This window comes from Gracilinanus agilis, chromosome 3 (assembly GCF_016433145.1).
Source record: "Gracilinanus agilis isolate LMUSP501 chromosome 3, AgileGrace, whole genome shotgun sequence".
In the NCBI taxonomy this organism is placed as follows: domain Eukaryota; kingdom Metazoa; phylum Chordata; class Mammalia; order Didelphimorphia; family Didelphidae; genus Gracilinanus; species Gracilinanus agilis.
Window position 1 is genome coordinate 170,324,753 of NC_058132.1, and position 144,179 is coordinate 170,468,931.

Consider the following 144,179-nt stretch of genomic DNA (forward strand, 5'->3'; position numbering starts at 1 on the left):
AGCAAAGAAGGAGTCCTACCAAATTCCTTTTATGACACAAATATGGTACTGATTCCAAAGCCAGGTAGACCAAAAACAGAAAAAGAAAACTATAGACCAATCTCCCTAATGGAACATAGATGCAAAAATCTTAAATAGAATTTTAGTAAAGAGATTCCAGCAAGTAATTAAGAAGATCATCCATCATGATCAGGTGGGATTTATACCAGGAATGCAAGGATGGTTCAACATTAGGGAAACCATCCACATAATTGACCATATCAACAGTCTAACAAACAAAAATCACATGATTATCTCAATAGATGCTGAAAAAGCCTTTGACAAAATACAGCATCCATTCCTATTGAAAACATTGAAAAGTATAGGAATAGAAGGACCCTTCCTAAAAATAATAAACAGTATATACCTAAAACCATCAACAAGCATTATATGCAATGGGGATAAATTAGAAGCCTTTCCAATAAGATCAGGAGTGAAACAAGGATGCCCATTATCACCTCTATTATTCAACATAGTACTAGAAACACTAGCAATAGCAATTAGAGAAGAAAAAGAAATTGAAGGTATCAAAATAGGCAAGGAGGAGACTAAGTTATCACGCTTTGCAGATGATATGATGGCATACTTAAAAAATCCTAGAGAATAAACTAAAAATCTAGTAGAAATAATCAACAACTTTAGCAAAGTTGCAGTATACAAAATAAATGCACATAAATCATCAGCATTTCTATATATTTCCAACACATTAGAGCAGCAAGAGGTAGAAAGAGAAACACCATTTAAAATCACCCTAGACGATATAAAATACTTGGGAATCTATCTACCAAAACAAACACAGCAATTATACGAAAACAACTACAAAACACTTTCCAAAAAAATAAAACTGGATCTCAAGAATTGGAAAACCATTAATTGTTCATGAGTAGGACGAGCTAACATAATAAAAATGAACATTCTACCCAAATTAATTTACCTATTTAGTGCCATACCTATGAAATTACCAAAAAACTTTTTTACTGAATTAGGAAAAACTATAACAAATTTCATTTGGAATAACAAAAGATCAAGAATTTCAAGGGAAATAATGAAAAAAAATGTGAAGGAAGGGGGCCTAGAAGTACCAGACATTAAACTATACTATAAAGCAGCAGTCATCAAAACAATAAGGTACTGGCTAAGAGATAGAAGGGAGGATCAGTGGAATAGACTTGGGGTTAATGACGTCAGCAAGACAGTGTACGATAAACCCAAAGAGCCCAACTTTTGGGACATGAATCCACTATTTGACAAAAATTGCTGGGAAATTTGGAGAGATTAGGTTTAGATCAACATCTCACACCCTACACCAAGATAAATTCAGAATGGGTGAATGACCTGAATATAAAGAGGGAAACTATAAATAAGTTAAGTGAACACAAAATAGTATACCTGTCAGATCTCTGGGAAAGGAAAGATTTTAAAACCAAGCAAGAGTTAGAGAAAATTACAAAATGTAAATTAAATAATTTTGATTATATTAAGCTAAAAAGCTTTTTTACAAACAAAAATAATGTTGTCAAAATCATAAGGGAAACAACAAATTGGGGAAAAAATCTTTATAACAAAAAACTCTGACAGGGGTCTAATCACTCAAATATACAAGGAGTTTAATCAATTGTATAAAAAATCAAGCCATTCCCCAATTGAAAAATGGGCAAGAGACATGAATAGGCAATTTTCAGGTAAAGAAATCAAAAGTATCAATAAGCACATGAGAAAGTGTTCCAAATCTCTAATAATTAGAGAAATGCAAATCAAAACAACTCTGAGGTACCACCTCACACCTAGCAGATTGGCTAAAATGAAAGAAGGGGAGAGTAATGAATGCTGGAGGGGATGTGGCAAAATTGGGACATTAATGCATTGCTGTTAGAGCTGTGAACTGATCCAACCATTCTGGCTGGCAATTTGGAACTATGCTCAAAGGGCTATAAAAGAATGCCTGCCTTTTGATCCAGCCATACCATTGTTGGATTTGTACCCCAAAGAGATCATAGATAAACAGACTTGTATGAAAATATTTATAGCTGCACTTTTTGTAGTGGCAAAGAACTGGAAAGGGAGGGTATGTCCTTCAATTGGGGAATGGCTGAACAAACTGTGGTATATGCTGGTGATGGAATACTATTGTGCTAAAAGGAATAATAAACTGGAGGAATTCCGTGTGAACTGGAAAGACCTCCAGGAACTGATGCAGAGTGAAAAGAGCAGAGCCAGAAGAACATTGTACACGGAGACTGATATACTATGGTAAAATCGAATGTAATGGACTTCTGTACCAGCAACAATGCAATGACACAAGACAGCTCTGAGGGATTTATGTTAAAGAACGCTACCCACATTCAGAGGAAGATCTGCAGGAGAGGAAACATAGAAGATAAACAATTGCTTGAATGCAGGGGCTTAGGCAGACATGATTGGGGATGTGGTCTCGAAACGACCACACCAATGCAACTAACAACAATATGGAAATAGGCCCTGAACAAGGACACATGTTACAACCAGTGGAAATGTGCGTTGGCCATGGGTGGGGGGAGAGCAGGGTGGTGAAGGGGGGGAAAGTAGGAGCATAAAGTATGTAAACAGGTTAAAAATGAATATTAATAAATGTTTAAAAAAATAGTAAAGGAGTAGAGTGAATTTCCAAAGTGAAAAGATTTCTGTGATATGGAGAAGAATGCTCAGTGGAGATGAGTTAGCAACAAAGCCCCTTGAAAATAATGAAGACACTGGGCTTAGATCTTCTTAAAAGGGAGACTCTGGGAGGAACCACCTGATCAAATGGAGAGGCTACAAGGGCAGAAGGTATTTCCATTGTGTTAAAGAAAATGAACAATTTCCAAAAGAAGAATCAAAATCTTAATAACTACATAGAACACACCTCCAGATCTCTAAAAATAAATGCAAATCCAAACAACTCTGAAGTTTTACTTGATATGAAAGAAAATTGAAAATAATGACAAAAGAGTAGAATAGTTGATATCAAAGATATTATGGAGAAAAACAGGTCTATTAAACCATTGTTTGAGTGGTTGTGAACTTGTCCAATCATTTTGGAAAGCAACTTGGAACTTGCTAAGAAAGTGACTAAAGTGTTCATATTCTCTGACTCAGTCATCCCACAGTTAAGTATAGTCAGTGACAAAGAGAAAAGCTCCCACAATACACCAGAATATTTATGTCTATGAAAAGTGTTGTCACTGGAAAATTCAAGTTTCTTTGCCTAAATAAATTGTAACTTCAGATACTGAAATTAATAGGTGTAATTGCAAAGCTATTGTCAGTAATAATTGAAAAATAATTGAAAATGAAAGCAATATCACAAGATAGGAGAAGAGAAAATATTTTGATTTTCTAAAAAAGGTTTGTAGTGGTGGTTGGAGGAGGTTGTGGGGAACCAACAGGATCTCCAAATTGTAGGCCAGTGAACTTGACTTTGATTCCTGGAAAAATAAAGAGTGAGTAATTAAGTTATTGGTGAACATCTCTATAAGAAATCTGTGATTGATTACAAAGAGCCAAGATGACCTTCATCAAGAATAGGCCATGTAATTCCAAAGGACTCATGTTGGAAAAAAGCTATCCATCTCCAGAGAGAGAACTGACAAATTCTAAGTGCAAAATGAAATAAAATGTCCTTACTTTATTTTTCTTCCTTTTTTGGGAACATTGCTAATTTAGAAATATGTTTTATATGATTTTGCATGTATAATTGATATCATATTGCTTGCCTTCTCAGTGAGAGTGGAAGAATCAGTAGGAGGGAGAGACAGAATAAATAACTCAAAAAAGTTTTAAAACTAAATAAAAATATTTTTAAAAAGAATAGATCATTGCAGAATGATTTTTCCTTTTTTTTATAAAGTTATCACACTGGTAGATCAGGGAAATGTTGTAAATAAAAGTTATCAAACTCAAATAGAAACAGGGGCCACTGATTCCTGTGTGCTGCATATTAAAACCTGTTTTAAAATGTGATGTTTTCCATGTTTTATTCTATTTTTATTTATTTCATTAAATATTTCCTAATTACATTGGTTTCTGACACTCAGAAGTGTTGCAGGTCCTATGCAGAAAAATTTGACAGTTCTACTGTCAAACTCCTACAAAAAACATCTACACTTATTGATCTACTCCCTTCTCACTCCTCAGCTCCCTTCAATCTAGTTTCCAACTTCATCATTCAACTGAAATTTCTGTCTCCAAAGTTATAAATGATCTTTTTTAAAAAATTAAAAATTTTCAATTAATAAACATTTATTTTCTCCTTCCTTCTTGCCTTATCACCATTAAGGAAAAAAAAAGAAAAGAAAAATAAAACTTATAACAAATATGTATAACCGTTCAAAACAAATGACCACACTGACAATATTCATAAAGGCATTTCATTCTATACATTTAGTCCATCACCTCTTTACCACAAAGTAAGCAGTATTCTTCATTGTTGGTCTTCTGGGATTATATTTTATTGCATTGACCAGAGTTCTTAAGTTTTTCGGAGTTGTTCATTTTAACTTTGTTGTTGTTAAAATAGAAACTTTTTTCCTGATTCTGCTTATTTTACTTTATATGTGTTCAAACAAATCTTCCCAGCTATCTCTTTTAACCTGCCCTTTCGTTGTTCCTTACAGTGTAGTAATATTCCATTCCATTCATATACTGCAATTTGTTTATAGACATTCCCCAATTAATGGGCATTCCTTAGTTCCCGTTTCCACTTTCTTTGCCATTATAGAAAGAGCTTCTATAAATATTTTTGTACATCTTCTCTTTTTTTTATCTCTTCAGGTTATAGGCCTAAATGATACTACTAGGTCAAATGGCATATATAATAAAATAACTCTTTCGGCCTTAGTTCCAAATTGCTTTCCAGATTAGTTGTAACAATTTATATATCCAATAATGCATTACTTTGCTTTTTTCCTTAGCCTTAACATTTGTTATTTCCCTTTTGTTATCATTTGCAATCTCTATTTTAATTAATTTTCATTTCTTTAATTGTGATTTGGAACATATTTTCATATGGTTGTAGATAGCTTGGATTCCTCCCTTTGAGAATTGATTATTTCATATACTTTGATAATTTATCAATTGGCAAAAAGCTTTTTAAAAAATAAATTTTAATACTTTTTAATGTATCTTAGAAATTAGACTTTTTTCTAAGAGACTTGATGCACAATGATCTGTTAGTCGACAAAGCTATTGGTCATTTTTCTTGATGTCTCTGTAGCATTTAACACTATTGACTGCCTTCTACTGAATACTGTCTACTTGATGTGTATTCATAACATTATTCTTTCTTGGTTTTCCACCTATCTGTCTATTTGTTTCTTTTAGGTCTCCTTTGCTTGGATCATCTATATCTCTGTGGTAATTTCCCTGGCCCAATTTCTCCCTCTTAAAAAAAATTATTGATATTTTGTTTTCACATCACAAAAATTTACAATTTTCCTCTACTCCCTATGAAATGTCTCTTATAACAAAGTAGGGACAGCTAGATGGCACAATAGATACAGGAGTCAGGGAGACTTATCTTCTCGAGTTCAAATGTGGCCTCATATACTTGCCTAGATATGTGTGTGACCCATGGCAAGTCACTTAACCCTGTTTGCCTCAGCTTCCACATCTGTAAAATGAGCTAGAGAAGGAAATGGCAAACCACTCCAGTATCTCTGCAAAAAAAACTCCAAATAGAGTCGTGAAGTGTCAGAATGACTAAAACAACTGAAAAACAACAATAAAACAATTAAATAAACTAATAATACATTGACTTTATATGAAAATGTATTCAAAATCATACGTCTATAATGTCTTCCCATCTCTCTTTTTTCTATTAACGAAAATATATTTTCTTTCCTTCCCACCCCCAAGTCTACTGAAAAAAAGAAAAAAAATCCTTATAACAAAAAATCAAGCCAAATTTTCTCAAATATTGTGTGTGTGTATCTATCTATCTATCTATCTATCTATCTATCTATCTATCTATCTATCTATCTATCTATCTATCTCTGTAAAATAATTAATCAACTGGCTAAAGACACAGAGGGTTCTGATCCCATCATTAATGGCAGCCTCTAGATTAAATGCCAACTTGCCTCTGTCTGCTATGCTCCCATGTTCTAAAACCCTTAAGGATCTCAAACCACACATGAAATAGACATGAACCACGTTATTTCGAATGGATATAATGTTCTTCACTGTCTCCAATACCATCCCCTAGTTGTGAAGGGCAGAGTGTCAGAGCTGATGGTGAAATGTTGCTTGCCTTTGGCATCTTTTGATAGCAATGACTAAAGTCCTAGCAACTTCTCACATGGTTTTCAGAGTAGTCAGGTATACAGTAGTTTGTACAGAAATACAAAGCCTTCACAATGCCAGCTGACACAGTGGAAATTAAAATTCAGATTAAAAAATGTTTGGCTTTAGCAATTTTATTTGTTTTATAGTATTTATGGCACTGTAGATTTCATGTGATATGAAAAGTGAATATCATCTAAAATAAGTTTGGAATTACTAGCAAGAAAAAATGTTTTGCATGTTACCAATTTTATTTTGTATTTTGCATTTTATGGATTATATTCATGTTTCTGTGTTAGGAAAATACATATTCTCACAATTAATGTTTTGTTATAAAGAATTATATGTAAAAAATTACTTGCCACAATCTCTAGCAAAAGATTACAGTTTTTAGTGATTAGGGGAACTTAACTCTTTATTTTCCATAGGTTCACTGTAGTAACATTTCTATTTTTTATATTTATGCCATTTTCTAGGAACATTACCCCCATGAAAATGGAGGATTGTAGATATATGTGTATAAATACATATATGTGTACTTATATGTCTCATTCTGCACCCTAAATCTGTCACATCTTTGTCCTGGATAGCATGTCATATTATTAGTCATCTAGAATCATAGTTGTTTTATTGATTGCAGTTTTTACAAACTTCAAATTTATTTGCTTTTATATTGTTATTAATTGTATAAATTGTTTTATTTCTGTACATTCATCTATACATCATTAATAAGTTTGTAAAAGTCTTTGAAATTATTGTTATTTAATTAAATAAACAAAGAGTAGAATAATTTATATTGGAACATAAATATTACAAAATGGTACCTCTTCTATATAGAGCCTTTCTTCTGATGACTTTTATTACCACCAATGGATTCAGTTATCATCTATCTAGCCAGTCTTAGTCTCTTCCCTGAATTCCACACGCATCTAGAAACGCCATTCCACACCTGAATTCCACACGCCTTTTGGGTATTTTAAACTAAACTCATTATCTTTTCCCACATACCCACCCCTATGTTGAACTTTTATATTACTTTTGAGGGTACTACACCTATAGTCTCAAACCAAGTTGTCATCTTTGATTCTTCACCCTCCTTAATCACTTATTATCCACATATTTGCTAAATCTTGTTATTTCCATATCATCTTTCTTTTATATCCATTCTCTACATTCACCTCTTTAGATCAGACCTTTATTATTTTCTTGCTAGACTATTAATAAGCTTTTAATTGATTGGCTTACTGAAAAATTTTCCCCATTCCAGTCTATTCTCCACACAGGTAACAAAGCAATTTTTCTAAACTGTGGGTCTGATTACATCTATTTCCTACTTAATAAACTCCTGTGATTTCCTTTTGCCTCTAGGAACAAAGATAAACTCTTCTATTTGGCACTGTTAAGTCTCACAATTTGACTTCACTCTATCAGCTAGGTAGTATCTTGGAGTTAGTTGTACTTGGACTTAGGAAGAATGAAGTTTGTATTATTCCTTAGGTACTTACTATCTGGGGGACCACGTGCAAGTCATTTAACCTCTCAGCCTCAATTTCTTCATCTGCAAAATAAGGGTGATAATAAGACATATGTCATAAGTGTAATGATGTGTAGCATCTATACCTACTCAATTATATTGTTCTCAGTGAAAATATCAGAGGATCCCAAAGCTAATTTAAAAGACAATATATTTTTGTAAGCAAATAATGTATACTAAGTCATTTATATTTTCTGAAATATGACTTTGGAAAAATAAGACATACCATACTATCTGCTTTAGGTACTAGTGAATCAACTGTCCCTGTATATAAAAACACTAACTCTCAGGTTCATAATGTTTTAGGTTTCCAAGAATCAAAATCTTTAGGTGATAATAAAAGTGAATTTTCTTGTGTTTTTTTCAAAAGTATAGGATCCAAACTCTTGGGTGTATGGACAAATTTATTTCTGATTGGTTTCATCATATTTTTGTATCTGCCATGAAAGAACATTTCAGTTTTCTAGGTTTATTTGAAAATAATCAGATTTATTTTATTTATTTATTTGCTTTTTGGGGGGCTAGATAATTACAAAACAGACTTAGTATCCGGTACTATTTTACCATCTTATTAATTCATTGATTTAATCTATATACCAAAGTGTTATTCAGAATATGAAATGTTATGTAAGAAATTTCTTGGAACAATTGATACATTATGCAAAAATTACATGAGGCTTTTAATCTTCTTAAAATTAAGATATAGTTTTTAGTGTTGATTTACCTAGAATTCTAAGATCAAACATACATGGAGACATGAGAGAGAAATGCAATTTGGTTTGGAAAAGTTTCCTCTGAGAAAGATAAGGAATAATGAGTAAGTTATGAAATAAATCACTAAAAATACACTAGCATCAATTTGTGAAATTGATAGGTAAATCCTCCCTCACAAATAGGATACTGGATTTATAGCTGTGTTCTTTATGAAGCAAAAAGCTGGAAAATGAGGGGATGTTACTTGATTGGGGAATGGCTGAACAAATTGTGGTAGATGATGGTGATTGAATACTATCGCGCTATAAGGAATGATGAATTGATGGATTTCTATAAGAACTGGAAAGAACTACATGAACTGATGCACAGTGAAATAAGCAGAACCAGAAGAACATCATACACAGAGACTTTAACATTGTGGGATGATCAAATGTGATTGACTTTGCTACTAAGAGCAATGCAGTGATCCAGGACAATTCTGAGAAAGAATGCTATCCATATCTAGAGGAAGAACTGTGGGAGTAGATATCCAGAAGAAAACATCTGATTTATCACTTGTTATAAGGGTACATGATTTAGGATTTGGGTTTTAAGGATTATTCTTTTAAAAAAATGAATAATATAGAAATGGTTTCAAGTGATACTATATATGTATAACCCAGAGAAGTTGCTTGTCAACATTGGGAAGCGGGAGGGGGGGAAGGGATGAGGGGTGGGAGAAAACATGAATCATATAGCTATGGGAAAAGTTTTAAATTAATTAAAAAAATTTTAAGTCAGAAAAAAGGATAGTGTTGCTAATATATCATCTGCAAATAAAATAGAATGAGATGATGCTGATAAGGAAATAAAATTGTTGAAATAAATCATGTAGGTGATACTGAAATAAAAGATATTTGGGGTTTTTTATTTTATTTTTATTATCATGCAAAAGATATAGGTCATTGTTGTAAGAGCACACTCATACAAAACCAAAACTCCAAAATAAAACCATAAATACACTAATGTGAAAAATTGTATGTTTTTGAACCATATCCATTCAGTTCCAAAAGTTCTTTTTCTGCAGGTGGATAGCATTCCTCACCATAAGTCTTTCAGGATTGTCCTAGATCACTGTATTGCTGAAGACAGCCAAGTTTTCAATTGATCATCATACAATATTGCTATTACTATGCATAATGGTCTTCCTGTTCTGCTTAATTTGCTCTGCTTCAGTTACTGCAGATTTTTCCAGCTTTTTCTGAAATCATCTTGCTTATCATTTCTTAGAACAAAATATTATTCCATCACCAACATGTACCACAATTTGTCTAGCCATTCCCCAATAGATGGGCATCTTTTCAATTTCCAATTCTTTGCCACTACAAAAAGAGCTGCTATAAATATTTTTGTACAAGTATGTCCTTTCTCCTTTGCAATTATCTCTTTGGGATACAGATCCAGTAGAGGTATTTCAGGATCAAAGGATATGCACAGTTTTATAGCCCTCTGGGTATAGTTCCAAATTGCTCTCCAATGACTGGATCACTATGCAACTCCAGCAATACATTAGTGTCCCAAATTAGCCACATCTCTTAACATTTTCTACTTTCCTTTACTGTCATGTTGACCAATCTTATAGGTATGAGGTGGTACCTCAAAAGTTGTTTTAATTTTCATTTCTCTAATCAAGAGTGATTTAGGACATTTTTATATGATTATTGATGGCTTTGATTTCTTCATCTGAAAACTGCTTGTTTATATCCATTGGCTTCTATAAATTTGGGAATGGCTTGTATTCTTTTGAATTTGACTTAGTTCTCTAAAAATCTGAGAAATTAGGTCTTTATCAGAGAAATTTGTTCTAATATTTTTTCTTAATTTGTTGTTTCCCATCCAATCTTGGTTATGTTAATTTACAAAAGCCTTTTAATTCAATATAATCAAAATTATTCATTTTGCAATAAAATATTTTGAATGCTGATGTTATTAATAAGGACAATAAAAGAGGACTCTCAGAGGGGAAGGAAAAAACCTCTTTCAAGAAGGTTATTTCATTCTTTGATTCAATAATTTGTTTTTCCAGTAGGTAACCATGCTCTGAAGATCCAACAGGATAAATTATTGATTAAAAGAATGACAAGTATTTATTCAGGGAATTCTTAACCTGAGGTCCTAGGTGTACATTGGTAGATTTCAGAGGTAACATGAACTTGGACAGGGGAAAAGCCATATCTTTATTTTTGTCAACTTCACATTTTTTCAATGAGTTAAAATTTTTTAAAGATTTAAAATTTTTTTCTGAGAAGGGGTCTTTATAAGCTTTACCAGTTTGCCAAGATGAGGTCCGTGACACAAAATAAAGGTTAAGAACTTTTGATATAGAATGCCCCCCAAGTGATATTTATTAATTCAATAGTTCTTTTACTTTTGATTTTATTAACTTCTCCTTTGATTTTTAGTATTTCTAATTTAGTTTTCATCTGGGGATTTTTAATTTGTTCATTTTCTAGTTTTTTTAATTGCATGCCCAAATCATTAACCTCTGCCCTCTCTAATTTGTTAACATATATACTCAGTGATATAAAATTTCCCCTTAGAGCTGCTTTGGCTGCATCCCATAGGTTTTGGTAAGAAGTCTCATCATTGACATTGTCTTCAATGAAATTATTAATCATTTCTATGATTTGTTATTTGACTAACTTATTTTGGAGAATCATATTATTTGCAATTAGTTTTTGGTTTGCCTCTCCATGTATCCTTACTAATAACTATTTTTATTGCATTATGATCTGAAAAGGTTGCATTTATTATTTCTGCTTTTTTGCATTTGTTTGCCATGTTTTTATGCCCCAGTACATGGTCAATCTTTGTGAATGTTCCATGTTCTGCTGAAAAGAAGGTGTATTCCTATTTATTTTTCTCTGTATATATCTATTAACTCTAATTTTTCTAGGATTTCATTCATCTCTCTTATCTCTTTCTTATTTATTTTTTGGTTTGATTTATCTAGATATGATAGGGGAAGATTGAGGTCACCCACTAGTATAGTTTTGCTATCTAATTTTGTCCTTGAGCTCCACTAGCTTCTCCTTTACAAATTTGGATGCTATACCGTTTGGTGCATACATGTTGAGTATTGACATTTCTTCATTATTTATACTGCCTTTTATTAGGATGTAATTACTTTCCCTATCTCTTTTAACCAGATCTATTTTTACTTTGGCTTTAAAAAATGTTAAAAACTAAACAAAACAAGACAAAACTTATTAATTTATTTCTTGCCCCAAGTTGCTCAGACTAGCATATCTTGCTTGTTGGGGGCATTATTTCTGTTCATAGTGTTGTTTGGAAAGTATTTGCTTTGTAAACCTTAAAACATTGTATAAATGTAACCTTTGTGTCAGATGCTCTCGGTATTGTTTTTCAAGTTTAGTCTGTCATTGGATACTATCTCAGCTCACTGAAGAAGGAAATGCTTTTAGTCTAGTCAGAGGCATATTTCTTCCTGGATTATAAAACTAATAATAAATTATATTCCCTGTGTTGCTGTTACTACTGCTAACTCTGGCATCACAAAAGCTTGCCCAGAGGTCAGAAATCTCATGATTTTCCACTAGCAAGAAAGTCACAGTCACCAATACTAGATATGATGTTATCCATCCCTCATTTTCAAAGAGGACCAATTTCATCATTGATTTGCACATGGATCGGATTTAAGGGAGACAGAGTTGTATAGCCATCAGCCTCACTCTTCTAGAATCATGAAAGTCTAGTGTTATGATAGCTACAAATCAGATGTCCTTTTTATTCAGAGACACCTAAGAGAACAACTCACATGTTCTATAATGGACAAAAATGCTCTTAATTCAATTTCTTGAATTATTTTTCCAAAGAATCTTTTTTGGCTAACTGGGTATTCAAATCTCCCAAAGCAACTACTTCCTATCAGTGAGTGGGCAGTAGGAAAGGATGAAACAGTTCATTCATTATTATTATTGCTGCAGCTGCTGTTATAATCATTAATATAATTGCTATTTACAAAGAGTGGAGAAGAGCCCCCCAAGTGTCCTGTTCAATGGATGAATCTGACAACTTAAAGGAGGGAAGAGAGATTTGCGCTAGACTTGCACGCTGAAAACTTTAGGTCTGTATTGTAATTCTGTCTACTCACTGTAGAAGACAGAGTTAATAGATACCAGGCCACAGTCTCTCCTTATCTTCTATTCTTTTTCCCCAAACAAATTTACATATATCCTAACTACTATTCATGGATTTACCAAATTATTGATAGGTTGCTTTTTGCAGTTATAAATTTAGGTACAAATTAGAGACTGCACAAAGTATTATCATATTTAAGATTGGGGGTCTTGAGAATAGAACCTTTTAACTAATTGTTTCTCTGGTACCTGTATGGTGTCCTGAAAGGAAAATAGAATGGCCTTTTCCCAGGTTGAGTTATTTCAGAAGTACCTCTATAGATTCTTGGTCTTTGTGTTCCATTATCTTATGTTGCCCTATATCACAGTGAAGATGCCTCGCACTAAGTTCAACCAAGTTTTGACTAATGACATCAAATCTTTCTCAACATGCTATTGTGGGGAAGACACTGGATTGGCAGTCAAGAGATCAGGGCTTTAGAACTGATTGTGCTACCTTCTTTTATACTATAGCACTATAAAGCACTAAAAAGTGCTGTATTCACTTTTAATTATGGTAATAAGAGCTAGAAGCGACCTTAGCAATAATATAAACCAGACTTACTCATTATACAGATAAAGAAACTAAGGCCTAGAATCTGGGAAAGCTTTAGCTTGTCTTAGGTCACCTGGGTGTATAGTAAGCATTGCCAAGATTCAAAGTTCCAACTAAATCCTTTTCTATATCACATTGTCTCTTCCTTTCTAGGTTTTAAAATTCTATTATTCTAATTTCATTCCCTCTAAGAATATGCACAAGGTCACGTTTTATTCATTAAAGAAAGTTCTATCTTTTTCACATAAGCATTTCTGCTTATAACCCACCTTAGGCTGAAAATTTTATATTAATGACACTAAATCTGTTCTGAAATGAGCTTTAAGTTGGAAATAAATTGCCCTTTATATTTATTATTCAGTTAGTGGTGGAATATTTTGAGAAAATAATGATTGGAAAGAATGGAAACTATGTGGAACAATGTAATAACTACTTTTTCTCATCTTTGCATTTAAGTATTTTGCAATATTGTAAAATAATTTTCTTTTCATTGTTAGATCTTCTTCTACATGTGAGGCTGAGCTCCAGGAATTAATGGAACAGATTGACATCATGGTAAGCAACAAAAAAATGGATTGGGAAAGAAAAATGCGGGCTTTGGAGACAAGGTTGGATCTTCGAGATCAAGAACTGGCAAATGCACAAAACTGTTTGGATCAAAAAGGTCAAGAGGTACTTAATATATATTACATACGTACATATTAATAAATTTAATAAACAAACAATTTTCCATTTTATAGTATTTATTATATAAGGACAAATATCTTTAATCTTAGAGACTGCATCATTTTTTAATTAAATTTTTTTTGGTTACCAAAAATCTGCCTTCTCTTCTTCTTCCCCAGTCCCTCAAACTGAGACCAAAAGAAAAACAGAAATATGTATAATCAAACAAGATTAATTTCTGCATTGGCCCCATCTTTTTCTGCTACCCCACTTTGACTTTTCATCAGGAATTCTTAGAAGTTTTTTACTTCATGAAAAATCCATTTTTCCCACTGTAGGATTATACTCAGTTTTTCTGTGTTAGGTTTTTCTTGGTTGTAAACCCTTTTCCTTTTCTTTTAAGAATTATATATCCTAAGCTTTCAGCTCCTTTATATTTGTGGATGCTAAATGTGTGAGTCCAGACTGTTAAATTCTTTCTTTTTGGATGTTTTGCATACTTCTTTGACCTGGAAGCTCTGGATTTTTATCTTAAAGGTTTTCATTTGGAGTCTTTTTTTTTTTTAATTTAAAACCCTTACCTTTTTTCTTAAAATCAATAGGTTCCAAAGCAGAAGAGAGTGGTAAGAGCTAGGCACTGGAGGTTAAGGAACTTGCCCAGGGTCATCACACAGTTTCTAGGAAGTGTCTGTGGTCAAATTTGAACCCAAGACCTCCCATCTCTAGGCTTGGCTCTCAATCCAGTGAGTAACCTTGGAGTCCCCAGTTTGGAAGTTCTTTTAAGAAGGTGACAGTAGATTCTGACTATTTTCACTTTACCCTCTAATACTACTAGAAGATCTGGGCAGTTTTCTTTTAAGATTCCACGAAATAGTGATGTCAAATTTTGGTCATGGCTTTTAGTTAACCCAATGATTCTTAATTTTTTTCCTCCTGTTTTTGCTGATAGTAATTGACATTTTCTTCAGTATTTTGACTTTGATTTAGTTCTTCTTTTTGTTTAATGGAGTCATTAATTTTTATTTTGGTCCATTCAAATTTTCAGGGAGTTTGATACTTGGGTAAGGTTTTATATATCTTGGGCCAATCTATTAATTCCCTTTCCAATTCTTTCTTCCATAGCTCTCATTTCTTTTTCATTTAAAAATTTTGATAAATTAACTTTTTAAATTGGTGCTTAATTTCTTCAATGAATTTTATTTGAATTCGTGCCCACACTGTTTTCCTCTGTGTTTCTGATTACAGGTATTTTGGAGTCATACTCTTTCTGAGTTTGTGTTTTTGATGTGATTCTTTGCTTGTTTGCTTATTTAATTGCTATAATTTTAGACTTTGGACTTGATATCAGAACTGGGCTCTAAATACTTTTTGGAGAAAAGATCCTGTATTGGCCTTGTTGGTCCTGTTGTTACTTTCTTGGGGGTATTGAGATCTCAGAGATAGTGTGGGAACCTGCAAGCTTCTAGTACTTACCAAATAACCTGATACAGGGCCAAGTCTGATCTCTCTCTTTCTATTCTGAGCTCAGCAAATTCCTGACTTGGGTTTGGTTGGGTCTGAGTAATGGTAGACTACTGCTGAGCATAGCTACCCTCAGCCAACTGGTAAGTTCTGCTGGTTCAGAATGACAGAACCTTAGGCTTCTCCTTTGTCTAGGATTCTTACCCTAATCATTCTCCTTCTGGCTTCAGACCAGACTAGAGAACTGAGAGACTGATCTGTTCTTGGCAGAAGAGTCATACCTGTTGCTGCTTACTTTGGGACTTGCTCCTCTCCCAGTACACCTCCCAGGGCTTGCACATGTTCTTTACTCCTGAATGCCATCTACAACCCATAAGCCCAGGTCTCCTCTTCAGTCCACCCTGGGTCTGTGATCCAAAACTGGGTAACACATGACAAAATTGCCAAAACTTGCACAAAATGGTAATGGTGTCGTCTGGATCTGAGGCATCGTGCCAGTGTACCCAGTCTCACCCTGATATGGAATGCTCTGTAATGCTCTCTTGGATAGACCTCATCCTCATTGAGAGAAGACCTCAGTCTCCCTATGAAGACTTGAGCTAGTTGAATGACTCATGGTGCATTTTTCTCGGATTTTCTAATCAAGATTCAGTGTAATGCATTTTCTAGATCTCTCTGAAGGAGTTTGAAGGAAAGGAGCATTTTTTAAATGAGTTTTTTATTCATTTTTTAAACCCTAATATCTTTATATATATTCTTCTATATTAATTTTATTTGTTACAGGGCTAGGTAATAGGGGTTAAGTGACTTGCCCAGGGTCACACAGCTAGGAAGTGTCTGAGGCCAGATTTGAACCTAGGACCTCCTGTCTCTAGGCCTGGCTCTCAATCCACTGAGCCATCCAGCTGCCCCCTTTTTTTCTTCTTTCTGATGGCTCACTATCTTGACTCCATCCACCCTGTTAGGCTGTATCATTTTTAACTTTGTTTCCCCTGTCAATTTAAAATAATGCTTTCCATGTAGTAGGCTCTTGACATGCGTTTGTTGAATTGAATGACTTAACATCATCATCATCATCATTAATAATATTTATTCTTTGAAATACCTTTCTGCAGTGTGTTATGCTTACTGCAGTTAAAGAAACATAGTTCATGTTCCTCAGAATCTTGTAATCACAGATTAACATTACTGATGTAAAAAGACACATCAAAGACATTTAGATAAAAGGAACAACTATTAAGTATATATGTGAAATATATTATTTTCAAGCAAAGAGTGGGTTTAGGTTAGAGTATTTTTTATTTAATTGATGTAGAATAAAGGTATTATGATAATTCTTTTCTTAGGTAGACAAAAGGCATTTGTCAATTTTCTAATTTGGGAGAAGAGTGTGTATGGATAAATAAGTATTTATGTAATACTATGTTCCAGGCACTGTACAAAGCACTTTACAGATATTAAAAGGGGCGAGATGGGGGGGGAGAGAGACAGGAGAGAGAGATTTTTTTTCCTGAATAAAAATATCAAATGAAGTTTCCTTAGTGACCCTAAATCTAGGGATAATTTTAATTATTGATTTTAAATGTAATGATTACAGGATTATTCTGAACGTCTATTATTTCATTATACTATCCTAATACCAAATAGTGGTATAGTAGGAACAAACCAAGCTTAGTTTTTATGAGTATAATTATTACTAACTTGTTTTGAATATTATAGTATATATTTATATATTTATGTGTGTGTATATATATACATATATGTATATATATTTGAGTTCCATCTGACTTTCACTCCTCGTTTTTCAATTACTTATGTTTTGTACATTTTCTATCCTATCAGACAAAAACATAGCAGAATGTTCAAATTATTTTCTTGATACAGGTCGGGTTACTTCGACAGAAGTTGGACAGCCTAGAAAAATGTAACTACGTAATGACTCAGAACTATGAAGGGCAACTTCAAAACCTTAAATCTCAAGTAAGAAAATTTACTGTTTCTAGGTTAATATAGTAAAACCATTATGTTTTCTTGTCATTATAAATATATATGGATTTCCTTAAAATCAGTAGTACCAGTAGCAAAATTGCTCTGTTCTATGATACTCATAGTCAATACCACATAGTTTAACATGTAACTGTTGTTTCATAACCCAAATTGTCAGCTACATGTCCCATGGCAAGTACAATGACTCTTTAAGGGCCGCTAAAGAACTGCTGTGATGTTTTGAATATTATCTTAGTTCAAGAGGATTAAATTAATACTTCCTTCTAAGCCCCATACTAGGGAATGAATTACAAGTAAGGCAGAATAGCTCTTATTAACTGCCACTTAACAAATTTGAGTTTGCAAAACTAGCTCTTAAATGGTTGGTTAATTCCTTCTACATTATCCTTAGAATTCAGATTACTGCTAAGATCCAATTAAACTTTAGTTCTCTAAACATAGAAATCAATTAAAATTAAGAGTAGAAAATTTAACTACTCATTATAATGATTAGTATAAACAAAATCTATGTAACATAGGTCAATATTTAAACATATACATAAACCTAAATAAAATTTTTCTTTTTCTCATTTTTTTCCTTTCCTACAATGCTTAACTGTTTGGATCATTGCTTAAGGAAAGGTTAACTTTCTTTTTTTTTGCTTCCATGACTTAATCTGTTAAAAAGTCTTACATATTATACACAGATTTTAGACATTCACTTAATCTGTTCCAAGATAAATTACAACAGAATTAAACTCTTCATTATGACAAACAAAACCAATTAAGCATAAGTCTTTGATACCAAGTTTTTGTCCAACAGTATAGACAATATTCTGTCCTTGAAGTCCCTCATCTCTCTTCAATGAGGGGAAGAAGTTTACTTGATTATTAAAGATATTTGTGAACTACACCATACCAAGGATTTAAGATGCCTCGAATTATTCTCAAAGCAGGTAGTGACTTTCAGTATTAGACCCCTGTGATGAATACCATTGGCAAGTCTAAGGAAGAATTGCCCTTTGTTTGTCCAGTAGAATTCTACCACTTTGAACATATGCCCTGAAGAATTTCTAGGACTTCTCACTGTGCCACTTTTCAACAGTTCATATAAAAAGTGGTATGTGACATGAACTACTCAGATTATATTAATTTATTTGGATGAACATTGGACAAAATATCAAAAAAACATGAGGAAAAATTATTGCAGGCATTATATTAAAAAAAATACTGGTATAAAACTGTCAGGTGATAAGTATCAGTTTTTTATGAGGCATCTGTCATGGGTCATGTTGTATCTTAGCTGGGAGTGAGTACTAGTTCTAAAAAGATGTAATTGCTCATTACCTAGCCACATCTGAAGAATTATTGAAAGTGGAAGCTATTTCTAGGATCTAATGGCTACTACTAAAAATTTATCGAAAACTAGACTATAATTGTAAAGTGTCTCTGCAATCTCATTCATGAATGCATGATTGGAAGGATCCAAAAAAGGAAGGCCAAAAACAGCTAATCTGGCTTAAACCTCATGGCACCATTTGGAAATCATTGGAATGAGACCCAATCCAACCTTTAGTGAATTGTTTGGCTGCCTGTCATATTCACCAACATTAGCTTTTGTAGATGTAAACAAACCTTTTGTTTGCACAGAAGCATCAGCTTAAAGAACTTAGAAGCAGTTTTATATTAATGACCAAGCTTACCACTACAGATCTCTCTGACAGTGAGACTCATTATCCAATCCATTTATTGGTATTCATGACTTTGAAATGGGCAGTCAGAAGAGTCAAGACTCTATTTACTGAGTTTGGTTCCAAGAGGGGATAGGCAGTAATTTATTAACATAGTCTGATGAGTGCTCAATACACGCTGCCAGCCAAAGATGGGTAGCATCACTGACCAACTGAGTTCAATGCATTTTTCTAACCAGAGAAGATCAACATAGCTGCAGTTGTACGATGCCACAGTCTCCATACATCAGAAACCTTCGTGAAGCCCATGGAAATGGTGATGACAAACAAGTGAGGTTGAAAGACAGGGACTTCCTCCAAACAGGGTGGCAGAATAGATGTAAATGCTATAGCTTCAGACTTGAATATAACTGTCTTCGTTGTCCTTCAGTGACTAATACTAATTGGAGCTGCAGGATGAATATCTAAAAGAAGTGGTACAGACGAAGGAAAAAAGTTTGACTCTCAGAAAGCTAAGCTTAGCTTCCTTAGGGCACTATGCTATTGAAGGACTAGAAGAAGATGAAAATATTACTGTATTATTATACTGAAATAGAATTGATTGCTATAAATGGAATGAGAAGACAACTGGCATAATCTAAAACCTACACATACATGCCTATTAAAACCTTCTATGACAACTTTGGACACTTGGGCCAAGAGAAAACTCTAAAACTATTGCAGAGAAAGTCCCACTATTCCAAAATTGCAGCAGATGTATATAAGAAATGTGGGACTTATGTTCTATGTATACTAAGTAAAACACAACTAACTTAAGCTTCTTCCTTGGAGAACTTCAAGACTTTGGAATTGATCTGCAAGGATTTTTTAACCTATAGAAGGGAACTGGAAAAACAAACAACATCTTAATACTATTGGGCAGGGGCAGCTAGATGACTCAGTGGATAGAGAGCTTGGCCTAGTGGTCTTGGGTTCAAATCTGACCTCAGATACTTCCTGTGTGACCCTGGGAAATCTGCTTAACCCCCATTGCCTAGCCCTTACCACACTCTTCTGCCTTGTAACCATTACTTGTTATTGATTGTAAGACAGAAGGTAAAGGTTTTTTTAAAATAGTGTTGGACCACTTCAGCCAATATGAACAGGTCCAAGGCAGGCACAAACAGTACTTCCACAATAGGCATAGTATTGTAGGAGAAATATTTCTGTATGCATGTCTTCCCTGCTAGGATTCATTCTGAACAAGGTTACAATTTTTGAGATCAAGCTACTCAAGGAAATATTGTACTTGACAAGAATCAAGAAATATAAAAGCAGATCAAAGAGCTCACACTATTAATGTGCTTGGTGCCCTGCAACCTGGAGAGAAAGCTCAGTTGCCTTTTTAATACACATATATGTCACAGGGTTTGCCTGAGAGCTGCTTAGTAATCTTTGTTTGAAAGACTCAGAGACAAAATGATAGAGAGTCAACTAGGAAGTACATTGTTTAGGCGAGAGATCAATTGAAGGAAGCCTGCTATGGCCTCATTTCAAAAGAGGTCAAAGAGAAATAGGTTCTACTGGCCCAATGGCATTGTGTTTGAGTTTTCTGTCAGGAGTTCCAACCAGAGAACACACAGCTGCAGGAAATCTTGGTATCCAGGGAAAGCATAAGGTAGTGGGCCAGGATAGAGCTGCTGCATTCCAAATAATAAAAATGTTGGGCAGTCTTTCAGTCTACAAAATATTCCTGGAAAACAGTTAGGGGTAGGCGATGATAATTCATTTGAAGCACCTGGTGCTCTTAGGGAAGCTAGTTATGCTCCCTAGTTAAAAAAAAAAGAGGGCAGGAGAAGAGTGATGAAAAGTTGAGGAATCAGACTCCGATGTTCATAGCAGCTCTTTCTGTAGTGGCAAAGAATTGGAACCTGAGGGGATGTCCATCAATTGGGGAATGGCTGAACAGGCTGTGATCTATTGCTATAATGGAATATTATTGTGCCATAAGAAATGATGAACAGGATGAGTTCAGAAAAACCTAGAAAAACTTATGTAAACTGATGCACAGTGAAGAGAGCAGAACCAGAACAACATATACAGTAACAATGTATGAAGATCAACTGTGGTGAAGAAATTGTTATCAGCAATGCAAGGTTCCAAGAACCTTGAGTTCCCAAAGAACTCATGATGAAAAATGTTATCCACAGCTATAGAAGGAAATGTCAGTCTGATTGTGGATCAAAGGATATAATTTTTCACTTTATTTCTTTCATGCATTTTTCCTGGTATTTGCTACAGATGTCTTCATTCATGACATGAGGAATCTGGACATATGTATTGCATGACAGCACTGGTATCAACTATATTAGACTATCAGGCTTAGGAAGGGGGAAGGAAATGGAGGGAAAGAGAGAATTTGAATTGCAAAATGTCAGATAACAATGGTTAAAATTGTTTCTACACATAATTGAAAAAATAAAAGTTAAAATAAATAAAGGTGTTGTAAAAATGAGATAATTAAAAAAATCAGGCTTCAAGAAGATACCATCCTTAACATATCTATCAAATTGATCTTCTCAAAGCTCAGGTCTGATTATATCATCCCTCTGCCCAACACACACACACACACACACACACACACACACACACACACCAGTGGGCCCCTATCAACTATCAACTCCAGGATCAAATACAATTTCCTCAGTCATTTAAAATTCTTCATAAACCAAGCCCCTTCCTGCCTCTCTAATCTCCTTACACATCATTCCCCTCCACTCTACAGCCCAATCATATTGGCCTATTTGCATTTCCTCACACATGATACCCCTCATGTTTCTATACTTTTGAAAAATCTCTCTCATGCCAAGAATGCTATCCTTCCTTGTCTCTACCTCTTGGAGTTCCTGGATTCCTTCAAGACTCAGCTCAAGTCACGCTCTGTAGGAAGCCTTTCTTGTTCCTTCAAATGCCACTGCTTTCCTATCCAACATCACCTTGTGTCTGCTTTTGAAGTGGTCTGTAATTGCATGTGTGTGTACATGTTGTCAGCCCAATAGAACATAAGTCACAAAGGTAGACAATATTTAATTTTTCTCTTTGTATCTCTGGTGAGTGGCCCAGGGCCTGTCATGCTGTGGTTTTTTAATAAATGTTTGTTAATTGATTATCCACTATAGAAATGCCAGCACATAGGTTCTCCTTTTTTGTCTAACTGCTATTCTTTCTGGTTCACTGTTAAGTGCTTTTAGGATTACAGGACTTAATTTAATGTTACACAGGTGGTGTGTTGGCAAATATATAATAATTGGTTCTCCATAAAAAATGTATGTCTGACAAACTTCTACAATTTTAGCTCTAGGCCAATACAAAACTGGGCCCTTGTTTGCTGACCTCTAGTCTAGACAATTAACAAAACAATGAAACAAGCCCTGATTTTTGTTGTAGCATTTGAAGATTTCCATGGTATAAATATTTACACTGGAAATTTAACCATCAGTTCTTTTAAGCCAATTGTAACTGGCTTCAGCACACTGTTAGTTTTACCCAGTCTTTCTGCAGGCTTTGTGACCCTTGCCACTTTGCTCATTTTTGATGTTACACTAGCCATAATCATCTACTATGTTCTTCCCTACTATTTTGCCAGTGAATTTGCTCTAAACTACCATCTTTGCTTGCCTTCTCTCTACTTGGCAATAGAACTGCTGAAGCAATTTGGGGCCTTTTGGTCTCTAATCAAAAAAAGGTATTTTTAAGATTACTTTAACTTCTTTAAGAAATGGTTATAATCAAAACCTAAACTTTCCATCATCCATTTCTCATTTTCTAGTATTAGTAACTTGTTTGCATAAAGTTGATTAAGTTATTTGCAATTTCATAAATTTTTTTCTAACCTTTATAACTTTTTCCTGCTTGATGTTCATTTTGACCTTCACTCCAAATTCATGGTTCTCAGACTTTTTGGTCACAGAACCTCTTAATACACCTAAAAATTATTGAGGACCCCAAATAGCTTTGTTTATGGTGGGTTATTATAAATAATATATTAGTATTATGAAAGTGGCTTTGACTTCACAGATCCCCTAGTTCCAGAAATTTGACCACAAGGACTAGTAAGGAATACACACTTTGAGAACTTTATACTTATAGTGACAGGACTACACACAAATAGCTAATTGATAGATGGCTTCTGCAATGGAAACTAATCCTGTCAAGATAGGTCAACTTAATTTTCTGTGATATCGTTCAATGCTCATCATGTCAGAGGCTTGACAATCACATTTTGGATATATTTATTGAAGTGAATAGGTTGGACCATATGATCCCAAAGAAATCTTTGCTATATTCTTCTTGAAGAAAGTGTTCAATGACAGCTCTCATAAGCCTTCTGAGAAAATTTAAACCTTAAACTTCTTAGTCATCTTAATCCTGAACCATGTTTTCTAATATATTTTTCATTGGCCTCGATGCCCATTTTTTACATTGAAGTCAAGTAGCAGTATAGTATGTATATATGTTGACTTGCTTTGAAACATTGCTTTCATAATTTTTCTCCTTCTCAATCACCTTATGCTACTTTTGTGGCAAAGCTCCCAGGATCAGAAACTCCATTATAATAGGAATAGTCAAGCTTTTCTATCCATTCTACAACACTGAGTAACCAATACTTTCTAAATTAATAGTCATTGCCCCTACATCACTAAAAGATGAAAATAAAACCCAAGATGTAATTCCTGTATATTCTGATGGGGTTTGTGGAAGTATAGGGAATTCAGAGAGCATGAGAGTTGCCAACGCCTTTTTGGCAAGTGCTTCCAAATTGCAGGATACTTTTCTCTAGGCCTATAGAGTTTCTGTTCCTTTGTCAGTCCAAGCCCCAATATCTATGTGAGAATAGAAGGATAATTCTTTGGCAGCAAGACAATTTGAGGCTGGATTGCTCTTGCTTATGTGGAGAAAAAAAAATCCACTTCTGATGTCAGTTCTTATCAGTAACAACTTTGATCTGCAGGTTTTCTTGAGGATTTATGGGTGTTTATTGTCCAGGGAGCACCTTTTTTGGGACAGTCTTTTCCATATTCATGATTAATTTCTGGGATAACTCAGCTTTGACATAAATTCAAGACACTTAGTAGCCTCATATGCAGACACTTGTTTGGGGGAAAACCTGTGATAGCTGGTTCCTGAAATTAATTTAAAGATGATAGTTAGTGACGGTGGGAGGTGATGGTTATCTCAACACGGTTTGAGTCTGCTCAGGTTGGGTAGTAATAAATATCCTGAGAATGACCTTGATAGAAGATACTATTATCTTAGAATGAATGTGAGAGGGCACATGCCTGTTACCAAAACTGGAAGAAAGAAATAAAAAACTATTGCATTTTTGACGGGCATATTTATAAAGTTACAGTCATCTATACTTCAAAGAAAACTATTCTTAACATGAAAGCAAACATTATTATGATACGTCATAATTTAATACAAGAAGTGTCTTCAAAAATGGAGGTCTCACTTTTCAGTTCCAATAGGTAACAAGTAATAATAACAATAACAATAGCAATGCTGGTTTGAAATGTCTCGTAGCCTCACTTCTATAGAAGTGAGTATATCAGTAGCAACTTGAACTATGAGGTCATAATATTAAAAATAAGGTAATAAAGACCACTTAGAATACTTCTGCAATAAATATTGGCATATGGTAGTCTTCGTGCTGTTTGTTTTGTTCATCATGAGCACTACAAGGCTAGTATCCCAGGAAATGGATGTTTCCTGTTACTTTTAGATATGGTATTAAACCAACTTTTTTGTTTACTTTTTAAAGGAGAACCTCTGAGATACCATTCCAGTTAGCTGTATTTTCTTTGTGATTTCTAGTTTTGTCTCTAGTAAAAATATCTATATTGACATTGTTCACTTCTCTCAAGTGTATGCCAAGTCATTGGAAAAAAGATTAAACATTGAGAATAGCAACAGCTATTGTTTATGTTTATAGAAGATATAAAACTTATATAATTCTTATCTTGCTCTGTCACCTTTTCCACCAGTTGGACACTATTGTTGAATTCAAAAGGGACTCCCAAGGTCTGAGGGCCAATTTTGTATTTGTCTTTGTTTCATGGGTTGTCATATCTAGGAAACTCATCACTTAACAGTTACTATTTAGCTAATAAGGTCCTGGAACAGCAGATAATCTTTTGCTGATACCATATTTGAAGCATTTATTTAACCAGCTTTAGAACCAAGGCTTAATCTCTGGCATAGTCTTTAAGGGCTCAGGATAATCTATTCACCCTAGAGATGCATCAGAATAATTTTTCTGTTTCTGTTTTTTTTTTTTGGTAATGGGTTGATTTTTCCTCAGAGAGTTCAATAAATCATACTGATTTTGATCGGTTAATATGAAGATTTTTTAAACTTTGAAGGACATAGTCTTCCAGAAAGAATAGTGTATTTTATACTCCTCCATCCTTACTTTATATTCTGCTCTCCAAATCACTATGGACTTTTTGTGACAGTGCTCCCTTCATTTTACTGATAGCTCCTTAGTCTTTCTTGCTGTATCCTTAGCTAAACCCTGCCTATTAAATGTGGGTATCCCTCTGTCCTGGACCTTTTCTTTTTTCTCTGTATACTATATCAGTTGGTGATCTCCTCTACTCCCACAGGTTCAAAAATCATCGCTATGCTAATGATTCCAGATCTATATATCTAGCTCTGGTCCCTCCCAAGCTCCCACTGCTTATTACCAAGCTGCCTATCAGGTATTTCAAACCAATTTGATTATCTTTCCCTACAAACTCATACCTATTCTGAAAATCTATATTACTATTGAGGTTATCACCATCTTCTCAGTCACCCAGATTCACAACTTCTTTGTTATCTTCACCTCTTTTTTCTCACCCATATATCCAAATGTCTGCCCAGATTTTATTTCTCTCCCCACCTCTCATATATCCATTCTCTACATTCTCACAGCCACTGCCTTAGTTCAGGCTGTCATAACTTCTTCCCCTGCTCATTACAATAGCCTTCTAATTGGTCTCCCTATCTTAAATTCTTTTCTGCTCTGCTCCATTATCCATACTATGTCAATCTTCTACTTAATAAATTCCCATGACTTCTTATAGCCTCTAGGAACAAATGTAAACTCTTCTGTTTGGCATTTGAAGTCTTCAAAACTTGGCCTCAATAAACTAACTGGGGACTTAGTGGATAGAGTGCAAGCCTTGGAGTCAGGAAGATCTGAGTTTAAATTCTGCCCCAGATGTTTATTAACAAACAAGACATCATGATCATGTTATTTAATCTCTCTCAGCCTCAGCTTCCTCATTTGCAAAATCTATCTTTCTCATACAGTTGTGAGGATAAAATGAGAGCATACCTGAAAGTTCTACTTAAGTGTTTGCTAAAATTATTATTGTTGTTGTCGTCTTTCTAGCCTTATTACATATTTTTTATACACAGCATGGCACTCCATCTCCCTTTTTTCATACCAGTTGTCCTATCTCTAAAGGTCTCTTCCTCCTCACTTCTGGTTCATAGGATCCCTGATTTGATTCAAGGTTCAACTCAATTTCTATGGAAACTCTTTCCTGATCAGCAGTTGCTAGTGCCTTCCCCGAAATTACCTCATTTCAATTTTGTATCTACACACACATACAGACACACATACATATACATACATGCATTTTTCTCCCATTTGCTCTTTGATAGCAGGAAGTTTTTCTCTATTGTCTTTGTATCCCCAACACCCAGCACTTTGCCCAAAACATAAGAGGAATTTAATAAGTTTATTTTGATTAATTTGTACTTAGTAGCAGCTTAAACTGTTCTAACACCAAGGTCACCAATGATTTCTTGAATGCCAAATCAGGTGACTTCTCAGTCCTCATCCTACCTGACTTTTCTAAAGCATTTGATATACTATTAATCATTCCCCTCTTCTTGATATTCTCTCTTTCCCTAGATTCCTTAATATTGTTCTCTTATGGTTTTCCTCTTACTTTTCCAACCTACTATTTCTTGGTATCTTTCCATACTTCTCCATTTTCTATTCCTCTAAATGTGAACATTATCCAAGGCTTTGTTCCTAGGCTTCTCTCTATATTCTCTTTTGGAATCTCAGTTGCCAGGAGTTTGTCATCTCTTTGCAAATGGGTCCAAATCTGTATTTCATCCCATGCATCTTTATTGAGCTCCAATATGTAATTTAAATTGCTTGTTAAACATATCTCCCTTGTTACCTCACTGGCACTTCAATTCAACATGTCCAGAGCTGAATGAAGTAACATTGTATGTTAAGGAGGCATTTTTATATGTGAAAATTCAGGAATAAGAGTGGGGAAAATGGTGATGAGCATTTGAATAAAGATCAACAGAAAGAAAAAAGGATGATTTTGCAATCAAAGAATACTAACAGACCCCCTAAACAGGAAGAAGAAATAGATTGAGCAAGCTTGACATAGTCATAATACAGTAGCACAGAGAACTTCAGTTATTTAGACAACTTCTAAAGTTCTCTTTGTCTTCCAAAAACAGAATTATTATTATTATTATTAATTAAATATTTTTATTCTTGACTTAATGATAATTTCATTCTTTAAAGGTTCAGTCATTCAGTCAACAAGTATTTATTAAGTGCTTCTTCTACCAGAAGTTCTCTCTTCAGAGAGACCAGCTACTGCTTAATTGTCAAATTCAATGGCTTTTTTTTTTCAGTTTTCCTTCTCCTTGATCTCTTTGCAGCTTTTGACCCCATTGATCACCTTCACTTCCTTGAGACTATCTTCTCTTGAGGTTTTCAGGATACCACTCTCCTGGTTCTCCTCCTACCTATTAGATCATTCTATCCGAGTCTTCTCCTTTGCTATATCCTTGACTAGATCACACTCTCGAGACATCATGTCTTACCAGGTTCTGACCTGAGCCATTTTCTCTTCTCCCTTTGTACTGTTTAACTTTGTTAGAACATTAATTCCTATTTAATCTTAATGCTGAGGATTCTCCAATATACCTATCCTACTTCTACCACCAATCTCACACTTCCAATGACCTTTCATACAAATCAAACAACATCTCAAGCTGGATGGATGTTCAATAGATACTGTAAACTCAACATGTCTAAAACTGACCTTATTACTTTTCCTTTTAGACCCTTACTGCTTTCTAACTTTCCTATAACTATAGAGGGTAACACCATCCTCTTGGTTTCTCTGGCTCACAATCTAGGTGCCATCCTCAACTCCTCATTCTCTGTCACCCTTCCATATCCAGTTTGTTACCAAAGCCTGTCAAATTGAACTTTGCAATATCTTTCAAATCTACCCCCCCTTCTTTATAAGGACCCTGTCACCACTCTGATGCAGGCCCTCATCATTTTATATCTGAACTACTGCAATAGCCTGCTGGTGGGTCTGCCTGCCTCGAGTCTGTCCACACTCCAGTTCATTTTCTACTCAGCCATCAAAGGGATTTTCTATGTCACCTTCCTGCTAAATAAACTCCAAATGGCTCCCTATCACCTCTTTTAGCAAATAGAAAATCCTCTATCTAGCTTTCAAAGCCCTTTATAACCTATCCTCCTACCTTTATAGTCTTTTTATACCTTTTTTCTCTAGCATGTACTCTTTGATCCAGTAATACTGATCTTCTGGCTGTTTCACAAACAAGATACTCCATCTCTTGTTTCTGGGCATTTTATCTGGCTGTTCTCCATGCCTGGACTATTATCCTTTATCTCTGCCTACTGGCTTCCCTGACTTCCCGTTAGCCCCAGCTAATGTCCCATCTTCTGTAGAAAATCTTTTCTAATCCCTCTTGATCCTCATGCCTTTATTTAATTATTTCCTGTTTGTCCTGTATATACTTAGTTTGTCTATATTTGTTTGCATGTTATTTCCTCTCTTGTTTATGAACTCCTGTAGGGCAGCAATGCTTTTCTTCCTCTTTTTAAAATTTTGGTATCCCCAGTGCCTGGCACTTAGTAGGCACTTAATCGATTGACTTACTGACTACTCACTATGTGCTAAACACTAGTCTAAGTAAAGTACTGGAGATAAAAAAGAGGTAATAACAGATTCACTGCCATTAGAAAACTCATGTTCTAATGAAGGAGATCATTATTTTATGTAAAAAATTGCACATAAAAGATATATAGAGATTAAATTAAAGGCAATCTCAAAGGGGAGATACTAGCAGTGGGACATGGGCGGTGAAAAGGAGACTGGAAAAGGATTCCTACAAAAGGTAGGATTTGAGCTGAGTATTGAAGGAAGCTAGGAGTCTTAGAGTTGAGAGAAGCAGAGCATTTAAAGAATAGACAATAGCCAAGAAAAAGTCACAGAATTTGGAGGCGAAGTCGTCATGTACCATAATCCAGAAACAGCAAGGAGGTCAGGGTTGCTGGATTGTAGAGTATGTATGTATTTAAGAAGACTAGTAGCAAGGAACCAAATAATGAAGGGCTTTAAATGCCAAGGAGAGGATTTCATATTTGATCCTGCAAGAAGCCACTGGAGTTCATTGATTAGGGGAGTAACATGGTCAGATCTACTTTTTTTTTAATTTTTTAAACATTTATTAATAATCATTTTTAACACGGTTACATGATTCATGCTCCTACACCCCCTGCACCCCTTCCACCCATGGTCAATGCACATTTCCGCTGGTCAGAGCTACTTTTTATAAAAATCATTTGGACAACTTAGTGGAAGATGGTTAGAGAAGGAGAGACTTACAGCAGGGAATACTAACCAGAAGATCTAAGCATGAGGTGATGAGAGCCTGCCAGGATGGTGGCAGTGACAAAAGAGAGAAGAGGGCTTATTTGAGAGATGTGATGAAGGTAAAAATGACTGAATTTGGGTATATGAGGAGTGTGAATAAATAGTCAAAGGTGAAAATGAGGCTCTGAGGCTGGATGACTGGGAGGATGTTGGCATTCTTGATTTGAATATCAACAACAGACTACTGATTTCTGGGATAGAAATGGTGGTGATCTTGGGGAGAAGTGACCCTTTCTTCTTAGAGTCTACAGTCAAGGAAAGAAAGGCTTTCAGAGATTCAGAGAAAGGATAGGACCCCTTGGACTAAAACTGTGCAGAAGTTATCTGACTGGAGAAATAGAGGGAAAGGGGAAGGGAATAAAGCACTTATTTAGCACCTATGTGCCAGGCACACTATGCTAGACACTTAATGAATTTTATCTCAGTTGATTCTCTCAACAACTCTGGGAGGCAGATGCTATTATTATCCCCATTTTACAGTTGAAAAAACTGAGGTAGAATAAGTAACTTTCCCAGGGTCACACAGCTAATAAGTTTCTGAAGCCCGATTTGAATGTAGATCTTCCTGACCAGTGCTTTTTCCACCTAGCTAAAAACTCTCACATAGGTTTTGACTGAAGAAATTGATATGGATGCACTGAGAATTCACCAACCAAATTAGATTTTTAAAAGATGGTGTAGAGAAGAAAGAACTAAGGGAACAAAACAAAGTATACAGATATATAGTATGATCTTGTAAGAACAGGGTGCAGGTGATCAGACTGGGCTAAAGTGGGCAAGGAATGATGAGGACTAGAGAAAGAGTTTGTGGTTATTTGTAGCTCAATTCAGGAACAAGAGGATCAAAGAAGAGACAGAGCCTTAGCTTCAAGTACATGGGATGATGCCAATCAACAACTACAAGAAGTCTATGCATTTTTTATTTACTTGTATTTTCTTTGTGCAACTCAAAGACCTTTGCTTTGGTACTTTGGGGATGTGGAGGGCAGAGTAAAAGAGCCCCAGGACCCTTAATGAATTTGCCACCTATCCTAGATGAGCCTCATCCTTGGGTACCAAAAGAATGATGTGAGTGCTGAATCTCTGTTAGTGGTATTTGAAAGATTAGGGAGAAGAAGAATGGTATTCATAGGACTAGAAGAAGAGAATCTCTGTCCCATTTTAAAGGTGGGGGTGGGAGGGAAAGAGATAGAGAACAGGGAGAATTGTAGAAATTATAAGCCAATAAACTTGACTTTAATTTTTAGGGAAATTCTTGAATTTTACACATGGATTCAAGAAATCAACTGCACAAATACAAAATTAAGGAAGACATAAATAGACAACAGTTGATTTTCACAAGATACAGAAATTTTAGCAGGCCTCAAGCTTGATAAGAGTTCACACTGTAATATGGCAGCCCCTTATACATATATTCTCTTGTGATACTCAAATATGAAAATACTGGATTACTTGCTATTTGGGGATTTTCCCTTGTCTTCTACCTATGAGTATATATGGAATTGAAATGACCCAGAAATTTTCATCATTTTTTCAGAATAAATCAAAATTGAAGATTTTTAACTACATTATAAGCTGATTGTTCCATAGATCTAGTTATTGAAATAAAAACTGTTAACACAAGATGGCAGTAAACAAATTTTTAAAAAAATACTGTTTTAAATATTGTGGGGTTCCTAAAATGTAGTTAAGAGAAATTCAAAGGAACATTTGTTAAGTAATCATTGTTACAAATTAATGAAGTTTCAGATTTACATGAAAGCTCAAATTGTGTACAGTTTTAGTAATTTAATTTTTAAAACTGGTTCCATAGTTATAAATCGAAATGCTTCTACTTTGCAGGATTTTTGGATTAGACGTATTTTTTAAAATAGTGCATTAAAAAAGAAATGCAGCAAAGTTACGGTAGGAATAGCAAATAGAAATTAAAATATTAATATTTCCTTTTATTGATAGTTTTCTAAACTGACAAATAGCTTTGAAAAGCTGAGATTGCATCAAATGAAACAATGTGGAACTCATAAAAAAGATGAAATTCCTTTTGAATTGAGCAACATAAACCAAAAATTAGAGGTAAGATATATGTTCATAATTATCTTCATTAAAATTGATTTTTGTGTAGGCTACTAATAAATGTATTATATGGAATAGCTTGCTTATAGATGGTAGCAAATACCATTCCCAATCAGTCTTGCTCTGCGAATACTCTTCTCGGTGTATGTCCCTTCAGTGAATTAGAGCAGTGACGTGATGTACATATCTGAATGCATCAAATTATTTTTTCACAGCCTAAAGAAAAGTTCTTGGAATCTTTAAATGTGGAGTGCATTTAGAAATACCTCACTGAACAATATTTGTTTAGTCTCTTGATGTCTGTGTAACCATTGGGTACTGAAATTTGAATGAAGACCCACAATAGTTTTTAGGACAGAATATTGGACTGCACTTTTTTTGAGAGAGTAGCACTTTACTGTGCGTGATATTTGACAGATGAATATATACTGTGATATGCTTGAATCACCACATTCTGTCCCCCCAAAATATGCATATTTCTCTCTTCTACCTCATCAATTCCAATAAATACCTGGAGCAGTGGCATGGCTAATGTGATTTCTCACACTTCTGTGTTCCATAGAATCATTGAGGCCTTCTAGAGATATGGTATATTCAAATATTTGTGTGCCTCAGATGAATGTAACATATTTACAGAGAAACTTCTAATACTGCTTTTCAAAACCAATGTTAACCTAGTATAATCAAACTCTATAACGTCTCAGTGATCTGCTTAAGCATTATTTGACAATCGCAACTATGGAGTTTAGTCAGATGCTGGTATAGACATCTGATACAATGTTTTGCCTAATGTGTTTTCTACAAGCCAATAAATCATGTTAAGGTATACCAATGAATAAAGATCAAGCCAATCAATTGTCTTTTTGGCTAAATAATATTCTTATATGTTTTACATGAAAGAATTAAATAGACATAAATTACATATTACCTGAAGCAAAATCGAGAAATTAGCTTTTTAAAACTTTTAAAAATTTGACTTACTTGTAAAAGTCACATTTTTCCCCATAGAAGTTTATCTCTGGAATCATCATAAAATCAGTATAAACATGTTTATATACAAATTTTCAACTTATATGCATTTATCTAAATGTAAAGTCAAATAAATGATTTCAGGAAATATGTTTTTATACTTGCTTGGAACTACTTACAAAAGTAATTTTTAGGGCTGAGCTTCTTTGGGTTGAGTGTAAATCTGAATATCCAGTTTATTTGGAAATACCAGTTTGTAGCATTTTGGGTGGAGGAAGGATAGGAATTATTTCCTTGATGTAGAGAATTCCTAATAGGCAAACCCCTGAAAACAATGGAGCCTCTGGCCATTTATCCTAGAATGAGATCCCCAGTTGGATCTCTGGTTCTAATTCGGTTCAACAAAATATGAATTAAACACCACAATATATAAAGGCACTTGGTCAGCCAATTTGATATACAAAGATGAAATTGAGAGCCAGGCCTAGAGACAGGAGGTCTTAGGTTCAAATCTGGCCTCAGACTCTTCCTAGCTGTGTGACCCTGGGCAAGTCACTTAACCCCCATTGCCTAGCCCTGTAACAAAATTAATATAGAAGGTTTTATATATATATATATATATATATGTGTGTGTGTGTGTATGTGTGTATGTGTGTGTATATATATATATATAAAGATATTAAGGTTTAAAAAATTAAAAAAAAAAAGAAATACTAAGATGAAGATTACAGTTCTTAACTTCAAGGAACTTACATTTAACCCTTTTATCCAGTTAGGAGGAGAGGGAACAATGAAAAGGAGGAAAGAGGCAAGACAGAATATAGGACACATATACCCCAAATTTTGTTTCCTTTTTTCCTTCCTCCCAAAACAAAACAAAGCAAAACCACTTCTTACCTTTTGTCTGGATCCCCAGATTACAAAACTCCTGGACTAAAGTCTTGACTATGGAGCTTAGTAGACTAAGGGGACTGGAAGGGACCTGTGAACTAGAAGTAATTTGGGCATTTCTTAATATATTTCATATTCTTATCCATTTATACAGCCCTATATCATAATTGCTTAGGATATGAATCTAGCACAAGGCTAATTAGCTCCTCTGCTGTTCAAAAGCATGCCAGGGAATAAATTTTTTTCAAAGTGATTTTGGTTTCTTCGGTGAATTGTGATAAATATTAGTATGCTTTGAAAAATGTGAAATGCTTAAGTTAGTCCTGCCAGAATCTCAGTTTGTATCTTGTATCTAATATCTTGTATTTCTAAATTATGAATATAACAGAGATGATGTGTCTAGATAAAATTAATGTAGGAAATTAGGATTTCTATTAAAGTAGAATCTTTTCCGTTCGTTTGAATGAAGACATTAATTACAAGTTATCTGACTATCCGACTTTGACATTAGTGAGAGTTACAATGAGGTATAGAGGAATGAGTATTAGATTGGGAATCAGGAAGTTCATTTTCTAGCATTAGCTAGCTCCCTCCTCATGCACTTGCCTGAATGACTTTAGGCATATCGTGTCCCCTCTCTGGGTCTTGGTTTCCTCATCTGTGCGTTGGCATTAAGGAGAGGAGTAGAGCAGAGCAGAAGGAAAAAACAATAAGTTAAACCATACTTTAAGGTTGCCTCCAGCTCTCAGATTCTGTAATTCATCAGGAATATTAGCAATGGAAAGGATCTAAGATATCAACTAGTCTCACCCCCTCATCTAGTAGACAAAATACAGAAAGCTTTTAGTTATTTACTTAATATTAAACAACTAGGAAGTGATAAAGCACAGCTCTTCTTTATTTTGTCATAATATATGCATTTAATAATAACTAATATTCATATAGCACTTTAATATTTATAAATCCCTTTACATACATTTGATCCCTTGTGAAGAATTACAGATATTATATTATTCTCACTTACAGATAAGAAACTGAGTTGGTATCTTTCATGCCTAGGTTCAGACTACAAATGTCATGATGCTGAATGGTCATCTCAGGGAGCGTGTGCACACTTCTGAGAACTTAGAGGACAATACAACTCATTGCTGGGGTCTTTGGGGAAGATGAATTTCCTGTGTGCTTCTAGTCATAGGGTGGCCAATCCCATAGCCAAAAGCAGCCAAGAAGTTAATCATTTCCAAAGGCTCAAGCAATGAGCTATATTGTCCCTGAAACCCTTAGTAGTTTCCAGGGGAGGTCTGAGTGCATGCTCCATGGAAAAACCTCTCTGGGCTTTTTAAGCCTCACCACACCAGTAAGTATCAGATGCAAATCTGGGTCTTCAACAAAAAACATTTACCTTAAACTTGAGGGGAATGAGATGGAGATGGCTTCCTTTTGGCCAAACTCTGAGTGTCTCCTTAGGCTTGCAAAAAAGAGTTTCTAAGAAAGCATCAAAAGCTAATTTAGGGGCAGCTGGGTAGTTCAGTGGATTGAGAGTCTGGCCTAGACCCAGCCTCAGACACTTCCCAGCTGTGTGACCCTGGGCAAGTCACTTGACACCCATTGCCCACCCTTACCACTCTTCCACCCAGGAGCCAATACACAGAAGTTAAGGGTTTACAAAAAAGCTAATTTAGCCATTTGGTTTTCTAATAAGCAATTATTGTTTTGAATTAAAAAGTCCATTCATATCTGTTCAGATCTATCATTTTTCTTATTATTACATGTTACCTCTGAAAAAAGCACTAAATTTTAATGAGACCTTATAAAAACTCTGTACTGTTCAATCTAGAGATGGTTGATAATGGCAATGATTTGTTTTGGAACTCATGGCTATGTGAAGCAAAAACTGAGCAAATTTTATCAAACATCCAAAATAATTGATTGAAAACTGGAATACCTTGTTCTTTTAAGTGTGGTCTAGCTTTTATTTTCTAACTTAGCATATTGATTCTACAAGCAAATTAAAATAGCACCAACATATGTTATAGTGGAACCAAATGTAGCCCTAATAATCCAATTGTTTCAGTTATCTTCATGATTAATGCCAATGACTATGACCAAATGGACTGCGCAGCAAACGGCACTTACCAAGATAACCAATATAATCAGATTAGCCATGCTTCAGACTGGCCATTCTATGTCTATCTAGTCTATATCCAGACACAGTTACTATGGAATTTGTTTCTACCAAATCGTTGCTATAGTTTTATTTCCAAATTTTAGCAGGAGATGTTTTAATTCTAGAAAGTGGACACAACTTAAAATAAAATGCCAACTCATTTATTCAATCCACAAGTATTTATTAAGCATCTGTCCAACTATCCTACACTAGGAGGCACAATGAAAATTTTTTAAAAGAAAGAAAGCACAGCCCTTGCTTGTGATGGCTAATACCTGATTTATGGAGAAAAGGCATTAGGGCCAATCTCAGAAAAAAATTGTGAAAGATGAAACCTGTGTATGAATAACCCGGCTAATGTATTCCCTCTAATTTTTTTCAGAAGGGGGGGGGCAGATAATAATACACCATTAGCAGACAATATACTTTCCAGTAAATCAATCTTTCTCCTTTTAATAACTCTTCCTCTTCCTACAAACATACCAGTCTCTCTCATTCTTAAAAAAATCTTCACCAGATTCTAAAATGCCTTCTAGCTACTGTCCTATGTCTTTCCCCACCTTTTCCAACCAGCTAAACTATTTGAAAAAGGCATTTACGCCAGGTGCCTCCTCTCTCATTCCCTTCTAAAATGCTTTCTAGTTTGGTTTCTGACTTCATCATTCAACTGAAATTTCTTTCTTCAAGAAATCTCTTCCAGTAATCTCTTTATTGTCAAGTCTTAGAGCCTTTTCTAAATCTTCATCTTACACTTATCCCCTTCTCATCTTGAAAATTGGCCTTTCTCATGGTTCTCCTAATACTTATCCTACATGTTTTACTGCCTTTTCTTGAATCTCCTTTACTCATCTTCATCCATGTTATATATTCAGATGTGGCTGACCCCTAAGGGACTATCCTGCATCCTCTTCTTTTTTCTCTGTAAATTATCTCACTTGGTGATTTTATCAGCTTCCCTGGATTCAGTATCATCTCTATGCCATCCAACCTCTGTCTCTCACCAACTGGTTATTGGACATTTCAAAATGCATGGCCTGTAAGCTTTTCAAACTCAACATTTCCAAAAGAGAACATTCTATCTTCCCCCACAAACCCACCCCTTTTCTGAACTTTAATACTTTTGAGGGCAGCACTATACAGACACTATCTTGGTGTCATCCCAAGCCCTCACTCTCACTCACCCCATATATCTAATCAATAGCCAGATCTTGTTTCTATACTTCCATGATACCTCTTACTTCCTCATTCCCTACACTCCCTTAGTAATCTCCCTAGTTCAGGCCCTGATTATCTTGCCTCATGTCTCACCCTTTTCCAATCTATCCTTTATATACAGCTTCCAAAATAGTTTTCCCAAAGTGTAGTTCTGACCGTGTCAGCCACCTACTCAGTAAACTCAAATGATTCCATAAATTTATTACGTCTAGGAACAAATATAAACTCCTTTGTTCAATATTTAAAGCTCTTCTTCAAAACTTGAATACTTTCTGTATTACCTTTCTTCAAATACATTATTTCCCTCTATGCTGTCTATGGCCCAATCATAACGGCCTCCTTGCTGTTCCCCTCACACTATACTCCCATCTCCTGTCTCCATTCCTTTCTAATAGCTGTCTCCTATCCCTGGAATGCTCTAGTTCACTTCTTAGAATCCATAATTTTCTTTTAAGATTAAATACTGTCCTCTACAGGAGGCCTTGCCACAACTCCTAGCTGCTAGCACCTACCTCTAAAGGTTTTCCTCTATCTGTTCTATACATATCTTCTAGGTACCAATTCATACATAAATTATTTCCTCTCATTAGAACGTAAACTCTTTCAGATTGCTTTTGCTTTGTAGTTTTATCACCAGCAATTAGCACATAATAAGCACTTATTAAATATTTGTTGATTATTTAAACAAGGAACTGCTGCTTGACCCAAGGAACTGGGGGAACTTGCTCCGCACCCATGTCTACTAATAGGAACTCATTTATTTTGTACCCATGTAGATGGTCTTGACTTCGCGCCATCAAGGAACCTGGTCTTTAATGCGAGGGGTTATACCCCCTTTTCTTATACTTTTTGGCTTTAAGATATCCACTGTGAATGCCCTAAAATGATTTACTTAAACCTTAAGTTTTGGTTCATGTCTCAGATAAAAAGATACTTCATGTGCAATATGAATCAGGTGTGAGGCAGGTATTTATTTCCTGTACACCAAAGAAATGGTAAAATATACAAGTTAGAGCAAGCACTGCCAAGACTTAAGCAGTCACTTATAACATTTAACTACTTTTACAATCTGCCAAGAGGTTGTCATAAACATCAGAACAAGAAACAGGTTGTGGGAGGACTGAATAAGTATTGCTATATCTCACTTACGTTTTGTACTGTCCAAAAACTTTCCCATCCATGTCTTCTTCCAATCCATGCCAGGATTTGAATTCATTCTCTGGCCAGTGATTATCTTCTCCAAGAAGCTTTAAATTAGTTAGTTGTCTATATAACTTTGACCAAAGAATCTAGGATTGTCCAACCTCTTGAACTCACACCAAGGCTGGCCATGTCCACCTCAGGATCAATACTTATTTGTTCATCTAAGAGTGAAAAAGAACAAAAATAGAAAATGACCACAAACCCAGGACCAGGCATGCATTAGGTTGGATATGGACTTTAGTTGCCATGCTATCACATAGTAGCTAAGGCTCTCCCTTCATCACCTCATGGGAAATCCCAGATATATGCACATAATGCCACCTGGAAAGTAAAAGGAATCAAGATCTGTGGGTAGTTTTAAAGGTCCACCAAGCCATTAGCTCTTCCAGTTCAGGGTCTGATAAGAGAGTTGCATCATCAAAGTGCCAAGACTCACTCAGTGCTGGGGAGAATGGAAGAACTTTGCTCATCCTCTGTGTAACCACTGGCTATAAATGGTTGAAATCATAGTATGATTGAATGATTGAAATCAAAGTATTCTTATTGTGACTCAATTCTAAGAAGGTGCTTTGCCCTTCCATCTCACATAGTTTTTGTTCCGTCTGCCTCTTTTCTTTCATTGGTGACTTCTTAGGAACCTTTGTTCCTCAGACCTTTAAAGTCTGTAGTTTCTGTACACATCTCTATATTGCAATGATTTTCTAAGACCATAAATTGCCCTTCTAATAATTAAATCACATGTCTTTTTTTTCAATCCTCATCATCCTTTACCTTTCTGAAGTATTTGTGTTAGCATAGTAACTAAGGAAATTCACTGGACTTATAGAAGCAAGGGATGTGACCAGAATATTTTGTTATAAGTAATTATGCCACAGTTCTGGCACATGGAGGAAAATGTGATGTGTGTATCCATGACTCTTCCTCTCTTCTCACAAGTTCATCTGAAGATTGAACTAATGATGATTTAGTAAGCCCAAACTGCATATCTGTGGAAATATTCTAGGACGGTTTCATCTGTCATACATTTTTCATTCATTATAGTTCCACTGACACCATAGGAACTCTCCTTCCTTTGCCCTATCAGTCTGGAGGAGGTAGTAGTGCAAGTTGTACATAGGCTCAGGGAGCAAGCTGTTATGGCAAAAGTGGTTTTACTGCAAAAGTAGCCTTTTGATATAACAGTAGCCAGTCTTCCACTGTTAGAGGAAATGGCATCCTGCCTTCACTTGAATCTAATATCTTTTCTCATCTTTAAAGTGCAATAGAAGACACCAACAGTCTCTAGATCATTTAATCTAACATTTAAAACTTGCCCAGCCCTTCCCTTGTTCCCTCCCCTTTCTTCTCCTCTGAGTATACAGAGAGTATAGAATTATCAGATGTGTCACTGTAGAAATAGAAGACTAAAACATGCAATCTGTGACCAGGCTGATATATGCTAGTACCCATGGGAAGAGATTTTTACAGGGTCGCCAGTCAGTGACTATTGATGGAGGAGAAAATGTAATAATTTTCCTGTACATTAACCTAACATGCCACAGAAGCAAAGCGGTACAAGGGAGGTAAAAAAACAATGGTCCTTTGTTTGAAGTCAGAGGAGCCAGGTTCAAATGCCAATTCTGCCACTACTTGCCTAGGTGACTTTGGAAAAGTTATTTAATCAGTTTGAGTTTTTGTTTTTTAGCAAATAAAATCATTTATTCAAACTTATAACCAATAGAAAATTTGAAAATTTGAAATTTGAAAAGCTTTACAGAATCGAATATAGTAGAAAATACACTCTCCTACTGAAATGAGACACCTCAATCATGAGACAGGCAGGCAGATGGAACATGGTGATCCATAAAATAGAATCTGTAAAATGAGAATGTTTGGTCTCGAGGGTTCTTTCCAGCACTAAATCTGTAATCATAAAAACCCAAGTCACTTTAACTTTTCTGAGTTTTAGTTTCTACATCTATAACATGATCTCTAAGATCTTTATACTTCAGAAAAAATCTAGAGATCTAGTGAATAACCCAGCATTGTGTGTGAAGAGAAGACCAGCCTAATAGGGGGTGAAGAAAAAATCATTTGAGATGGGAAAGGTACTACTTATTAATATATTAAATGCCAAACCTGAGGTTAATCTAATAGACATTTCACTGTTAATATGGCATCTTACTTGTAAAATCAACTTAGTTTTAATTTTGTGTTCTAGAAGTATTATGGAGCAAGAGAAGAAAAAGATGATTTCATTCTATTGTTTGAAATGGTCAATTCAAGCACATTTTTAGCAAATAGATAAAATATTTGTGTGTAAATGAATGTATTTTGTTACTTTGTAATTTGCATATATTCATAATTTTACTAATACCATGTAAATCCAGAAAAATGAACTAAAGTGGTAATCTTACTAATTCAACAAATGTTAGCATGATGAATTTTTTTCTCAATAAAACTTTGTTTGCTTCTGCTACATACTTTCCATAAAAGTGATTTATTGAATTCTTTGTAACTGACGTAATTACCAGAGAGAGATTTTTTTGATGATTTCAAAAAGCTGCCATGTTTAAAAACATTTTTATATAAGGATTTCACTGGATTTTGACCCAGTGGCTATTGACTTTTTCCTACAAATATAAAAAGAGATCTGATAATGAATCTAGGTAGAGGAGGATCATTTATGCTTTCTTTTACTCACTGGTGATCATACAAGTAAGTAGCATACAATTAAAAAATGTTAAGCACTTATTTGCTCAGTTCTATGAGGAAACACAAGAGTAAATGAAATATGTTTATTACCTTTAATTTGCATCTAATAGTTAAGATAAAATACATATGTATATGTAAAGGAAAGGAGAATCATGTTTTCTCTGCCTTAGATACATAAATAATTACTGTTTGAAATAGAACATAGTGCAAAAGTAGTAGTACAAATTCTACAGGATCCATGAGAAGAGAGTAAGCACTAAAGCTGGGGTGATGAGGGAGAGATTCATGGAGGAGATCTGATGCTGGGCTTTGAAAGATGAATTTTCTCAGTGGGGAAAGGGACTAGTGTGTTTGGGGGTATGGATTCTCAGTATATGGAGTAGCATGAACAAAGACTCAAGAGGTAGGGGAAGTATGGGATATATTTGGAGAATGGAGCATTGGATTTTTGAAAGGAATAGCCAAGTGAAATACTATGAATTTTTTTTCCAGTAGGCAGTGAGATATCAATGAAAGTTTTTGATGGGAAAGAAAAAAGGCCCTGAACTTTTACTTTTCAGAAAATAAAATTGTAATGACAGTATGAGTCATTATGCATTTTTCCTCAAATTTATCATTTCACCAAACTTTTGTTTATTCCTTTTTTTTAAGGAATTTAGAGCAAAATCAAGAGAATGGGACAAGCAAGAAATACTATATGAGAACCATCTTGTTTCTGTAGATGCCCAACAAAAATTATTATCTGAGAAGTGTAATCAATTTCAGGTACAATATTTAAGCAGATCTTCTGAATTAGAAGACATTAAAGGTTAAAACACTATTATCATTTACTACCTAGGAAGTAATCAATTTTTATACCACTGCTCCATGCTACTCTCTAAGGCTAATTTACAAAGAAGATAGTGACCTGTACTAGTAGAGGGAGTTTTCCTTATTTAGGAGTTTCCTTAACTAATGAAATCACATTCTTGTGCCTATTCCTATAGGACATAAAAGGTCCCATTACTCTTTGAGATATTTTCCCATTTTTCTTGATTGATAAGTCAAGAGAATATAATGGGGAAATGATATTATGGCAATGAAAATGCAAAATATTGATAGATATTTTGAATATTGGAACTGGTATAATGTTTAGATATTAAAAAGGAGAACAAGAGAGGAAGAAGTCAGTGGATACCTCCAACTTTTAAGCTCAGGTAACTGACAGATGTTATCCAGTTAGTGCTATTAAGAGAAAGAGAACATTTTGAAAGGGAATGGTTTTGGGTATATATTCTGTCTTGGGGTGAGGAAGGGAAAAGGATGTTGGAGGACAAGAAGCTTTGTTTTATACAGAGAAAACAAAACTAATATTGGGAAATCCAGGTGGAAAAATTTAGGAAGCAAGTGGGATTGGAGATGTCAGGGTTGAGGGTATATAAATTTGGAATCGTTGTTATAGAGGTGATATTTGAATCTGTGATCATATATGAGATCTCTGAGTACCACCACCAACCAAACTTTGAAGAATAGCCATATTAGGTTAGCAATGGAAGACAGAAGAATTTTCAAATCCAGAATGATAGGAAACCATGAGGTCCAAGAGAGAATTCTGATAAGGGGTGATAAGCTGCTTCCTATGTTGCAGGAAAGTTAAGGAGATGGTGGACTGTATGAAATGTAAAGGTTCTTCCTATTAGCAAGTCATTGGAAACCTGCTAGAGTGAAGAAGTGGTGAGAAAATAAACCCTGTGGATGTAGGCCAGTTTTTGAGAAGTTTGTTGCTGAAAACAAGGAGAGAAATTGGATTGTGGGTAGAGTAGATAGCAGAGCCGAATGAAGATTTGTTTTTTTCAAAATGGAGAAATGTTTTAAATATTTGAAGCAGAGAAAAAGGAAACAATGGAATGGGAAAGGTTAAAGAAAGATGAGGGGGATAATTAAGAAAGCAAAATATAAAGAAAGGAGGAGAGATAATAGAGAGATGAAGGTATTACCTTTCGAAAAATAAAAAAATTATCAGAATATCTTTTCTAATACTTTTTGATATTTCTTGTGCTAAAGTCAATCTAAATTGCTTTTCTTTAATATCTATAATTTTTCTTGTTTTACAGAAACAGGCACAAAGTTACCAATCTCAACTAAATGGGAAGAAGCAGTGCCTGGAAGATGGCAGTCTTAACAACCCTGAAATTGCTCGGTTGACCTGCGAACCAGATATTAATAATGATACTGTTGAAAGAGATGAATTCATTATTGAAAAACTGAAGTCAGCTGTGAGTGAAATAGCAATAAGCAGGAATAAATTACAAGATGAAAATCAGAAGCTCCTTCAAGAACTGAAAATGTACCAAAGACAATGCCAGGTGAAGAAATGAATATTTTTGTTTTAATTCATATTAACTACAAGCTAAATAAATAGCGACCTCAACATATTCTGGGACAAAGATTGGGAGGCTACTTTTAGAGAACATGTGTGTATATGTGTGATATCTACACACACACATACATATATTTACATATATATATATACATATATATATATATATATGCCACGAGGCAGTATGGCACAGTGGAGTGAAATAAGACTAAAATGTTTGGGTCCTATCTATGATACATAGTCATTGTGTCACCCACGTTGACTCATTTAATCTTTCAGTAAGTCAAGGAAATACTGTCGGAATATAAGTGGCTGAATAGTTGATGATCATATTGACCTTGAACCTAGTACTATGAGTCTGGCATAGAGTGAGCACTCAATAAATATTCTCAGAGGGAGTTTATTCACTGGAAGTTCCGTTCCTTATACCTGTAATGAAATTACAGACCTAATCAAAAAACAAAAACAACAGGAATACACACATATCGCTGTCTGTGTATCGTTGTAAGGGGTAATCTAGTGGCCTCAAAGCTCTGAGCTATTTTGAAAGAATATGGCTGACAGTTAAGTTTGGAGGTATGTATTTGAGAGGTTGATGTCCATAAAAATTTTGTCTTTCTACCATAGATTCCCTTGAAATCAATGTAAAAGACATGTAGATTAATCTCTGCTTTTTATGCTGAATTTACCATTTATTTGTTCACTGAAATCACAATTTCTTGAGATATGTAGCTGTTAGGATCTTCTTTTTCCTCCTAACTACAACTCAGCCTTAGCCCAGCTCAAGTTCTCCCACTTCTGGACAGCTGAGATTCAAAGACTGCTTACTCTAGAGATTGCCTTAATATAAATATTTTGCCTTCCTCTAGGATATTTTCCTTGAACTTCTAAATCCCAGCATATTTCTTTGATGCCTAACTTCTTTGTCATTTTTGATAAGTCCCTTAGCCTTCTTATCCTTCAACTGCTTCATTGTGAAGTAGGGACAATTGTGCTAAATGACTGAGAGAGCCTTCTCATAGCTCCTGATCTATGATCTAGTCCATTTATCTCTTTCATCAGATGAGTAAAATGAGGCTATAAAATATTTTGTGAATTGTTCATGGTCAGTGCTGAGATTCAAACCCAAGTCCTCTGCTTCCAGATCCAGCATTAAAATAAGAATATAACATAATAATATATAAAACATATAAATACATATATTTCAATCAGCTAGAATCTATCTTCCTTCCTCCTTTAGTTGAGATTGAAGGAAAAACATAAAACTCTTCTTATAAACATGCATAGTCAAGCAAAATTAATTGCCCCATTGGTCCCATGTGAATGTGGGACCCCACAAAAAATGTTTTATTCTTCATTCTGAGTCCTTTATCTATCAGAAGATGAGTATGAATCCACACTACCTTTCTAGTCCCTTCACACTCTCCTGTATTCCAGCCAAACTGGGCTACTCACTCTTCTTGGATTTTAAGTGGTCCTCTAACCCTCCATTCATTCACATAGACTACTCCTATCCTTGGAATTCAATATTCCTCACTTCCAACTACTTGCTACTATACCCACTTGAAACATCACTTTCTCCCTAGAACCTTTACTGACCCTATAAAGCTGAGTCTTCTGTTTTTCCTCATATTTTCCAAGAGTACAAGAACACTTTGACCTCCTTTATGCCTATAGTATATCCCCCTATTAGGGATTATATGCCCATTACATTATAAACCCCATCACAAAAATAATAGAATCACTTAGTTGGAAGGCACCTCAGAGGTTTCCTGGTTCAAGTTGTACCTCAAGAAGAATCCCCCTGTCACCTCCCTAACAAATGGCCATCTAGCCTTTACTAGAAGACCTCTAGTAAGAGTAAATCCTAATATTCATGATAATTCCTCACATATCTCTCCATCTTATCCAAAAGGACATCATAAGAGATTTTGTCAAATGTTTTGCCTGAAACCTTCATATTTGGTGTCCATAGCATCTCAGTGATATACTTGTCTAATAACTCCCCCTTCCACCAAAAAAGTCAATCAGTTAGTCAACAAACATTTATTAAGCACCTGCTATGTGCCAAGTACTATGTTAAAAACTGGGGTTACAAAAAGAGACAAAAGACAGCTTCTTATAAGGAGCTTATGATCTAATGAGGGAAACACCGAGAAAATATAGATGAGCAAATACAGATAACAAATATAGACAAGCCACAAACAGGACAAATAGGTAATAACAGAAGGGAGGCATTAGAAATAAGAAGGATTAGAAAAGGGTTCCTGTAGAAGATTGGATTTTAGTTGGGACTTGAAGGAAACAAGGTTAGTATAGCAAGACCTCAGGCCATCACAGAATTTCAGAGGTAGAAGAGATCTGAGAGGCCATTTAGTTCAACCTATACCTGGCCAAGAAACTGTTATATATCAGTATGAAGGGGGCAACTAGGAGGTGCAGTGAGTAGACTGCCAGGCTTGAAGTCAGGAAGACTCATCTTACTGAGTTCAAATCTGGCATCAGAAACTTAAGTTTCACTTAGCTATGTGTGACCCAGGGCAAGACATTTAATCCTGTTTGCCTCAGTTTCCTCATCTGTAAAATGAACTGGAGAAGTAAATGGAAAACTTGCTCCAGTATCTTTGCCAAGAAAACCCCAAATGGCATTATGAAGAGTCAAGTGCAACTGGAACAACAACAACAACAAAAAACCCATTACCACCTCCCAAGCTAGCCCAACCTACTTTGGGGCAGTTCACATTATTAAAAAATATTTCCTAACTTCAGGCAGAAACAATGTGAAAAAAGGTATAGAGACAGAAAAGTGTATTATGTTTTTTTTTAAACCCTTGTACTTCGGTGTATTGTCTCATAGGTGGAAGATTGGTAAGGGTGGGCAATGGGGGTCAAGTGACTTGCCCAGGGTCACACAGCCAGGAAGTGGCTGAGGCCGGGTTTGAACCTAGGACCTCCTGTCTCTAGGCCTGACTCTCACTCCACTGAGCTACCCAGCTGCCCCCCGTATTATGTTTTAAGAGAAGAGCAAGGAACCCTCTTTGGCAAGGGCAGCACTTTAACCATTGCACCACATTGCCCCTCTCTTTTGCATTAAAATTATAAATCTCTAATCTTCAAAGGGGGAACAGTGTCTTATACTCAAAACAGTTTTCAATCCTATTGATCTATTTACAAATAGGTACTCAAAATAATATTTGTACTTCTTTAGTTGTTTTCCTTTTAAAGTTTATGTTATTTTATATTGCACTTTTTTGGTGCTCCTTAGTGTAGATCCATAATAAGCAGAAAAGCATTCAAATAGTTATAAGTGGGGTTTTGATATGGAATTTAAAAATTACTGATCCCCATGTTGCCCATGAAGCATGTTAAATTTTTTTAACATTTTACCATAATGTTTTTTAAACAGTTTTTCTTTTTAAATTTTGAGTTCCAAATTCTCTCCCTCCCTCCCACCACTTCCCCCATTCATTTGAGAAAGCAAGCAACATGATATCAGTTTATACACGTGAAATCATACAAAACATGTTTCTACATTAGCTATATTTTTTAAAAAGCAAGAAATTTCTAAAGTGAGAAAATTATACTTCAATTTCCACTCAGTTATCAGTTCTCTCTCTGGAGGTAGATGGCATTTTTAAATCATGAATCTTTTGGAATTGTCTTAGATCAGGGGTCAGCAAAGTATGGCTCTCGAGCCATATCTGGCTCTTTCTGCAGGAGCCATAAAGTCAATTTTTTTTCAGGCGCTGTTACAGGAGCACACACTGTGAGCACTGTACGGCTCTCACGAAATTACATTTTAAAAAATGTGGCGTTTATGGCTCTCACAGCCAAAAAAGTTGCCAACTCCTGTCTTAGATCATTATATTGATCAAAGTAGCCAAATCTTTCACAGTTGATCATCATTATGATATTATTGTTGCTGTGCACAAGGATCTGCTGCTTTTTCTTATTTCACTTTGCTTCAATTCACATAGGTCTTGACATATTTTCTGAAGCCACTACCCTTGTCATTTCTTAGACATATTCCACAACTTGTTCAGTCATTCCCCGGTTGATGGGCATCCCCTTAATTTCAATTCTTTTTCACCACAAAAAGAGTTGTCCCTCCTCAAAAGTCTATTTTGCTTTTAACTACTGCCTCCCTTAATCTATCCTCCCTTTTCCCACCCATTTGGCTTGTTTCTTCCCCCCCCCCCCAATTTTCCTATTGGGCAAGTTACATTTCTATATACAACTGGGTATATATGTATACATATTCTTCCCTCTTTGAAACAATTCTGATGCATGAGGTTCAAGCATTGACTGACACATACCTCCCATTCTGATTCATTTTAAAAGCTTTTCCTTGAAAATGCATGTATTATGTGAGAAAATTTACCCATTTTCTTCTCCCTTCCCTCTTCTTCCAGTATATTCCACTTTCTCACCCATCCACTTTTTGAAGATCATTCTAATATAATCAATTCAGACCCATACCTTCTGATTGTATAAATCCTTTTAACTGCTCTAGTAATGATAAAGTTCTTAAGGGGTTCCATAGTTTTAAGCTATTTAATTTTGAGTCTCCCTTATTATTATTCTTTCATGTTTACCTTTTATGCTTCTCTTGAGACTTATCTAAACGTCAGATTTTGTGTTCTGTTCTGGTCTTCTATTTAGGAATGCTTGAAAGTCTTCTATTAAATATCTATTTTTCCCCTGAAGGATTATATTCAGTTTTTCTGGGTAGATTATTCTTGATCATCGTAATCCTAGCTCCTTAGCTTTCTAGAATATTAAATAATAAACCTTATGCTTCTTTCATGAGGAAGTCACTAAATCTTGTGTGATCTTGTCTGTGGCTCCAAAATATTTGAATTGATTTTTTATGGATGCTTTTTTTTTATGGATGAAAAAGTATTTTCTTTTTGACATCGGAGTTTTGGAATTTGACTATAATAGTCCTGGGAGTTTTTCTTTTGGAATCTCTTTCAGGGGGAGATCAATGGACTTTTAAAATATCTATTTTTCTCTCTGTATCTAAGATGTCAGGGCAACTTTCCTTGATAAATTATTTTGAAGTATGATTTCTAAGCCATTTCTTTAAATTCTCTCCTTGATTTATTTGCCAGATCAGGTGTTTTTCTAGTGAGATATTCATCCTTTTAACTTTCTTTTATTGTTTCTTGATGTCTCAAAGAGTCACTAGCTTCCATTTACCCAATTCTCCTTTTAGGTAATTATTTTCTTCAATGAATTTTTTGTACCTTTTTTTCCATTTGGCCAATTCTGCATTTTTCTTTAGTATTTTTTATGCCTCTATTTCCAAGTTGTTAATTCTCTTTTCATAGTTTTCTTATATCACTTTCATTTCTTTCCCCATTTTTTCCCTCACTATTCTTATCTCTTTCTTTAACTGTTTTCAGGAATTTTTGTTGTTTTGGGGTCCAATTAGCATTTTTCTTTGAGGCTTTTTTGGTAGTTGTTTTCATATCATTGTTATCTTCTGAACTTATGTCTTGGTCTTCTCTGCCACTATAGTGGGTTTTTATGACCAAATTCTTCTTGTTGTTGTTTGCTCATTTTTCTAGCTTATTTCTTGATTTTTAATTTTACAGTAAAGTTAAGCTCAGCTCACCTTAGAGCAGGCACTGTCTCAAGGGTCAGGCTCTTTTTTTATGCTGTTGTCTTAAGAACTAGTTCTGAGGATCTGCAAGTTCTTGATGTTTCCAAGATGGTGATCTTGGGAGAGGTGTGGTCATTGCTGTCCTGGTTTGTACTCTAATGTTTCCCAAGAAAGTCTCTGGAACCCACCATTTCTCTTTGCATTGAAACTGTGACCAGGGTCCCTTCTCCCTTATGACTAACTACCAGCACTCCTCTTCACTCTGGAACTATAATCCAGAACTGCACATAGGTAAAAGAGATGGAAATCTGTGCCAGCTTTACCCAGGAGAGCAAGAGGTCCCCCATAATTTCTATGTGATCAGTTGTCCAACTCTTCTACCATCTTTGGGCAGAGTCGACAGACAGGCCTCCACCCCAGTGCCACAGGTTTCTCCTTTAGACTTTTTAAATTTTCTCAAGTCAGAAAAATGTCTCACTCTAACTTTTTTTTAGCTCTGCCACTTTAAAATTTGATTTTCAGTTTTATTTTTAAATTGTTTATAAAGTAAAGTTGGGAGAGTTCTGCTTGGTGGCTGCCCCTAATCTGCCATCTTGGTCCCACCAAGCAGGCACATTTTTGACTAAATAGATGATTTGTAAATTTTTTAATAGATAAAAGTTTTTATGATAGGAGAATACTGTAAGATAAATGTACTAAGTATTTAATGTTAACGTAAAGTAGAAGACTACTAAGGCTACACTAACAAAGGAGAGGGAATTGAAATATTCTGTGGTTCTCCACAGTATAAGTGTGACTTGTAAATTGTAAATTCTGTAAATTGTTTTGCTAAAAAGTTTAGGGGAATAGTGACATCTGTCCAGAAGAACAGTTCTCAGGTGCAGCAATGGAGGGTATCTAAAGAAGCCACAGAACTAGTTTTTAACTGGCTTTCACCAGTTTGACTATTCTCAGGAAGTTCTGGCCTTGGGATCAGAGTGAGATCAGCTGTGGCATACAGGTCAGGAGCTGATATGTAGTATTTACAAGACTTCAGAGTCTATGAACCATAGATTTGTTGGAGAGGGGAGTGATAAAGAAAGAGAACGAAGAAATGATGAAAATAATAATGAAAAGAGTTTCCCCTCTTTAGGGGAACTTGGTCCACGTTCTGGCTGTTTGATTTATTAGCATTTAGGAGACCTTTCTTTCAAATCTCAGGTGGCCCTTAAAACCAATGTCTTCTTCCTTTCCCAGACAATAGTTAGCTAGGTCCATATGATTTGATGGTATGTAAATAAAGATGCTAATATTTAAGTTAACCAAGTTCTCCGTAGAGAAAAGAGTAATGTAAATATAAGTGGTATGCTTCATATACATTCTAATATAGAAGGAAGCTGAGATTTAATTAGTTTCTTGAAGAACAAGCTTGTTGGAAAAAAAAGATAGAGTTGGTTCTCTGACTCAGAGCATATCTTTCCAGGTTTTGTCCTTAGTAGCATTTTTTAGGATAATCATAATTTTTGTTAACTTCTCTTAGTTAAGCCTTTAGTTACAGAAACTGGGTGAAAGAATTCTTAGGTTCATATCATAAAATGAGGCACTAAACCAAGCAGGAAATTGGAATGTTTACCTTTAAAAACGAAGTTCAAAGAAAGCCCTCAAAACCTATACTTTTCAAGACATAGATAAGGATGAAAACACTTAAAAAAACATTCTGGCAATGTTTACCCATATTTCTAAACTACAGGATTGACCCTTTTCAAAGTATGTCATCTCATCTCAGTAAATCAGTTCTCTTGGTGAGTAAGGTCTTTCCTACTTGAGGAATAGATTTGTCTTTTCTTGATTTTTGGTGCCAATTTAGCACAATTCCCTTTTTTAAGAATCTTATTTTTCCTCTACTTACTCTCTCTAGCATCAGTTCCTTAATCCATCTTTGCCTATTCTCTAAACATTCTATTTCTGGATTGGCCTATAGTTTTATTCATCAGATCATCTAGTTTTGTTTTATTTTATTTTGTTTTGTGTTCCTTATTTTCTTATGTCTTCCCTTAGCTACTCAAAATGCTCTCAACAAATTGGGGTGGTCATCTGCCCACCAAGCCTAGAGGAGAAAATAATATATAAATACACATTTAGCAACAACACATTTGTTACTAAATTGCTTCCATATATACTTAAGACTTGACATTTATGTTTTAGTTGGGGGGAACCCAAGCTCCACTCCACCCTCACCCCAGTTGTGGATAGTGTCTCAATTTGCAATCATTTTTATGGAGGGGACACCTTTTGTTACCAAATATCCTTCCTTTTACTGTTACTAACTTTGCAAAGACAAAGCCTAAGATCTGTGTTTTTAACTATCAGTCTTTAAATTTCTCTCCTGGATCTTTCAAACATTCCCTTAGACTAGTGATGGGCAAACTATGGCCCGCAGGCCAAATTGGGGGGGGGGCTGAAATGTACTATCCCACCACTCCACATTATTCCTAATCCGATGAATACAATAAGTAGGATATAATACAATGAAACTTCAAAAGATTTGCCTTAGAAACAGACTGACAGGTGAGCATTTCCTTTCCTTTGGCCCCTTCTTTAAAAAGTTTGTCCATCACTGCCTTAGACAATTACTCGTTGATTGTTAAATAATAATGAATCAGAGCCATAATTGGTTGTTTTCTATATAGCAATAGAGCTGGAATGGAAGGAGAAATTGCTAAACCTTTTCTTCACCTCCCAGAGTCCACATCTAAGAATATAGATAATCATCATCTTGAAAACATCATTTTATAATGCCTAAGCCTTATTTATTACCCTCAAAGTCACTGGATTTAATGAGGATGTCAGTTGTTCCAGGTATAAGATTATGCCTAGTTTTGATGATTAAAAAACAAACAAACCTACAAGTCATTTTGCTCTTATACTTTTCCCCCTCCCATTCCTCTTGCAATAAGGTTCTATTATTCTTTGATGATGTTTGCAAAGTATGAAGTTCCTGCTGTAGTTTCAGCAAAGTATCTGTGGTCACATTCAAATCAGGTTAAGCTTCCATTGTATCTAACATTCTTTTTTTCAGTTTGGTTCATTTCAGAATTGTCACCCATTCCTCTTACAGTGGAAGACAGATATTGTGACCTGATTCTGAACCAAAATTGGATATATTAATATTTATGCTTCATTCATGATTTCTAAGTTGACATTTTTGTAACAAGATCATCCTCTGTACAAATTTCTTTAAAAATATTAATCTTAAATTTCCTGTTTAAGCTTTCAATAATCTTTGTAACTGAGAACTTAACAAAATTTTGTCACATCCATAGAAATTATGTTGATTTGTATAACATTCAGGAATTCATGGTATATTTCCAACTATTGTAAATATTTGGAAAAGAATATGCTTTAGCCAAACAAATTTACTACGTAGAATATTAGCATTGAAAGGGATCTTGGAAATCAGTCATCTGTCTTATTCAATCTGTACGTGAATAATAATATCTTCTGTAAAACCCCAATAAGAGATCATATAAATGTTGTTTGAAGGTATCCAGTGATAGAAAACTCACTGTCTTCCACGGTAGCCTGCCCATTCCTTCTTAAGGTCTATGAAGGCTAATGAAGGTGAAAGTGATGAGAGGGCATGCTCTAGCTGAAAAGTTCAAGTTCCAAGCAGCAATAGGGGGAAATTTTCCAGCTGATTGAAAGCACTCAGGAGATCAACTGTGGAAGGCAAATAAACTCACTAAACAAACTCTCAAAACACTTTACCCTTTCAATTTTCTCCACACATTTCATCTTGTGACAAACTGAGACTATGTTCTTGTTTAAGCTACTTTTCTTTCAGTCTAAAACTTGGACCTTGCTTTAAACCAACCCTGCCTTTATCTTTTATTAAGCACTTCTAGTTCTGAAAGTTTCTTGGCTTTTCCCAGCTCATCAACTTGTCTGTCCACTTCCTAGTATTGATTCAGTACATATTTCTAACCTCCATCTATACTGGGAGTCCCTCCGTGTATTTTTAGGGAAGTCTATCTACCAATTCTCCCAATAGAGGAGATTTTATTCAGTACTGTGGACCAGGATTCTTTCCTGAACTGAGTCCCAGTAAGGACCAGTATAATTTTGTCACATCATCCCCAAATTCTCCATCCCCAAGAATAGGAAACTGAAAACCAATAAGCTCACTACAAGAGTAGGACAGAACTGTGGTCCAATATATTACCCTGCAGCTTGAACTAGGCAACCTATGACAGGCAGGGTGATCACACTGCATAATGATGTCTGACTGCCAGCACACTAGGAAAGAACCGAGCAGTTTGAATCTACCCTTAAAAAAGGTCTTTGGTTGGATGCTGAATTTTCTTGGACTCACTGATTAACTGAGTATCTTCATTTTCTGGAGCATGCCCAGGTAATCTTTTTGATATTCCACCTAGCATGGCAGGCCACCATTTGGGTTACTTTCTACATGTTGAATGTCAAGAACTTTCTAACAAACTTCCAAAGTTTTCTGCAAAAGCTATAAAGTTTGGGGGCAGCTGGGTAGCTCAGCGGATTGAGAGTCAGGCCTAGAAATGGGAGGTCCTAGGTTCAAATCCGGTCTCAGACGCTTCCCAGGTGTGTGACCCTGGGCAAGTCACTTGAACCCCATTGCCTACCCTTACCACTCTTCCACCTAGGATCCAATACACAGAAGCTAAGGGTTTTTAAAAAAAAGCTATAGAAGTTTTTCCATGTCCTTCTTTGTGCATGAAAACCAACCAATGATCTACTGAAGAGAAGCAGTAGGAGAAGAGAAACATAGTGGAAACATGGCTATAGTTTCCGTGTGCTGGCATAATGAGGCCTTTATTAAAATTAGCCAGCTTTTATTTATCTTCAAGAAGCACTTAGTAGATCTGGTTCCATATAAACTGTGAAGAACTGAGTCAAAAGGTAAAATCTTGAGTCTCTTTAAACATGGTACCCAAACTGATAAACACTTCAAACTGAGACTTAGCAGAAACCTCACAGAAGGGACAGAGATGCCCAAGCACCATTTAATAGTGTCCATGGTCACTAACACAAGAAAAGACAGATGAACTGCAAATTTTTTCAGTGAAGGAGCCAGTAAGAGAAGCAAATCCTTCACTTTCCTTCTACCCACCTCAGAATCCACTTGTTTCTGACCCTAAAACAAGAACTAAGGAGAAACGTAATCTAGGTTCAGACTCTTAAAAACTCAGGAACTTCCTCTAACTTTTTGAGCGTAAAACTGATCTAGAGAGAATAAGAGCCATTGCAGCTCCAAATGAGATTAATGAATATGGAAACCAATTTCCAACTCCTAGAAATCAAGACTGGTAAACAAAATGAAAATTGGTCTTCTAAGTAGAGAAGGCAAAGGGGTCCCAGGAATACCTCTTTAGTCTGGCTGAGAAAAAAAATGAAATGTTCCTTAAAAAATGGAATGGACCAAACAAGGAAGTGGGATCTGAAAAGGCCAAGGGAAATCATGACTGCTACTACTTCTGGTGGTTCATGTGGGGACAACTGATACTCTCAAAAGAAATCTAGAAAGTGATGTTAGAATTATGAGGTCCCAGTGAAGAAACTGAAGTCCTTAGGACTGGGGCCTCTGAGCTTGTTTTAAAGATGATAGGTAGGTAGATAGTAAGATAGATTGACAGATAGATGATGGATAGAAAGAGAGAGACATAACAATAGACAACTATTTTAGCATAGTTGGTTTTCCTTTGTAATCTTATACATTTAAAAATATTCTGAGATATTCTTAGGTTTCACCATACTGCTTAAAGTGATCCATAGTACAAAAAGAGGTTAAGAACTGCCTTCTAGAGGAATAAGTGGGAATTTCATCATCATTACTCATTGAATACAAAGATGTTGGATATAGGAAGTGAATAGTTGGTTAAGAAGATCTAATCAGAGAAAAGGATTTGAATTTTCAGACTATGGCCTAAAATACAGGTACTCAACTAGGAATGCAGTGCACTTAACAAGGGCTCATAAAACCATCTTTGCTTGGAATCCTGCAAATCTAACCAAAAAGATAATTTGATTAAAAACATTTACTAAACTACATTATGAAAAGCACTGTGTTTGGCCTCTTGTTATATGTAATAAATTTAACTAGCACCAGGTAAAACAGGTGCTTTCCTACCGCTGGTTCTATAGTGTATTCACCAGGACACCACAAATAGCAGGCAGATGCCTTGGTACAGAAGCCAGAATGCCAGCCAACACCCCTATACCCAACAAGCCACCTCTCCAAACAATATCATAAACTGATAATCCTTTAGTCATCAAGCTGGTCTTGATAAGAACAGGCGTGGGACCCCTATTCTGAGACCCAGCTCTCCACCACCAAAGAGAGGTCATTCTCCTTCCTGCCAGGAACAGAGATGGCATTCATGGGTTGTTTTTGGCTGTGATCAAGGTCATATGATCACCTATAGGATCCTTAAAAGGCAGTAATGAGGTTACTGTGACAGTAAGGCAAGGGGGCACATATGGTTATTCATGACCCTCCTTAATCTCATGTAGTGATTCACAGGGCACTATCTTAGGTACGTTACCTGTTTGTTCATTCCTATTTAGTGAGGAAACCACTCGGGCTATTCCAACCACACCTAATCTCTCTGTCCCTAACCAGAAGTGATGACGGAATTTTTCACTAAGCAGCTACCCTCTCCATACTGTGATTCCATTTTGGTGGTTGGGGAAACCCTCATGAAAATAGCCCAGTTCCCCCACAGTATCTGAGAGGGTTCAACTTTTCCTCAAGGAAATTTTCCATATGCTTGACATCTTGAACCCACCTTAGGATGTCCTGATACTTCCGACTTGTTTGGGGTTTTTTTGGCCCCTCTGTTTCCTGGCATGCAGGTTAAGTTTTAACCTTTCCACCACCTATTCCCTCTCCCCCATTTACTCTAAACTAATAGCCAATTAGAGGAGACCAAGAAATGGCACTAGAGTGATACTTCCATTAACATGTCTCCTGTCATTAGAAATGCTTTACATTTCAGCATTTCAAAGTAATTCATTCAGAATAAATTTTGTTCATCCTTTGACCATCTGCACACACCCACACATATTGTGTAGGAAATTGCCTGGCAGAAATGGGGCAAGCCTTTGATCCAGCCATACCACTGCTGGGTTTATACCCTAAAGAGATAATAAAGAAAAAGACTTGTACAAAAATATTCATAACGGTGCTCTTTGTGGTGGCAAAATGGAAAATTCCTTGATTGGGGAATGGCAAATTGTGGTATCTGATGGTGATGGAATATTATTATGCTGAAAGGAATAATAAACTGGAAGAATTCCATGTGAACTGGAATAACCTCCAGGAATTGATGCAGAGTGAAAGAGGAGCAGAACCAGGAGAACCACATACACAGAGACTGATACACTGTGGCACAATCGAATGTAATGAACTTCTCTAGCAGCAATGCAATGATCCAGGACAATTCTGAGGGACTTATGAGAAAGAATGCTACCCACATTCAGAGGAAGAACTCTGGGAGTAGAAACACAGAAGAAAAACAACTGCTTGATCACATGGGTCAATGGGGACATGATTGTCAATGTAGACTCTAAATCATTACTCTAGTGCAAATATCAATAATATAGAAAGAGGTCTTGTTTAATGACACATGTAAAACCCAGTGGAATTACATGTTTACTATGGGAGGGAGTGAAAGGAAGGGAGGGAAAGAACATGAATCATGTAACCATGGAAGAATATTCTTAATTAATCAATAAAAAATATTTAAAAAGAATGGGGGCAAGCAAGCACAGAATGAGACAAAATCAAGAGTCTGCATTATGGAAGCAATTTTGGATTTGTAACTGGAAGACCTGAGAACCTTGGATAAAGCATGTGTCTACTCAAGGTCTCTCCTCATCTATATGTGGAGGGTACTGGACAAAATGGCCTTTGAGGCTCCTTCGTGTACTGGGTCAGTGGTGTCAAACTCAACTACAAAGAGATTTCTGCTGGAAGCCTATTGAGGGCAGATAGAAGGCATGATGAATAGAGAGCTGGGTCTGGTGTCAGAAGACTCATCTTCTTGATTTTAAACCTGGCTTCAGACACTTCTTAGCTGTGTGCCCCTGAGCAAGTCACTTAATCCTGTTTGCTTCAGTTTTCTCATCTGTGTAAAAGAGCTGGATAAGGCAATGGCAAACCACTCCAGTATCTTTGCCAAGAAAACCCAAAATAAGGTTATAAGAGTTAGACACAACTGAAGTGACTAAACAACAAGGTTGCCCTTTATTAAAATGGAAAGTCCCAAAATGTCCCAAAATGAAGGCAGGACTGAAAAACAAGGGCTGCAGCTACCATTAATTTTTGGGGTGGGGGGGGCTATAATACACTGATAACACATATAGAGCTTGCAGTCCATTAAAAGCTACAGATCTTTTTCAGTTGAACTTTTGCTTTGTCATATCTAAGCCTATCTCATGTTTATGATATTTACTTTTAGATAGGACTTTTCATTTATCCCTTTTAAAATTCACTTTATTTGATTTGGCCTTATGTTCTATACTGTGTTAGTTGATTCCTCTCAATTGTACATAATCCCTAGATTTGATAAGTATAACACCTTTGCCTTTAAGTCATAAATAAAAATATTAAACAGTACAGAGGCTGAGCCTAGAGGTACTTCACTAAACTCGTCCTTCCAAGTTGATATTGAACCATTCTTTGAGTCCAGCCTATTTAACTAATTGAATCTACCTGTTAATGATATTGTCATCTAAATCACATCTCATCTTAACTATGATGGTGAAACATGAAATTGTTTGAGCGATTTTGTCATATGTTTTGCTTAAATCTCATTAACTAATATCTAGAACATTCACTATCAGTCTAGTTGTCAAGAAAAAGAAGAAAGTCTGGCAAGCCTTTTCCTTGAGCAAACCATATGCTAACTCATCACCAAACATTAATTAAAATCATCCTTTTCATAATACATTTCTTATGATTAAATTTTTTGTTAATTATATTAACCTTTCCAGGTATCTCTCTTCTTCTCTCCCTTCCTTGCAATAAAGGAGGCATAACTTGACAAAAAATACATACATATATATATTATGTTTTTTGTATTTATCAGTTTCTTTCTCTAGAGGTAGACATTTACAAGTAATTAATCAAACATTAATTCATATAATGTTGCATATATGTTATCTTGTTTTCTATTCATTTTTCTTTTCATAATTTCATGTAGGTCTTTCTAAATTAAAAAAAAATTAACCTGCTCATCATTTCCTACAGCACAGTAGTATTCATCACAATCATGCCATGACTTATTCAGCCATTTTCCAACTGATGAACACCCCCCTTAATTTCCAGTTCTTTGCCACCACAAAGAGAGATTCTATAAATATTTTGGAACATATAGGTTATTTTCCTTTTTTGTGATCTCCTTGGGAAACAGACCCAATAGTAACATTGCTGGATCTAAAGGTACACATAGTTTCCAGATTGCTCTCCAAAATGATTATATTAATTTACAGTTCCACCAATTTTTCCTCCAAAATCTGTCATTTTGACATTTTATCATTTTAGCCAGTCCATTAGGTGTGAGATGACATCTTAATTGTTTGATTTGCATTTCTCTAATACATTATGACTTAGAGCATTTTTCCATATGCCTATAAATAGCTTTGATTTCTTTATTCAAAAATTGTCCATACATCTTGACCATTTATCATTTGGGGAATGGCTCATATTCTTATAAATTTGACAGTTGTCTATTTTACATATGAGACCTCTATCCAAGAAAGTAGAGAATTTTCCCCCCAATTTTCTTCTAATCTTGGCCACATTCGTTTTAATTGTATAACTCCTTTTTAACTTAATGTAATCAAAATGATCCAGTTTACTTTTCACAGTGCTCATCTATCATAAATTCATCTCCTATTTATAAATCTGATAGGCAATATTCTAATTTGCTTTATGTTTAGATCATGTGTCCCTTTTGATCTTACCTTAGTGATGGTATAAGATTTTGGTCTATACCTAGTTTCTACCAGATAGTTTTCCAGTATTCCCAGCTATTTTTACCGAAGAATTTACCAGTGAATTCTAAGCCTGAAAAATTGGATCTATAGTTTCGTCAAATAAGGTTTCTATAATCTTTTACCTACTGTTTGTTGTACGTCTATTTGGTTCCACTGATCTACCTTTCTGTTTCTTAGTATATTGTTTTGATAATTAATGATAATACAATTTAAAATCTGGTTCTACTAGGCCTCCTTCCTTTACAATTTTTTTTATTAATTCCTTTGATATTTGTGACCTTTTGTTCTAAATGAATTTTTTATTATTTTTTCTAACTTGATACTTTTTGGTAATTTAATTGGGATGGTATTGAATAAGTTCTTGAATTTTGCAAGGAGTTGAAGTCAAGGACAGTAAGTAACCTATAATTTTCAGAATTGATCTTTTCCCTTTTTTTCAAATATTGGAACCTTAGTCTTTCTCTAGTTCCTGAGGTACTACTCCCATTTGTCATGATCTTTCCCAAAACAATGATAATGGCTCTGAAGTCACACTGGCCAGTTCTTTTAGCACTAATATACTGTTCTTCAGGACCTGGTGAATCTAAATACTCTATCACTAGCACAATGTTTAACTTGTTATCTAGTTTGAAAGGCAGCATAGTATAGTGGATAGAGAGCTGGCTCAGAACCAAGAAAAAAATGATTCCAAGTCCTGCCACTGACTTACACTGACTGTGGGTCCCTAGACAGGTTCTAATTTCTCTAGGCCAGTGGTCTCTAAAGTAAAGCCAAAATTATGGGGCTTATCTTCAGAATAACCATACTTACTCTGCTGCTCTCGCACTCTCCTCCTTCATTCCCTTCATCTGAGTTCCCAGCAGTTATGGAGAGGAAAAAGACCTGACCACTGGACTACCCATACCCACAGGTATAGCTACGTAGGTACAGTTGAAAAAATTCCCCTATCTCTAAACCCCAGATCACTTAGGGGCTTTGGCAGGTTCCGTTGGGAGAATAGATGGACTCTGGCTCCCACATAATAACTAATAAGAGTCTCACCTTCCTTTTTTTCATTTAGGGTGGAATAGAATGCATCATTCAGTATTATCAGGCATGGATGGGCTACAGTCTGGGTCATGTTCTATTGTGTTCTCTTTTCCCCAAAACTCATCCATTTCCCAAACTTCCCTATTTCTATCAAGGACACCATCATCCTTCCAGTTACTCAGAATTCCCTCTTTGGCATAATCTCATTATCATGTCTTGCTCCTTTTTCTCATCCCACATATCCAATTATTTGCCAAATCTTGTTTCATCCTTCACAGTATCTTGCATTCACATCAGCTTCACTGTTTCCATAACTTATCACCCAACTTCAGGCCCTCGCCACTTCTCAGCTAGTGTTTATTATTAGTCTCCTGATTATTCTCCAGGCTCAATTATTTGGATTATTCTCTCCAGTCTGGATCCAGGTCTTTCAAATATAAATGTAACACTTTTTTCAACACACCATGCTTCACTATTTACATTATCATATTACATCATTATATTCATCTTTAGTTACCCTTGCTTCTGTTTTCTCTTCATTTATTTTTTCAAATCTAAGTTGGTCATTGAATTCCATGTGAATCCATGTTGGTCATTTTTAGATACCTCTCCTCCTCCTTGCTGAAATTGTTTTTCTATGTAAGGAGGTAAATTTGACCTGCCATAATTTCACTAAGTCTTGATAGGATGAGATAAATGAAACTATCTTTAGTTATATGAAAAAATGCTCCAAATTACTATTAGAGAAATGCAAATTTAAATAACTCTGAGGTACCACCTCATACCTATCCAACTGGCTAATATGACCCCAAAAATATGTTGGAAAGGATTTGGAAAAACTGGGACTCCAATTGTTGGAAATTGGCTAATATGACCCCAAAAATATATTGGAAAGGATTTGGAAAAACTGGGACTCCAATTGTTGATGGAGTTGTGAATTGATACAAACCATTCTGAAGAGCAATTGGGAACCATGCCATAAAATTGTGCATAATCTTTGATTCAGAAATATCACTATGAGGGTCAAAGATAGGGGAAAAGGATATTTGCAGCAGCTTTTTTTGTGGTGACAAAGCACTAGAAACTGAAGGAATATCCATTAATTGGGGAATGGCTAAAGAAGTTGGGTTATATGATTATAATGGAATACTATTGTACTGTAAGAAATGATGAACAAGGTGATTCCTAAAGTTCCTGGAAAGACATGTGAAGTGACCCGAAGTGAAGTGAGCAGAACTAAAAAAACATTGTACACAGTAACAACAATTATGTATGATGACCAACTGCAAATGGCTGAATTATTACCAGCAATGCAAGGATCGAGGACAATTCCAAGGGACTCATGATGGAAAAGGCTATCATTTTCATAAAAGGAATTGGCAAGAGTCTGAATACAGATTGAAGCATACCATTCTTCATTTTATTTCCTCCATGAATTTTTCTCTAGTGTAAATTTTCTTTCACAACATGATAACCATGGAAATATGTATTGTGTGATAACACATATACAACCTATACCTGCCATATTGAGAATGGGGGAAGGTTGAGAGGAAGAGAAAACATGAATCTCAAAATTTCAGAAAATTATTTTTATGATTTTAATTTTTTAAAAAGGATAAGATGAATGACTCAAATATAGCCCTGAAAAAGTAGAAAAAGATAGACAAAAGGGGATATGGGTCTGGTTGGATTTTATAATATGAAGATATATTTGTGTAAAGAAATCTAAGACCCAAAACAAGAAAGCATAATGGAGAACAGTTAGGTGAAAATCATAGGAACCAACCAGAAGTGATTTTGTTAGAGTATTTATAGACCATCTAGATATAAAGAGAGGACAAATGAAGGGTTTAGGAACTAATCCTATCCAATACAGTGAGTACATATTAAGAGTCTACTATATGTAAGGCATTATATTAGGTGATGGAACTAAAAAATAAAAATATAAACAGCATACGTCCTCAAGGAGTTTATATTCTACTGGATCACAAACCATGTCACAAGTTCTGGTAGGGATAAAGGAGGGCATGATATTATAATTATGGGCAACTTTAATTATTTGGACATCTGTTGGAGATCTCTTAACCTATAGTAGAGTAGCTAGAAATTTCTTGACTTACCTGACTGACATTCTTTCATAGATCCCTTTTACCTTGTCTCCTATAAATGAAGTAATAGGGAACTTCATCAAAATGATGGGACATTTTGAAGGAGGTGAACACTGTACCCTAGAATTTCTGATAAATTAAACCATTTACACAAGGCCTTCATCAAGGTCTCTCATATTTCTTGGGTTTGGCCCTCAACTTCTCTGTCAATGAGTCAATCATTCATCCCTCACTTTCACAATATTACTAGCCATATTAATACAACACAGTATCATATTAGCTTTCCTTGTTGTCATATCAATTAATTTATCCCCACCTCTTTTTCACACAGAATATTATTTAGCTTTAATCTTTATCCTCTGCATTTTTAATCCAGTTATTAAACTTTACATGTATCCCTATTAAAGTGCTTCTAATAGATTTGGCTCATCAATCTAACCTCTCTAGTTCTTTATGGATCCCAATTCTAACATCCAGTAATTTAACTATCGCTCCCAACTTTGTGCCATCACAGATTGAGAAACATATTACATGAAGCCACCCATATTTTCAACCAATCTATTAACAAAATTTGAACACCTGAGAACAAAGGACAGACCTTAGGTGTACTCTACTAGCAATCTACCTTCATATTAATGGCATCATCACCATCATTATTGATATTAATATAGTACTTTGAGATTTACAAAGTACTTGAGATCTCTCTCATCTATCTATCTATCTATCTATCTATCTATCTCCCATTTGATTCTTACAACAACCCTCAGTACTTTCTTAGGCATTTCTCCTACTCCGACTAAACTTTCCTCTCTTTTCAATCTTGACTACATATAATTAGCCAATTAAACTGCATACTATCTTGTATTCTCATCTCACTCCTCCCTTGTTTTATAACCCCTTAAAACTCTTGCCAAACTTCAACCTTAAATTACTCCCAGAATCTGCTTCCTCTAATCCTATTTATGCTGTCAGACAGGTCCAGAAGAAGTCATCCGTGGTGCCTAATGGGCACATTACAAATTCATGTTCTTCAGTTTCAATGGAGCCCTTACTAAAGAGTCTTCCCTAATTGATCCTTAACTCAATCTCTACAGAAACTATTCTAAATTTCCCCATCTCTTTCCTCATTCAACTTTTCCCTCTTTACTTCTGCCTTCAAACATCTACCTTCAAACATCCCCACATCTAGCTCATACTTAAAAATTTTTTACTACATCCTACCATCCCCTCTATCATCCTCTATTTTTGTTCCCTTTATCAAACAAACATATTGAAGTTTTAATACTTGCTGTCTCTACAAACTTTCTTCCCACTATTCAAATCTTTGCTTCCAACCTTATCACTAAAATGCAACCACTCTTCCCAAAATTCCTGATCTCTTTTTAAAAACTCATGCTAAGGTCAGTTCCAAAGCAGAAGGTTAGATAATTGGGATTAAGTAAGTTGCCCAGGGTCACACACTTAGTTTCAGAAGCCAGATTTGAACTCTAGACCACCTATCTCCAGACATGGCACTCTATCCACTGAGCTACCTGCTTGCCCCTAATGATTTCTTAACTATGAAATCTGATTTTTTTTGTTAGTACTTATCCTTCTTGAACAACTATTACATTTCATTTTACACTGCTGACCACCCTATGGATTCTCTCCCCTCTTTGGGTTTTTGTGACACACTATCCTCCTTCACTTTGCATCAGTTCATATAATTCTTTCCAGGTTTTTCTAAAATTGTCCTGTTCGGGGCAGCTGGGTAGCTCAGTGGATTGAGAGCCAGGCCTAGGACACTTCCCAGCTGTGTGACCCTGAGCAAGTCACTTGACCCCCATTGCCTACCCTTACCACTCTTCTGCCTTGGAGCCAATACACAGTATTGGCTCCAAGGCAGAAGGTAAGGGTTAAAAAAGATTTTTTTAATAAAATTGTCCTGTTAATCATTTCTAAATACAATAGTATTCCATCATAATCTTATACCATCACTTGTTCAGTCATTCCCTAATGGATGGACATACTTTCAATTTCCAATTCTTTGCCAACATATAAAGAGCTGCTATAAGTGTTTTTGTACAAATAGGTTCTATTTTCTTTTTTTTAAATCTCTTTGGGATATAGACATAGTTAGTGGCATTGTTAGATCAAAGGATAAGTAGAGTTTTATAGTCCTTTGGGAATGATTCCAAATTGCTCTTCAGAATGGTTGGATCAGTTCTAAATTCCACCAACAGTAGCTTAGTGTCCCAATTTTCCCACATCCCTTCCAACATTTATCACTTTCCTTTTCTTTCATATTAACCAATCTGATACTTGTGATCTCAGAATTGTTTTAATTTTAATTTCTCTAATCAATAATGATTTGGAGAATTTTTTCATATGAGCATAGATAGTTTTTTTCATTTCTTCTTCTGAAAAGTGCCCATTCATATCCTTTGGCCGTTTATCTGTGGGGAATAACTTGTATTCTTATCAATTTGACTTCATTATATATATCTGAGAAGTGAGACCTTTGTCAGAGACATGGTAAAAAGTATTTTTCCTAATTTTTGTTTTCTAATCTTGGCTGCAGTGATTTTGTTTATGCAAAAACTTTTTAATTTAATGTAGTCAAAAATTATCCATCTTATATCCTTCAATGCTCTCTAACTCTTGTCTGATCATAAATTATTCCTATTTTCATAAATCTGATGGGTAAACTATCCCATGCTCCCTAATGTGCTTATGATATTTCCTATTATGCTAAATCATGTCTCTATTTTGATTTAATCTTGGTATACAGTGTCAGATGATGGTCGTACACTTTTCTAGTTTTCCCAGCATTTTTTTGTCAGTTAATTCTTCTCCTAAAAGCTTGGATCTTTGGGTTACTATGGTCATTTACTACTGTGTATTGCATACATAATCTATTCTTTTGATCCACTACTCCAGCATTGATGAAGATATGGTAGAAGACCAGAACAGGCACTCAGGAAGCTGCTCATTCCTCCTCTTCCAAGCACTGCCCCCGCCGGACATTTTTTTTTTTTTTTTGCATTCCCACCCCTCTGTCCAGTTTCCAAAGCAAGTATTTCCTCATCTCTCCCTGGTAATTCTGGGGCTTACAGACAGCTTGAATTTGGACTCTGGGCACTCGAACTTGGAACAGGTTAGCCAACTGCACTACTCTGTTTTTTAGCCAGGACCAGATTGTCGTGATGATTACCACTTTATAATACAGTTTGACTATCTATAATATGGAAATAGATCTTAATCAATGATACATGTAAAATCTAATAGAACTGCATGTCGGCTATGGGGGAAATTGCAGGAGAAGAAAAGAACATGAACCATGCAACTATGGGAAAATATTCTAAATAAAAATTTAAAAATAATACAATTTGAAATATGGTAGGGCTAAGCCACCTTCACATTTTTCTTCCATTATTTCTTTTGATATTCTTGACCTTTTGTTCTTACAGATGAATTTTATTTTTCTAGCTCTACGAAAATAAAATTTTGGTAGTTTGGTTGTTATGGCACTGAATAAATAAATTCCTTTAGGTCAAATTGTCATTTTTATTATATTGGTTCAGCTAACCCACAAGCAATTAATGTTTTTCCAAGTGTCTTTAGATCTGTCTCTGTGTGAAAAGTTTTTGTAATGTATTCATATAATTCCTGGGTTTGTTTTGGAATGTAAAACTTTTCATTTTCTGCCAAGGGCACTCCTATTCTTTTGGTGTCCTAAGTTCACAACTTCATCTTTAACTCTTCACTCTGATCTTAACACATATATTTGATAAGTTGCTGTTTAGCTTGACTTTTCTATAATTATGGGATCTTTTCTCTCTACTAACGTAGATATCACTTTAGTTAAGGCCTCCATTCCCTCTTGCCTGTATTATTGCAGTAGCCGTCTCTTTGAACTCCTCACCTCAAATCTTTCCTCACTCCATCCCCAATCCTCTGCTGCCAAAGTGATTTTCTTTAAGCACAGATCTCCACATCACTGCCCTATTCAATCAACTATAGTGGCTTCCTGTTATTGCCTCTAAATGAAGCATAAATCGTTCTGCTGAGTTTTTCAAGCCCTTCATAATTCAAGTCTCAAACTGTCTTTCTAGTCTCATTCTACATTTTCTTTATCTACTTTTTGTTCTAACCAAACTGCCTTTCTCTCTGTCGAAAATCTGCCATTCCCTTACCTATATCAGTGCCTCTGCACAGGCTTATCCCCCTCATTTCTACCTCACAACATCCTCTTCCTTAATGATACAGCAAAAGTTTTACCTTCTGCAGGTTACCAGTCTTCAAATGTTCTTCCTCTCTAACCATTTGTATTTAGACTACATTCTTTTCAAAACATATGTGTGTGTGTGTTGTATCCTCCATTAGAAATGCTTCTTTAGAAGGGGAACTGTTTCATTCTTTGTATTCCCAGGTCTCTAGAACAGGGCTTAAAACAGCAGGTGCTTAATAAGTGCCTCTTGATTGGTTGATAAGTATTATAGCTATTATCATCAATTTATACTTGTGGAAACTGAGACTCTGTGAAGTAACTTGCTTCACTGTCACACAGCTAATTGGGTCTGATCATTCAAACAATTCCAGATCCACCTAACTAAATTGCCATCTACCCCAGATCATCCCTGTCTTGTAAAAAAAAGGTTGTTTTAAAAGTTTTCACTAATTCATTGATGAAAGCTAGGTGTATAGAATGTCTATGACATTTTCCTCATTTATCAGCCTAGGAGCCCTGACAGAAAAAGGAAATGAGGTGGGTTTTTTTTGTTTTTTTTTTTTTTAACCCTTGTTCTTCGGTGTATTGTCTCATAGGTGGAAGAGTGGTAAGGGTGGGCAATGGGGGTCAAGTGACTTGCCCAGGGTCACACAGCTGGGAAGTGGCTGAGGCCGGGTTTGAACCTAGGACCTCCTGTCTCTAGGCCCGACTCAAATGAGGTGTTTTTGATGGAGACATAGTGACTCTTATTAACAACTTCCCTTTCTACATACTCAGTTCAATTAAATTTGATTCACCAAATGTATTAAGTCCTTTTTCCAGGGTAGTAGAGTACGATCGTGATAGGCAAATTGTCTAACAGTATTCCTTAAAAGATTTTTTTTATTAACAGAGAGGCCTTATTTCCATTTTAGGTCATGAATATTGACAGTGAATGGACAAAATGATTTTGTCCTAAATATTATTGAATGAGAAATCCAGAAACCTATTTTTTAGAACCAGTTCATTTATTAAGAAATGTGTGACTGAGGGCAAGTAATTGTGCTGGCCCACAATTTCATCATCTTTAAAATGGAGTTATTGGCCTACAAGATTTTTAAGATTCTTTCTAGTTTTAAAGTTCTATGACTTTATGACTTAGGACTTGGAGCTTTAGCAATACAGAAATCTATAGACTTTGCTCTTACTTAACAAAAATGCTTAGCATTAGTTCTTTTTTTTATAAAGACTAGCTTATGAAATATAAAATTATTTTACTGCAGCCCATGAGATCATGAAGTCTTAATATTACATTAAATCATTTTGATTTTCTATTTAGACCATGGAAGCAGGACTTTCAGAGGTGAAAAATGAATTACAGTCACGTGATGATCTCTTGAGAATTATAGAAATGGAACGACTACAGTTGCATAGAGAATTATTGAAAATAGGAGAGTACCAAAATTTTCAAGATAATCAAAAAAGGTATGGTTCTTTGTATTCAATATTTACTTTTAGAAGAAATCATTAAACTCATAGTAGTTGCATGTCTCGTTGGAATTTATTTGATGCAAGAATAAAAAGTACCCATCTGTTCTTAATTTATATGCTTACAGATAAAACCATATTGTCAGACTTTTAAAAATATATTTAATAGCTAGTTATTAATCTTCAGGCTTTGTAAAAATATTGGATTTATACATTAGATATTAGAATAACTCATGGATACCCATTTCATAGTCAGAAGTTATTTCAAAGTCTTTTTTCTTTGGGACTTTTATGGAAGTTGTAGTATATTTATTTGACTTTGTATGCAAGTTGATAAATAGGAGCAATTTTAAAATATTTATTTTCTACTTCCTTTATAATAGCAAATAAATGCTATTTTGATTTTAGCCTCCATATGTATCCATTACCTTGCCACTGCCACTGAAAGCTTTTGTTAGGACAGATTTCTTTCCCCTTTTTTTTAGAATCATTCAATTATATCTGTTTACCAGGTAACCACAAAGGAATTTGGACTACTAAAGATCATAAAATCTTTTAACATTTCTCTGATATGTTGATTCTTATTAATGCCTTTTCTCAGATTAAAAGCATTAATCCTGGATCAAAGCCAGGCTTTTAAAAATCCAATAGTTACATGGTAAAATTGTATTTTTTACTCAAAGTTCAACATTATATTATAGAGGTAGTAATTAAAATATACGTAATATAAGCATAGTATAAAAGTCAACTTTACTTACAGCTTTGTAACATGACCGAACTGACACTGCAGCTCCTTGAATAAACCCTGAGACATACTTAATATTAAATGGCAAGATAGGACCCCTAAAATGATGCCTTGTAGTAATAATCTACTAGTATAGAAGAAATGTCATTCAGTCTTTGCAACAAGTTATATGATAGTAATTTATTTGTTAATCAACTAACTTTTATTTCATGTCCCATGTATATAGAACATGGATCATGCAGTCTGGTGTCATTTCTAACAGGGGAATATTTTTAGAGGAGCATGGCATTTATTTCAAAATGTTAGTGATATATCCTTGACGTTGCTAATTTCCCTTTAAGAGTTCATTTTATATTTGTCATTCATACATAAATATTTGAGGACATATTTATATTTTTACCCTATTAAAACTATGAAGATCATTTGCTTTTACATATTTAAAATGAACTCTTTGTATAAAAATAATGCATTTCATTAAGATGTACTTAGAATAATGTCTGTTATGTAGCAAATGCTTAATAAAAGCTTGTCAATTAATTGTTCAATAATCAGAAGACTGGCTTCAAATTTTTGTTCTATTTGTGTAATCTTGGGCAGGTGACATAGTCCTTTTGGGTCTGTTTTCTTTTTTAAAAATATGCTTTTATTTGTTTTATTAAATGTTGTAATTACATTTAAAATTTTTTAGTATTTTAAAAATATTAAATTCCAATTTTCTCCCTCCCTCTTGCTGCCCTTTCCCTACCTCTTGAGAAAGCAAGTAATATGATATATCAATTATACATGTGAAGTCATGCAAAACATTTTTCTATATTAGCTGAATTGTAAAAGAACACACTCAAAAGCCCCAAGAAAAATAAGAAGAAAAAATATGCTTCAGTCTGAATTCAGAGATCAGTAGTTCTATCTCTGTCTGAAAGTGGATGACATTTTTTATCATGGGTCCTTTGGAATCATCTTGCATCATTGCATTGGTCAGAATAAAGTCTTTCACAGTTTATCATTGTTACAATATTCTTGTTATTGTGTACAGTATTTTCTTAGTTCTGCTCACTTCACTTTGTATCAGTTCATATAAGACTTCCAGATTTTTCTGAAATCATCCTGCTTATTATTCTAATAGTTACAATTATATTTCATCACAATCATTTATCACAACATGTTCTGCCATTCTCCCAGGATCAGTTACAACTTGTCCCAACCACCATGGAGTCCATCTCAGAGGGAGAGGCCACACTTCCTGCTTCCCCATTCCATTTAGAATTCTCCAGCCCTGCTTGCTAGGTCTCCTAAATAATAATTCAGTAAACTTCCTCACAACAGTTCATATGAGACTTTCTAGGTTTTTCTGAAATCATCCTGCTTGTCATTCTAATAGTACAATTATAATTCATCACAATAATTTATCACAACATGTTCTGCCATTCTCCAATTGATGGTAACCCTTTCAGTTTCAATTCTTTGCCACCACAAAAAGAGCTGCTATAAGGATAGTTCCTGTTGCCTTTTCTTTGACTTCTCTGGGATAAAGACCTAGAAGTAGTATTGCTGAATCAAAAGATATGCACAATTTTGTTGCCCTTTGGGCATAATTCCAAATTGCTCTCCAAAATGGACCAGTTCACAATCGCATCAACAATGCATTAGTGTCCCAATTTTTCCATATCTCCTCCAACATTGGTCGTTTTCCTTTCCTGTCATGTTTGTCAATTCATAGGAATGAAGTGGCATCTGAGACTTGTTTTAATTTGCATTTCTCTAATCAATAGTGACTTAGAGCATCTTTTCATGTGACTATTGACAGCTTTAATATCTTTTTCAGAAAACTGCCTGTTCATATGCTGTGACCATTTTATCAATTGAGAAATGACTCTTATTTTTATACATTTAGCTCAGTTCCCTATATAGTTAAAAAATGAGGCCTTTATAAGAGAAACTTGCTGTAAATTCCTCCACCCCCCAGTTTTTTGCTGTCCTGCTAATTTTGACTACATCAGTTTTGTTTGTGCAAAAAAATTTAATTTTGTGAATGCAAACCCATTTATTTAATTTCTCATGATCCTCTCTATATCCCGTTTGGTCATAAAAAGTTCCCATATCAATAGATCTGACAGGTAAATTTTTCCATGCTCAGTTAATTTACTTATGATATCACCCTTTCCATCTAAGTAATTTGTCTATTTTGACCTCATTTTGCTTCATTGGACTGCGATTCCATTGATATAGGCTGCTTTGAAGCAAATATAATAATAACTCTTTGTCAAATTGTTTCACTTTTAGTTGTTATTTGATTTTAATTTGAAGGATTGAGCCATCCTATTCACATATCATCAAAGAATCAGAAAGAAAAAGGAAAGAGCTGTTCCCCTTGACACCTGACCAGGCAAATCAGGAAAAGGAATTGAATAAGGTACGAAAAATAATTAGCTGAATTTTTAAGATATATCGAGATGTATCTCTCCCTTGGATTGAAAGGGGAAAGAAGCTCATTTTTACTCCTTTTACTTTTCAATGTTTCTTCAAATTATAGTCCATAAAGTGTCTTGTTGTAGCACTTCTTTGTGTATCTCTTTGGCATATGCAGAAAAGTAACCAAACACATATTTAGCAACCCATCCCTCAGCTTTAGAGAAGTCTACCCAGGGAAGTCCATTGCCCTTGGCATGGGACATAGATATAAACATTGACTCAAAGGTGATGTGCTGTCATCCAAAGGGAAGAGATATTCTTTATTACCCTTCTAGTAAAGATTAACTTTGTTTTTAGCCTCATGATATGTTACTCCCTGACCCATACTCTGAGATCTAGCCAAATTGTCCCCCTCTCTGAACTTCACTTAGAACTCCTAGCTCCATTTATCTTTTCTGTGGACTTCCAATGCCTGGCAGGCACTGTCTCCACACCTTTGTCTCAGTTGCTCTCTTCTTTCAGGAGTGGTATAGCTTAAGCCCTAACTCACACTTGGAAAACCATTCCTAATCTCAGTTGCTAAGGCCCTTCCTCCCTGACCACCTTGTAGTTTTTAGATTTATAGTACTTATGTATACTTTGTATATGTGAATATTGTCTCACCCATTATTATACTCCCCACCCCTTCAAACTCAGAATGCTTCTGGAGCTATACTCTAGGAGAGGAAGGATTGGCTCCTTTTCTGTATTTGTATTCCCAGTGCCCTGTAGAGTGCCTGGCACATAGCAGGCTCTTGATAAATGCTTGAATGATTGATTGATTAATTAGTAAAACAGGGATGAGCTTTACATGGGTTTACAACAGCTTAATCTCTGAACTTCAGTACTAAGATTTAGGGCATAATATGCCATCTTTTATAATTTCACCTGGCATTGTTTTTAAAATAACTGAAAAATTATGCCATATTTTTGATTTAACACTAATATCAGAACTAGGTCTCCACTCAAGTCCTGCTCATAGACTTCCTCATTGGTTTCTTGAAGGTTATATCACTGGAGCACAAGTTATGGCAGTTTCTACTATGCTAGAGAGGCTCTTCAACATTGAGCCTGGTAAATGGTATATCTGTTATCAGAGAACAGCCTTACTATAGGCAGAGAAGTACATTTCCAGGATGGCTGCAAGATAATGACTTTTTTGACCTCAGTGACTCTTAAAATACTAGGTTGGAGAAGAGTTGCAATCTGGGTTGTGGAGGCCTTTCCAAGTCATATCAACATCTTTCACCTTTTAAGTAGGAGTCTTGGACTAATCTCTTAATTCTGTGGTTTAGAACCCTAAACTCCATTGCATCTCATGGTGCAAAAACATACAAACAAAAATGGCGAATATTAATGCTAAGCTTTAGTGGAAGTCTTTGAAGAGTTATGACAAGAGACATGTTGCAAGACTGGTAGCAGTCAAATTGATCAGTTCTTCAAACTACAGGATTATGAACTTGACAGATTTTCAATTTTCTTGATTTGATTTAATATTTCCAGGTGTGTTTGATTGGACAGCCTCTGAGATTCCCTACAATCTGAAATTCTATGATTTTCTAAAAAGTATCTTTTATGCTATTTTTGGGCAAAAGTCATTGTCGGTGATATGCCACTGCCCATTTCCATCAACTATATATCTCTCCATTATCCCTTGGGTCACTTCCAGTTTTGATTCCTTAAAGAGTTAAATGTCAAGAAATTTACTGTTCTTTCAAAATGTGACAATTAAAAATTTTAAATATGGCTGATATACCATAAAATGTCATATGGTAAAGGCAAATGATGCAAATTCAGGTGTGGTTAACTTTTTTCTTACTTTCATGGAATTAAGTAGGAAAATAAAACTTAAAACAATATAAGATTCTATTGATATGGCACTATTTGTATTGAGGCAAAGATTTTGAGTTCCAAAATTCTTTATAGTCTTTTGAAGAATACTAAATAATACAGTGGTAGGCAGGAAAGGTAACAAATGGATTATATTAAAATAGCTCTATCTTTTATGAAGTAACTACTAGTTAATTTGTATTCTCTTGTAGTCAAACCAATAAAAGCTTTCTATACGGTTTTATTCCTAATCTCAATTCTCAAAATACAACCGATACAAGTTATTTCATTCTGAAATAAACATTTTCAAAGAGGTCTAAAGTCATTTGGAGCTCAAGTATATTAATCTTATTTAGAAAGTTAATTTTTCACTAAAGGATGCTACTTTAAGATCTCTGTGTTATGAGAATAATACAAATAGTTTGATACTTTTTATAATAGTGTATTTCATTTTATAGCTTGAGCATTTAATTTAAAAAACAAATGTAGTAAGGTAAATTCAAATTCAAATGTAATATTTTTACCTGTGAAGTAAATAATAAAAATTAGTCATCTACCTTCTCTATTATTTCTTTTTACATCTTTCATGAGCAGCAAGAAATGACCATGGGAGAGCTTTTTTATTTTCTGAGTCCTATTGATTATTTTTTCATGTATATTTTCTATTGAGAAGAGGTATCATTACCTTTCATGAATCCAAAGAAAGTAATGAAGTTTAATTAAATGGTGGGGTTTTTTTTTTTTTTTTTTTGCAGTTTCATCACCTTTCGCTCAGCTTCTTTTTATGGGACTTCTCCCCTCATAAAAACAAGATAGTATTTTCTAAAGTATTTAACACAGTGCCTGGAACATGGTAAAAGTTTAATAAATGCTTGTTCTCCTTCCTCCTTTCTGCATCCCTACCTCTCAGAAGTTAAAAAAAAAAAAGCTTTCTTTTAGCCTCTTCATTCTTTCCTTTACTCTGACTGTATTTGGAATTTTCTGAAGTTGGACTAGTACTGACAAAAGTATTGTTGGTCCAGAGACTTGGATTATATAATCCAATAATGCAAAACCATAGTGTTGTTGGTAAATTTCCTAATATAGAGGGGAAAACAAGACGGCCAAGGGACTGGACAGCAGGGTATCCCAAGACATAAATAGAAAGAGTACAGGGGTATATCCTATGTATGCTAAGGGAGGAGTGGAAGTGGAATGTTAGGGACCAGAGGAAAATAAGTTCAGAGTAAAAAATTTTTATTCAGAAGATCAACATCTAGATAATTGAGAATTGCATGTACTCTACACCTTATAATATAATCTTTAAATGTAGGCAATTCTTTTCAATTATGTATACACTCTGTTTAACATATGCTTAAGTCTAGTTTATTGGAATGCAAACGTGAAAATCAATGTAATGCATTTAGTTACAAATATGGCACATTGTATTTTTTTCTTTTCTTGAATACATCTGCTGCAGATGAGAAACCATCTTTATCCAGAAGAACAGCCCCCCGGTTCTGAAAATGAAAGAATGAGGAGTGAAATCTCTGACCTGACAGAAGAGCTTCATCAGAAGGAGATCACTATAGCAACTGTCATGAAGAAAGCTGCTCTTCTGGAAAAACAGTTAAAAATGGAATTAGAGATAAAAGAAAAAATGTTAGCCAAACAACAGGTATGCAAAATGATGTGGTCTTTCTTTGTCATTCTCCATTATCAATATTAGAATTCATTATTAACTAATAAAGACATTTAATTTTGCACTATTAATTCTAATAGTACCACCCTCATATGAAAGCTTTGTCAAATAATGCCAGATAGTCAAAATAGATCTTGAAACATAAAAAAGTACAAAACAACTGAATTAAATCTACAAATATGAAGTGTTTTCTGATAATTCTTTGTTTACCTCCTGTGGCTGTGTTCAAAGGCTTACTATTTCATTTTTATATCCACTTTTTTTAAATGAAAACTCGTGACTTTTAAAATAATCCAATTAGATTTTTGTTAGGTTATTTTTCCCCTTTCTGCTTTAGAGTGTTTTTTATTTTGTTTTGCTTAGCTAAAAATGTTTTAAATGCAAAAATTAGATATGATTTATCTAAGACCCAATGAGTATACAACATGATGCTAGAGGAAATCAGATAACTTAATCCCACTATTAATATTCTACATTTAACTGTTAATGTTATAGCAAATAACTACCAAATGCAATTTACTAATGTTGAGGTCTGTTCTGTTCCTTTTTGCCTTTAAGTTTGGAGGTACATAATGAAAGCTGTTTTTTCTACTTTTCCCCTCAAATTTGGCAACTCAAGGATCACCCATGCTATAATTGTCAAGGTGTGAGCAAATTGGGAAAACATGACACATTCCAAAGAAGAAATTGAAATATGAAGAAGGGTCATGTTATTAGTAACATAATCAATTATCTGTAAGAGTACTATTCTTTGTAAACACAAAAAGAACATATTATTTGCTTTGATATAGATTTTAGTGAAGCAGTCCAATACTGTGGAAAGCCATACAGAAGATATCATGACATATTTTGAGGGAAATCTAGCAGGTAACTAGAATAGTCATTGCCCTAAATTTAGTACCATTTATTAAAGATAATTCAAATTGAGGAACAAAATCCTAAAAGAAAGCAAGAAGGAAATAATTGCAGAAAGGTCAGAAGAATTGTTTAAAATTTTGTATGGTTAGATTTTACTAAAAAGTTAATGAAGAACTTTGAAGTTAGGAATTATGTAGTTGGTAAAAAGTCAAAAAAGAGCTTGAGGAGCAAGATAATTTTATTAGACCATAAGATTAAAGTAGGAAGAAACTTTATAAGAATTTTAAGCTAACACTCATTTCACACCTGAGAGGAAGAAAGACTAACCCTATTTCACACCAGTAACAAAATAACAAGGCCAGGATTTGGACCCGTGTCGTCTTTTTTTCAAACTAATTGTCTTTTCCACTATATCACTGTGCTTTTCCATGATTCACATTTGTTAGAAAAGAGAGGTGAGGTATAGAAAGTTTGAACTAGAAGAGTAATAGGCAAGATTCTTGTGAATATTGGGTTTTCACTATAGAATTAATCCATAGGAATGGAGGCTAAAGTGGAAGCCTATGAAATTCTAAAAGTAGGGCACAGGGAAAATTTGTTAAAAATGTAACAGGAAAACTATAACAAGTATATTCATCTTGTTTCAGTTGTCAGATATGAGATATAAAGCTGTCAGATCTGAAAATACACATCTGAAAGGAATGATGGGAGATTTGGAGCCTGGAAGATACCTGGTAATTGATTAAATGTGCCACACTTATGGCAATTATTCATTGTAATTATATGTATCTGCCTGAAAACATCCTTCAGAGTTATAAGTTATCTGAAGAGATGATTAAGGTTGCAAATACTTTTGTACTTTTGAGTCTTAACCACTGTTGAAATAACTTTTCCCCTAAGCTAGAGTCTCATGTTTTCCAGTCATGGAGAGGAAAATCTCCCTTGCCTCCATCTTCCTTATTCTCTTCCAAGACTGGGTTTATCAGACCAGAAGTGCCAGAAGGTCCAAGAACAGAACTGTAGAGTTCTTTAAGGTTTCTACAACAACGAAGTCCACTCAGAACTTAAAATTTCATTTACTGCTATCTACTAAAAGTCTTGTTCTTGATCTTGAAACCCAATAAAGCAAGCCTCTCTGATATAAAAGTGAGAAATTTTCATTTGCAATATTTTATAGTATGCATCATTACTGAATAAGTAGCAATTAATTATTAGTTAATTTAAGTCCTACCAAAGATATGTACTAGAAATGTACATCTACTTGGTAAGTCTGCACTATAATCCCAACAAAAGCAAGCAGTCTTAATTTGGCTTCTTGGGAACTTGCCACCTTTGATTTCTGTAACACTTCACTCTAGCAGGTCTTCACTATTCTCCAATTATTCTTTTTTGTTTCTTTTTTTTACTTCCTCTTCCTTCTGCTACATGACTATTCCACCAAGACTCAGACTACTCGATGGGATTTCTATGAATGTCAAATGAGGGATGTATATGCCAAAGCAATATTTTGACTATAAAGCACTACTATACATAAATGTAAACTATTATTATTAAGGTTTAATTCTTGAGTCTTTGCTTATCTTTCTCTTTACTTTCTTCCTCAGAGAACAGAGATCTAGGCAGGATTCCATTGATCACCTCTCTGTCAATGAGTCCAGAGTCTTATGCCTCCAATATTTACCTATCACTTAAATTCTAGATTCACATCTCCAGCTTGTCAATGGGACAATTCTCATTGGAAGTCCATTGACACATTATAACATAGTCCTTGCTGAACTAATTTTCTTCCCAGCCTAAATCAGCTCCCCTTTCCAGCTAGAAAGAGCATTGAGCTGAGAATCAAAAGACCTGGGTTCCAACTATATGACTTTGGGACAGTCACTTTTAACTTTTCTCAGACTAATTTCCTATTTTGTAAAAAAAAAGGAGATCATATCTACTCGTCATAACTATTATAATTATTGTGAGTAGCAAATGAAGTAATGTGTGTGAAAGGGCTTTGAAAGTAATGAAAAACTAAACAGCTGCAAGATGTTATTACATTTGTGCTCTCCTCTCCATATTATTATCAACCTAATTTAGACCTTTATTGTTTACAACTGAGTTACCACAAGAGCTCCCTACTTAGTTTCTTTACTTTCCTCCTTGAGCCTTTCTTTCTAACCTTACAAAGCTAATCTTTCTTAAACGTGTGACATATCATTTTAATCCTCTGATCAAGATCCAACTCTGGATCCCCAAACTCTGAAGGCATTTTTCTCAAGTCTCAGGAACCTGACTTCAATCAACACATTTAGGCCTATTTTCCTCCATTCTGAAACACAGACCCTTTGATTTAGTTTGATTGGTTTTCTGAATGTCCTGAACATGTACCTAACTCTCCATGCCTTTGCTTTTTTGGTATCTTTTCACCCTTCTATCTAAATCTTAACTCTCCTTAGAACCAAGGTGGAATATAACCTCCATCATGAAATCTAGGATGTATTTATAAAGCCCATACTTACTTCTCCTTTCTGTGAACTCCTCTAGGAATCTGCACTAATTAATTTAGTGCTGAATTACATGCAGTCTTGTATTTTTCTCTAATTATCATTTTACAGGTATCTATCTTTGTCCCTCTGTTATGTTTGAAAGATCACTAAGGGTAGAAATCAGGGGGAACATGTTTAATACTTTTGTATCAACCCACCATGCCTATGACAGAATTTATGATGAAGTACACTTGTTGATAGATTTAATTGATTGATATCACCAGTTATCAAAGATCACATAAATTAAAATGATTAATGGACATTATCCTTGTCATTCAAGAGACTGGGGGGGAACTATTAAGTCTCATATCCTCCTGTCTCTTGAAACTTGGCATGTAACTATAATTTATATTATACTATTCACTGTTGTATTACTCATAATAGTTTTGTCTTTCCAACTAGATCGTGTAAACTCCTTGAAAGGAAAGGTTCTCTATTTCATTTCTCTCTTATCCCTAAATGAGAATAGTTGAATACAAGTTTAAAATTCTTTAAGTTCTTTTCTGTGTTAAAAATCATACTGAATTTGGTATTTAGTTCTTTGTGAAATAATTGGAATTATTAAATAGAAAAGACTAAATAATTAAACATTATTGTTGGAAATTTCAACTCCTGTAGAAATGAGAGATAAAGAAGTATTTTGTAGTTATTCTTAGGTCATCTAAGATATGTGATAGTGGGCTATTATTAAGATAATAATTATGTCATATTTTTCTGGTTCTAGACAAGTGACGTTACTGATTCCAAGGTAGGCCATTTTTCTCTAACTATATATAATGTTAATAAGTACCTTTGAAAACTATTCTGCTCAAGTGTCTGTGACCCTCTGCAGATTTGAGGAGAGGAATGAAAACTACCCAAACCCCCCTCATAGGGAAACTGTGCAGCATTGCACACAGTTGTGAGCCACTAGGCTCTTAGCTGCTAAGTGCAGACTTTAGAGATGTAGCTAGTCACCAATCAAGTTTTACTTCATGTCCCAGAGCGATGTCTAGAAAAGTAATAGAAGCAATGACCCCACAGAATTCAGTTACTGAAGCTGTTGTGCATAAATTTCACTACAAGTAGAGAATCTCCTGGCTTTCCTTCCCCACCATTGACAGACAACAAAGTCAAGTTCATGATACCAGGATCCTTTACTATGGCTCTGTATCTATACTTTTCATTATTTAAGAAAGATAGAATAAAAGCTCATTAACTCAGATCCTATGAATTCACAGTTTGCAGTAATTTAGGCAGAAGCTAGATTGGTTTACAGTTACACTAACAATAAAAAATTTACTAAGCAAATTAATAACATGGTAAGAGGCCAAGGGATGCCAAGGGCTAATCAACTTAAGAATATAAATTGCTTTCAGGCAACTTTACTTCTGTTAAATACATAACATTTACATGCTAATAATTGATATAGGTATACTTGTTTTCAGAAAAAAAAAAACTTTACTTTCTGTCTTAGAATTAATTCTACATTTCAGGTCCAAGGCAAAAGAGAGCGGTAAGGGCTAGGTAATGGGGGATAAGTGACTTGCCCAGGGTCACACAGCTAGGAAGTGTCTGAGGTCAGATTTGAACTCAGGATATAAAATATACTTATAATACTAGTTACAAATTATTTATTAGAATTAGTTCTGTATGGACATTTGCTAGGCAACATTTTGTCACCCATAAAGTTGCATTTCTCTTTCTTTAAAAGTTAAAATTTTATTCAGTTTCTTTTTCAAACTGGTCTTCCCCCTAGCTAGTCTTAATTAATAAATGTTGAGTTCATTTTTTGACATTTCTGGAACAAAGACATTTCCTTGCCATTTTAAAGAAATCAGCTAATGGACTAAAATTATTTTGGTACTAACACTTTGCATGAAAAGCCATTTTGGAGTGTTTTTTTTTTAATTGTAATGAAATATTAAAAAAAAATAGAGCCCATGGACCTTAAAAAGAAATTTTCAGAAATACTGATATATTTATTTCTGCATGTTCTCACATTATTACATCCAGTTCACAAATATATATATGTATATATATATATATATACATATATATTAATAAATAACTAGAGAACAATTCAAGGTCAAGGATAAAATAGCTGATTACAGACCAATTATGTTCTCAAGGAAACTGAAATGTATTTTCATGTCTCCTTCATTACTTTGAAAGGCAACATGGTATTATGGAAAGAATACTAGAGTTGAAATCTAATACTTAATTTGTTTGTCTATTAATTAATACTTAATATTATTTGTATGACCTTGTTTAAGTTATGCAAGCTCTCTGGGTCTCAAATTACTCATTAGTAAAATAAGGTTATTGACTGAATGATCTCTAAAGCTCTTATTTTAAGCTCCAAGTCTATGATCTTGTCAGAGTAATCATAATCAGTGCATGTGTAATCTCAAGGAAATAGGTTTCTCTGTGATACAGATCAAACTCTACCATCTTTCTCATCCTGTATGACTCTTATATGCTCTCCCATAAATCTTCTGGGGAGGTAAGGTTCCATCCAACTTGCAAGAGAGTATTCTTTCAATGTCTTAAAAATCTTTAGATACTAGTTTATATACTAATTAGATATCTGATTAGATACCAATCAGACTGCCCATCAGTTATCCCCACTCCTTTACCATTCACACATCTCTTTGATTATATCTTTTATATTGCTTCTTGTAGGGAATTCATCACAGGTAATATTTTGTAGTCTAGTTTTGCCTACCATAGATCTTTTCGTTGTCCTTTGGAGTACATACAAATTTGATTCTGCAGAGATTGTAGTATTGCATGAATCACAGGCATATAGCATCATTGGAAGAACATTCATGTTAAAAATGGATTTTGTTTCAGGGAGAGGCTTAGGGATCATTGAAAATGCTATCTGATTTTCTAAATGTAATACAACTTTTTCACTTCTTATATAATTCTTGATTCAGTTCTTTGCCAATCTGTAGTATCTGTCCAAGATTTATATTTATATTTCTAAAATACATAAATATATACATGCATCTGTATACACATATACAAAAACACATATATGCAAAACCACATCTACATATATACTGGGTGTCCCAAAAGTCATAGCAGTAATATGTGCTTATCAAAGATTAAACTTTAGTAAATTAAAATTTACTTTAAATTTAATAATTTAACACTTAAAATTATACTAATTGAGACCCACTACATGGGTATATGTGCATGTTGTAGATATGTGCATGCATATATATGTGTATATATATATATATAAATTGTATATTTACATAAAATGAGATGCTTATCATACCTACCTGCATATTTTAATCTGGACAATGGTCCACCCTCATTCATTTAGTTTTTCATGTGTGAATTGTTGGGTTAAGCTCTTAAGGGACCTATAAATAACATTAGAAGTTTTTGAGTACTTTCAGGCTTCATACAAATATCACAATGTCATCTGCAAATATGAACAGTCTTATTATAGGGAATCTTCTATTTGGATTTTGTGTTGGACATCCTCCTTCAGTGAGCATATGTCTCCCTGTTTTCTGCCTTGCTTTATCTTAATAGCCAGAACAAGATTATCTCGGTTTTTATATCTACAAAAGAATCTTGTTTATTCTCAACATAACAAGGAATCCTGCTGAAGGGGAACTTTACAGGCTGTATTTTGCTCTACTGGCTCAAATGCTTTGAATAGTCTATGAACAAAAAGGAGTGGGATTTTGTATTTTCTGTACCTTTCAATCAAATGGTCTGGTTACAGAATATAATTTGTGAAAGCCTGACTTGTTCTTTTCTCATGCTTTCATCAAGGATGCCAACAATAGATACATAGCTCATTCATTGAAATATTTTATTTTGGTAAGAAGGTAAACATATGCCAAGTGTTTTGCAAACTTTGAAGGCACTACAAAAGTACTACTTATTAATATTAAAATTTATTGATATTTATCACCTTTTTATAGTAGTACCATCCATGATTTTTTCTAGTTATTTGGTAACTTCCCTTTAAATATAACATTTACTTATTCCACAGTACTTTGGTATATAAACTCTTTGAGGTCTGGACCTCTTTCCCCTTTTAACTTGGCCTTAGATTGGTGCTTAATAAAAACAATAAATGCTTGCTGTTTGATTCGTAATAGTGTTGTCTCCAGCACAGATCTCCCAGTGTTAGACTTGGTCAAGTTCAACTCTTCTTCAGTCTTTAGTGTGACTTACACTTCTTCATTCAGACATATCCAAATATGATAGTTTCACTGTAACTGATAAAGAAAATATTTTGTTATAGAAATATCAAAACAACTTTTCCATTTTTATCTGCTTGTTGATGCACTTCCACTAATATATCTTATGCATTATGCTAAGCTTTGGCAAATTCTTCGTAATACCACTTGCTTTAGTTTTATGAGCCATCATTTCTCATAATCTTCCATCAGTCCTCTCCATAAGGTTTTACAAATGAATTCATATTTCTAAGTCAGTGTTGCCTTCTATTTAACTGGATTTGGAGTCAAAGACCAGTGTTAAACTGCTATCCCTACTCCTTATTACCTGTTTAACCTTGAGCAAATCGCATAATTCCTCTAGACCTTAACGCTTCACGCCTCATTTGTAAAATGAAAGAGCTGGACTACATGCCCTCTAAGGTGCCTTCTAGCTCTGGGTCTATGATTCTATGTCCTAATAGTGCAAAGCTCAGAAATTTACTGAGACTTTCTTAGGCTATCTTGGCCTCCTCATTGTGGCTCTTTCTTTACATCAGCTAACCTTCTGTAGGAAACAATGATAGCCTATGGCAGTATCTTCTCTTTTATTCATTTTCCTGTCATTTAAGCTCAGAGCTATTTTAACTATATTCCATTTCTTCAAATCCTCATTCTTTTAATTTGAAATAAAGTTTGATCTTTTCCACCAAGTTCAGAGACTGTGTGTATAGAGATGGCCAAATGAAAAATGACTCCTATATTGTAACTAGTCTTTCCCAGTTTATGATATAGTTGATCTCTAAGGCATATTTTCTTCTTTTTTTCCCCCTTTGGACATGTTTAATTCAGGGATTTGTTTTGCATGACTATACATATTTTTAACGGGTTTTGTTTTTCTTGCCTTCTCAACAGGTTGGGGAAGGGGTAAGAGTGAGGAAGAGAATTTGAAACTGAAAATAAAATAAAACTGAATTTTTAAAAATACATAGTCAATCTTCTTTTGTATGACGTTATACTTGAATTATCTAGCATCATCCTATATTCTCTTCTTAAGAAAGCTTACATTTACATAGCGCCTTAGGGTTTTCAAAGCATTTTTCATATATTATTTCATTTAATACAATGGCCTTTATGAGAAAGGCACTCATACCCATTTTATAGATCAGGAAGTGAAGGCTAAAAGAAGTTGTGATTTGTACAGTATCACTTAACTATTAAATGTCTGAGGCAAGATCCCAAAACAAGTCCTCTCGATTCCATATCCAGCAGGCCATCTGACTTCAATATGACTCAGCCACATGGAAGAGAATGTCCCTGCCTTATTGTAAGTTACAAGATCACCAGCTGATCTCCATTGACCTTAACTAAGCATCTCACATCTGTAAGACTTGACCAAAGCCTTTCAAGACTTCCTTGTAGTTTGCATAGTTCTGTCCTCTTTTGCTTCTTAGTTCCGAGTCCTGTTTTCCAATGTATTTTGTCATCTATCCCATGCTCACTTTGCATGAAAATCCCTGAATATTAAAGTATAATTTAATGTGTAGGCTTATTGCATCACAGTATCACAGCTTTAGAACTAGAATAAATTCTTTGAGGAATATTTCTGCTTCCTCATCCGCTGCCTCAGATATTGGTGCATAAGCTGCTGTTATTTTCATCATGGTCTATTTTACTTAAGCTAATTATGAGTACTACAAAATGAGATGATTGTGTATCCTAGGAAATAAGGTCTTTAGTTGCCTTTGGCCAGAGTAAAACCTTAAGACTTCTAGTTCCTTTATTTGCTTCTCCAAAGAGAATCTATGAACCATTCTTCTATTTAGCTGCAAACTATATGTGTGTGTATATACATATGCATATGTATATATATGCACATATATATTTGGATTTCTTTTATTGCAAAAATGTAAATATTAATATGATTCAATTTCCCAGTATTATAATTCACTTCTTAGTTATTGGATGAGGATCTCATCTTTTTAGTGTACCAATAGCTAAATGAATGTTTTTAGGTTATAAATTATATTATTCTTAGCAACTTCTCTACCCCATCCCACCTTCATGTCAACATTATTGCAGGAGATTAAAGACCATTAAATTAAATTAAAGATTCCCTTGTTTCCTGAATTGCCACAGCCAATCTACCAGTGATGGAACTTCTCAATACTCAGCTAGGCTGGTCCTCAAGCAGTAGATAATTAGTTGCTGGGACCAAAATGAAAACCATTCCAGCATGCCAGAATCTTCCAAAGCTCGTGTTCTACTTGTAGAGCCATCACAAACACGAGATAACTTCTATGCCACAGTGAGCCTTCAGAGTAGGACTTTTGGAAGATTTTTGGTTCATAAATCATGTAAACAATTATAGTACTTATCAGATTTACAAATGATAAAAAGCTAGGGGTGGAGTGGAAATAATAGCTAATTCATTAGATGACAATTAGGATTCTAAAAGGTCTTGATAGCCTAGAGCCTGGGACTAAATATAAATGGGTAGAATTATATAGAGATGAATTTAAAGTCTTACACTTGGGCTAAAGAAATCAACTTTACAAATACTAACTTGATGTATTATTGGATAGTAGTTTACCAGAAGATCTAGAGATTTGAATGACCTGCAGGTTCAACATGAGTGAACATATGACATGGAAGTCAAAAAAGCTAATGACATCTTGAAGGGCTGCATTAAGAGACTATAGCTTCTAGGAACAATGAGAAAATAGAGAGAGCATTGTGTTCATGCTAATGAGTCCCACATTTTAAGAAGCACATCAGAAATCTGGATGGCAACCAGAATGAACAAAGGCTTCAAGTTCAGGCCTTTTGGTTAAAGGAATTGGAGATGTTTTTATTCTGGAGAAGAGAAGACTTAGAAGGACGTGGTAGGTGTCTTCAAGTATTCAAAGTGCAGTCATTTGGAAAAGGGATGAGACTTGTTCTGCTTGGCACCAGAGGGCAGAATTAGAAACTATCCAAAAATGGAATGAACTGCTTCAGGGGATATTGAGCTTCTCCTCAGTGGTGACCATCAAGCAAAGGTGGGATGACCAGATATGGAGGGGATTCTTTTTCAGGTATAGATTGTGTTGGATAGCCTCTGAAGTTCCTTATACCTCTGAGACTTTGCAATACATGTATTCCTGTTTTACCCTTTCTGGTTTTGTTTAGCATCATTTATGAATACTGAAAATATTCTGATTTTTAATCATCATCATTAATTCACTGTCATCTTCATTTTTAATTACCATAATAAAGACTAAGTCAAAGAACCACAGATTAAAAAAAATTATAGACAAAGCTTTTTCTTACAATTGAACAACAGATTAAAAGGTACTATAATAAATTAATATTGGTGGGTACCTTATTGTAATTACTAGATTTTGCAAAGGCATTCTCAAATCAGATCTTTCAACACAAACTTCTTTATGAAGGACAAATCTTATATAAAAATCTTCATATTGCAGCAGATGTACTATAATTTTGTGAAAAGAAACTTTGCCCTATTTTAAAAATGGGAAGTTAGAAATATTGTGCTAGTTCCATCAGTCGACAGCATAGCCACTTTAAGAAATCAAAAATAAGCACATCCAGCAAACAAAAATCCTATGTAAAAAAGAGCAAAAGACATGCTGAATCTTACCAAAAAAAATCAGTTTAAATTGATCTTAGCATTTTCTAGGTTCCCTTGACCCTTCTCTTGTTCTGACACCTCTCTTGGCCCAGCTTCTGCCATCATCTACCTTTTCTCATCAATTTTAGTTTAAACTCTGTCATTTATTTGCTGTGTGAATTTTTTTAAAGTGACTTTAGTAATGTTCCTACAAAATTTTATTATGTCTTTAGAAAAGTCTTATAATCCCACCTTTGTTTCTTATTTTAGTATATTGCTTTTTCCCTTTGGTTTCTTTTTCTTGACATCCTATCAATAATCTGACTGTTCTCGCCTCTTTTGTTAGTTGATTCATCCCTATACCTAGTGTCCCAAGACTTCTACATTTAATTCTTACTAGTTCAAGACCAAGGTATTGAACATAATTATGAAAGATAACCAGTCACTGAGGTCCTAAAAGCTTGATTCTCACAATTAGAAATAATACTTTTAGTGAAATTTCATTTCTATTGGAAAAACCATTTCCTACGCATGGAAGTGTATGAGCTCCCCCAAATTATTCATTTTTCAGAAGTTTCACATCAGAGAGAGAACTCTCAAGGTTAATTTGCTACAGATGAAAATAGAAAACTAATTAAGAATTTTCTGAATGCCTGCAACAAGTTACTCATATCACAATTACAATAGTAGAGTCTAAGGCCTCTATGATAGAAAATTGGAAAAAAAAACCAAAATTTTAGATTGAATATATTTCTAATGGTATTTGTCTTTATGTTGCTTCTCAATTGACAATATTTAGATGTATATAGAAACAAAAAAAATGTATAAATCAAAATAGACTTTTCTACATTCACTGGACCTCCTCGAGTATTACTATTTCTGTTGGATCCCAATAACCTAGATGTTCTGGCCTTGATTTCCAAACTTTCTAGCACTTTATCTGCATTGCTCCTCTATTCCTAATCATATTTCTAGCCGATTTCATAACTATTTGTTTACATCTGTATTCCTAGTATATTTCATATTTGTTTCAGGAATGATCATTGTTTTTCATGTTTTAATCCCTCATAATTCTATCACATGTATTCAATACTTAACAACTGATGAATTAAAGTTGAGTCCTGGCTCTGCTCAGTACCACTTGTTTGATCTTGAGCAAATCATTTAATTTTTCCAGGCCTCAGTTCCTCATCTATAAAATGAGAAATTGGAATTGATGCTCTTGAAGTTCCTTCACATATCGGTGATCATCTAAGATTCTCAACATTTTTGTTTCAAGCTGGTTCTTGAGGTTTATACTTAGGTAAAGGATTTTCTAGACTAGTACTTCTCAAAATGTTCCCAAGATCCTTTCAGGACCTGGTCCATGAAGTCAAAATTATTTTTATTATAATAATAATTAAAATTCTATTTTGGTAAATAACATTAATCCACACAAACAAAAACTCCTTGGGGTACTGAGACTAAAAAAATTTGGAATTGCTGTTCTAAACACCATCCAAACTTAGGAAATTTCACACAAAAAGGGGGGGGGGGGTTGAAAAGAAATTCATGCCTCATAGTTCAAGCCAATCTTTAAATCTTTCTTAAATTAATCATTTCTTTACTATAGACAGGATTACAAAAGCCTATAGCTTCTACAAAGGACTTCTTTATTTACATTCTACTAAAATAGAAACCCTCATGAAAAAATCCCTAAGCATTATGTTAAGGTGTCTGGAGTTCAATAGAAACAGATGGATGATAGGGCTACAATGAGCAGTGTGTCATAATGGAGAAGTTGCTAAACCGGGAACCCAGAAAACAACACTAGATAACTACATCATCTTGGGCAAATCACTTAACATCCCTGGGCCTCAGTTTATATATAAAGAAAATGAGGGAGATTGAATTGAATGATTTCTGACGTCTCTTTCCAGCTTCAATATTCTATTAAGCTTAAGACATTTCATAATGACAATTTTTTTCAGACGTGTATTAATGGACTTGCAGCTTGAAAACATTAAAATTCAGCTTAATTCAGCTTATCTCATTAGAGATCCTGAGAATTATATGAATATATTAAATAAATATTTGCTATGTTAGTATACATTTAATAAACCAGTCAATCAAGAAATATTTATTGAGCTCCTACTATATTCTAGGTATTTTGCTAGGAATACAAAAATAAAAAGTCAAATAGTCCTTAATCACCAAGAATTTACAATCTTATATGTACATGTATAGATCTATTAAAGAAAAAAGATAAAAATGGTTTGTGGAGGGAAGAGATCCTCGCAATTTCCTATAGAAGATGGAACTTGAGTAAAGTTAGGAGAATTATGGATTCTAAGATACAGTAATGGGGAGGAGATACTTTTCAAGCATGATGGACTATGTGAAGGATGAGGGGTTAGTTAAATCCATGGGGAGGAATGAGGTCATCTAGAGAAAGGATGTAGAAAGAGAAGAGGACTCAGGACAGAGCTTTTGGCACACACAGTTAGTGGGCATCAATATGTTTGATAAGCCAGAAAGGAAATAGAAAATGAAAAGTCAGATGCATAGGAGGAAAACCAAGAGAAAGTAGAGTCAATAAAACTCAGAGAAGAGAGAATATAGAGAAGGACAGAAGGTTAACAGTATCAAATGCTGCAGAAAGGTCAAGAAGTATGAGGGTTGAAAAAAGGCCAATAGCTTTTTGGCAGTTAAGAAATCATTGGTACCTTTAGAGAGAGTAGCTTGAGTGATGACCTAAGCCAAACTGCAAAAGACTGAAAAAGTGAGAGAAAAGGGTTGGCTGTACATAGATAACAGATACAGATAACTTTTTTCTAGAAGCTTGGTTGAAAAAGACTGGCAGTTAGCTTGAGGCAAGGGTGTGTTCCAGCCATCTCTAAATCACCACAAATTATGATTAGATAGCATAACTTTACAACTAACAATCTATCAGATTTTCTGTGTCCATCACTCTTATGCTATGTGAATTTATATAGCAAAGGAACATTCAACAGGCAACTGCCGTACTCTGTTATTCATATACACTATGGGAAAATGGGGAATGAAATCTTCAGATGGTATACAAGAGAAAAATTAGCTAACATATTTAACTAACTTCACAGAAAATATGTACTACTCATAAAACATCATCTAATATTTTATTTCCTTCCACAGAATGTAGATTACTGTAACAAGGAACATGCAAGGTATACAGCTTCTATTAACAAATTGGAGTATGAGAATGAAAGACTCCGAAATGATCTTGCCAAACTTCAGGCTAATGGAAAATTGCCGTGGGTCAATCCAAATGCATATGAGGACACAGTAAGACAAGCCTATCAAGCCCAAATAAAGATGAAAGAAAATGAAGATAGGTATGCATTTTAAATTGAATATGTAATACACATTTTTCATAAACTAAAATATTAAATTTAATTTTAAAGAATTCAAACTATGACTTCCCACATTTTATTTATTTATTTTAAAAATAATAGTCTTATGCTGTTGTCATAACTGTTTTTGAACTATAATAGCAATGGAGGCTGAGGATATTACTATAGCAAATATTAACATCAATATTAATCTATTTTCATAAGATTCTAACATATTACCTATAATACGCAAAGAAGATAGTGCTTTTAGTATAGGAAAATGTCACCAGGCAGGTATCAGTGAGACATGTGCTTTGGATAGTTATTCTTCTAGAAGTGAACTGGAGTATTTATCTCACTTTTGGCAACTGATCGGCGCCATCAGTTGGCTTTGAAACACAGGGTATTATTTTTCTTTTGTGGGTAAAACTAGCATTTATGAAGATTAGACTACAATTTCTACTATCTTACTGGCTCCACACTTTTTAATCCAAAACTACATGTCCTAGAGATTATGGAATTGGAATGAATTTGTTCAATGATAGACTCGATCTAGAAGATTCTCAGAGTGCTATTTTTAGCACATTGCTAGTTTTCAAATGCTAATATATTGGACCTTATACTGATATTTTTAATGTCTCTGCTCATAAGATCATATTTAGCAGCCAAATACCAAAATAGTTCTGTCACTTAAATGATGTGATCTAGTAGTAGAAGAACAATTTATTCAAATAATACTTAGTAGCTTATACTTCCTTGAGCTCATCGTCTCATTTAGTAAAGGCAGCATAGTCAATCAGAGAGTTTATCTCTAAAGACCTAAGTTCAAGTCCTTCTCCTGACACATGCTTGGCTTTATGGCCCTGGGGAAGTCGTAGAAATGATTACTGTATCAGGCAACTCACTCAAACTCATAAGTTGCAGAGTAGGTGCCAACCTACATGGGCAGAAACAATTTTTCCTCAGGATTCCTATGCCATATGTGCCTACTGCATGTAAAACACTGAACGAGGTGTTTAGGGATCTACTGCTTTCCCCTCAGGCTAGTCTCTGGATAGGCAGATGGCTATACATTTATTACTGGACTCTTCTTAGACATTATCCTGTTGAGAGATCAGTCTCCTTTGTGACCCAGCATGTTCGTACCTAGTTGTTTCTTATTATGCAAGTTCTACTTTTCTAGATCCTAGGATCATCTCTTCAGAACTATAAAAACCTCAGAGGTCATCTAATCCAAACTTCTCATCTCATAATGAGGAAACAGAGATCCAAAGAGGACCAATGACTTGCATTTAAGTGGTAGAATGGGAATTGTGACTCAGGCTCTATGTCTCCAAATCTTGTGATAGTTTATGTAGGAAGACCAGCCGAGGTTTCTTCCTATCAGGAAAGCTAAACATAGATCTGAGATTCTGTTATTGGCAGGAATGCATCATAAAGGTAGGTATAAAGAACAAAGCAGCTAAGGTAGACAGTAGTCCACAGGCTTCTGCCAGCTTTTTTATTCTTGCCCTCAGGAGGATTTATTTGTTGGGAACTAAGGGAAACCTGTTACACTCCCACAGCTCCTTTCCAACTTGGGGCAGGGGGACTATTGTGAAGCCAGATAATGGTGGATCTGATAGGAATTTAAAGTCTAATACTTAGCTGTACCAAGAGTCAGTCAGTCAAAAACCAAACAAACAAATAAACAAAAAACAGACATAATCCAACCTAGATAGCTTCTGCTGTTTTTTGCTAGCTGCCTAGCTGAGTGAAACTATCATAGTCCCACGTCCCAGAGCAAGTCAGACTAAGAGAACTTAAACCAGCATATGGTAGCAGAAAAAAGCAAATGGCCTGAAATAGAAGAGCAGAAAACTAAGACATAACAAAATGCAGCTCAACAAATGTTGCAATAGGGAACCAGCAGAGGTAGCCTAACCTCTAGCAGTGGGTAGAGAGACACAGTGCCTAGGAGAGAATACCATTATGTCATCATCAGAAAACATCATTGGTTCTGCAGCCCTGGAGGTGTGACCTGCTCCAGCCAGATTTTGGCCCTGGCTACATGTGTCCCTGTGTGAATCCTACTTCATATATGTATCTTTCGGTTTCCTCCTTGGTCACAAGTGTTCTCTGCTATATGCACATTCCACTTGTATGTAATATGATGAACAATGGAAAAATATATCCCTGTGGGTATTTTGCTTTGAACTAATATGTCCTACTTGCACAGAGAGAAAAAGTGAATCTGGGTGCAGATTCATGAACCAAGGTTTTGAGAAAGTGTTAACCTGTTAATGTGCTTCAGACCTAGCATATGTTTCTGGATTCTCAGAATCTGGGGAAAGTAATACTACCCAACAAATGAAGTGCCAGCTGGAAAAGTGGTAAATTATAATGTTAGCAGAGAGGGTAACATCTTTTTAAATCTTTAAAGAGGTCAAAGAGTAAATCAAGGGGGCATTTTATCTTCAAAAACACAATAACATGAGGAACATATACTCTATGTCTGGTGTAAACAGAGGTTATGTACAAGGTGACTGAAAAATAACTGGGATCTCTTAGCAAGTAAATATATCCAATTACTTACCCAATTATTCTTTTCCCAGTGCTTTCAAGTTGATTTAATAAATATTTATCAATCCCTTACTATGTGCAGAGCAGTATGTTAAACATCAGAGGAAATAAAAGCCTATACGACAAAATGTCTACTAGAGTGTGAACACCATGAGGCCAATGACCCACCTATTATTTAATTTTTCTGTTTTCCTCTGTCCCTACAGTCGTATTCTATATGCTTAAACATTTGTTGTTGACTTTGTTGGAATCCTTGTCTTCAAAAGCTTATCTAATAGAGGGACAAGATACATATATAGATAACTATAACAAAATAGAATGTGGTATATACATAAGAGAAATACAGAGTGGTGAAACCTGAGCTGGAAAAATACTATTTCTGACTATACAGGAATTGGGGAAGGCATCATTGAAGGGGTAGCATTTTAAAATAGCACTTAAAAGACAGTGAGGAATTAAAAAAAGATGGTGAAGATTTCAATAGGAAAGGCTGGTTGAAAGGGGCATCTCAGACCTAGAAAACAGCATGAACAAATATAGGTGTGGGTCATTGGCTCATGGGGCTGGAAGAAACATTAGTGAGAGCACCTTATTCAACACTCATTTTACAGATGAGGATATTGAAGCCCACAGAGATTAGGGCCTTTCCCAAAATCAGAGAGATAGTAAGTAATAGACTCTGGTTCAAAACTCAGCTCTTCTAATCCCAAGCCCTATGCTCTTTTCACTACACCATGTTGTCTCCTATGATAATTAGTTCAATTTATTTAGATAGTAAAGTACACGAATGGGAATAATATGAAATAAAGCTTATAAAGGTAAGTTACCTTTATATATATATATATATATATGTATATATATATACATATATACATATGTATGTATGTAGGGCTCAGCAGAGGAAATAATGTGTGTGTAAACTTTTGGGGAGAAAGGGAACAATAGGGAGCCATTAAAGGATTTTAAATAGTGCTTATTGTTCAGTTATTTTTCAGGTCTAATTCTTTGTGACCTTATTTGGGTTTTCTTGGCAAAGGTAATGGAGTGACATACCTGTAATTTCACTGAGGTATGTAACTCCTAGAAAAGAAATTTCCACCATCATAGCAGATTGGTACATGCACTATTGATTTATTCATAGTCACATAGACTCAAGTGGAAATAGGGCTCAAATATTCTGGATTCTAAGACTGCTCTCACCTTTTTTCTTTCCCTGCCCTTCTCTCTCTTTCTCCTCTCTCCTTCCTTTCTCTCCTATCTCTGTTTTCTCTCCCACCCCCTCTATCTTCCTCTCTTTCTTCTCCTTTTCTCCCTCCCCTCTATTTTCTCTTTCTTCCATCCTCTGTTGCATAATTTCTAACCACAGGAATGCAATTAAGAGAAACCAAGTCTCAAGACAAAAAGAAATAGGTTTATTGTAAGAGGGCCAGTCTCAATAAAGCCAGACTTCTGGTCAAGATCAAAAGACCCTGAGCACTGTGAAAGACTTTCCTATATACCCCAAAGAATATCCAAGACCATGTTAAAAATAGAGCAGGATGTACTTCTCACTTAGAAGTCACTCGATAGACAAGGAGGGAGTGGGGGAGCCTGGACTAGGGACGCAAATGAAAGTGGGTGGTGTTTGGTGGTACTAGGCTTTGAAGCCAGGATTAGGCCTAGTGATATATACTGGATCACAAGTTCAAGATCATAATTATTGCTTAGGGTGTGTGATATAGCAATTTTGAAGGCTAGGGCCTCAAACTGAGACCTATACTAACAATGATTACTTATGCTAAAGCAGTTGTTTACTTAATTCAAAACCTTAATACTTATACTAAAATAATCACAAAAAGCCTTCTAAAATCATCACTTATGCTACCATTATTTAATAATACTAGAATTATAATTATGATTAGTTCAAAACTACTACCAACATTAAAATCTAATTATCATATAAGAGGATAGGGGATTTTTCGCTGACTCCTCCCACCTTCTCTCTCTTCCTCTCTTTTTCTCCACTACACTATCATGCCTCTCTATCCCCATTTTGTAAGTGAGAAAACTGAGGATCAGAACAATTGGCTTGCCCATGAGCACACAGATAATAAATGTAGTTGATTTGCAAGTCTCACCTGACTGTGAGTCCTCTGCTCTTGGCCCACCCATAGCTCTCAAAAGATACTACAAATCAGTAGTTCTTGAGTTGAGGGTGTGTGAACTTTTTTCTTTAATATATAAATTCTCTGCCAATATAATTGGCTTCCTTTGCAATATTATATATTTTGTTTTATATGTTTTAACATATTATTCTGAGCAGGGACACCAGAATGCTCAAAGGGTCTTTCATCAAAAGATGCTAGGACCTTCTGTGTCTAGATAACTGTCAACCCACCAGACATGAAAGGTGAGGGATAAGGAATAAAGCTTAGAAGAGAAATAGCTGGGTGTATGGTCCTTATATCTACAGTAATGGGAAAGTCAGAAGGAAAGGCACACTCTCAATTCAGTAAATATAAAGTGTCTTCCTGCACAATAAACTGTGCCAGGGACCAGGGATACAAGGATAGATAAGACCACACAATCCTCTCAAGAATTGTAAGAGAGATAAAGAGGCACCTATGCAAAGAACTATGATACCAAGAAAAGCCTAAATTCAAAGAAGTATTGCAATGTGGTTGGAAGAGCGAGTTCTTAACTTTTTCCTAAAAAGGATTCAAGGAAATCTTTATAGAAAAGTGATGTCAGCTGCATTAGATCTTGAAGGAAAGGAGGGACTTCAACAGAGATAAGGGTAGTGAGAGGTGGAATTCATCCCAGGAGTACAGAGAATATGAGCAGACATAGAGATTGTAGAGGGCAGGATAAAAACAAAAAGGAGAATAGTTCAACTTGACTGAATTTTATAATATGTGAAGGAAAATAGTATGAAATAGGAGTAGAAGGATAGATTGAAGCCAGTCTTTGGAGGCTCATGAAAACCAAGAACAGTGGATAGAGTGATAATAAGCTTGAGTCAAGAAGATCTGAGTTCAAATTTAGTCTTAGACATGTATTAGCTATGTGACCCAGGTCAGATCATTTAATCTCCACCTCACTTTCCTTAACTGTAAAATGGAGAGTACTATTATAATAGTACTTGCCTCCCACTGTTGTTGTAATGATCAAATAGCATAATATTTGTAAAGTTCTTAGCACAGTATCTGCCACTTAATAGGAACCCGTTGTTCATTTGTATCTGACGGACACTTTGTGATTCCATGGGTCATAACTATCCGTGGTTTGTGTTTTTTTTTGGAAGGATACTGGTTTGCTAAGGAATGGTTTGCCATTTCCTTCTTCAGTGGATCTATTGCATCCTTTTTGTTCAGGCAATCAGAGGTTAAGTGATCTGCATAGGGTCACAGAGCTAGAAAGAATCTGAGGCTGCATTTGAACTCCAATCTTCCTGATTCCAGGCCCTATACTCTATCCACTGAGGCACCAGGCTGCCTCCTAAGAACCAAATAAGTACATATTAATGAATCCTTCCTCTTATCCCTCTCTTGCTTTAATCTTCCCTCCCTTCTTCTCTCCTTTCTTCCTTCCTCCTTTCTTACATCCCTTCCTTCCTTCTCTTCATTCCTCCCTTTCTGCTTCCTTTCTTCCTTCCTTCTTTCCTTCCTTCCTTCCTTCCTTCTTTCCTTTTCAATATGCAATCAAAAGCCATAAAAGATTTTTCACTAACAAAGTAATGTGAATAGAATGATATACTAGGAAGATTACTCAAGTAATGGTGTGATCAATAAATTGGAGAAGGGAGAAACTGGAGGCAAAAAAAAGAGAATGTTACTAAAGTAGTTTAGTAAAAATGGAAACAAGAGGATGGATAAAAGATATAATGTGAAGGTTGAATCCACAGGACTGGGTAATTAACTGATAGGAGAGGTGATGGATAGAGTCAAGGAAGATCCCTAAGACAGAAGCTTAAGTATGTACGAGAATGCCAATGCCATCAAAATAATCAAGGGGGGAAATTTATAGAGATAGAAAGATTCTTTGGTTTTTTGCTTGTTTTAGTAGGGGAGGTAGCAAAAGGAGATGACTAATTCATTTTGGGACATAACTTTAAGGCACATGATTCTAGGTGGAGCTATCCAATAGGTAAATGGAAATATAGAGCCAGGACTCAGAGGAGATGTATGGCTGAGAGAAAGAATTTGAGAGTCATCTGTATAGAAGTCATGGGGGCTGATGAGATTATAAAGGGAGAGAGTCAATGACAGAGATACCCATGTCTAAGTGTTTAGAGGAGAATAAAGAGCCAGCAGAGACAAAAAAAATGGAGCAGTGAGAGAAATAAAAGCATCATAGGGATTAAGGAAATAGCTCAAGACCTATTGACCACCCTCTCTTGCTGAATAGTCTTTCCTCTCTGAGTTTTCATGGCAGTGCTCTTTCCTGGTTCTCCATTTACTTGACTAATTATTCCTTCTCAGTCTTATTTATAAGCTGGACTATTTTTCCATATCCTGCTTTCTAATTGAAAGTGTATCCCAAAATTTTGTTCTGAGCCTTCTCTCTACATTCTATCTTGGTGACCTCATCAGCTACTCATCAGGGTTTAAATATCTCACTCTATGGAGATGAGTCTCCCAGACCCATGGAGGGTGTCTAAAAAGTCTTAGTATAGTTATAAACTTTACTAAATTTTTAAATTAAGTTTGAATACCTTAAATCTACCCTAAGATTTCTGGGACATCTTGTACAGCCCTAATTGCATACCCCATAAGCATCATATATTTAATATATCCAAAACTGAACTCATTAACTTCTCAGAAAACAAAAGACCCCCCTGTTCTCGTGAACTTGATTATTTCTATGGAGGGTATCACTTTCCTTCCAGTCACCGAAGTTTCATGACCCAAAAGTTGTCCTGAACACCTCACTGTCCCTTAGTCACCATCTCCAGTCAGTTGTAAGATATTGCCATTTCTACCTCCACAACACCCATCTATCCAATAAACATTAAGTGACTAACAATATGCCAGACACTGTGCTAAGTACTAGGGATACAATTAATAAAATAAAAGACAGACCTTGCCCTTTCAAGATTGTAATACAATCTAAAGGGAAAGATAGTACACAAAAGGAGGCTGTTGCTTCTATTCCTTTCTCTCTACTTATGGCCATCCCCTTAGTATAAGATCTCATCAGTTCTCACACAGACTATTTCAGCAGCCTCTTAGTTGTTCTCCCTGTGTCCAACCTTTCACCCATTCCTCTATCCCCCCAAGCTTCCAAAGTGACTTTCTCAAAGCATAGGTTTGATCACATCGCTCCCCTGATTAATTCCAATGTCACCCTAGAATCAAATACAAAAATTCTGCTTGCCATTTAAAGCCCTTCCCAACCTGGTCCCAATCTACTTTTCTAGCCTTCTTATTCATCACTTCCATTGACAAACACTGTCATCCAGCTCTGGATCACCAGTCACTAGCCTTTGTCCAGGCTTTCTCCATTGCCCTGGAATGCATTCTCTCCTCCCCTCTCCTTCTAAAAATCCCTGGTTTCCCTCAAAGCCCAGTTTCAATAAGGAAACTTTCTTAATACCTCCAGATGCTATTGATGCTTATTTTATATATTTGAGAAGCAGGTTAGTGAAATGGATAGGAAGTCAGTCTCAAAAGCTGACACAGATTGGCCATGTGATCTTGGGCAAGTTATTTGACTTCTCAGAGTTCTGGGCAACTCTTTAAGAGAAAAGATGAGGACCTACATTAGTAGAGGGCCACTCAAGAGTCCTATATTAAGGAAATCATCAGTCCCTATCCCAATATTATATATATATATATATGTATATATGTGTGTTGATATTGTTTCCAATGATAGTTCCTTGAAGGCAGACTTTATTACATTTTAATGTCTTCATGTTTCCTAGTTCCCAACCTGACTCATAGGTGCTAAATAAATACTTGTTTTTTTAAAAAGGAGAAGAAGATCAACAGTATCAAATGTTCATAAGGTCAAATAGAAAAGGACCAAAAAGGGCTATTAGACAAATTCATTTCATTGGAGTAATGGACCCAGAAGTGAGATGGTAAAAGATTAAAGAGAGTGTATAGGTAGCAAATAATTGAAGTCAATAAATATAGATTACTTTTTCAAGAAACTTGGTGGTAAAAGAAGAAAAAGACATTAGAGAATGGTTGGATAACTCAGAAGGCTGAAGGGATGAATTTTGTAGGTCTGAGTAGACTCGAGCATGTTTACGCAAATAGGAAGGAAGGATCATCTCTAGAGATTTGGAATGACGACAAATTGAAAAGAGACTATAGAAGGATTTTAGTACTGTAGTAAAGGCAGAAGTGAATGGCCTTAGAGGGACAGGTTAAGAGAATGGCTTTGACAAAAAGTAGGGATACTTCTCTCTACAACCAAGTAGCAAGGTAAAAAAGGAATAGATTAAGGCACAAAAAAACTTTAAGATGTAAAAGAAGACACTAGAGGGATCTCAGGTCAGATGACCTCCATCATTTTAGCAAAGTGGAAAGGAAAGTTACACTGAGTGGGAGCAAGGATGAAATTGAAAGTTTGGAAAGAGAAAAAAGCTTTAGAACAGTTGTTATATGAACAAGAGAGGGACATAAGACCACGAATCATAAAGTCCTTTAAAGCTCAAAGGGGCCTTGGGGTCATCTATTCTAACTCAATCATTTTATAGTTTAGGCAAAATACTGTTCAGCTGAGATGATGCAACAAAAGTTTATAGTGGATTAAATCAAGGTTGTTTTGGGGGTGTTTTGGGGTTTTTTTGTGGAAATGGAGAGGGGGAGAGGGGATTTTTAAACAGTAGAGATTACCCAGAATTGGTGATTAGCAGTATATTAGTGAATAAGATTTAGAAGTTGAGCAATTTTAGGGTGTGAGTAGTGAATAATTAAACTTGCTAACCATAAGGTCAGTAGTTTAGAGAGGCAAGAGCAGTTAGGCAATGGGGAATCACAGAAGGTTCTTGAGTAGAGGAATAGTGTGATTAGAAGAATGCACTAGGTCAGTTACTGATATAATGGATGATCAGTGTGTTAGGGAGAAGAGAGATTAGAGATTTTTTTTAAGACTAATTACAAAGCTATTGAAATAGAATACATGAAGCTATATGATGACCTACTTTAGAGTGGTTGCAGAGGTAAAGATAAACTTGGCTGATAGTGTTAGACAAGACATTTTAGGGACTAGAGGCCATAATGAAGGCAATGATCAGATTTAGGGTGAACGAGAGAACAAGAAAGATCTATCCTTGGCCCTCTTTATACTTTCTCCTTTAAGTAACCTTATTCTCTCCCATGACCTCACTCATCTCTATAAAAAAATCCCCCAGATCTATATCTTTAGTCCTGACCTCTTCACCAGCTCTAAATCCATATCTCATTGACACATCTAATTCAAAATATCCAAAATTTAAGTTTCCCTTTAAGCCTATTCTTCTCACTTCATTGTTTCTTTCTTTGGCAACACTATTCACCTTGTCTTCATGTTCCATTAATCAATAAGCATTTATTAGGAACTTATTATATGCTGGTTAGGCACTGTGCTAAGCACTGAGGCTATAAAAAAAAGACAAAAGACAGTCTCTTCCCTCAAAGAGCTCACATTCTAATGAGACCTTGGTGTTATTGTTGACCTTTTCCTCTTCCAGATGTATATATCCAGCCCTGACCTCTCTTCTAAGCCTCAGTCCCATGTCATCAACTGCTTAGGGAACATTTTGAACATTTGATGCATATTAAACTCAATATCTCCTGGACTAAGTTTGTGATTGTATCCCCTAAAATTATTCCTTTTCCAAATCTCTATTTCCATTAAGGGCATCACTATCCAAGTTTATAATCTCCATCCTGGATTTTTCTCCTTCATTTCATATATCCAATCAGATACCAGGTTCCATTGATTCTACCATCGCTTCTCTTCTTTCCTCTCATTTCTCCACGCTCATCTAATTGACTCTATGAGTACTCTCCCCTCACAAAGAAATACTACCTTAATTCCTGCTTCCATTCTCTCCCAAATGCATTGCTTCAGTAGTTTCAGCACTTAAAGTCTTTCTCCTCTATAAAATGCCTCAACTCTTTCACCTCTATAGTATGCCTTTCAAGAGGCTGCCAAAGTTACATTCATAAAGCAGAGATCTGATCATGTCTCTTCTCTGCTCAAAAACTCCAATAATTTCTCTGTTAACCTTTAGAATCAAATACAAACCCCTCTGATATTCGAAGCCTTTTATAACCTGATTTCAACCTACCTTTCCATTCCTTTACTATCCATTACTGCCCTTCACACATTTTTTAAAGCCTTATCTTTTGTCTTAGAATAAATATTATGTATTGGTTTCAAGGCAGAAGAGTGTAAGAGCTAGGTAATAGGGGGATTAAGTTATTTACCAAGATAATACAGCTAGGAAGTGTCTGAGATCAAATCTGAACCCAGGACCTCCTATATCTAGGCCTGGCTCTCAATCCGCTGAGCCACCCAGCTGCCCCCTCCCCCTTTATACATTTAATGGTCCAGCTAAACCCACTTTCTTGCTGTTTTTCAAACATGACATTTCATTTATCATCTCTATGCCTTTGTACAGGTTGCCCACTTTGCCTGGAATGAGTTCCCTCTTCACCTCCTACTTGAAGCCTTCCCTGTAACCAAGTGACTTTACTTTGTATGTAATTTGAATATATGTATTATTTATTTTACATCTATTCTCTCTATACAGGTATATAAGTTGCTTTCCACCTAGAATGTAGGCTCCTCAAAGGCAGAGACTTTATTTTTCTATGTATCCCTAGCACAGTGTACAGTAAATAGTAGATGTTTCAAACATTCTTAAGCAGAATAGATCCTAATTCTTAGGTTAAAAGTCTTTCACAAGTGGATCCTTAGAGGATGACCCTTGTCCTTTGAGCAATGGAGTGGTACCGAATTTCCTACAGCAAAGTAGTAGTGGTTTGCTGTTGGTGTTGGTCACTCTCTTCCCACACTTGTAAACTAACAATAGCCAGGAGATGGGGGGGGAAATAGGAGGGGAGAATGGGCAATTAATTTACACAGGTAGCAAAGTATTGAGAGAAGGATCACTGCTCTCATAGGCATTGAGGAAAAGGTCTAGGTGGCCCCAGGTGCCATATTTGGCCATAAGTTGCCAACTCATGTTCTAGTAGTTGAGAATAAAATTTAGATTATAAGGTATCCTAAGATATTAAAAGCTCATTATTGGAACAGCCAGGTGGCTCAATAGATAGAAAGCCGAGTCTGGAGACAAGAGGTCCTGGGCTCAAATCTGGACCCAAAGACTTTCTAGCTGTGTGAACCTGAGCAAGTCACTTAACCCCAATTGTCTAGCCCTTACCACTCTTCTGCTTTGGAACCAATACTTATTATCAATTCTAAGACAAGATAAGGATATTTTTAAGCCCATTATATAAAGTACTCCAGGATTCTATGAATGCAGTTGTACTCTGTCTTCATGTACACGCACATAAATACCCATGTGCACACACACACAAAATCATGGAAAGCCTATAGAATTCTTGTCCCTGGTGCCAATATTCTGTAATAATTTTTGCCCTATCTATGCTAGTTGATCTGCACTATCTATTAAGTGAAGCTTGTTTATAAAGTGGAGGGAAAAAATATTGTTTGTTTGTAAACTACTTGGAAAGCCTCAGATGAAAACTGCTATTAGAGTGCCATGCATTGTTATTTAAACCAATAAGACTGTTACTGTGCAGTTGAAAAAGCACACAATTTGGGGCAGTTTAGATTGTTCTTTCCATTTTTCCAAGCAAAGAGGAATGTGTTAAAAGTGCCTAACAAAAACAAGACAGTAGGGGCTAGGGAAGCCAAGATGAGAGGTAAAGAGCTCAGCAGGAGATGATCTTAATGAGCAATTTGAACCACAATTCTTGCTGCCGAGCTTTGTGTCCTGCCAGTTTTGGATGTTGAAAGTTTCATTAAATTTGTTTTAATGCCTTGTCTGATTTCCCTGTTCTTTAGTGACCTGATTTTTAAAAGAAACAGCATTTCAAATGTACTGAATATATTATTATCATGTAAAATTCACTATGGGAAAGAGTAGTTTGAGATTCAAGGGCCCTGAAATCACCAGTAGACGACTGGAAAGTAGATGTCGCTCAATTAATTCTAGTCAGTCCAAGCACCTCAGTAAGGATGAATATTAAAGGCTAAATCAAGCTGTTGGTGTAAATTCATAAATGGAGAATAATTGAGAACGATATATTTTTTCAACTTTTAATGAATTTCAGCTATCGTAAGGAGGAAAAACTAACGTCCCTTTCAAACGCATTAAGTCAATTTAATTTGTCTGATGTTTAAAATCTATAATCTTAGATGTTGTCCCATTTTTCCCCCTTTTAAAACTGATGAAAATGTATATGATATAGTATTAAAAGAATACTTGCTCTGCTTTGAATCCCTTCTTGGAAGGGAGGGTATTGTTTTTTCTGTTTTGTTTTGGTTTCTTTTCCATTTCACTATTGGAAGTATATTTTACATTGCTTTATTTGGGGCGGTTTTCCCCCACTAAAACCCTTCTGTTCTAGTATCAGTTCTAAGACAGAAAAGTGGCAAGGGCTAGGCAATGGGCATTAAGTGACTTCCTCAGGATCATACAGCTAGGAAGTATCAGAGGCTAGATTTGAACTTAGGACTTTCTGTCTCTAGGGAGAGCCACCTATCGATACCACTTCAATTCTCTCTTAACCATGTTTGTTCCACCTTTCATTCCCATTGATATAAAAAAATGGAAACCAAAAAGAAGTTGAGCCAGTCTGAAAATTTACTAAAGCCTTATTTTAGTTTTAATAACCTCCCACTTTTAATCTTCTTTTCAAACTTCTAACAAAGTAGTTCATCAAATCACAGAATTTTAGTGACAGAAGGGACCACAGTGGCCATTTCATCCAACTCATATTCAGAAGGAATCTTCATTATAAGGCGCTTGACAAATGGTCATACAATTGCTAAGTATGAGGCCAGATTTGAAACCAGGTCCTTCCAATTCCAGGCCTAGTGCCCTATCCACTTTGCCACTGAGCTGCCCCAAGACTGCTTGCTTTTTTATTATTATTAAAGATATGACATCTACAGTTTTATGGCCTGTGGTGGGTCTCTTCTCTGGGGCTGTTCCTTGAGGAGAATGGATAAGATTACTTCTAACGTCCCTTTAGTTTTACTAGGTCTATGAATATCTATTTCAGAAGCAAGGGAAAGGCTTAGAATTATCTTTTATACAGTAATATCATCATTCAGTCATTTTAGTCTTGTCTTTTTGTGACCCTATTTGGGGTTTTCTTGGCAAAGATACTGGCATGTTTTGCATTTTCTTCTCCAGCTCATTTCAGTGAGGAAACTGAGGCAAACAGGGTTAAAGTGACTGGCTTGCCAAAGGTCAGTATCATTAAGGCAAGATAAAAAGGCAGTCATTACCAATTGTTTTTTATTTATCATGATGCACTTAGTGTATTATAGAATTTTACTGTGAATTTTTAAAATGTTTTCACAAATGAATTTTCAGTGTTTACAATGATAGTTTAAATGCTAATTAGAAAGAGCTATGTGCATTATTTTAATCCAGAGAATCATAGAATATACTATATAATTAAATTTAATGACCAAAGAAATTTTAAGTTCAACTATATTTATTCTTATGTAAGATCTACACTAAAAAAGGCATTTGTACCTTTGATAGGTGCATCATATAGTACAAATTCAATAATCACAACTTAATCATTAAGCAGATTTTAAGACCATTAAATGTGCCTGGGTAAAATCTAATCATTTTTATGTACAAGAATCTGGAAGCAGAAGTGAGTTGGTGGAAGATGTAAAGTATTTTCTAATGTGGAACATTAGAGCCAGAACAGTAGCTTCTCATGGGGGATCCTGAAAAAATAGGGTGGTGATGGTAGCGTACAATTGAGCCTGACTCTATTACCACACTTAGGGTTTTCCTGGCAAAGATGCTGTAATGATTTGCAATTTCCTTGTCCACCTCATTTTTCCAGATAAGGAAACTAAGGCAAACAGAATTAAGTGACTGGCATCAAATCCCAAGCTTGGGTCTGTTTCTCCCCACAGATTCACAGGATTCTAGATCTTGTTTAGGGCATCTCAAAAGTGTTTTTGTCGCTGTTAAATGCATTTAGGTGACATAGTACATATCTTCACACTGGACTCAGGCTCAGGAAGACCTGGGTTTTTGAAGCCTGCTTCAGAAAATGTGGCATTTGATTTCTCTCAGTTTGGGTTTCCTCATCTGCAGAATGGAGATAATAGTCGTACCTTGCCTGTCAGAGTGGTTGTAAAGATGAATCAGATAATATTTGCAAAGTGATTTGCAAAACATAAAGTGCTTTATAAATACCAGCTATTATTACTGTGATTAATATTGTTGTTATTTTTATCTTGGGTCAGTATCACTGGAACAGTGACCTAAATCCTTAATTAGAAGAACCTAGAATCAAACTGGACTGGTCGGCTAGACCAAAGTTCTTCTGGCGTTCCAACTCCCATCTCCATTCTTTTGCACAGGTGGTGGTACCTCAAGAGTGCTCTATCTCCTCAGTGCCGCTCTTAGAATTCCTGAGTACCTTCCAAACACCATGAAGGCATCACAGCACCTCTTGGAATCACTATGTGTGTGCTTTATATCCATTTGTTTGTATATATGAAGTATTTTCCAATTAGAATATAAGTTCATCTCAATGAGCGAGAGCTCTTTTACTTTTATCTTTATATCTCCAGTGTCCATCACAATACCTACCACATAATAGGCACTTAATAATTTTTATTGAGCCAAATTGGCATTGGCCCAGATTCCAAAAAGCTGTGGTAAACAGGAACAGAACATATTGGGAAATTCTAGGCCAAACTGAGGACTGACCCAAACCAAAAGATTTATTTAGAATCAGATTCATCTTGTGATTTCAGCAAATCAAACATAAAGTTTATGAAGCAAATTGGTAGAATGCAAAGGATGATGGAGATGGAGTCAGGAGAGGCATGGGTCTGAATCTCACCTTTATTATTACTAACTGGGGGACCAAAGGCAGGCTGACCAGTGTCTCAGAGCCTCAGTATCCTCTCCTGCAAAACAACTAAGAATACCTAAATTACCTAGCTCAAAGGTTATTTTTAAATAATGTATATAAAGTAGGGAAACTAGATGGCACAGAGTATAGAGCCTAGGGCCTAGAGTCAGGAAGAATCATCTTCTTGAGTTCAAATCTGGCCTCTGACATTTACTAACTATACTATCCTGGGCAAATCCCTTAACCCTGTTTGCCTCAGTTTCCTCATCTGTAAAATGAGCTGGAGAAGGAAATGGAAAACCACTCCAGTATCTGTGCCAAGAAAATCACAAATGGCTCACAAAGAGTCAGACATGACTGAAAACTAACCAAACAACAACAACAATATGAAGTAAACCTAGAAGCACACCATAAATAGGAGTTGTCATCATTACCATTGCTTGCTATATTCAGTTTCCTCTGCAGTCTCCAGGGTAAAATAGTAGGAATCTAAATGTATTTGAAAGATTCCAGGATGTGAGAATTGATCAGAGAAGCAGAAATCTTTTCAAGGGGAAACCATAATAAGGTAGTGACAAGAGTAAGGGGTGGCTGGTTTTGTCAAGGAAGTTCAACAGTTGATGAATAGACTTCAGAAAGAATGTTATTTTTGTTGGAATGTTCAAAAGAAATGATGCAGGGGAGTANGAAGGAAGGAAGGAAGGAAGGAAGGAAGGAAGGAAGGAAAAAAATTTCTGCCCTCAAAGAGCTTACAATGTACTGGAAAAGGCAATCAGAACAGATGTGCTAATGAAGGAAGTATTCAAAATCTTAAGCATCAGTGTTTATAACAGTAGCTTTTAAATTGATGAAGTTAACAGATTTAATGAGAGGTGGTTTTTATGAAATGTTTGCATAGCTAGTTATATTCTATGAATTGTAAGAACGAAGGGGGTTTTAAAGTGTAAATACATTTTATAATCTAGTCTTCCCTTCAAAAGGTCTTTCTGCATTTTATTAATCTTACAATGAAAAGAAGGCTAATGTAATAATTCTGGTCAAATACATAAAAAGCAAGGTGAGTAATTGAGACAATTATCTTGATAATTTAGGATAAATTACAGTTTTTCTTTAAATCCCTAGATAATTAAAGTAACAATGTTTTGTTTTACTTGAATTATCGGATAATTGCCTTAATTCTGTACTGTTCTTCGGAGTGTAGATACAGCCTAATTCAAATTAAAAGATTCAACTTTAGATTATATGCAGATGTACTGTGCAATTGTTATAATTCTATTTGAATTGTGGAGTGTTCCTTCTTATTGTGCACATCATAAACCATGTTATTTCAGTTTAATTTGCTGTTTGGTTTCCATGGTAATTATGGTTTTGGAGAATGGAGGGAAAAGATACATTTCTAGATAAGTAAAAATGGAAAACATATTGGGTTTGTTTTTTATGAAGTACTTTATAGATGTCTCACTTAACTTTTTATTGCTACTTCTATGCATAAATTTTAAGAGGTTTGCATAATAAGAAAAATATATGTATATAGGGACTAAATATATATATATATCTTCTTTGGGTATACATTGAAAAGAATTTCATAATTTATGATTTATGGTCAACTAAAATATGCTAGTCTTGAAATTAGTGTTAGGCATTAAGAATCTGAATGACTAGTTTCAAGAATGGATTTTTCATGTTTTTGAGGCCTTCGACTATTTTAATTAAATTTAACATCATGTTCTTGCACTTTGATATTTAGGAAGATATTCACTTGGTCTAAAATGACACACTGGTGTAACTTCTCACAAACAACAGGAACCTCTCTTACAAGCTCTTCTTTTGCTGAGGTTAGGTTAGCAAAATTTAAGATCCTTAAAATGAAGTTTATTTTACTATTCTGGTTATTTATGTTTAATTATGAACAGAATTCAGAATATTAGACAGTAAATTAATCTTTAAAGTAGATTGACATGGCTTTATGCATCAAACAAGCAAAAAACAAATCCATTAAGGAAGCCAATGAGATTAAGTATAATTAAGGACACTGCTAGAGAATTAAATATCTAATATGAATACATCAAAGGCAATAGGCAGGTTTTTAAAAAAATTAAATTTGTTCTGTGGTTTACAGTCAAAAGGCAACAAGATACAAAAGCAAAAATGTAAAAAGAGTTATAGGTTTTCCCAGGACTGGAATTTTTTTAACAATGATAAAAGGGACAACTAGGTGATTCAGTGGTTTGAGAATCATGCCCAGAGGTGGGGGGGAGGTCCTCAGTTCCAATCTAGCCTCAGACACTTCCTGTGTGACCCTGGACAAGTCACTTAACCCCCACTGCCAAGCCCTGTGTTGGTGAACCTATGGCATGTGTGCCAGAGGGGGCTGCTCCCCTCCCCCTCTCCACATGTGCCTGAGGACACTTTTCTCATCCTCCACCCCTCTGCCCAGCAGCCCAATGGGACCACTTCCTCCCTCTTTTGTCTGGAGTAAGGGGGGGGGGGGGCCTCACATGAGGCATGAGGGTTGCAGTTTAGGCACTTAGTCTCTTAAAAAGTTCACCATCACTAGAGCCCTTACCACTCTTCTGCCTTAGAATCAATAAGACAGAAGGTAAGGGTTTAAAAAATGATAAAAGTTCACTATTTCATCATTAAAGAGTCCTGAAGCCCTAAAAGCCAAATATAGAATTCATGCAAATTTTAATAACATATTTCTTATAAATATCTAACTGAAACAGGTACTTTGTGTTGTTTTCTATTTAAATTATCAGGCTATTTAACTTCAATTTTGCACTTCACTTTGGATAGGGATTTATACAAGGTCATAATTTGTTGAACCCCAAAAAGAAAAAAATGTTAATATTTGGAGTGTAATATCCTATGCAAATTGCTTGATCTTTTACATATATGTTTGACTGCTTTTAACAAGCAATTGGACATTGTTCCCCAAAAAATTGTACATGTATATATACTTTGCTATTATTTTGGAATAGATTTTTTCAAATTGATATGTAAGTAGTAGTTGCAGTTTGTAAAGCATTAAGCTCTTTCTGTTGTACTAGATAAGAAGAAAAATTCTGTAATAACTCTCGTAAGTAGGAAAAAAACCATTTCTTAGAATCAAATCCAATCTGGAGTTCAGTAACACCTCTAAGCTCCACTATATCAGCTAATGGAAAAAAAGAATATGGCATGGTTCCTGGCACATAACAGGTGTTCAGTATATGCTTTTTGAATCAATGAATATCTAACACATGAATGGACTTTAGGTAATCTGGAGCCTCCGCATTGATCCTACAAAGGCTTTAAGCATGTTGCTGCTCAGTTTATCCATTCTTTATACAAATATTAATCCTTTTTTGTCGATAAACCAAATAGTTTGGAATCAAACTATGGAATGGGGAATGAGGTGAAGCAAAGTAGACTAGGGTAGAAAATTGTCCTCGAATACCTCTAACAAACATCAGGAAGTTAAACTACATGATCTCTAGCATCATCTAGATGGCCCCTACCCTTTTATAAATCCTTTGATTCAATGAAGGGAAGGGAATGAACATTTTTCTAGCACTGTGATTAGTACTTTTTATAGATTTCTCATTTGATTTTTATCTTTGATCTGTGATGACCTTTATGTGCTTTAGTAGTTTCATTTTTAATCTCTTGTTACAAAGGAAGAATTGATGGGTAGGAGAGAGGACAAATGTACTAAAAAATGAATGTAATATAAATACAAAAGGCATCAATTGAATCAAAAAGTTGTACTATTTATTCTATAATGATGTTTTTATAGCAACTACTTTAGAGTTCTCAAGAAAAAAGAGAGTTTTGATATGTACAATACATTGTGAAAATGGTATAAATACAGTAGTAATAGTGATAATTCTCCCTCTCTTGTAGACTTAGCCAAGAATGTGAACCAAACTTAGGTGTTTTAAGTACATCATCACCTATGGCATTTCAGTCCCAATGTAGCATGTTTCCCGTCAAAGATATAGCAAGTCCTTTGGAAAGTGAAGATGGAGTCTATCCACTGGTGAGTTGCTGGTTTTTGAGTTTTTCTCTTTTAAAGGAATGATCACTATTGACTCTCAATCCCACTTGGAAAGTTACCATGTGACCATTGACAAATCATTTAATCCTTGTGAACCTCAATTTCCTCAGCTGTAAAATTGAAATAATAATACTTATAAGACTTTCACAGAAGATAAAGGATTTCCCAAATCTAAAATCCTACATAAATGATCAACTTTCATTGTATTCAGATTGCATTAAACTTTGCTATTAGCATTCTGCAACAAAACTTGAGACCACTTTCATATGAAAATGAACATGCTGCCTACAAGTATGACAGATATCTATATATTAAATTATATTTTTATTAAAAGAGTTGACTCCTTGAATAAAACTAAGTTGGACATGCAGTTCATTTGGTAATATCTCTAGATAGAGTAGAGAATTCTAATCTAGATGATAGTGTTCTCTCGGAATTGAAATTTATCAAGTCTTTTTTGGTCCTTCACTTTGGTTAGCCTGGCAGCATGAGAAATGGAACATTGCTAAATAGATCATCTGAGAGCTGTCCAGGAGCTTTAGGCTATTTACTTGAGGTGGATTAGATGCAATATTGGATATGTTTCTGTTTGCCAAAGTAGTACTAATTTGAGCAGAGAACTAGTACCATTTTTTGTGCAGTGTTAATATTTCAACTACTCGGGCACACAGACTCTATGAAAATAATATATCTGCACATATTTCCATTTCAGCAGCTAATGGAAAAATCTTAAGTATATGGGAAAAAATGAGTGAATGGCATAATCAAATACTTCCTTTTCATAGTATTTTTTTCAGAATTGTAATTTTCAGAAAACAAATAGTATTTTTCTTAGTAAGTTATATTGACTTTGGAGTCTATATAGGTAGGATTCAAAACATCTTTGATATATTATCTAATAATTTTTACAATACATCTCTATGGAATGCAAGTGTTTTATGCAAATGCTAAAATCAGATAAGACTTAAATGGATGGCATATTATGGAAACACTAGTTTTTCTCATTTAAAAATTTCATTACCCTTATTTTTTGGTAGTCATAGGAAGGAGAGACTAAAAAATACAAGGTAGCATGCAAGGAAGGAGAGACCTGAATCCAATACTTTGGGGAGTTATGGATACCCTTAAAGATAAGAAATTTAAATAAACCATCTAATTATATTTTTCATTCATTTCCCACAAAAAAGGGTTACATTATTTGAATTAGGAAAGATAACATCAACAAAGTAAGCAAAATATATAAAACATGCCCCATATTTGAGCTCTGAAAAGCACTATGGGCACTTTCTAAATTCTATCACAGATAAGCTTCCTCTATCTGATCTTTAAGAGTTTTCCAAAATTTAGTGAATTTGCTTTTCAAACAGAAGATAGGAATGCTCATAATAGTCATTAAGTACAGTATTATTAGAATATTCTAGCTCTTTCTTCTTAGCTTGAAGTCCAGCATTATCATTAAACAGATCCATCCCGTAGGCCTTTCAAATCCACTATGTCCAAAATAGATTAATCTTTACCCCAATTTGCCTTTCCTCCACACTCATTGTTTCTGTGAAGGGCTCCATCATTCTTCCAGAGTCTTCCTTTACTTTTTACTCTCACATCTCCTCTCCACCCCCATCCAGTCAGTTGCTAGTCTTGTCAATTCTGCTTCCACAACAGTTTCTCATCCAATCGCTCCTCTCCACTTAGCAGCCATATTGTTTAGTCTCTCATCCCTTCTCACCTGTACTTTTACACTGACTGCCTAATTGGTCTACCAGATTCAGCTATCTTTCTCCAAACTGTCCTCTGCACAGCTACCAAAATAACCCTCATAAAACACACACTTGAGCATGATATTCTCTTTCCCAAGAAGCTTCAGCGTCTCCCCATTGCTTCTAGGATAAAATACAGATTTGTTCAGCACAGCCTCTAAATTGCAAAGAGTCAAATTTGAGCTTGATATAAGAAGGACATTCTTAAAAATGTAAAGGTCTTTACAGTCTGGATCCAATCTGCTTTTCCAGACTCATTTTACATTAATCCACTTTACTCCACTCTGTATACCAACCAAGCAGGCCTTCTTTCTGTTCCCATTCCATGTTCTATCTCTTGAGTCTTTATCAATAGCCCATACATATTGTTTGCCTAGAGGACACCCCATTTCACCTCCTTTTCTTAGGATCTTTAGCAATCTTCTAGCCTCTTTTCATGTGCCACCTCTATCTCAAAGCCTTTCCAGGTCCCTCTGTTGTTATGTTAGTGACCAATCCCTCTTCAAATTAATTGTATTTGCCTGTCTTCCTAAATGTTAAATGAACCCAGCAAAATGTAACATCTTGAGAAGGACTTTTTAAAAAATTGTCTTTGTATCCCTAATAGCTAGCACAATGCCTTGCACATAATAGGCTCTTAATAAATGCTTGTCGATTTGAGTAGAATCATTTTGACCCTGCAGCATCTCTCATGTATGTTCTCTGAACAACTTTATCACTTTAGAAAAGTTTGGGAAGAGTGATATCACTCTTAAGTATTTGAAGGGCTGTGATGTGGCAGAGCGATTAGAGTGCTTGGCCTTAGTGAACAGATCTCGGAGCAATGGGCAAGAACTTGGAAATATTAACTCACAATTAGACCTTTCCAAAAGCTGAACAGGTTGCCTTGGTAAAGACTTCCCTGTCACAAGAGGTCTTCAAGTGGAGGCCACTTGTCAGGGATGTTGTAGCAGAATTTCTTTTCAACTCAGATATTCTTTTATTCAGTAATAATACATGCAATCTGCTGTGCTAGCTAATGGGGAGATACAAAGTTTAGTTCAGACTTCTGTCTTCTTGGAACTTCCACATATTCACAACTATACATCATGGATACCATAGTATATGGTAAGCACATTGGAGAGGTGAGAAACAAATACTTCATGAAACCTGAGGTTAAGGTTGTTCATTACGTGGGATATCAGAGAAGACTTCATGGAACAAATGGTATTTGGGTTGATCTTTAGAGGATAGAAAGAATAAGAGACAGTCTATATGTTATAGAGGAAGAATTGATAGGACTTGATAACTAATTGGATGTGAGAAAGAATATTATTTCTAAGAGATAAAGTATGGAAATAGAAGAGGGTCAAATATTGGGGAACACAAATCTTTAGGGGACAGAAAGAGGAACAATTAGAGAGGTAAGAAGAGAGTCAGGATAGAATGTTGTTTAATGCCAATAGAGGGGATAATATCTCTAGGAAAGGGTCAGCAGTGACAAAAGCCAGACAGCTTAGGAAACATGAAGATTGAAAAAAGTATAATCATATTGAGGTACAAGAAAAAAGAGTGTTGGATCTGGAATTTACCAGGTACAAGCCTAGGCTTGCTAATTACTACCTAGGTGACCTTGGGGAAATCAACCCTCTGTACAATGAGGAAGTTGGGCCAGATAACATTTAAGGTCCCTTCCAACCCTAAATCTATAAGCCAATCAATGCTTTAAAATTTAAGGGGCCATTAACTATCTCTGAGAGAGGGATTTCCAGGGAAAGATCATAGCGTGCAAGGGGTTAAAGTATGAGTGAGGGGGAAGTGAAGGTATCAAGTATAGAAAGCTTTTTCAAGAAGTTTAGCAATGGATAAAATGGAGATTAGATAGCTATTGGAGGGAATAGAAGAATCAAGAGAAGTCTTTTTTTTTTAATTTGGTAGGCTTGAGCAAATTTAAAGACAAGTAGAAAAGTACCAGTGGAGAGGGAAGAGATAGATGATGTAAAAAGGAGATTACTGTTGTAGAGCAAAGTCTTACAAAAATAGAAGGTAATAGAGTTGAGAGTGAGGAGATTATTTTAATTATTTAATTATTTTAATGAGGAGGGACTATACTAGAAAAATAAGGAGTTTCTGATCATGCCAAGAAGTTTGGGGTAATAGGATTGAAAAGCTGAGGGACTCCCTCTTGATGGCATCAGTCTTAGTGAAATGGTAAGGTAAGCCATCTTTTCAATATTGGAGATGGTGGTGTACTTGAGGATTGGAAGAGAAAGGGAAAGGTTGAGAAATGAGAATGAGGAAGTTGATAAAAGTGGTTAGTATAAATAATAGAAAGAATAAGATTTTCTTGAATCAGCAAAATTCATTCTATTTTAATTTAACTTCTATGCAAAACAAAAGAAAACGTTTTCCTCAGTTACAGTGAAAGCTGTAGAAATATACAGTATGGGGAAGTATCAGAAGTAGAAGGAACCTTAGAGGCCATCGACTCCAACCCATATGTGAACAAGAATAGCCCTCCTCAAAATCCCTGACCTTTTCTTGAAGTCCTCCTATAAGAAGACATCACCTCCTCTCCCCTGGATTTCCTTTCCCTCCAAAGGTAGTGCATTTCACTTTTGGCTAGCTCTGATTTTCATCAAACTCTTCCTTACATTGATCCAAAATTTGTCTCTTTGCAAATTCTATCCATTGTTTCTAGATCTGCCCTATGGGCCCAAGCAAAACAAATCAAATCCTTCTTTCACATGATAGTACTTCATATATTTGAAAAAAGCAACTGTGCAAATATTCTCTCCCTCCTCCTAGACTTCTTTTCTCCTTCAAAGGTACTGAGGGCCTCAAATACTTCCTAGCTGTATGACCCTGGGCAAATTGTTTAACCCTCATTGCCTAGCCTTGGAACCAATATACAGTACTAGTCTAAGATGGAAGGTAAGAGTTAAAAAAATAAAGGTAGAGAGGGGAAAAAAATCAACAGGATTTTTGATAGATTGAATATGGAGGCAGGGATCAGAATATAGTCATACATGATTTCAGGAACTATCTGAGGAACTAAGAAATTGATAGGCCCTGATGAGGATGAAATGATAAGCAGATTAGCTTATAGGGTAGTTGAGGTGGAGAAAGGGCTTCAGTGGGAAGAGAAAAAAATTATTATAAAGCAAGGCCCACCCATGAACTGTTTGTCTCAACTTCAAAGAGCTTTGTAAATCTTCATTATAAGCGAAGCGTTATATACTCTTTTGACAGATAGATGACATGTGGAAGAGATCAAAGACTATAGAATAGAAAAAGAAGAGCAGTAAGTGCTCCAATCCTTAGAAAATATATTTTAAATACATTAGCATGAAATCCTCTGATTATCTGTTCTTTACCCCTGGGCTTTTTGCTAATTTTTTTTGTCTGTGCATATTTAGCATCAAGCAAGCCCCACATAGCCACAAGACTTACTTTTCTTCATGGCCCATTGTGGGGAGGGATTACATACTGTTAGGCCTTTCTTAGCTACTTAAGAGCAAAAAAAGACTTCCCAAAATTCTACCATGCTTACTTATTTATAGCCTGCAATGTGCTGGACACTGTACTGGGTATTGTAGATGCAAAAACAAGGTGAAATAATCCTTTCCCTCTAGGAGCTCATATTCTGTCTGGGGAGATGACATGGACACAGAAATAAATACAAAATATATACAATGTGAATTCCAAGTAATTTCTTAGTGAAGGAGATATTACACTTAGGAAGATTAAGAAAGAACTAATAGGGGTTAACACTTGGACAGAATTTTAAAGGAAGAGAGGGATTCCAAGACACAGAGGTGAAGAGGGAGGTCATTCAGGTCTGGGGGACAACCTATTTAAAGAAAAGGAGAGGGAAATTGGAATGTCATGTGTGAGAAAAAGTAAGTAGGCTAGTTTGGCTAGGATAGATTAGAGTCAGTTTATTAAGGCATATGCTGAGATGGAACATTGCTCCTAGGATAAAAGCCAATAGAGCCTCTGGAACTTTGTGAGTGGGAGAGTGAGGAGCTCATACTTGTGCTTTAGGAATATTAATCTGGCATCAATCTGATACATGGAATTGAAGTCAAGGGAGACTGAAGGCAGGGTTGCCCAGTAGGAGGCTATTACAATAATCCAGGTGAGAGGTGGTAGTAGTTGTGTGAGTGAAGAGAGGGAATGTACTACAAGTAGAATCTATTAGCCTTCGGTGGATATGAAAGGTTAAAAGAGGTTCAAGAGATGGGGAGAAAAGAAGATGAAAAAGTTGAGGATTATTCCCAATGTTTTGAAGCAGAGTAAAAAAAAAAGAGTGGGTGGCTTCAGTAGAAATAGAGAATTTCAAAAGAGAAATGAATTTGGAGAAAAGAGTTTCTGTTTTGGATATGTTGAATTTTAAATGCTTTTGTGACATCCAGATGGAAATATCTAATCAGTGACTTATGACTGAGTCTTAGTAGAGACACTGCTATTGTAGTCTTCTGTAGAGAAATTGTCATTGAACCCGTGAAAACAGATGAGATTTGGTATTTTAGAATATAAAGAAAGAAGAAAAGAGAGCCCAAAACAGAGTCTTATCACATATACATCAATGAAGATGCAGGGCATGAATGATCATTCAACAACTACCAGATAAAGAATGGTCAGACAGATTGCAAGAGAATTAAGACCCAGCAGTGTCTCAAAGGCCCTCTTCCCCAGACCAGAGAAAGAATATTTAGGAACATAAACTGGTCAACAGTATCAAGCGCTACACAAAAGTCCGAAAGGATGAGAACTAAGAAAAGACCTTTAGATATGGCAACTACAGTGCACTGGTAGACCAGTTTCAGTTGAGGTCTGAGATCTGAAGCCAGATCAAGGGGTTTAGACATGAGTAAGAGGAAATAGAGATAAGAGTAGACAGCTTTTTTTTAAAGAATTGGGCTATGAAAGAGGAAAGATAGGATAAGAACTTGCTGGGATGATAGCATCAAATAAGTTTTTTAATAGAGAAGACCTATGCATATTTGTAGGTAGTAGAGGAGGAGAGAGTAGATGGAGACTGAAAATTAGAGGAGCAGGATGATCGTAGGGGCAGTATGCCAGACAGAGTGGGAGGAGATGGGATCAAAAACACAAGAAAGGATTGGCATTGGGGGAGAGAAAGGCCATCTCATTAGAGACTTTATTCTCATTAGAAAAAAGGATAAAAGAATAGGGGATGATGACAAGGTGTTTTAAATGTAAAGCGGAGTAGAAGAGGGAGCTCATGGTGAAAGGCTTCTATTTTCTTGATAAAGTATAAAGTGAAGAATTATGATAGAGGGAGGCTAAGGTAGAAAGAAGAGGCTTAGAATATCCATTGTGGAGAATGTAAAAGAGCTGTGTAGCACCTAAGCTGCCCTATTCTCAACCATGAAGTCCTCAGAATGGCTGCCCCATACTCAAAGCTCTCAATAGGTCTACGTTTTCTCAAAACCATAGCTCATGGGCCCCTACTAATGTGGTTAGTTCTTCTCTACTCAGCCAGAGAACACAATTAGTTCAAAGCAAAGAGATTTAATGAAATATCATGGTAATAAAAATGGCACTAGAATATTGTTCCCATAATCTTAACACACATTCTCCCACATACTACCATCGGAGAGAGTGGGCAAATGGATATCACTCCTGAGGCGCATACACACATAGGAAACACACGTGGCCAGGGCACTCATGTGGAAGGGCAACTAACCCATGCCTCTGGCACTGAAGGACCGCCAGTGTCCTCCGGTTATGTCATCATGCTGCTCACCTTGCTGGGTGCATAGTTTCCACTGGACACAGTTCTGCTTACTACTGAGCAAATCATTTTTCTCAGCTGATTGTTAATTCTGCTAGTTGCATAGTGGCAGCTCAGCATGTTGGTGCCTTCTACGTGTTTCTTACTGTTACTGGCTTCTGGATTTATCTTTTCAGAGCTACCTTCTGGCCATCTCAGCTCCCATCTGCTATGGCATAGTGGCTAGAACATCTTCCCGAGAAGTGTAGATTGGCAGCTCTTTAGTCAGAACCACTGCACCCTACTGACAAAAGCCAGGAAAAGTGCCCCCAAGTTAAAACTCAGTCTTTTCTTTTTCACCCATTTGTTTGAGATTGAAGATAGTTAAACATTTCTAGAATCTTTTTGAGTTAGCATGCAAATGAATTTAAGCTAGAATGAAAGGGAAGCTAAGGTCTTCTACCCATATGTTTCATATTCTTACCTTTATTTTATATTTCTGTGAACATCAAAGGTGTTATATTTTGGATAGCAGAAAAACTTCAGTAATTGACTTGTAGGGTCTGTTGTTGTTCAGTCTTTTCAATTAGGTCCCCACCCTACATGACCCCATTTGGGGTTTTCTTAGCAAAGATATTGGAGTGGTTTGCCATTTCCTTCTCCATCTCATTTTATAGATGAGGAAACTGAGGCACACAGGGTTAAGTGACTTGCCCAGGGTCACACAGTTTGTGTCTGAAAGCAGATCAATTAATGGTCGATCAAGAAAGAGTAAAATGATTATCTCATAATAGCAAGAGTCTAGTCAAGATTAGGTAGCATAAAATCTTGGTTGATCCAGTAGACACACTTTCTCCAACCTTATTGGCTGTGGAGAAGTTGGAATCCAGGCCTGGGATTCAGCAAGACATGAGTTGTATTGGGACAAGGAAGCAAAGAATTTGAAAGTAGACAATATTTAAGGGTACTAGAGATCCTGGGGACCATAGATTTAAGAGGATGAGGCATAGGAAGAAATGTTATGAAGGGATTTACTGTCAAACAGGGACATTTCAGAGCTCTTAATTATGAACGTGGAGCACCTCTGTTGGGGTGGGGCAAGGGGGGAGTGATGGAACACTCAGGAGTGTGTTGTTCACTCTCAAAAGACCAATACGGAGTGAATCAAAAACAACGAGGGAATCAGATCCCAGCAAATTTATTTAGTTTTTATTGTGAAGCAAACATTTCTCAAAATAGTAATAAGCTATTCTGTGTTAAGTGTAAGCCCTCCTTGAAATATATCCTGAAGACATTTTTTGAATGTAAGAAGTGGTTTTTTGACTAGAAAACTTTAGGTTTGCCAACTAATAGTGTACAATGTTGAAAGGTTCTGCTGCAATGATTATTGTTTTTATTCTAATTTTCTGGCCCTTTCTCAATTTGTAATTATTCTAAAAAATTAGAATAAAAAAATAAAAAAGCCTGGATTTTACAAAAAAAAAAAAGTTGTCTACTACCATACTCCTAGATTATATAATGCAAACAATGGTCTTTGTTAACATTAAGTTTATAAAGTATTTGGCTGTCTGTTAGGGGTGTAATGTACCATATGAGTGTGGGGGAAAGAAAACCACATTGTTCTTGCTCTTCTCAGCTGACTCTTTTTTATTTTTTTGGTTCAGTCTCCCCCAGAGATGGCATTCCCTGCTTCTTTGGCAGCACAGCATTTTCTTGTGGAAGAAGAGAAACGAGCGAAAGAACTGGAAAAGCTTTTAAATACACACATAGATGAACTTCAAAGACATACAGAATATACTCTCAATAAATACACCAGGCTAAAACAAAATAGACATATATGAGCCTTTAAACTTTTTTATTTGCTTTTCCCCTCCCCCAAGAAAAAAAAGGCCTGGCAAAGCATTTGCAAAGCTGATGAATGAAACTGAAAAATCTTGTTCTGTTTTCTTGAGTAAATAATTACTACAAGGCAACTAGGAAATAGTAAGTATTTTGTTCTATAAAGCTGTTTGCTTTATTGCATTAACATCCTAAAGTGTTCTGCTGTAGAGTTGCCATAAAATAAACATGACTACTATCAACGAGATTTTTCCAGTCTAAGGAGTATCTTGGAATTAACTATGCAGCTCTTTTCCCACTTGAATCATGTATACTAAAAATCCATTTCCTCTGTAATGACACAAAGCAAGCGCAAGGATGGAAGAGCATTTCGAATATGAAACGATCTAGTACGGCTCAGTCAAACTAAAATTGAAAACTTGAGGGGTTTTTTTTTCATGGAAAAATGTTATTTTGGTGTTTGTGTTCCTTTAAAATATGAGCATTTATTTTCACAGAAAATACTGACATGTTCCTGGTTGCTGCATTTCCTTTTCTTATGTCCCTATGGTTATAAAATTATGAAGGTCATCTAAGGTGCTCGGGGCACATTTCAGGTGTGCTTTGTTAAGACTACCCGAATGAAATACTTCCTGTTAATTCACTGTCCATGGACAATGACGTTAACACTCCCAAGAAATATATATCACAATTCTATTTCATTTTCTAAAAATACCCTTTGGACAGGAGTTTGACTTTCTTGAATAAGTACCAAAATGGATTTTCCTGCAAAGGTTATGAAAAATGCCTAGGTGGCTATCATGTCTCCCGGAGGTCTTAAGTTTTTCATTTTCTATTTTAAAAGACTGAAGATCAAGATGGAAAATTTAAGGGGGGAAAACACCATTATTTTAATGGTAGAAGGCTTCAACTCATTCTGCATAGTAATGAGGAAGTGCAGATGTACACAGACAGATGGTTAACGCCACAATATTATCTCAGCCATATTGTATTTACTGTATGTTTGATGCTATAACATCTAACAAACTAGACTATATCAACATAAGCTTTACTAAGAAGAAAAATAAAAGTTATGGACACTTTTCATTTCCTGGTTAATTTTTTAACCGTAAGAAAAAATAAAGCAAATTCGACAGTTTTCAGGGTTGTCTTTGGAAGGGTAAAAACCTTTAATACACATATTTTTCTGTACCCAAAATCTGTACTAGTATCTTTCTCTTTAGAGTAAAAACCCTTTCATTAGAAACTTGTCTGCTAAAATAGACATCTGAACAACAACTTTCTCTCTCTCTAAAGCTCTGAACTTAACAGAGTAATTATGCTTCCTAATATACTGGCCTTTATATAGGAAGATAACGTTTGTGACACACAGTCTTGAGGGCAATCACTTTGAATTTTTTTCACAAGAGACAGATTTATGTTGAATATTTTTGATGATCTAGTCTAGAAAGGAATTTCCCTTAATCCACTTACTCATGACTTATTCCCAGTTTTCTAGATCATCTTTTACAAGGAAAAGGTATAATATCAGGAAAGTCTTCCCATTCTCTACCTTTTATCTCTGACCCTCTAGTTTTATAATAATATGCAAAGGTTTACCAAGGTGACCCAAAATATAAGAGTCTGAGATTGGGCACAGGGAGGTTGGGGTATAAAGATGAAAAATAGTCACCAGGTTGTTGAGCTTCAGGATGGCATCTAAAAAAAATCTTTTCCATAAACAGAAGATAATTTAAGTTTGCCCTAGGTAATGGAATGACTACTATTTGAAAGCACTTCAGAGAAAATTCACTTCAATACAACAAACATTTATCAAACATCTACCATGTGCAAGGCACTGTGTTAACCATTAGAGGAGACATAAAGTTTAGATTATTCAGTTCAGTAAACACTAAGCAGCCATTATGTACAAGGCATTGTTTTAGGTTCTGAGAATTTGAGGGCAAAATGAAAAAAACAATCCTAATCTCAAGGAGCTCCCAGAAGGTCCACTGATGGACTAGGATTCCGGCTACTACCCATCTCCCAGGGCCTCTTTTGCCAAAGATCTTCTTAGCTGACAGTGGGCCCAGATCCAGATCTCTGGCCTGTGGGCTCCAGGCTTTCTGTACTGCTCCAGTGCTCATCCCAGGGCAAGACTCACTAACTAGCTTCACTGCAGCCATCTAGTCTGCCATGAGGAGGACCTTTAATGCCTCACAGAACACAAAAGCATCACCTGCCTCAAGGGAGCCCTGGAACAGCCTAATCACCACCTCTCGAAAGACCCTTGAGACTGTCTGGACTCATTTCCTCAGTGTTTAGCATATTCCCAGTCCAACATATTCTATCCCAGGGATTTTGAATTCCTAGATTGCTGAAGTACAAAGACTGTTCTCCAAACCCAATTGCCAAAGTCCTCATTCTCAGCCCCCTCAACCTTATCCACCAAATATCCTGCCCCAGATCTACACTTCCACTGTGCTCTCTGAAATGCCTACTCCTTAATGAACAGATAAGTTTCTATATTAATCTTCTTTTACTCCTTCCATCTTTTGGAACTCTCTAAGGCTTGACACTATCTTTATAACACTATCTTTGGCCATTATTTTCAATTCTCAATTGTATGTTTTCTAATAATCCTCTTCCTTTAACTCATTGGTTATGGTGGGAGAATCAGAAACCTCCTTGCTTTTCATTGCAATTTCTAGACTTTCCCTATAATCCAGGAGTTCTTAAAACCATTTTTGTGCCATGGACTCTTTTTGATCTATAAATGTTTTCTCTGAATTAAATGTTTAAAGTAAAATACATAAGATATTTTAAAAACCCAAACTAAATATTTAGTTATCAAAATATTTTTAAAGACAAATTTGTGAACCTCAGGTTAAGAATCCCATTACTCAGCATCCTTTACTCTGGAATTTTATGCTATCCATATTTTTCATCCAATCCATATCTTGGTGACTATTATCAATCAACCCCCATGGCATTCTTCTCAAGTACAATGACCATATATTAGATTTCCACAAATATACTGATGTTGTCTCAAGCAGCCTTATTTCCCAGGTGCTCAATCTACTCAGGTTCCATGATCTATCACTCGATCATATCACAACGCACAAAAATTTCTTACCTTTGATCTTGCCATCACCCACAAATATTCTTCCATGTTCATGAACTCTAGAATTCTTTTATCTAATTATAAGTTTGCATCATCCTATATATTTTTCTGCCTTTTGATCCCTTTTTTCTTCATCCCCAGTGACCTCTACTCCTCCTACCCCTCAATTCTTTTCCAGAGTATCTTACCCTATCTTAGCTCCTTTGTGAATCAATTCAACTCTACATTGTCCTCTACCCTCAAATCCCTCACCCTCTTGTCCTTTGCCAATCATTTCTTGCCCAACCCCAACTTCGAATGACTCTCACATAACTCCTATTCCAAGGCTACTGAATGGAGCTAGAGAAAATTTCTAAAATGATAAATAGGTCCATTACATATTTTGTATAATCTCAACTAGGATCTCACTACAACAACACAATCCTTTCATGCTTTCCTAATCACTTCATTTTAACCATGACAGATATTCCAAACATTTTCATATTTCTTAAGCACTCTTCCATCTTTCAGTTGAAGATCTTGCTTGATTCTTCCCTGAAAAAAATTAAGTCCCTTACCTACAACTCCTGCTTCACATCAATTCTCTCTTCCTTTATCTTTGTCTCACAGGAAGAGATAGATGGTTTTTCCCCACAGTAAATCCCTTTACAAGAATTCTTGATTACATCCTATTTCTCCAGCAGATCACTCACTTTCTAATCTTTATTCCCTTCCTCTCTACTTGTTCCTTACCATAAGCCTAAAAATACATTCATCCTTAAAAACTCTCATGATACAACCATCCCTGATAGCTCTTTTACTCAATGCAATATATAGTAGGTATCTCCACTACCATTCCTCTGTCCTAAATCTTCTACAGTCCCACTTCTAACCTCTTTATTCATCTAAAACTTTCCTCTTCAAAGTTACCAATGATCTCTTCATTGCCAAAAAATAATAGATTCTAAGTCTTCATCCTTCTTAACATTAAACCTTTAGCATTATTGATCACCTTTTTCTGGATATTTTCCCTTCTCAAGATTTCTCCTTCAAAAGGCACTGTTTCTGGGTCCTGTTCTTTTCTCCCTTCATCTCATTTCCCTTGATGTTCTCATCAACCTCATTATAAGATCTAATTTTAGGCACCACTTTAGTGTTTGCAAAGTGCTTTATACACGTATGATTTTGATCCTCATAACAACTGTGGGAGGTAATATTATTCCTTCTTTAAAATGAGAAAATTGTTGAAGACGTGGGTTCAGTGATTTGCCCAGAGTTATACAGCTATGATGTTTCTGAGAGGATTTGAACTCAACTTCCTGAGTACAAACCCTACATTCTCATTACCAGTGGACTGCAATCAGATCCCAAAGGTTTATCATTTCTATACAGATGATTTCCAACCAAATCTATATTGAGCCCTATTCTCTCTCCTGAGTTTCAATCATGCATTGCCATCTATTTTTGGACATCTCAAACCAAATGTCACATAAATACTTCAAACTCAACTTGTCCAAGACTGGACTAATTTTCTACTAATTTGAGAAGTACGCCATCTTTCTTTTTATGTAATAGTTTGACTTGACCCCTTCCATTGGTATCCCTAGTTTCTGATGTATGAGGCCTATAAGATAGAGCATCTGCCTACATCTTGGTCTCCTCTGGCCAGTTATACACACAACTCAAAGCTAGTCAGTGCAACTCTCCATCTGTAGTTGGCAGCTTCAAATTTAGCATTTATCAAAATATAGGTGAGTGGATTATTGATACACACATGAAACTGAATTTCACTTATACTGAGGGTTCTTTACCTGGGATCCATGAACTTGTTTTATTTTTTAATATGGTGATAACTGTTTCACTATAATTTCTTTCTTTTGTGATCTTATGTATTTTATTTTATGCATTTAAAACATTCTTCTGAGAAAGGGTCCATAGACATCCACAGACTGTCAAAGGGAACCATGCTACATAAAAAGTTAAGAACCCCCGTTACACAAAGCCTCAAAACTATTTTAGTGATAGCCCACTACAAAGCTAAGAACTCAATTTGGGAATAGGAGAATTGGGGGCAAAAGGAATAAACTTCAGGAACAAACTGCTCTCCTGATATATAACTGCCCTCAAAGCACGTAATCCATTGTGTGAAACATGGGGCAAGGAGGCTTAGCAAAGCCATCATGGAGACATTGTAAAGCAACTAACCAAATGATTAAGGTCCTGGTTGTGTTTCACATTCCAGTAGTCAGAAGGTACCAGGGTGTCTAGATCTGATTGCTCCCTTTCTGCCCATCTGCTTGTGTTTCTTCTCAGCCTCTCTGGACCTTTTTCTTCAACTATATGAAGGAGATGTACATGTTCTCAAAGGCTCCTTTCATCTCTAAGTTGATGCCTCTTTCTATCTACAGGTAAGATCTAGAGGTTGTGCAATAGCAACACACTTCCCTGTAAGAGTATTAGCAGCTTCCTACCCAGAAATGGTTTCAGTTCTAAATCATTCTTCATCCATAGTTGGGTGAAGAGCATTTTTCTCTGCCAAAAAAACTGTCTGACCCACATACTTGGCAGAACCTCATCAGAATTGATACTAATTAGCTTGAAATTTTAGACCATTTTAACTTAAAACCTTAAAGAATTTCCTCATATTCAGATCTTCCCAAGTCTCCCCAGATATGGTGAGATCACTTGAATAAACCAGTATTTCCAAGCATTCCATGGCCCAGTCCTTCCCAAGAGCTGCTGAAAAGTGGCAGGAGTTCCAGAAAGCCCTTGGGGTTCCAACTGTCAGCATTTCCCTAAGCAGATGAAGGCTATTTTTTCATCATCCTCAATCATCAGGATCTGGTAACATTCTCTGCACAAGTTCAACCCTCAGAACCACTAACTGCCCAGCAGAAAGTCCAGGGCATTGTATATTTTGGCCTTAATTCTTTTAAGAAAAGTTTAATGGTACAATGAGGTGTCTCAGTGGATAGAGAGCCACACCTGGAGATGAGAGGTTCAAATCTGACCTCAGATGCTTCCCATTTGTGTGACCCTGGGCAAGTCACTTAATCCCCACTGCCTACCCTTTATCGTTCTTCTAACTTGGAACCAGTACTTAGTTTTCATTCTTTTTTTTTTTTTTAAAAACCCTTCCCCTCCATCTTAGAATCAGTACTGTACATTGGTTCTGAGGCCAAAGAGTGGTAATGGCAATGGGGGTTAAATGACTTGCCCAAGATCACATAGCTAGGAAGTATCTGAGGCCAGATTTGAACCACCCATCTCCAAGTTTGGCTCTCAATCCACTGAGCCACCTGGAGTCATGAATTTTCACTGCATTCAGGTACTAACCCCTAACTTGCTGCCTAAAAGACATTGGTAGTACAATCCTTAAAGTGGGCTAAAACTGGTCTAAATCAATGCCAAACCCTTGGAAATGTTTCTTGCACCCTAGCAAGAAGGTTCTTTACATCATCACCTTCCTCCGGTATCTCTAAAAGTATGTTCATATAAGCCAGATAGGAAGAACTCTTATTCAGTCCACAGTGGGCTGCTTCAGAGAGTCATCTCGGATTGTCGCTGTGCTAAACCATGGGATGACAAAGAAAGGCAAGAAACATTCCCTGCTCTCATGGAGCCCCCAGACTAATGGAGGCAGTGAAGAACTGTGTCCATACAAGCTATCTACTGGATAAATTGGGGATATTTGGCAGAGAAGGCATTAGAACTAAGGGGGCTCAGGAAGGGGCTCTTGCTAAAGATGGGATGTTAGCTGGCACTTGAAAGAAGAGGCAGAAGGAAGGAGAGAGAGTTCTGTGCATGAGAGACAATGGAAATGCCTGTAGTTGGGGCATGGAACAGATTGTAGGAGGAATAATAACCAGGAGGTCGTGTCCCTGCAGGGTATGCACAAGGGGATGTAAATTGGAAAAAGGCTGGACCCAGGGTACAGAGGGCTTGAAGGGCCAAACAGGATTTTGTATTTTATTCTGGAACAAATAGGAAGTGTTGGACTGAATGGAGTGGTGCCCCATCAGACGTTGTGCTTTAGAAGGACCCGAGTGGGAAGAGATGGGAGGCGGCATGGGGGAGCCCCAGCAGGCTATTGCAATCGCCCAGACAAGGTCATGGGGACGTACACCAGACGGAGAGGAGGCATTGGGGAGAAATGTTAACAAAGCTAGAAATTCGATGGGGTTCTGGAGGGAGGAGGTTGAGGAGTTGAGGATGACATGGTTTTGAATCTGAGTAACCGTGAGGATGGTCATGACAGATGAAAAAGAAGAGAGGGTTTGGGAGGAAAAATGAGTTCAGTTTTTGATGTTGGATTTAATATGACTCTTAAGACACCCAAGATGGGCAGCACAGTGGAGAGAGTGCTGGGCCTAAACTCCTGAGTTCAAATCTGGCCTCTGACATTTACTAGCTGTGTGACCCTAGGCAGATCGCTTAACCCTGTTTGCCTCAGTTTCCTCATCTGTAAAATGAGCTGGAGAAGGAAATGGCAAAACCATTCCAGTGTCTTTACCAAGAAAACCCCAAATGGGGTCATGAAGAGTCAGACACAATGGAAACCACTAAGCAAATTGGACACTTGATGCAAAGGATTGAGGACTTGTCAGGATGACCTCAGTTCAAACCCAAACTCAGACACTTGAAATTTGACCCTGTGTAAGTCAGGTAAGTTGAGCTTTGTCAGCCTTAGTTTTCCTCACCTATAAAATGGGGCTAATAGCCCTGCCTCCAAAGATCATAATGAGAACCAAATGAGTTGGAAAGTGCTTTGCAAATCTTAGAAAGCTATTTAAATGCTAGATAAAACAGCGTTGATGATGATGGTGGTGATGGTGATGAGGATGATGATGCACCTTGAGGGAACAGTTTTTTTCTTCCTATCCTGAGCACTTGTTAGCACAGCACTGGGCACGCAGTAAAAGTTTAATGGATGCTTGTTTACAGGTTGCCTTGCTGTTCTTGGAGATAATTAGGGACTTCACTCAGATTGCCTCTGTGCTCTACGGGACACCAAATTAGTATCCTCTACCATAAACATTTAAGTGCCATGACCTTAGGACATTGTTTCATCAAGGCATTATGAGCTCCTGAGCTCTCTGACTTAATCCCTGCATCACATCTATGGCATGTCCTAGCGAGGTATTCCACTCTAGTGAAATGTCTACATCTCACTGAAAATAGCCAGAAATGGCTGAACTGGGTCCCCTCTGGCTATACTGCTAAATTGACAGGCTGTCCTCCAAGCCGAGCCCTTGCTTCTCTTAGATTCGGTGTGCCACATGAAGAGGAGGCTGTTCAGTTCACCAGCAGTCCCCTTGCATGTACCACAGTCCATCTTTCAATGACTGATTTGATCTCATTCAGTATTTCTTAGCCAAAAAATATGAGCCTGGGAAGGCTCTCTGATTTCACATAACACAGTGGTTGTATTATCCTCCCTCCTGAATATAATCCCAAGAATATTGCATCCAACTCCTAAGGAGACGGCAGTATATAAAATCTTTTCCCCAATCCCCTTCTTATTGATGCCTTATGGACACCTACTCAAACGAACAGCCATTAGTGAGAGTCTATACTTAAGCAACAAGTCCCTAATAAACAGAAGAATAGAAATGAAGCATTTCCAAGTCCAGGTTGCAAGGGATTGTGGCTCCTTTTTCCTCCTTCAGGAGTAAAAGTCTTCAACCCCATCCTTACAGAAACAAAACTTACAACTCGATTAAGTTCTTGGTTCTTCAACTTCAAACTCCTACAATCTAGTCATTCATTTAAACCCTTTGTATGACTGACTTCCAAAATCCAAGAACTATTAGACTCTACTGCACTTTGGCTTTTTTCCTTCTTCTACTTTAACAACACATGAACAGTGTTGCCACATCTTAAATTGAAGTAATTTTGTATAATGGAAAGAAAGCTAGGACTGGATCAGTAGACCTCAATTCAAATCATGGCTATCGTCTAAGCTGTGTGACCTTATGTGAGTCACTTAATTTCTCAGAGACTCAGTCTCTTCAACTCTCAAATGAAGGGCATAGACTGAATTGCCTGTAAGCTTACTCCCAGCTGTAGATCTATGATCTTTCTCCTATTTTTTAAAAGCATTCATAAGGGCAGCTCTTGCTATGTTCTACTGGTTCCATGCCTATTCATTCACTAAATGTTAAGTAACTACTACCTTGATGCAAGAAACGAAAATGTTCCATAAAACTTTTTTCCCAAAGAATGACTGGGTCACCAAATTATAGAAATAATTAAAAATATTTAAAATTATAATGATAATGACATCAAAATTTATGGTATGCAGCCAATGCAGTAGTTCGGGATACATTTCTTTCCTTGAAAATGCATATGACCAAAACAATAAAGATTAAAGGACAAATTTGTAATATTAAAAATTAGACAATCTAACCCATGTAGGCACAAATAAAGTAAAATCAAAGTTGAAAAACATAGAATTAAAAGTAAAAAATCCCACTGAATTAATTGCCAGTTTTCTACAAAGAATAAAATCAATAAACCATTCACTAATTTCACAGAGTGGGAATACAGATTAGCAATTTTTTTAAAAATAAGGACAAATTGCAATAATAAAATAAAGAAAAATATTGGAAAATATTAAACATAATTAAGCAGTGACAAAACAGATATTATAGACAAAATGGATAAACATCTACAAAATATGAAATGAACAAATTGAAAAAAATCTAAATAAACAGCAATAGAGAAACCAGTGATTAACAAACTTTTATGCAAAAAAAAAAATTCATCAGGACCAGCTGGCTTCATAAATGAATTCTGGAAAACATTTAAAGGACAAATAATTCCAATGCCATATAAACTGTTTTGGAAAATAAGGAAGAATGATAATACCCTGTCTCTGTTCTTTCTATGAAACTAAGTCCACAAACTATGGGAAGACAGGATAGAAGAAGAAAAGTACAAATCGTAATATTTCATGTTGATAGGAAAACTCAAAAAAATTCATCAAAAAATATATATTGTGATTATGAGATTAATTTTTGAAAAGTTTCAATATTAAGAAAATTAGCATAATCATATTGATCAAAATAACAATAATGTCCTTATCAATAGATATAGGGAAAAGACCTTGCTAAAATATAACATACATTTATGTTAACACAAAAAATCACAAGAATGGAAGTATTTTTTGCCCTTAACATAATAGAAAACATCTTTTGAATCCAAGTGCTAGCACTAAAAGCAAAAGAGAGATCTCAGAATTAATACTACCTGCTCTCATCATTATTATTGCACAACCTTAGGAATGATAGCTACAGAAATAAGACCAAAACAATCAATAAATGAAGCAAGCATTAGCCAAGAGAAAGTTAAAACATCTCTATTTGTAGATTATATAATTGATTTTTTCATTCAATTTAAATTTTCTTGAGGGCAAGGACTATTTTTCCTTTTTATTTGTATCTTAAAATATCTTAAAATCTTAAACAAGTGTTTGACAAATGCTTCCTGGTTGATTGATTGATTGATTTAGAAAACCTCAAAGAATCAGCAAAAATATAATTTAAATGGTAGGTTTTAGCAAAATAGCAGCATATAGCATAAAATAAGTTTTGAGGGAGGTAAATGGGATGGTGAATAGAGCAAAAGAGTTAAATCTTGCCTCAAACACCCCTGGGTGCAAACCTCAGAGTGCTACATAAATTGTAACTATTTATTGTTAGATCTACAAAAATCATAAGTATTTTTATATACTACAATAAAATCATATTAGGTGCAAAGAGAAACATGATTCACTATAATAATGAAATACATTCAACATTTGGGAACTATTGCACCTATATGTGACATATGAATTCAACTTGAAAATTATTTTAAAGAATGAAGAACTAACTCCATAACTGCCAAGAGATTAAATATCCATGGTCAGAATGAGCTAAAATAGTAATGGAGAAAATACTTTCCAAATTAATATACAGATTTACTGCTTTACCAATCAAAATACCATTTACACTTGGTCATTAGTTAAAGGATCTAATTTTAGAGGTTTGAAAAGTATTTAGTCACTTCATTTCCAAACATTTAGCATTAGTTTCTAAATGAAAGTTTTTGTGACCAACATTACCTCTGTGCCCCTACCCACATACCCACAAAAATAAAATATAGCCTTACATATAACTTACATATCTAAGTAGAGGAGTTTCTTGAAAGATATAGCTTAGCAATCTGGGTTCCAAAATGGTGGAGAAAGGTTCTGGAATGCAACTGCTTCTAATGTTCCTCTAGGAATTGTGATGAATCTCTAACATCTCAGTGGTGAGCTACCACATCTATGGCAGGTAGGTAGTTGTTCGTCTTTAGCGGTAGTAATAACCCCTGCAGATCACCTTCCAAATCCCATTCCCACCCACCTCATCACTATCCCCTTCAACTCTTAGCCCAAACTTTCAACCAAATATTACCCAGCCCTCCATCATGCCCTCTGCAATGTTTGCTTCATAGATAATAAACATTCCTCCATCCTAATTCTTTTCCTCTTCCGCTCCTCCCAACTATTAACTATTCCTGAAACCTGGCTCTTTCCATTCCATTTCCATTTCCATTTCCAGTACAGGCTGTACCTTCACTCATTCTCCTCAGCTTAATGGTCAAGAAAGGGGAATTGGAATACTCCTTGTTCTCCATTGCTACTTTCAGTTTTCCTCCCACCTCCATCACTCAATAATCTCTCTGAGGTTCATGTTATTCATATGTACCACCAAAACAAAATTTCCACTCTTCACAGTAGCTTTTCCAAACTTTTCATCCCTTTCCAACCTTCTCTGGCACCCTTTCCCCCCAGCCTTCTCAGTGGAAACCTTAAAAAACTGATCATTCGCCACAATCTTCCCTTTCTTCCTCTTCTTCTATCACTCAAATGCGATCTATCACTCCCACTATCTCCTTCACTCTTACTTCACAGGATAAAGTGGTTCTACTCCTTACTAAGAGCAACTCCTATACTTATTCCAGCAATTCTGTTCCTTTTTTGTCTTCTCAAACAGATTATCCTCTCTGTCATCTCTGCCCTATCACTTATTTTCAGTCTCTCCCTCTCTACTGGCTCCTTCCCTACCACCTGCAAATACACTCATGCCTCATCCCATCCTGGAAAAAAAACCCACATTTGATCCTTTCATCCTTATAATCCCTGTGACCCTTTCTCTCTTATGCTCTTTGCAACTAACTTTCTTGAAAAGACTGTCAAAAAATAGGTCCTACTACTTTCTCTCCTCTCATTCTCTTCTTATTCTCCTTCCAATGCAATTACCAACCTTATCGTTCCACTGAAATTGTTCTCTCCAACGTTACTAATGATCTCTTACTTGCCAAATTTGGTAGCCTTTTCTGAATCCTCATTCTCTTGGACTTCTCTGAATTCTTTGACATTGTCAATCATCCTTAACTCCTTGATATTCTCTTCTCTTTAGGTTTTCAGGACCCCACTCTCTTCTAGTCGTTTTTGTTTTTTTTTTTCCCCTGCCTATCTGACCTCTCTTCTGTCTCCTTTACTTTAACTTCCAGCACTTTAATTGCAGATGTCCCTCAGAGTTCTGTCCTGGGGTCTCTTTTCTTCTCCCTCTAGACTACTTCACTTTATCAGTTCCCACAGATTAAATTACTGTCTCTATAATGATGATTCTTAAATCTGCCCTTATCTGCTGATCTTTAATCTTAGATCTCCAACTGCCTTTCAGATATCTCAACCTGGATGTCCAGTAGACATCTAAAACTAAACATGTCAAAAGAGAATTAATTATCTTTTTCCCTTCCAGTCTTCCCTATTATTGTAGAGAGCAACATCATCCTCCCAGCCCCTTAAGCTCACCCCTGAGGAATTATACTAAACTCCTCACTATATCTCAGCCTCCTATTCAAATGTTTGCCAATGACCACTGATTACACTCCTGCACTATCTCTCATAGATACCCCCTTCTCTCCTCTGACATTGCCACCAGCCTGGTTTTGACCCTCGTCACTTTATGCCCGAACTATTGCAATAGCTTGCTGGTGGGTCTACCTGCCTCAAAGCTCTCTCCAATCCATCTTCCATTCAGCCACTAAAGTAATTTTCCTAAAATTTATGTCTTACCATGTCATTCCTCTACTCAAACTCTAGCGATTCTCTATCATCTCCAGAATCAAACATAAAATGCCCTATCTGTCATTCAAAGACATATGTAATCGGTTCCTTCTGCCTTTCCAATTTTCTCACACCTCATTTCCTGCCACAGACTCTCCAACCTAATGATGCGGCCTTCTAGCTGTTCCATAAACAAGCCACTTCATCTCTAGACTTCTGGCATTTTCTCTAGCTGTCCTGCATTCCTGGAATACTCTCCTTCCTCTGCTCCACCTACTGATTTCCCTAGCTTCCTTTAAAACCCAACTAAAAGCCCATCTTTTACAAGAAATCTTCCCTACTTCTTAATTCTAGTGTGGTTAATTAGGTTAATAATTTTCTATTTATCCTGCATATAAGTTGCTTTGTAGATATTTGTTGGCATATTGTCTTCCCCATTAAACTGTAAATTCTCTATGAGAAAGAATTGTCTTTTTCCTCTTCTTGAATCTCCAGCACTTAGCACAGGATCTGGCATACAGTTCTCTTTAATCACTACTTTTTTTTTATTAACTTGATCATTTAACTTCCAATTGAACGCTGTTATTTTGTTCAGCTTCATAAGTTATCCCTTTAGTAGTTTCATTTGTATAGTTCTAAATCTTATAAATTAATTCAAGTGCTATCATTTATATTACATTTGAAAAATTCAGTCATGAACAATAACTATACTTCCAATTAAATGTATTTCTTTAAAGAGTGTTTTATAATTGCATCTCTGTAAGTCTTCAATATGCCTTGGTGGATTGATGCCCACATATTTTGTGCATTTTACAGTTATTTTGGATGATATGTCTCTTTATCACATTTCTTCCTGGATGTTGTTTTTGCTCTTTAGAAATACTGCTGATTTTTGAGAATTTATTTTATATCCTACTACTTGACTGAAGCTATTAATTACATTAGTTACTTTCTTTGCAGATTCTCTGGGATTTTTAGAAAAGCCCATCATGTTACTGTAAAATGGAGTCAATTTTGTCTCCTCTTTGCCTTTGTTAATACTGAATTTCTTTCTCTTGTTTCATTGCCACTGCTAGCATTTCTAGATAATAGAGGGCAATGGTCTCATTACATTATTATGCTTCTTAAGAAAGCTTTTATTGTTTTTCTGTTACTAATAATGTTAACTCTTAGTTTTAAATAGTATACCTCTATAATATTTTTAAATAGTCTTTCTATGCTTGTGATTTATAGACTTTTTTATCAGAAAGGAACATTTGTTTATATTTAATGAAAGATTTTCTATATCTATTGTAAAATAATGCGCTATGGGGTAACTGATTAATTTAGGTGTAATTAATTATGTGAATTATTTCCTCCATGTTGAAGGGCAGTATGGTATTAGGTAGAATTAGATAGAGCTTCAAGTTTTGCCTATGATACAAACTGACTAGGTGACCTTGGGCAATAAACTTAACATCTCAGTGCCTCAGACAACTCTCTAGTATGCTAAATTTCAAATAAAGTGCTGACCATCATAGGTAAAACATGTTTCCTGGAGAATTGTGGGGAAATGGCAGTGTCAAAGCCTAAAAGAGGCCAGATCCACCAGAAACACCCTATATTGGATAAAATGTTGATCTAAACTTATGGTCTGCCAAAATGCAGAAGCTCTAAAAATTCACCAGATAGAACAATGAACAACAACATAGAAAATCCTGCCCAAGACTATATAATGATACTACCAGGAGACTGCAGAAGTGTGGAGAAAAGACAAACTAGAGTAGAAGAGGATGAGAGCCAAAACCAGCATAAGCAACCCAAGGAAAGCATTCCTGCAAGAGAAAGAACTAAGGTAGCACATGGCACAAAGTGACCAAGAGGTCTTATCTTCATCAATAACAGAAGACAGGACCAGACCAGTGCCAAGGTCCATTGTAGGGTGACATGGGGGCTCTATCTTCAACCACAATAAGAGACAGGGTCAAGCTGACGTCCAGGCAGCCACATGACCCAGAATCTAGGTTGTCTATCAAGGATCCTGGACCTGAATCACAGTAGGAGATGAGTTCAGAAAATTCCTACAGAAGGTGAAGTCTCTTGGGTCTTAGATAACAACTGAATATCAAATAGCATCTTCAAAAATATAGGAGCAGAGTTGACCCAACACAAATTGTCAATCTAGAAAATGAGGCTAGAGATAGGAGTAAAAAGAACATTCTGGATACAGTGAAGAAATACTTTGCACTGAGAGAAGCCCAAGTGGTAAACTAGAAGAGAGAACTCCACAAGTCCAAAAAGAACCTCTAAGAAAAGGATTCCCTGGCCATAAGGACTACAAGAGTAGCTAGAAGAAATGAAATGAGAAGCAAAATAATAACACTAGAAAGAAAAATAGCAAGGAGAATTAATCCCTTAGAACAGAGAATAGTAAACCTTAGTCAAGAATTGAACTCTGAAAATTAGAAGGAACTAACAGAAAACAATGACTCCATGAGGAACTAACAAAAATAAAAGCAAATCTAAAGATTGATTTTTTTAATAAAAGAAGGATATTTAAGGTATATATATTGTTTTAAAAAACTGACCTGAAAATAAAAAAAAAAAGAACTGACTTGGGAAATAATGAAAGGGGAAATCATCTAAGAATCACCAGACTTCTGAAAGTCAGTAAATAATGATAATGCAAGAAATCCTAAATGAAAATTGCCCAGATCTCTTAGGTAAAGTAAAAATAGAAAAAAACTCTGTTCACCTCCTAAAATGAAACCCCAAAGGGAAACTCTCAGGAATATGAGAACCAAAATTAAGAACTCCAAATCAAAGAAAAAATACTGCAAGCAGCCAATAAGAAAGGGCTCAACTACTGCCCCCAAAAAGCACAGTCAGGATTATACAAGACTTGATAGCCATAATTAAAAAGAAGAGGAGATCTTGGAATACAAGATTGCAAAAGATATAGGCTTACAATCAAGAATATTCTATTCTCTAAAAGTGAATATAATCCTATGAGAGGTGGGGAAGAGATTTTAATGAAATGGAGAATTTCTAAACATCCTTGATAAAAAGACTGGAATTGAATATATCTACCCCCACCCCATACACATTTAATAAACTCTAGTGACTCCCTTTTACCTCTAGGATTAAATACAAAATTCTGTTTATAATTTGAATCCTTTTATAGCAAAGCCACTTTCTGCCCTTCCAGTCTTTCTACAAATTATTACCCATCATATGGTCTTGGGCCTAGTGACATTGACCTCTTTAGTATTCCATGAACAAGACATTCCATCTCTAAGCTCATAGCACTTTCCTTGGCTATCCCTGTCCTTGGAATGCTCTTCTTCCACATCTCTGCCTACTGCCTTACCTGGCTTCCTTTAAGTCCCATCTAAAATATCATTTTCTAGAGGAAGTCTTTTCCAACCCCTCTTAATTGTAGTGTCTTCCCTCTCCTATATATTTCCTATTATCCTGTAAGTAGTTTGCCTCATATGAATTTAATTGTTGCATCCCCACATTGGATTATAGCTCCCTGAAGGCAAAGACTGTGTTTTTTGGTATCCAGCTCTTAGCACAGAGCCTGGCACATAGTAGGCTCTTAATAAGTGTGACTGAGGAGATATTTGAAATGGAAACACAGAAGACAAGAAATATAAATATACACTTTTTTGATCAACTATAAATGACCATGTGAGGATGAGTTATTTGCGTGCTAAAAGAAAGAAAAGAAATGTGTCCTCCGAGAAATTTCATGTCTTCAAAGGCCATAAAAAAATTAGATAAGATAGGCAGAAGGCCTGGAGGTGGTTTCATTGTGTTTTATTAATCTTAAGAAAAATACAGATATGGGTGCTAAGCGGGGAAGAAGAGGTAAAAGAAGGGGAAGGAATTCATTTCACATAACTAGGGCAAATGAGGGAAGGGAATAAATATTTATATTTATGTAGTACTCGATATATGCCAAGAACTGTGCTAAATATTTTAAAAATATTATCTCAATGGATCCTTCGAACAACTCTGGGAGGCAGATGCTGTTATTTATCCCCATTTTATAGTTAAGGGCTGAAACAAGTTACTTAATTTTTGTCTCAGTTTCTTCCTATAATATTTATAAAAACTGCTTAGCATAGCACCTGGCACATAGTAAGTATTATATAAACACTATTTCCATCCTCCTCGCTCTCATTAAAAAATTATTCATGATAACCAGGTTAGATTTATACCAGAAATGCAAGATTTGTTCAGTAGTAAAAAAACAACTATAAGCATAATAGGCCATATTAATAACAAAAATAATTAAAAGCACAAGATTGTATCATTAGATGAGGAAAAATCTTTTGACAAAACTCAATACTTACTTCTCTTTCTAAAATACTAGAAAGAAATTGCTTATCAACTCTGGGGGGGGGACAAAAAGGCGAGGAAGACAACAAGAATCATGTAACTATGGAAAATTTTTTTAAAATAAAAAATAAACAAAATACTAGAAAGCATAGAAATAAACAGACTTTTCATAAGCATGGTTAGTATCATCTCTGTAAAACTAAGCAAACATTATTATATACAATAAAGTTAGAGGCTTTTCAAAAATGTTTAAGGATAAAGCCAGGATACATTATTATCATTGTTTATCATAGTAAATAAGGAAACAAACATTTATTAAGCACCATCTGCCAGGCACTGTGCTAAACACTTTACAAATATCTCATGAATCCTCATAATAACCCTGTGAATTATTACTCCCATTTTACATTTTAGAAAACTAAGGCAAACAGAGGTTAAATGACTTGCCCAGGGCCACCCAGCTAGTAAGTGTCTGAAGTAAAATTTGAGCTCAAGTGTTCCTAACTTCAGGCCCATTGTTCTATCCACAACTTGTGCCACTTGACAGCCTTTAGCATTGTGCTAGAGATGATAGCTACAGCTACAAGAAAAGAAAAATAAACTGAGGAAACAAATATAGAAAAGGAAGAAATATTTTTGCAGAAGATATAGATTTACTTAGAGAACCCTAGAATTTAACTAAAATTAAGTGAAATAATAACTTCAGCAAAGTTGCAAGATTTAGAAGATAAATACAAAGAAATCGTCAACATTTCTATATATCATCAAAAAACCCAGTGAGAAGAAAAGTAAATTCTATTCAAAATAACTATAGAATATATTTTATATCTTCAGTCTATCTAACAAGACATACGCAGGTACTATGTCAGTAGAACTACAAAATATTCTTTACAGAAATAAAGACAGGCCTAAATAATCAGAGAAATATTCGTTACTTATGGGTAAGCTGTGTCAGTATAATAAAAATGACAATACTAACTAAATTAATTTACTTATTCAGTGTATACTAATCAAACTACCAAAAGGATTATTTAATACAGATAGGAAATGTAATAATAGAATTAATGAGAAGGAACAAAAGGTAAAGAATCTCAAGGGAAAAGGAGACGCAAATAGCAGATCTCAAATTATAATACAAACTAATAATCTTCAAAAACCATTTGGTACTTATTTTTAAAAAATAGAATTTAACATATATAAGTAAATGAAGAATGTAGAATAGTGTCTGATAAGCCTGAAGACCTCAGTTATTAAGGTAAGAACTCATTGTTCAACAAATTTCTGGGAAAACCAATTTGAAAATAATTTGGCAGAAATAAAGTATAGACTGACACCTTCACATCACATACCAAACGAATGCATAACTTAAACATAGTGATATCCTAAACAAAATAGAGACTCAGAAGAAATTCTCTTCAGATGTACCAATAGGGAAAGAGTTCATGACTAAACAGGGGATAGAGAGGGTCATGGAGAATAAAATGGACAATTTTAATTATATAAAATTAAGATCTTGTACAAAAATCAGTGGAGTTAACATTAGAGAGGAAACAGGTAACTGAGAAAAATCTTTGCAACATGTTGCTCTGATAAAGGTCTCACATCCAAGATATTTAAGGAATTGACTCAAATTTATAAGAAGAGCCTTTCCACAACAGATAAATGTTCATGGCAATTTTCAAAGAAATCCAAGATATCAATAAATATATGTAAAATGGTTCAAATCAAATTCAGCATTGAAACCTCAATTTTTTTTTTTTACTGAAATTGATTATTTTTCTTCTGAACTATTCTATAGATCTTTGATATTGCACTGTGGCTCTGGGAAGTTCACAGATGTCTGTCTTTCACTCATTTCTTTCATATATTTGTTCAGATTGTTTCTGTGTGGTTTTAGATTTTATTCATTCTCTTTGTTTTTCTTACCATTTCCTTTGTTTTATATTCTCTTTTGGTCTTTCAACTTTAATCTTATATTTCTATTCATTTGTCTTTGGGAATCTTTCCCATTCTTTGGCCTCTCCTCTTTCTTTCTTTTTTTTTTTAAAGAATTTATTTACAAGTGTCTCGGCCCTTCTTTCCTTCCCAATATCATAGAAAGCTTCATCTAGGAGACAGATATGTATATATAAATTATGCCTTTCATGCTTCCTTTTTTCAGTTTGTTCTCTGGAGGTGACATTCACAAGTTATTTTTCAAGTATTAACTTTGTAGCTGTGTATAGTGTTCTCTTGGTTCTTATTCATTTTGCTATTCATTATCCCTTGTAGTTCTTTCCAAGTTTTTTTTTAACTGCTCATTGTTTCTTATGGCACAGTAGTATTCCATTAAAATCATATACCACAGTTTGTTTAGCCATTCCTCAATTGATGGGCACTCCTTTAGTTTCCAGTTCTTTGCCCCCCCCCCCAAAAGAGAACTGCTATAAATATTTTGGAACATATTGGTTCTTTTCCTTTTTTCCCTGATCTCCTTGGGAAACGGACTCAGCTTTGGTATTGCTCGGTCCAAGGGTGTGCATAGTTTAATAACTCTTTGGGTATAATTCAAAATTGTTTTCCAAAATGGCTAGATCAGTTTACAGTTCCATCAACAGTGTATTGGTATCCCCATTTTTCCACATCCTCTCCAACATTTCTCATTTTTGCCCTTTTGTCAATTTAGTCAATCTGATGGGTGCAAAATGATATCTCAGATTTGTTTTTGGGATGCATTTCTCTCTAATCAGTAGTGATTCAGAGCATTTTTTCATAAACCTACATATGGCTTTGATTTCTTCATCTGGCCTGTCCCCTTTCCACATGCTAGATATCCCCATGAAGTAGGGTTGCTGGGCAGCATTGGGATACCTGGGGATCAGCTTATTAGAATCTCTTGCCCCAAGCAACCTCTAGGGCAAGATAGGTGGGCCCAGCTGGGAGCCAATGGAGATATAATGTTTGGACACATTCCAGGATGCTAGAGGCATACACAAAACTTCCCTTGGCAAGGATGTTTTTTCAAGGGATTTTCTTTGTTTTACTCACAATATAATTCTTATTCCTATACACAACTCTTCAATCAATTAATCATTGGGATTTATTCTTTACAGTTGATCACTAAAATACTGATTATCTAATAGAATATGCAGTTATACAGAGGCATAAAATAGTGAATATAAATTGAAGTTGCTTAATGAGACTATCTTTTACACTAGGCAATGGAGGTTAAGTGACTTGCCCAGGGTCCCACAGCTAGGAAGTGTCTGAATCCATATCTGAACCCAGGTCCTCCAGACTCCAGGCTTGGCATTCTATCCACTGTGCTATCCATCTGCCCCAAGAAGAGTAAACTTTTCAGCCTTTATCTTCTTGGCTATAAAAAGCATCTTTCCAAATAGGAGTATGCTCCCCTACTCCCTTACTTTGCCATGAAAGATTGTCTGGTAATGGAGTTTAAGGACTGGTAGACAAAGCTATATCCTTCTAAAATTGAAATTGTTAATTTTTTTTTGCTTTCCTTGTAAAAGAGAAATTTTTTTATCTTAACAATCAATTAAACTTTATCAGTCAGAAACTTGAGAATCCTTTTGATAAAAGTTCACACCCTAAGAGGAGGGGAGGTGGATCCCACAGGCACTGCCCCATGGGGCAGTGCCAGGAAAATTAAGAAATTTTGATTGGTTCCTGAGATGTGATAGACCAGCCCACAGTGAAAGGAAGGAGAAACCAGAGAGATAGGAAGTGAGATGGAGAAAACTGCTTATAAAAGAGCCAGTAGAGGGGATTCTGATTCATTCTGCTGCCTTAGTGGCTCTTGCTGAGGGAGGACTTCTGCATTGGTGTCTCTGCATTGGAGGGTCTTCTGCCTTGGACTTCTGTGTTGGAGATTCTGGAGCCTTTGTTGAAGTTGAACTGGATTTCTTCAGATCAGCAATTATAGGGTGGTAGGCTAGGAAATATTTTCTACTTCCCTCATACATTTCCCTCCTTTTACTATATTTATATTAAAATAAATTATTAAGAGCTACTAACAACTTTTAAAAATTCTAATATTTGTCAAACCCATTTTAATTATTACACTTGCCCATATCAATCTGAGCCCTAGGGCTGAGCCAGGGAAAACCAAGTGACAGAAGATTCAAAAGGGAAGGCAGATGTCTAGCAGGTTTTTCTCTGGCCTGACTGCAGCCTGCTTGAGGCCACAGGAAGGAAAACCTGACCCAGAAAGGAACTAGATTTGACCAAGCAGAGGCACCACCAGCACCACGGGGACAGCCAGCACTATGGAATCTGAAAGAAGGTCATCAAGGTGAATAGGATGATTCAGAAATACCTGGAAAGACTTATATGAAACTGATGCAAAGTTAAGTGAGCAGAATCAGGAAAATAATGTATGCAGTAATAGAAATATTATACAACTATGTGTATAGTTAATACAAATTGTACCTCTTTTTCCTTTTAAAAACCCATTTTGGTCTGTATCAGTCCCACTCTTTGACTGGGCATACATGCATACTGTGGGAGAATGCCAGAGCCTCACGATTGGTTCCCTGACCTCCAGGACTCGCTGTTTGTCCCCCATGATGCCCACATAGGGAAAACTGGCCTCTGTCCCACTCTGAGGTCAAGAGTGTCCAAGCAGAGAGACTCAGAAGAATTGACATCACCAGGGGTTTTAAGAGATGGGATGGAGGAAGCAGCTCACTCACCTGGGCTATAGATTTTTCCTTTTGGCAATCAGAGACAAAAACAGGAAACTCAGATTAGCTAGGCAAGCCAGGGGATTATGTGACACTCTCTTGCTCTCTCGCTCTCTCTCTCTCTCTCTCTCTCTCTCTCTCTCTCTCTCTCTCTCTCTCTCTCCAACTTTTACTAATGAATAAATATAAATTAATATACCATCTCCAGGGAATTTTAATCATACCACTGCGATGGACATCAGGACTCATGATAAAAAAATTTTTTTAAAAAGCACTACTCATTGAGGAAGCTGGGTAGCTCAGTGGATTGAGAGCCAGGCCTAGAGACAGGAGGTCCTAGGTTCAAATCCGGCCTCAGACACTTCCCAGCTGTGTGACCCTGGGCAAGTCACTTGATCCCCATTGCCTACCCTTCCCAATCTTCCACCTATAAGTCAATAACCAGAAGTTAAGGGTTTAAAAAAAAAATTAAAAAAAAAAAAAGCACTACTCAGGCTTTCCGGGTTAAGATGGAGGCAGAGTAAAAAGCAGCTCTTAACCTCTCCTGACCGAAAAATACAAAACTCCTCAAGGGGACATAAAAACAAGTCCAGACGAATGGAGGAACCCCACAACAGGGTGCAGAGTGGAAGGTACGTGGAATCGGGACATTTCCATGCTATAAAGGGGTGAAACAGCTCTCACTAAATCGCGGGCTGAGCAACCACCTCACCCCCACCCCCTCCACACACAACACCTATAGCGCCGAAGCCAGCTAAAAAGAAATAGAGCAAGTTTGGGGCACCCATGGAGTCATTGGCAGCTCCAGGGCCTGTTCCTGAGAGCAGCAAGATTTGGGACCCCAAAAAGCTAAAGAACGCACATGAACACTGAGCGCGGGCACAAGACGCAGAGCACGGGCGCAGGGCGCAGAACGCAGGCGCAGGGTGCAGAGCACAGGCGCAGGGCGCAGAGCACGGGCGCAGGGTGCAGAGCACGGGCGAAGGGTGCATAGCGCGTTGGAGGCGTGGGTGGAGGCAGACACAACCAGGAGCTAAAGCTCTGAAACCCTGAGTGGGAAACCAGTACAGATGGGTATACAACTGTGGAAGCAGCGCCCTAAGACTTGTAAAGGAACCTCCTGCAGAGGATAAAGCAAGGGGGTGCACCAGGGGGCTTGACCTTAGAAAAAAGCAGACCTCAGACCTCAGGAGCCAAAAGACCGTAGACAGACCCTGAGCGTGAGGATAAAGCTGAGAAGCTGCTGGGCTAATGATGGCTACCCAGACTCAGGAAGTTCAGAAGAGAAAGTTTAACAACAAGAAAAAAAAGCCTTTAACACTTGACAACTTTTACACAGAGAAAATCCAGACAACCGAACAAAGAGAAGAGGAGAACAAACAAGCATCCGGACCCACCTCAAATAAGGAAAATGGGCCACAAGCTATGGAAGAGTTCAAAACTGAGATTTTGAGGAAAATGGAAGAGATCCGGCAATAAAATGACAGTCTAAAAGGTAGAATCTTGCAATTGGAAAGTGAGGCTCAGAAATCAAATGAACTGATAAGCAAATTGAACACCAGAAATGACCAGAGCGAAAAGGAAAACCAGAAGATTATAGCCGAAAACCAAAAGATTATAGCCGAAAACCAAAAGATTATAGCCGAAAACCAAAAGATTATAACTGAAAACCAAAAGATCATAGCCGAAAACTGAAAGATTATAGCCGAAAACCAATCCCTAAAGGCTAGAATTGAACAATTAGAAGCTAATGATCTCTCAAGACAACAAGAACAAATAAAACAAAGTCAAAAAACTGAAAAAATAGAAGGAAACATGAAATATCTCAATGAGAGAGTGACAGACCAAGAAAACCGGTCTAGAAGAGACAATTTGAGAATAATTGGTCTTCCAGAAAAACCAGAAATTAATAGAAACCTGGACTCCATACTAAAAGAAATTATTCAGCAAAATTGCCCTGAAGTCCTACAACAAGAGGGCAATATAGACATTGAAAGGATCCATAGAACACCCACAACAATCAATCCAGATAAGAAAACGCCCAGGAATATAATTGCCAAATTCAAGAGCTTTTAAGCAAAAGAAAAAATCTTACAAGAAGCCAGAAAGAGACAATTCAAATATCAAGGAACACCAATCAGGATCACACAGGATCTGGCAGCCTCCACGCTAAAAGACTGTAAGGCTTGGAATATGATATTCAGAAAGGCAAGAGAGCTGGGCCTGCAACCAAGGATCAACTACCCATCAAAACTGACTATATATTTCCAGGGGAAAGTATGGGCATTCAACAAAACTGAAGAATTCCAAGTATTTGCACAGAAAAGACCAGGGCTAAATGGAAAGTTTGATATCCAACCACAAAAATCTAGAGAAACATGAAGAGGTAAATAAGATACAGAGGGGAAAGAAAGAAAACTTATAATTTTTAAATTTCCCTTTTTAAGGGCCTCAGTAAGATCTAATTATCTGTATTCCTATGTAGAGAAATGTTATGTATAATTCTCTGTAGTGAACTCTATTCACTATTATAGTATTCACTATTAAAGTAATCAGAAGAATAATTCACAGGGTGAGGGTGGAACACTAAATAATCGAAGATGACATGGGGGATGGGAAAGAGGGGATGAACAGTAGGGGACATCAAGAGAAACTTGAGTGAATAAGAAAAATAGGATATTCTATTACACACAAAGAGGGCATGGGAAGGAGAGGGGACAAATACTATTATAAGAAGGAGAGGAAGAGAGCATTAAGAGGTAATAATCAAACCTTACTCTCAGTGTAATCAACCCGGAGAGGGAAGAGTAGCTATACTATCCATTGGGACGTAAAACTCTTATCTAACCCTTCTGAGAAAGTCAGAAGGGATAAACCAAGGGGAGCAGGGGAGCGGGGGGAGGGGGGGGTCAAAAAAAGGGAGGGGAGAAGAAGGCGGAGGGAATTCATAAGGCCTTTAAAAACAAAAAGAGGTGGAGGGAAAATAAGGGAGGGGGTAGAAAGGGAAGTTAATCAAGGGAGGAGATAAGGGATAGCTGCTTAATAGCAAACCACTGGTTTAAAATGAAATAGTATAAGAAAAAGGGGGTAGGAATAGGGGAGGATACAAAAATGTCAGCAAATGCACAACTGATGATTATAACTCTGAATGTGAATGGGATGAACTCACCCATAAAATGGAAGCAAATAGCAGAGTGGATTAGAAACCAAAATCCTACCATATGTTGTCTACAAGAAACACATATGAGACGGGTGGACATACACAAGTTTAAGGTTCAGGGCTTGAGCAAAATCTTTTGGGCGTCAAATGAAAAAAAGAAGGCAGGAGTGGCTATTATGATTTCTGACAAAGCCAAAGTAAAAATAGATATGATTTAAAAAGACAGGGAAGGTCATTACATCCTGATTAAAGGCAGTATAAACAATGAGGAAATAACACTGCTCAATATGTATGCACCAAGTGGCATAGCATCCAAATTCATAAAGGAGAAACTGGCAGAGCTCAAGAAGGAAATAGATAGTAAAACCATACTAGTGGGAGATCTAAATATTCCTCTTTCAGATCTAGATAAATCAAACCAAAAAATAAATAAAGAGGTAAGAGAGGTGAATGAAGTCCTAGAAAAATTAGATCTAATTGATATGTGGAGAAAAATAAATAGGGACAAAAAGGAATACACCTTCTTTTCAGCTGCACATGGCACATTCACAAAGATTGACCATGTTATAGGGCATAGAATCATTGCAAACAAATGCAAAAGAGCAGAAATAATAAATGTAACCTTCTCAGATCATAATGCAATAAAAATAATAATTAGTAAGGGCACCTGGACAGGAAAATCAAAAACTAATTGGAAATTAAATAATATGATTCTCGAAAACCAATT

At 35.7% G+C, this 144,179-nt stretch overlaps 1 protein-coding gene across 1 annotated transcript; it reads left to right on the forward strand.

Annotated features, from left to right (window-relative positions):
* The first annotated feature begins 13,825 nt into the window (after window positions 1-13,825).
* DEUP1 (deuterosome assembly protein 1) lies at window positions 13,826-118,102 on the forward strand. The gene is made up of 12 exons (XM_044666220.1): window positions 13,826-13,990; window positions 17,330-17,425; window positions 31,842-31,958; window positions 41,749-41,862; window positions 43,191-43,442; window positions 67,744-67,889; window positions 70,942-71,047; window positions 74,375-74,572; window positions 76,102-76,188; window positions 88,921-89,120; window positions 108,629-108,764; window positions 117,926-118,102. Exons 1-12 carry the CDS (start codon window positions 13,853-13,855, stop codon window positions 118,100-118,102), a joined length of 1,767 nt encoding a protein of 588 aa, XP_044522155.1. The 5' UTR covers window positions 13,826-13,852.
* The last annotated feature ends 26,077 nt before the right edge of the window (window positions 118,103-144,179 follow it).

Bases quoted from the DNA above. Each gene is read 5' to 3' on its own strand.
- DEUP1 (XM_044666220.1), top strand. From the start codon at position 13,853: ATGGAACAGATTGACATCATGGTAAGCAACAAAAAAATGGATTGGGAA. The intron at 13,991-17,329 runs GTACTTAATATA...TTCTTGATACAG, and splicing joins TGGATCAAAAAGGTCAAGAG to GTCGGGTTACTTCGACAGAA. The intron at 71,048-74,374 runs GTACGAAAAATA...CATCTGCTGCAG, and splicing joins AGGAAAAGGAATTGAATAAG to ATGAGAAACCATCTTTATCC.